The following is a 144,179-nucleotide window of genomic DNA, read 5'->3' as shown; positions in this document are numbered from 1 at the left end:
TTCTGTCATTTTTTAAAAAGATAGGTGCTGGAAATCTGAACTGGAGGGCCCAGGCTCATACTTATGCAACAAGCAGTTAATGAACTCAGCCATCTCCCCAAACCTGACCAATTCTGAATTAAATGTTAAAAAAGCAACTGTAATGAAAATGGTTCAATATATTTTGCTCTGCTTCATTTTTTTGCATTGCTTTCTCCTGGGCATTTTGCTATGTAGAAGGGTAATGTGTTTATACATTTTGGAACTAAGCAGTCATAAAACTGTATAGGCACAGCTTGGAACCAACATCCACAAATTAGAAAATTTCCCTCCACTTGACTATATTTTGAACACTGTGTGAGTAAAGAAAGGAAAACAAAAGCCCAGGAAAGTAGTTTATTTTTTGTTGTATTTCCCCAATCATCCCCTATATAACTACTAGTCTATTTGATAATTACACACTATAAAATATGATGCAAAGTACCCTGAATGTGATTTTTATCAAACAATAGAAAAATCTTAAAAACTGCCTTAAGAGGTATCAGCTGGAATTCAATACATTTTATGTAATTTTAAAGAAAAAATACAAAGTAAATGCTATTCTTCATACCCCCAAAGCAAAGACTAAATGTAGGAAGCATGGGAAAACCCATTTTTTTGTTACCTTGAAAGAGTTTTTCTTGCTGCGCATGAGAAACTTCAGAAGTCACTCATGGTCAGTAGTAAAGTTCTCTCCAATGCTCTGTGCTGTTCTGTACATTGTGAGCATGCAGCCTAACTTGTTGACCCCTGTGATTCTACGAGCGACGCAGAGCACTGGTTACCTGGAAAAAGTGTCTAGTGGCTCTGTTGGACAGAACACTAAGGTCCCAAAATAATTTGCCTTGGAAAATATAAAGTCCAGGGTACTGCACAGTGAAAGTGTAACTCTTGCAACAGGCTGAAATAATCTGTTTCTTGAATAATTAGTGATCTCTTTTGGTTGTGCCCTCTCACCAGAAGCACTGAGCTGGCATCAATTACAAGAGCACTAAATGTTGATTTTGTTTTAAAAAGAAAAAAAAAAAAAAAAAAAAACCTCACTAGAAAAAGCTCAGGAAAAATGGAAATTAAAAGCAAGCCCAACAACATGAATGTGTTTGTTCCTTTGATGACAGGCTGTGTTGGGTGGGATCAAGGGGCCAATGCCCAATTAGTGCATTTACTTCAAGTAAGAGGTGATCTGAATATTATATCTTGCTAACTTTTGTCATCTAGCCAATTTATCAACAAATGAAATTTGGGAAGAGAAAAGAATGATTAATTGCTGATAAAATAATAGCCAATGGAAAGGTTGAATTCAATACAGTAAGGCACTGGAGATTTAAGTGCATCCTTAAATTAGAGTATGCTTAATGTTTGGCACATTGCATTTCCTTAATAAATATCTGTTGAGTGGATGGATTAACTTTACTTCCTGCAAAAAATTCCAAAATGCTCCCTCAGGAAGAGCAAGTGCTGTTGAATGAATTTCTGACCTCCAGGTTTATCTCCTAAGGAATCCTTTTCACAAGAACTGGATTCTCTATAGAAGTCTGGCTTGTAGGTAGATTGATAACCGCCTTTGATGCACAGCAGGGAGCTCATAAATAGTTAAGCATATGCAAATTACTTGAGAGAAGTTGGTCTTCATTTGTGGGTTTAGGTCAGACTAATGATTTTCTTTTTCCAACAGAACCAAATGGATGTGTCAAAGAGGTAAAATTCTTAATAAGAGTGGACATAAATAGTTTCTAACCTGCTGCTAAGGTTACAAATGTCACTGGTAGTTGTCATTACAGTGGAGCGGAGGGTCCTTCATCATTTTAAACACATTTCCATATCCACAGGTAGTCAGAGAAATGACCATTACCACATGTACCAAAAGGACAAACAGATGGTGCTCTGATCATTCATTTCTCTGTGTGCTTTATAGGATTCAAGCAGTTTGGAAGTCACTTGAAGTCATGTGCTTTTTATCAACTTGTGTAGAGACATTTACATAAATTGACCCCTTGCCCTCCTAGTTCAGGGTTTGTTTCTACCACCACATCCTTTCAGCTTAAGTGTCTACGAGAGTGACTGAAGAAGTTTTTTTTGATAGGATTCAGAGTGAGCATTTTCTATTTATTGTCATGTCTCCCAGCAACCCCCAGGCACAGTAAAGTGTACAATCAAAGTTTAAGGCCAAAGGCTTGTCCCATTCTTTTGGGTTTGCCACCGAGTTGGAAGTGAGGTAGGTGGTGACATAGATAGAACACAGTCAAATTTGTCTGCCATGGCTGATTTAGAACCTAGTATAGCTCTCCCGGGACATTTTAAAACATTCTAAAGAGACCAACGATGGACAGAAAGATGATGTGGGTGGTAAGGCTACATTTTAGAACTGTTTTGTTCTTTCCTGGTCACTGAGAGAAAGAAAAAACCAGTGGGTATCACTCTAAGTTGCCCCTTCCCATCATTACAGTGATCTCTCTGCAGCTCTGTGGCCCAGTGGAGCCAACAGATGTGACCTGCTATTTGGAATCTTTCCAGATGTTGCTGAAACTTTTAGGTTTGATAGCTATGCATGAAGGATGTGGTGAAGGAAGATATCATAATTTTAGGACTGACATGACATTTTTATCTACAGGTCTCTCCCATTCAACCATCGAGCACACAGAACAGTCATGCTGCTTAGAGTGCCCTGAATTGACATATTAAATGGAGTGACATCAAACCACAAGTCTCCCAGCCTAAATAGGATGTCTCATCTCTTTGCTTTCTAACCAAAATCCTGTCTCAGGCTATGTCCTGCCCTGTTCATCCCTTTAATTTAGGCTTCCAGGTTAGATTGCTTGACTAGGAATTAAATAGATTTTGCACCGGTGAGTTTAATTCCCTCTAGGTAAATTCAATTTGGGGTATTAAGCCACACCAAAGCTCACTCTACTTGTGAGTTCAACTAAGTCCTGTCTGGAAAACAGCTTGCTTCATGTTTAGATGAGAGGATGGTTAACTTCCCCAAAAGACACATCCACAGAGTCTAAGCTTCTCAGGACAATGCATTTCAGATTGGGCTTAATTTAGCTACAGCACACTCATAGAAACATTTAGGCAACACACATCAATATGGAGGTTTACCTGTGTCAATGTGCACTGCAGTCCTTGGAGATGTTGGAACTCAAACAGGAATGAGAAGCTTTTCTGAAACCCATGACTATGAGGAAACCAAAAGATGAAAAACAAAAGCTTGAAAGGTTTTTGCTGTCACAGAAATTTGTTTCTGCTTTCCAGAGCTTTTTCTCTAATTAATAAGTTTTGAAGCTTTGCCCACTTTGTGTGAAAGTCCAGTACTTGTAACATTTGAAGGGATTACTCCAAAGCTCAGTTGAACCGTCAATGCATTTGTGTATCAAGCCTCCTGGGCTTGCATTAGGCACGCTTAAATTACTTGTGTTTTTTGGACTTTCAGATTTGTCGTAGTGGTGACTGAAAAGCTTTGTGCAGACTTCACTATAGACAGCAGCTTTACTCACCCCAACCTCCCCATGGTCTAGCTTTCAGTTCACCTTCTACCTGAATCTATCCTTTATCTTCATCTTCCTGTCCCCATGTGTGGTCCCTCGAATTACAGGTGTACACTGCCACACCCAATTCTTACATACATTTGGGTGAATATAAGGTCTGCAGTCTTGCCTCTGAGAATGGGTAATTGGATCACACTGAATACATTTTTTTATAGCTGTTGGTTTTGAAGTTTTACATTATAGATCACAAGTAACTTTGAGCCAACAGTAGACAGTGTGAAAATCTCTCTTGTCACCTGCTAACATAACTTTCTATCTCATTTTCCCTAAGAAGACTCAGTAGAAGAAAAAGAAGCAGAACACCAGGGGTCTTGACATTGAAGCTATGTAATTGTCATTCTTGCCATGGTGAAGATCTGTGCCTTTAAATCAGATGCAACTTTAAATTCTGAGTCAAAGCTGGGACTTCCCATACCCGTTCACTGGACTGGGTAGTACACTTTTAACAGAAGACCTCATCAGGGTTGTGTAATCTTTTATACTGTGACATACCGTTGTCATCCACAAGTGTTCAGGCCACATTCATAGCTATTCTGGGATGCATGCAGCCTGGGGCATAGGTTAGGCATGTCTGCTAGTACATCTTTTGTGAGTTATCTGGAAGAAAATAAAGGTCCTGCTTTTGGGGTTGCAATGTGTACCTGTCCATAGGCTTACTCGAATTCTCCCTTTTCCCAATAGTCATTTGAGCTTTCCAACTGTCAATCATTCTATTGGCTGTTGAAAAGGGTTCCAAACTCAGAGACATATGGTGGCACCCTTCCGTGTGTCTTTTCTGGGCTAGTTGGGGCTGCATTCATGATTTCTTTACTCTTGGTTCTTGTCCTTCTGACTGCTCTGTCCATCCTTTACCTTCTTTTCAAGATTTTATTTTCTGTCAAGAAATACTAAAGCAACCAAAGTCCAACCATTAGACAAAAAACAAGTTTTCCCCCTAAGATATTGATGGTCTTATTCTCTGTTAAATATTCCGGAAACACTACCCATGCAAAAGTTTAGTAATTTTATAAAAGTATATATTTTTGTGAATATTAAATTGTTGCATTATTTTACATGATGAATTTCCTAAATTACTTAATTTACTAAAGTACTTAGATAATGTAATCTTCAAAGTATCAAGTAAATACTACATGTAATTTAAAAGCAGAACATAAATCACCATCCTATGAACATATAAAATCTATTAACTGACAAAGTGAAAAAAAGAATAAGTTACGTCACTAAAAATTTTCAATAATTTCCTGCTGTAAAAATTTCTATTGGAAAATATTTTGGCAATAGAAAAAGATGATAAATTTTTCTAAAGAATAGTATTAGTATTCAGAAAAAATACATCAATATGATACAATAAGAAAAACCTTCTACAGTAGAATAACAAGAAAACAGTGATACAAAATATAAAAGGTTTACAAATTTACAAAATCAAACAACATCATATACTTGTGAGCATAATATAATTATTTTTCACAAATTGATTCATAAAATATTTTAAGTAAAATATGTTACATAAGACAGATGTGTAAAAATTTTTCTCAGAATGCACTTTCAAGAATACTCCAAAATTTTGATAATGATGACACTCACTCTGATGTTAAAATAGTTTGTTTTTGGAAGGAAAGACTAATTGGCAGAGGTACTGTGGAAGGTAGCGATACCACGATTTTGATTTTCTGAGTTACTGGAGAAAGGATTTGTTGCTAAGTAAATGTTCCTACCTTAGTAACTTATGCATTTAAGAACAGGGAATCCCCACCACAGCGTATACATTACAAATAGGCTACATACTTAATAAGCAAATCAGCAAATCCTCTACAAAAAATGAAGTTATTGATTTTACCGTACCAAGGGTCATAAATCTGAATCTAGGCATCATGAAAACAAACCAAAACAAAAAGAACCAATAGAGTTTATTTCAAAGAATTTAAAATGCATCTGTAAGAAAAAGTACATTGTAACATCAATTTAACCATCACTTTTATTTGTGGGAAAATATTTACTACAGCTCAAAAACAGTTCATTATACTCTATTGCCTATATCACCATAACAAAATGAAAATTAAAATATCTCAGTAAAAGTAAAAAATATAAGGAAATAATTCAGAAACTATCAACCATATAAACTCTGCTTGGTTTTACTAATCTATAAACCCAAATTCAAGTAACAGTAATATTTTTATCAGGATAGAAATAGAAAGGAGTTTATTGATTGGTACTTACAATTATAATGCATTATAGTTTTAGTTAGGGGTGAATCCTAAACTTTATCTTACATGGGCTCAAATGAGACTTAAGGCAAAGAGAATTAAGGCAATGGTTGATGGTACTGAAAAATGAGATGTAGTTTCTGTGCTTATCAATGGAGACTAGCTCAGCAGCCACAGACATGTTTTTTTGGTTCCAGGTAGCTTCTGTGAAACTTGATGACCTAACTTTGATCATTGGGATGCACATGATAGGAAGAGAACTGGCTCCAGCAAGCTATCCAAGATGTCTTCTGATCTCCACTGTAGGTTTATGTTAAGGCGATACATGATTGGATAGAAGAGTGACAGGCAGAGAAAGGTCTAGGGGTCGAAGAGGAGGTAGAAGGCAGAGATTGGGAGAGAGGATAGATTCTGGGAGGAACAAACATCGGGGCAGATGTGTATGTTTTTCTTGGTGCATCTCTTCATAAATAAGGTTGTTATGAATGTTTTATAAGGGATGGAATTGTACAAGATCATTTGACTTATCTAGGTTGGCAAATTATATTATACCTATTGGATCAGAGCAGTTTGGTGTGTTCTTCGATATGTCTACTTAATTGTGTTTAAAGGGTACAGTGGCGGAACACATAAAGCCTGCCACAGAGTTAGGATGTGTGTGTGTAAGGCTTGGCAACAACACGCCAAGGGGAAGTGAGTGCAAACAATACACCTGGACAGTTGGATCCACCCCCGACAGAAGTAGCAGGGTCAGTAGAGTGAACCAAGTCTGAATTCTTTGAGGTAGCATGGAACGCCAAGTTAGAGATCCCTGCATTGCCAGATGGCCCTGCAGGAGCCATCTTTTTAATATTTACCACAACACTCCACATGTGTGCTCTGGTGGTTACAGCATAGTTCTCATAAACAAACTAACAAACAAATAAATGTAAACATTTTTAAGATTATATGTTGAAGTATGTGTGTATGTTTATGGGTTTATGCATGAGTGCAATGCTTTTCTTGGACCAGAAGAGAAAATCAGATCTCCTGAAACTGGACATACAGGCAGTTGTGAGCTTCCAGATTTGAATACTGGGGACTTTCTCTCAAACTCTAAAATGTTTAAAAAGAGACTAGAAGCAGAGTAGCTAGACAGATGCAGGTATAGAAGAAAATGTCATAAAGTCATAACAAATTATATTATCTTTAGTTTTAGTATGTATAGATAACTATTCCATAAACCATCGCCTCTGAAGTTCCAGGAAGCCAGAAGTATACAGCTCAGTGCACCTGACATCTTGATATGTAAAGTCTTGAGAGAAAAAGCTAATGTTTGCATCACTAAATTTTGGGGTGTTTGGTAGCTATTAAAAATGAACCAAAATTAGCCACTAAAACATGATAAAAAGGTATTTTATGTGTTCGACATATGAACTGTATGTTATTGGACATATAACAGACATGAAACTTAAGTCTGGAAAGAAAGTTAGGATATAACATATGCAATGAAGACTTAGGAGCATAAAAATGGGGCAAAGGATGTCCTATTCCGTAGAGCAGAGAGATACCTGTGAGAAAACTAAATATAAATAGCACATTTTACAGAAAGAAGGAATTATGTTCTTCTGTCTCAAGTACAGCCCCTTTGTTCCTGGAGACAGAAGGAAAGCAGGGTCTCAGTGGAAGGTGAGTTTGAGCAGGGTCACTGGAAACTCTTGATAGTGTCTCTGAAGAGTCAAAAAGCATTCCAGGTGAAGCATTTGGAGAGGACGACCTTACAGAGTCCTTCCATGTCTGTGATTTTCCACAAAGGCAGACTTCCGTTCCCTAAGTTATTTCAGGAATAACCTGGGCAGTTCATGCCACACTTGCTAATTCACTGAGAATGCTTTGGTTTGTCACTGGTCTTTTGGGGTGTGACATCTGGAAGGGACATTGCATCTCTGCAGAGGGAGGAAGGAACTGGAGCAATCATAGTGATGTTTCACACTTGATTCCTCAGTGTCTAACGGTGGAGGGCTAGAGGAACTGAGTGTACAAGTGTGAATTAAATAGCTATGTGCTAATGGTTGGGGGAACACAGAGTCCAAGAGGATAGTGTCATCCTTGCTGTTGGGGAAATGATCTCATTATAAATACACAGTATTCTGCTTCAAATAGTACTGCGGGCCAGCATGTAATTCCCCTGAATCTTTCTTACCTCCCTTCTCTCTTCCACCTCTGCCTTCTCATCACAGAGAAACTGTTGCTTTATCTTTTGTAGGACTCATGTAAGCCATGTGTGAGTCTCAATTACTTCCCCCATACAAGGTTGTAGGTATAGACAGAATCTCTTCACCAGTTCTTCATGTGCATCTATGTTTCCATGTCTTATGTTTCTAATTCTAAACTCCACAAGCCCCAAAACCTGTAAATGCTTTCTAACTAATCTAAACATTCATTCATTCATCTTCAGTTATCCAGCAAATTTTCTCTCTCCTATCTATCTATCATCTATCTATCTATCTATCTATCTATCTATCTATCTATCTATCTATCTATCTATCTATCTATTTACCTAACAATTATCACAAGCACCACACATATGTTATCAGTACTTGAAAATCTACAGCTAGATTTGAAATACTTCTTTCTTCAAAACAAAATAAATGTAACACTTGGAGTTGTGGGGGCCAGTCAGTATCAGAGAGTATTGTCTTCTGGCCCTTGTGGAAGACAGTAGTTAGCTGGATATTTGGGGCAGAAACATGATTTTTAAGCAATCTGCTTGCATATCATCCCAACTTTAAAACTCTATTAGTTTGCTTAATGTCTGACCAGAACTTACAATTGAAAAAATATCAGCATGACCACTGTAAAGAAATGGAAAAAAAGCTGAAAAGAAAAACGACCCCATAGAAAGACCAGTAGATTCAACTCACCCAGATCCCAGGGAAGTCCCAGAGCCACCAACCAGGAGCATACATGGGCTGCTCTGCGAGCTCTGGCATATATGTAGCAGAGGTCTGCTTGGTCTGGCCTCAGTCCAAGAAGACATGCTTAATCCTTGAGAGACTTGAGACCCTAAGGAAGGGGAAGGCCTGGTGTGGGGTGGAGCATCTTCTTAGAGGCATGAGGGTGTGGAGGAGGCAGGGAGGAATGAGGAACTGTGGGAGGCACTATCTGGAAGGTAAATAAAATAACTTAAAACATAGAAAAGAAAGAGAAATGACACTACAAGCCCACTTACTTCCCAAGTCAAGTTCTTTTTCACCTACTCACAAAGAATCAGGAGAATAGAGGTACTTACTTCCTACTTTGCTGGAGAAAACCTCAGCAGAAGCAGCCATCTCTCTAACAGTCTTTGTTATAGATCTCATTCGTGTTAATATGTGACTGACTAAAAAAAGCTATCAATGTTAATTTGAAAACTCTAATAAAATCCCTATAGTTATCAAAGAGTTTCTCATTTATTTTACGAGGAAAGATAGCTTTCAAAATTGTTTGCAAGCACTCTTTCATTTGTATTGTCTTTATAGATGGTGTTGTATTGTATTGTCTTTATAAAAAATTATAGTAATGTGGATTGTCATAGGCTATAAAGTAAAACAACACATTAATACATTAGTCTTGTTAAAATACTAAATAATAAAGGGCTAGCTACTTAATTATTTACCTAACAATGGTCATGTGGGAAGATTCTGAACAGGATCATTGAGAAAAACTAGAAAGAGCCAAATATGTGTTAAGAATAATTTACTAGAAAATGGATTTTAAAGTGGAATTAACATGGTCTATGAGAACTTGTAATCATAAAGAATTAAATCTTTTTTGTCTAAATAGAAGAAAATTTAGAAGCATCACAGTGAAAAAGGCTCAAATGTATATGCCCCATACATTATTCTTTCAATTAATAGTTACACAAACCTCAAAATAACCCAGCATTCTTTTTAAATAGCTGTCTACCAGGTACTTTGTAAGGCATGAAAGTGTTCCATGATTGAAAAGTTTTTCTGAAATACATATTTGAAATTTTGATAATAGTTGCCATAAGAAGTTTCGTATAATTGTACTGGTTATTATTTTGGATATTGTATAACGGACAGAAGGTTCTAGCACTTAGTTTTATTTTCTATTAATGTGTTATCATTATGCACTTGTAGGGGATCTCTTTACATCTGCAATATGGAATTGATAATATGCTGTCCTATGTGCACAGGCAAAACAGCAGAGCATCAAAGCAAAGAGTTTGTGATCCAAAAAACTCTGGGGGCACTCACTATCTACAGTTCAGGTGGCCTGTGAACAAAACGTGAGAAGAGTAAAAAAAAAAAAAAAAAAAAAAGGTCAGACCTTGAATTTGCACAGGGCAACCAAAGGGAAAGGTGAAACAGCAGGGCTGAAATGTAGTACTTAGAAGAGGCAGTGTATTTATCTCCCTCCCATCGTTTCTGATTTCTTTTTCTTTCCTTCTTCATATGTATAGGGGTTTATGCAAGCATCTATAATGGTGTCCCTGAAAATGCACACTCAAACACTGACTCTCCAACGTTGGCAAGAATACTCCAGAGACTGCAGAGTGCAGATAAAGGCCCAAAGCTGTGGACTGAACAAGCCGGCCAGAACTAGATCTTGCTGTACTGTGGTTGATTCCTTTTGGAAGCAAGCCAGCACTCACAAGGACTTTGGCTTTCAACCGAAACAGTGACTTCTCATGAACCTGGTCTTTGGTGGAGGGTAGAATTCCACAGTCTTGCATGTGTGTTACTGTTTCATTGTATAGCACTGAGTAAATTCAACTCCTGGCTTTTCTGTCCTGTACTTCCTTTAAGGTTTTCCCACCCATTTATCACTTGACATTCTCCATGTCCAGCAAGCTACTCACTACTGTCTTACTCTGGTATTTTATTGTCAGTATGGGCAAGGATACCACATTGCATGCTAAGTGGCATTAATCACTGGCAATGGAATTAAGAAGAATAAAACTGAGACAAAGGTTTCTCCCCATTTGAAACCTGTTCTGTTATAAAAAGTGAGAGGGGAAAACTAGCCAACTTTAATTGTAACCCCATAGCCAATTTAGAAGACAAGTATAATTTATCAATGGGAAACCAGGGAATGTGAGGCAGAGTTGTGTTATGAATCAGACACAGCTCCATATGGAACTGATTTCAGGGATCTATAAGAAAGGCAAATAACAATGTAGAAGATGGCAGGAGAACCTACTGAGTGATGCTATGTAAAGAATCCTAGGAATGATGATTTCACAAAAGCAGAAGAAGTGAGATCTCTGTAAAACCTCAAGGACTATGTTCTGATAGAGAAACAATTGAAATGCTGACTTTCTCACAGAGTTTTTATTGTCTAGTGCACCTATGAGCACTGTGATAACATGGTCAAGCACAGGAAATAAGTCTAGAACAGATATGATTCTTATTATGACTTAAGAGTGTCATGGAGAAAAATTTTAAGAGGAAAATAAAATCTTGGTGAGTTCCTTCCTTTCTTCCTCACCCTTTCTTCATTCTTCTTTCTTTTTCCTTCCTTCCTTCCTTCCTTCCTTCCTTCCTTCCCTCCCTCCCTTTCTCCCTCCTTCCCTCCTTCCTTCCTTCCTTCCTTCCTTCCTTTTTTCCTATCTTCTTTTTTTCCTATCTTTCTTTCTTTATCTCTTTCTTTCTTCATTCTTATTTTTTATTCTATTTTTCTCTATTTCTTTTGATCACCATCACCCTCACTGTTGTTTTGTGTTCTGTTTATTAAACCTATATTGCGAATGTTAATTAATGACATGCATGTTCTACCACTAAACTATACACCCAACCCAAAATTACTTCATCTCTAAAAGATGCCTTACCAACAAAGGGACAGGTGCCTTTAATATCCATTGAATATGTGAGCTTCACTTTCTCTCTGTTTATCTCTTTGTAGCACAGGTGGTCCTTTCACTTATGATCTTTCTGCCTCATGTTCCTGAGTGCTAAGATTATAGGCCTGTGTGTACCACCATTAGACTTGCTCTTGCTTCTTGTTTATAATTTTTTTATGATTTTTTATCTACAGTACTACTTAGCATCAAATGTCTTTGAAGAACATTCTTTTTTTTTTGTACAGAATAGAGTTCATTCAGGGCATGAGGAGGGGAATTAAGAGGGTAGTAGGTGCAGAGAGAGAAAGGAGAGTAAAGGAAAAGAGGAGAAGAAAAGCAGCCAGCCATGAGCACATGGAAAGAGAGAGGGGAGGGACTAAAGGGTAAGAGCAAAAATTCGTCTTTTAAAGCTTTGATTCTTTTGGTTCTCTAGAGTTAACAGTTAACAGCCAATTGAGGTTGGGCTGGAGGAAGGTGTTCAGTTAAGCTATAGCACCTAGAGAAAATAATCTTTTTAGGAATGAGCATCTTTATCTTTCACAATGACCTAAGTTATAAAAAAGGTCTCCTTTGGCAAGAAGTCTTTTGACTTCTCCTTCCAACTATTTCTAGTATTCACTGCCTCTGATCTCTTTTCTTCTGTGTTTCATTCATGAAACCATGGCAAGTTTGATTTTCATGAGCAGGTATTGAGTTTCTTCATGTCAAGTGGTCTGCTTAAAGCCTTTTGTAGTTCACCAACTTATAGAGAAGAAAATTAAAATGGCTCCCTTCTGCTGCCTTGACTTTTCTAGCATGATTCCCAGTCTGCAGGATCTCTTACCACAGTCTACTGAAACCCATTCCACTATATTTTGCACTGTAGACTGCTCCCAGAGACTACTTTCTATGTTGTTGGGACAATTTTCTATCCTATTAGGTAAGGCTGGCTGGAGAACAAAGCCCCTGTGGGCTCTAAAGGTAAAGCTGAGGGCCACACTAGTGCTGCAAGTACTTTACTAAGCAAGCCATCTCCAGATCATAGGGGTACATTCTTCATACATGTTAATACAGTCTCAAACTCATAGCTCCATTTTATACCAAGTCTGTCTCTCCAGCTGTGTGGTCACCATGTCCTCTGTTCTACCATTAGGATTAGTGAGTTTCTATTTACTATTCACATCAGGTCAAATGTAAATTTGTGTTGGAAAACTCTGAAATCTCAGGCTAGGATAGAACCATTGGCCATAAGCTCTCATAAAGCCTTCTTCTGGTGAGTAAACTTGTGGGTTGGATTATTGTCCTAGTTTCTTTGTCTCTAATTCCAAACCTCTTTAAGGATGAGAATGATGTCTCTCATGCAGATCCATCTGTTCTCTAAGACTGAATGTTGCTCATAGTTAAGGTTCATCACACATTTGTGAAATGGTATTAAGTAGATTTGGGTTTATTGTTTCTTCCTTTTTTTTCCCCACAAAGATTTTTATTGATGACATAGATTCTTTTTAATTAGGGGAAACATCTGTTATTCATTGACTTCATAAAATTTTTTATTTTTCTGTTATTTATTTATTTATTTATTTATTTATTTATTTATTTATTATATGTAAGTACACTGTAGTTGTCTTCAGATACACCAGAGGTGGGTATCAGATTTCATTACAGATGGTTGTAAGCCACTATGTGGTTGCTGGGATTTAAACTCAGGACGCCAGGAAGAGCAGCCAGTGCTCTTAACTGCTGAGCCATCTCTCCAGCTCTGTTTTCTTAAATGTTCAAGTGACACTTCATTTCTGGTTCCTGGTCTCTCAGCAATGAGTGCTTGACTAAATGGCACAGCTGAGGGAAATCTTAGAAGGACATTATTTGCTACACCTGAAATCCTACACTTTCCACTTTCATTATGGTCTTTAGACAGGAAACACAATGTATACAATGGTGTTGTGGTTTAGTTATGGCCATACTTGAGCCTTACTTCCCAGGATAGATAATTGCATCTCCACAGCCCTTCACGTACCACTCGGAGAGAATTAAAGTCAACTGAGGTCCAATGTCCTTTAAGTATTAAGAAATTTCCAAAATTGTGGTACATTTACTCAATGGAGTACTACTCAGCTATCAGAAACAATGACTTAACGAAATTCTTAAGAAAATGTTTGCATCTAGAGAATATCATCCTGAGTAAGATAACCCAGTCACAAAAGAACAGACATAATATGCTGTCACTGATAATGGGATACTAACCCCAGAAAGCTCTGAACACCCCAGAAACAACTCACAGACTGTGTGAAGTTCAAAAAAAAAAAAAAAAAAAGAAAAGAAAAAAGAAAAAACCATTATGCTTAATCCTTACACACCAAGAAAACTTTGACTAATTCTGGGTTACATCCTGTTTTACCTGTACTTTATGCTCATTGTAACTAATAAGATCTTAATGCACACTATCAAACCTTTGGGGGAAAAAAGCCAAGCACTGACAAAAATGTATTCGTATACTTTTATGCAAAAATGCTTAAAATTTGTACATTTATCTTTGTTTTTTAAAATAAAGTTGTTGAAAAAAAATAAATAAAAAGAAATGCCCTCTACAAGTACGTGTTATACACTGTTCTTTTTCTTTAGATGGTATTCTATATCTGTGCTTGAAGTTAACTCTCTCCTACTAAATGCCAGGATTCTATTCTATGTTGTGATTATTGAAAAAGAATTACTGTTGTTGTTGCTGTTGCCTAAAAACCATATCTTCTTTCTCTGTTGAGTACAATTAGAAGCTAGATTTTTCTCCCCCTTTTTTTCTTATTACCTCAGTGAGGACTTCTATCCAGTTCTCAACTGTGCTTGTACCTTTTGGGGCACGTGTTTTCAGAGAACTCCCTTATGCAGTGGCTATTGCCTTAGGTGTGAGTTAGACACACTGCAGCCTCCTGCTGGGAGCTGTTAGCTTTCATTCATTAGTCCTTCTCAGAGCACCATGAAGTTATATTGAATAGGTATCTTGACATGCTAATTTGGGTAACAAAGGCACAGCTTAGAAAAATGTGGAGTATTTTATATTTACAAAATTGCCTTTTGGAATCACTCATGTTGTAAAAAGAAATGTAACCTCGAAAATAAAATTTTACAATATGTGGCATGCACTGAAGTGACATGGAAAATGTTAACGTTGGGTTGTGTGCCTGATTGCTGAAGCTATCCACCAATAACTACACTGAAGCAGCGTCAAAGTCTCCCAAGGGTGTGTGGCAATGGGAGGGAACCAAAACATTCTATTACGGAAAACCTAATGGGCTGCTTTCTGTAGTCGTTTCTGCAGGAGGTAGTAAGCGGGTCACACAGACCCATGAAATGCCCTCCTCCATATTTAACCACACTCTTTCACCCAAGGGATGGAGACTATGCGCAGTCTCTGTTAAATACGTTCAGCCACTATTGGATACTTGCCTTTCTTTCTGCTTTTTCTATTACTGTTTTTTATTTTTATTAAAAATATGTTATAGCATCCCAGCATAGAACCACTTCAATTACATCTCTCTCTCTCTCTTTTTTTTTTCCTGAAGAGCTCATGTTAGGAATTCAATTAAATGGCTCTCCTGTGACCTCCCTCATGCTATGATCCATAGTTCGTTTCAGCTTTGCCTTGAGGGTGTTATGTTAATAACTCCAATGCTTACCTGGTAAGGAAGACATGTCCTTGTAGCATAGGATGATTGTACATTATTTCATTGCTTGCTTTCCCCCAAATGGAAGGTGTTTGATGATGGTCTATCTTTGTTGTATGTATGGGAAATTATGTTGGTTTTGGGAAGTTTATGCTTCCCCAGGTGTTCCGCATTAGTCAGACTTTCATGTTAAGAAAGTCATTTCTTTGCAGTCCTGATTACACCAGGATCATAAAGAGTTAAGAAATCTGCAATCTCCTAGACCTTGAAAACACATTCACAACAAGTGTTATTTTCTAAATGCTTTGCAGATGTGAGTGGGGGCATTGAGCTAGAAAACACATACCCATGAAAAGGCAGCCATTTGTTACTCTACAGAGAATGCATTAGAAGACGGAGTCTTCTGAAATCTTTCTGTTCTACTCTCCCTCCATGACTGCTTCTCTCTTTCAGTGGGCACCGGATGATTCTACTTTAACCTATCAGATGGCGGAGGAGCATTCCCACTTTGTAAAAAGAAAGTTTGCTTTTTAAAGATCTGTGTTTCTTTTGAGGAAACAGGAGAATTCATCATTTCTACTTCCAATTTACTTCATCTTGACAACTCTAATTCCAGCCTTTCCCCCGCAGGGGAGTAGCTGATTAGACTAATACAACACACAAAGCCCAGAAGAAGCTATTGCTGATTAATTTTAACCTACTCTCTGGTGGATGACTTTGACAATTGACCCAAATGCATTGCAGCTCAAACATTTGTTCTAGAATATTCAAAATCAAGATTGATGGGTGAATTATTTGTAACTCATTTTCTTTGAAATTTTAATTTGTGGAACATATTTTAATTTAAGATATAGAAGACATTTAGCTTTGCCCTGTGAATTGCATGTTTTATTTTATTTTCTGTATTTTTGGGTTTGTTTCCACCAAGTTCATTTCTGTGGCTTAATTCTAGTTTCTGTCTCTGTGGACCAGTTTTTGACAGACCTGCAGAGGAGAGAAAAGCCTACCACCAGATTTTCCACTTAGACTAAGGATTAAGCCAAGTTCAAATTAAGATTTCCTTGATCAAGTTTGTCAACTTACATGTGGTCACTAGGTTTTAATATAGTCAAGTGGATCTGTGTAAAAAATTGAACATAACATATTTAGACCTTCCTAGCATATACTTTTGATCATGGTTAATATTCCTTTATTCTATAGTTGAAATTGCACAATGAAAAACATCATCTGTGGCTGAGGTGTTAAGAATTCTTGATGCTCTTGCAGCAAATGAGAGTTCAGTTCCCAGTACCCATGGCTGGGTGCTCATAACCAATGCTAATCTAGAAATCCAACATCATCTTCTGATTCCACAGGTGTGCACACACAGAGAAACATACACAAACATACTCAGACACACAGACACAAACAAACATGGACATAGGCACCAGCACATAAACAAAAATACACACATAGACACATACAGAAAGACATAGATGGGCACTAATAAACACACACACACAAATAAATAGTAACAAGAAAAATATGAAGAGATAACATGTGTTTAGTGTAAAATAAATTGTCACTGTTCTGAGTGTTTTAATTTGAGATAGAATTTGAAATAAGATAGATAATTAGATAATACAGATATAATAGAGATAGGTCCTCTTCTTATGAGAGATGACATGGAAGGACTCACATCATATAGCCTTTAATTTGCTTACTACATAAATTGATTTCATCTCATTTCCTTTCGCTCACAAGGCCTGGGCAGCCTCTCTTCTTTAAGGCTGCTCACCAAGATGATGGTAATTTCTTTCATCTAGTGATAAACAAGTTTTATATTTAAGCCGTTTTCATGCTCCAAGCTCTATGCGTTTAAGGTGACCTCTCTGAACTGATCTAGTCTTTGCAAGGCAGAGAATCAGCATGCGCTGCACACAAACTTTTAACAGACTTATTTCCCTCATTTCCAGGATTATCCCTGAGTTGAACATAGTAAGAACACACCTAACACTGGTCCACTAGTCCTTCATAACCTCCATTTACCAAATCCATGATATATTCACACCTTAAGTTAAACAGCCTGATAGCTTGGTCTTTTAGAGACACGTCTGAGGATCCAGGCTAAGCTAGCATCTTTATGACAAGAAGTTTCACGATTTCTCATTTGTGAATCAAAGATTTTTGGTATCTTCTCTACAAATGCACATTTGATCCTTCTACCTTCCTAATCTGAACACCCTTCAGACATAGGAGCTGAGGTGTTTGAAGGAAAACAAAGAGCCTTCCAGTGCTGCTGAACATGTTCTTAAGACATCATACAGAGTCTTGCTCTAAGCCTGGGAGATTAGTAATAATTATTTCTAAGGTGATGCACATGCTTATAACCTAGGAAGGGAGAAGAGGTTGGGGCCTCTTTTTAAATTGATTTTTACTTCATTCTTTGAAGTTTTTATTTTACCGTATGTTATAAAAATAGATAACATGAACATACATTGTACATTTCTATGATATATATATATATATAACTAAGTAAACAAGTACAAAGCTCAAAATGTCTGAACTCTTGTGGTGTCTAGAATTATAGTTCAGCTAAAGTGATTCTAGATAGTTTATAGCATTAGAAGTCTATAGGTAATAATGTTCAACTATCCAGAGTTACATACATCTTTAGAATACCAGGAAATTTTATTATGATGTTTAATTACGTATACCAGTTTTTAGTGTCATATTTGGCTTCAGGTTTCAACATGACTTAATCCTACAGTCACTTGGGAAGAGCAAATCTCAAAAACTGCCTTGATCAGATTAACTTTTGGCTATGACTGTGACTCACTTTACTAATTGCTACTTGATGTAAGAGGGCCCAGTCCATGTGGGCTGCACTGTCCCTTGGTAGATGGATCTGGACTGTGACAAATGGCCAAGCTAGCGGTATTGCTGGTTTAGCTTCAGTTTCTGCCTCCAGGCAGCTGCCTTGGGCTCCTGCACTGGTTCTTCCCCATAATGGACTATTTAACCTGTACTTTGAACGAAACCTTTTCCTCTCCAAGTTAATTTTGTTCATAATGTCTGTTTGTTATTTTGTTTTTAAAAAATATTTATTTGTTTTATTTATAAGAGTACACACACTGTAGCTGTTTTCAGGTGCACCAGAAGAGGGCACCAGATCCCATTACAGATGGTTGTGAGCCACCATGTGGTTGCTGGGATTTAAACTCAGGACCTCTGAAAGAGTAGTCAGTGCTCTTAACCTCTGAGCCATCTCTCCTGCCCCCTCTCATGGTGCTTATTACAGACACAGGAGAGCAAACTAGAACAGTAAATTTATAAAACAACAAAAGGTAAGGTTCCCCGGCTCTTTTTTGAGACAAAGAACAGTGCAGACTGGAATTTTTCATGTAAATGACTTTAAAATATAAGGATGAGGACCCAGGTAGTCAAATGGCAAAACAGCATTTCCCCACAAGCACTTCTAAGTTCTGCTAGCTGTTCTGGGGGTATAGAGACAGTGTAAACCTATTCATTTATAGGAAGACTTTTTAGAACTCTTACCAGGAGCTCCTAAAACACATTATGAATCTCTCAGATATAGAACGTATACAGACAGGTCTTTTTGATCAAGGTATTCTGATTCCCAGAAGTAGTTCATAGTATTAGCCTGCAATGAATGTTCAGGAAAGGTATTACTGTTTGGGAATTATCTCTGACGTTTTGTAACAATCTGCCAGACTACTAACACTTAAACTGGTGTCCATTGCAAACTCACTGTGTTTTAATTTAGACTTCATAAAAAGCAAAATATTCTCTTTTCTATTTCACATTTCAAACGTATGTATTGAGTTCTCTCTACTTATCAAGTACTATATTATTAGACTGAAGGCAAGAGCGCTAATCCTGTGTAATCTTTGTTCTAATGGAGTTCAATAAATTGAGAGACATACACACATAATTATTTACAGCTGGTACAGATTAGACAATGGGCATGCTGCAGAGGTATTGTGCTTCCTTTGCCATTAAAGAAACATCCCTGAGGTGATGTTTCTAGTCGGAGACTAGGAAGCCTTTGTTTCTCTACTTGGAAGAGAGAAGAGGGGAGGACAGACGTGCAGACTTAAGACAGACTGATGACCATCAGCCTTTAAGCAGATCACAGTGTGGCTGTACTGAGGCAGAAGAATAAGAATGCAATAAATGTGGGAGAGATAAAAAGGGGTCCCTGAAGGCTACAGCTAGGTTTTCAGGAAGTGAGCAGGAGGAACTAATCATCATGCAGAGGTCTCCAAGAGGCATTGTCACAAGGCTAGTGTGCTCTCTGTGTTGTATCTCTGGGTGTTGTGTATGTGACAGTTTATAGAAACCCCAAATAGTATTTCCTTATATTTCAAAATTAACCATGCAGGACATTAATATTTTTTCTTTATTAAATTACTTCAAATAATTTTTGACAGTGATTGGTGCATAGAATCCTTTCGATTTTATTGAATAAAGAAATTAAGATATGTATCAAGTCAAAGTCATCAATCAGCTCTTTAGAAAAAAGATAATGGCTCATTAGACATAATGTGGAAAGGAACAGAGACGTTCCTGATATGCTGTATTGGTTCTATGATCAGACTGTCTCCAGCCATGTTCATACTGAATATTAATGGCATGGTGGAACGTTGATCATGGGAAGAAATAAGACACTTGAAAGCTGTCAAGTCATGGAGTTTCCCCTGTCATAAATGCATCTATAATACAAGGAATCTTCGCATTTGGGTAGGAAGTCTCTGACCTTTGTCCCTTAACTTTTGCTTTCCTTGTAGTTGGCATCCTCTGGCCCTCGGCCATGTTGCGAAGCAGTGAGAATGCTCTTTCCTGGTATCATTTCTTAGTAAAGAATTTTTCAGAACCTGAGCCAATAAGCATTTTTATTTGTTTTTGAGAAAGGGTCTTGCCATGTAGTCCAAGTGGATCTAGATCCTGCTATGTAGGTGATGTCAGCTTTGAATTCAATATCTTCGGGCATCAACCTCCCCAGAAGTTTGAATTATAGATATGAGCCCCAAAATCCAGCCTGTCAAGTTTAATTTTTAAATAATTTATTCAGTTTTTGGTCTCTGGTTATAGCATCAGAAAACATGCTAAGATGTTCTTGGGTGTGACAGACAGGGAATATGTTGGCCAACTTTGCAGAGCCATGGAACGGAAGAATACTAGTAAGGTTATAGTAGACACTGTGTTTTTCAGCTGATAATTGGTTTCATATTTTATTACCATCTGGAATATTTGCACATTCCTGTTAGGCAGGTTTTTTTTCTGAGATGGCAGACCTCATCTGCGAATTAATCATGCTCTTTGGAGGTCTGAGCACTTTCCAACACCTCACGCAACAGGCCAACAATGCTTTACTATACTTATGGATGAAGTGGAATTTAGTGTCATCAATTCTGGCTCATGGAAGATGTGTAGGTATTTCATAATTCACACTTTATATTATATTTTGGAAACTGTTGATTGTCAAAATTAATAAAGCCCAAATTTTAAGTATTTCTTAAATCCATGTTGGTTTGAAAAACTAGCAATAATGTATCATACTAATATAAATTTATATTACTTATAATGTGTACACAGAAAAATAAGTAAAGATTTAAGTCATGAGTCAATAAAAGTGAGAAAAATGAGAAAGTGTGTCCTATATACTCACCAATGCCTTTCTTCACGCCTCTGTTGAAGTTCAACCTTTGTGCTCATGAAGGTGACCTTCTTTGGAAGGAGAGTCTTTACAGTAGTAATCAGTTTAGGATGAGGTCAATAGGATTTGCCCTAATCTGGTATGGCTAGTGCCCGTGTAAAGAGAGGAAATTAGAGGGCAGACCGTCATATAGGAAGAATAATGTGCCAACAAGAAGATGGCTTTCTACAAACCAAAGAGAATGTTGTCAAACAAATCCTGAGAGGGAATGACCCCTGTGCACACTTTGGCTTCAGACTTCAGAACCATGTCCGAATGTCAAGCAGTTCGCTGCATGATATTCAGGCAAACTGAGGCACGGTGTCTAAAAGCAGCACTTTGAAGTACTCAATACTCACACATGTCTCATTTTGGGTCGAGTCTGTCAAATTTTGCAACACATGGTAGCTGTGCCTGAGGTTAGGGAGCAGTTCTGTTTGCAAGGAGAGGTAAACTGCAACTGGCATTATCTTATTGGCAGGAAGGTGGGATGCCAGATCTGTGAGGAACCAGTCTTAAAGCAGGCTGATTCTTACTTTGCAGAGGGAAGCCACTCAATTGGCAAGATCGCCTGAGTGTAGGTTGGTGGGGGTGCTACAGAAGTTCTCAGCAAATGCTTCACCCAGACAGGATTTTCTTCTCTTGATTTTCTTTAGAAAGAAGTGTTCACCAGGCTGTGTCATCTTCTTTTATACAATACCTCTTACTATTTGAGAAGTTCATAAATGCTTACAGTAAGTTTGATCACTTCAACCCCATTCCCTTCCCTCAGACTCCAGCACCCCACTGTTCCCCCCTACATGTTCTTATTTCTTTTTAAAAACCATGGAGGGTTTTAAATGCTGCCTGGGTATAGGGTTATCCACCGCAGCATGGTTATCTCACCTTAAAACCTGTCAATTAATGGCTGAAGTAATCACTTGCATTCACTTCCAGAAATCATGAAACTAAACATTTAATATCTTTTCACAATATTTTCCTGTAAAATTATGAGATACAAAGATCATTTCTGTATAAAGACTCAAGGGTAACAACTTTAATGCTTCTATAACTGTCAAATTCTAAAACTTGGCCATTTATATTTATATTTTTTTCATAATTTATCTTAATCAAAATTCAACATTTTAGGATTTTTCTATTTTTTTCCTCAGGCAGTTTCCATCCATATCTCCTAGGCTGTGTAACTTACTAAGGAACCCAGGCTAACCTCAGACTTGCAGTGATTCACCTGTTTTATGTTCTCAACTGCCAGGATAATAGGCATATGCCATCATGGGAGGTGATTGCTTTTTAAAATGATCACTAGCACAAATGCTATAGAACTTTAATCCCCAAACTATGCATGGTCTTATTTTTCAATGTATTTACATAACTCTCTCTTTTCCTTGTGTTGAGAAGCTAGAACACAGATAAATTCTGGCAATGGATTTATAGAATGCTTAGAATTTTTCTCCATACGGTAGAAAAGGCAAACGTAATTGAAGGTGTGATTCTTTGATAAATAAAAAAGAAATTGGGTATGATATAGTTTGAACCTGGGTTAAAATGCAGGGATACATGTGTGTATTCAGGGAAAGCTTGCCATGCCATGAGAGTATCCTAAATGAATGCACGGGATCTCTGTGAATACATTCTGAGTAGAGATAAGCAGGATGTCTGACCAGAACATGATTCGGTGAGACCTGAGTTACATGTGTGTGCTGGGGACATCATCGCTGTTTGCAGAAGGCTGACGAGAAGGTACAGCTGAGCATGGGTGATACCGAGGCTGCCCATGGGAGCTTAGCCGGGACATTCTGCTCACTGTGCTCCCATGCTTTTCCTCTCCCTAAAATCTGCACCTCCCATCACTCTGTCAGGCATTTCTATAAAACCTTTTGCTTGAGTTGCTTTATTGAGATATTTATTACACGTATTGGGAGTAACAGATGCTTAAGTAAGTACTGAAGAGGGTGAAATTCAGGCAGAAGGTTTCCTGTTGATGCGACAGGTCAGAGACATTGGGGGAATGTCTTTTAACTGTGCAGTGAAGTCTGAACACAGTACTCACCAGCAGCAGAATTAGCACAGAAAGCTCGCACTCCCTTCTCTTATCAACTGGCCCACAGTAACATACAAATGGAATTTCACTAAAATTATGATGATCTCTTGTAACTTTGAGTCAAGTCAATTCGCTCAACAAATTGTCAACATTTCAGAGTAAGCCAATTTAGATGTCTTGTTGTTGATTTCATACAGATTGCTTCAAACCTTAGGGTTCTTGCTTGCCTCTTCTTCTGGCAAGTAAAAAAAAAATATTTTTTGCATGCTTTGAAATAACTTATAAACATATATATTCTGAAAAACCACTGCAATCTTTTGACCAACCTATCAAAATATATGCTTAAAATCACTTCTCATTTCAAGACTTGATTGATATGATTCCTCTGTTTGCTTCTTTGGACCTCCTCTGTTCTATGTCAACTTAGGCAATGTTTCTTCATCCAAATCTGCAGTCACCCAGGTTCAAGTTTTTTGTCTGCATCCCTACTTCTTGTGTTAAGTAATGGACTTCTTAAATTGCTGAAATGACAGACGGTAACAAGTCAATAATTAGATGATTTATGATTTGCAGAATTACGTGAATGAACAAGGAGGTCTAATATAGAAAGAACACCAGAGAAACTTACAGTTTGAGTAAAGTGTGTGATGAACATCTAAAAGCCAAATACTCAGAAGGCTGAAGTAGGAGGACTATTGAGCATTTTATATATTAAAGACCAGGTGATCCTAGGTTACATAGTAAACACCCATCTCAAAAAATATAAACAATTGTGTATTTTGATGTTTCCTTACCTTACTGATAACAAAACATAACTGAATTGATAAATTGCTGCTAATACATAAGAGTAATGTGGTCCTTACTAAATGGATATATATACATCTCTCTGTATATATATATATATATATATATATATATATATATATATATATATATACAGCACATAGTATATTTAGTGTTAAATTATTAAATTACATATATAAGATTTTCTGAGACAATATGCTGGCTCGTTCGGAAGCACAGAAGTCTTTTTACCTATGGAAGCACACAGAGCAGGTGTGGTCTGAGGATGATAACAAAAACCACAGAGACCAAATCTGAGCGTTCAGTGAACATACATGAAGGAAACATGCACAACTCAAACATGGGAGAACGTGGAAAACACTGCATCGAGAGTGACTAGGAAAGGAGTCAGCGTGGTCGCATGCACAAATGGTGGCTGCAAAGACAGCGCAAGCTCAGGGAGTGCTCAAGGTGACCCAGCTGGCCAGTCTCCCAGGACTCCACACTAGGTCCTTATAGCATCACTCTTAATTTTGGAGAGATTTTAGTAGTGCGAATCACACACAAGATAACCATTTGGGGCAACAAAGGGAACATGCATTTTCTGTGCTTCCAAAGGGAGACTGCAGTTTTCCAAAGCCAACTAATATCCTCTGAGATCCCAAAAGGCTAAGCCTTGCACATGAGTATGTCTGCCACAATCTTCTGTAGATGCTTCCCTACCCTTCTCCGATTAGTGTATTCTAAAGACTCTGGGAAGAATTTTTTTGGTTATATACTTAACAATTTTGTCTGTCTGTCTGTCTGTCTGTCTGTCTGTCTGTCTGTCTCTCTTTCTCTCTCTCTCTCTCTCTCTCTCTCTCTCTCTCTCTCTCTCTTTCTCTCTCTCTCTCTCTGTGTGTGTGTGTGTGTGTGTGTGTGTTCATTCTGTCAGGAACACATATTCCTGTTAATAATCTCTGAAAGAGTTAGGTCTGGAGGGTGATTCTGTGAGTATATGAGAGTAGCAGCTCTCAAACTACTCTGTGGAATGCTGGGAAGAAGAAAACAAAGCTAGTGTAGGGACACGTGAGTGAGATAAAATGAAAACATTTTCTTTTCCTGGGTGCATTCAGAGCCTTATCCAAACATTCTAGATATCAGATAACAATATAGACTTACTGTTCCTTCAAAGCATTTTCGTGTTGTATGATTCATGTTGACACACATAGACCCGGGTGTATTTTATTTGCTAATTTCTAGCTCCTTTGTCCTTAAATTCAGTTACAATATTTTTATATAATGGGGCACAAAAATAGCCAAACAACAATTATAAGTGGACAGCAAATCTTCTTAATTCACCCACTCACCTATGTATTCATCCATCTATCCATCCATAGATCCATCCATTCATCTTTTCCTTTCCTTCTAAGTTGATTATTTTAATGGATATTTTATTTTATATAATACATAACTTAGAGCTACAGAGAGGGTTCTGTGGATAATGTTCTTTCTGCTCCTCTACTGGAGAACTCAGTACCCACATCAGGTGGCTCAGACACAGGATACAGTAGGAGATGCATAAGGCAAAGATGGGACAGTTACCTGTGTGCCAACAGGCAACTTTACTGGTACCCAAGAAGTTCCATCACTAAGTGATCAAGTAACTCTCCTCCCATGTTTACTCTTTTCTCCAGAACAAGAATGAAGAATGGCACTTTCTACCAGTGTGCAGATGCTCTGAAGTCATGAGATGACAAAGACGCAGATTCCATGAGCACAAATTATTTTTTGTGATTGAGATATAAAAGAATATATCTTTTATATCTTTAAGTGTTTCATTACTATCACTCAAAATAGTATGTATCACAATTGAGGAGAACCTATAAAACTACTTGTCTAATAAATGAAGTTCATCTATAAATGGTTTGGCTCAACCAAGGTGGCTCTAATCAAATTGGAGGCAGATGAGTTCTGTAGATGTAGCTGATTTCATTAATTTACCACTCTTTAGAGTTCATGGTCATTTGCTAGTTTATATTATTTGTGACAATACTAAATAAGAGAAGTAATGGAAAGGAAGTTGAGTGGTATATTGCAGAGATAAATCCCAGCCTGCCAGGTGGAGAGATGAAGCCCTCCAGCAGAGGCACTTAGCACACTTCATTTGATTCCCATTCGTCAGCCTTGGTGCCGGTGCCTTGGAAAGAATGCAAAGGGAAATGGATACCAAAATATGATTTACAGGCCTGGAAAACAGTCCTACCCAAATAAATCAAGGTTCCAGAGAGTGGTTTATTTATAATAGGCCTTTTACAATCATGGACTGCCATGGTAAACAGACCCAAAAAGAACACACACCTGCAATGTAAGATAGGAACAATACTGTGTGTGCGCAAAGAAACAAAGAGGGATAAACTACTGCAGGTATTCAGGAAATGGACAACATGGTCTTCGTCCCTGGGGAAGAAAACACCGATTGGTTATCTAATGCCAAATGATTGACACTGAAAACAGGCACACAAAAATAACATTCTACAGTTTAATCAGGTTCAATTCATATATATATCATGGTAGATAGATAGATGGGTGGATGGATGGATTGTGAATGAATAGACAGACAGATGGTTGGGTGGACAGATAGATATACAGAAAGAGGCCATGGGTTTGGAAGAGAACAAAACAGAGGGAAATTATTGGGAGGGTTAAGAGGGAATAAATGAGAGGAGAACTGGTATAATTACATTATAACCTCAAAAAATTAATATAAATTCCCTGGCTTGAACTAAAGACACAGTAGTCCATTGATATTATGAGAAGATGTTTCAGAACACATAGATTTCAGATATTTAACCAGACTACACTCTTCTCTCTTCTCTGTCTCTGTCTCTCTCTCTCTCTCTCTCTTTCTCTCTCTCTCTCTCTCTCTCTCTCTCTCTCTCTCTCTCTCTCTCTCTCTCTGTGTGTGTGTGTGTGTGTGTATGTGTGTTTAACTTCTTAAAATTCTTAGGAAGAATCTTAGGAAGAATACTTTGGGAACCCATTATGAATCTACAGTGTTAAAGAGTGAACCCAGGAAGAGATAAAGAAGGCAGTAGATAATTGTGACATAGGTGGATTTCATATGTATATTTAGCTATATCTGTGTCTGCATCTGTACCATTATCTATCTATGTATCTATGTATCTATGTATCTATGATTCTATGTATCTATGTATCTATGTATCTATGTATTTATGATTCTATGTATCTATGTATCTATGTATCTATGTATCTATGTATCTATGTATCTATGATTCTATGTATCTATGTATCTATGTATTTATGATTCTATGTATCTATGTATCTATGGATCTGTATATCTATGTATCTATGTATCTATCTATGTATCTATGTATCTATGTATCTATGTATCTATGATTCTATGTATCTATGTATTTATTTATCTATGTACCTGTGTATCTGTGTATCTCTGCATCTATGTATGTATGTATGTATGTATGTATGTATCTATCTATCTATATACAGTTTTGTAGGAAATTTATCTTTATTATTTAATTACTCAGCTCTTCAGCAGGCAAGAGCATGGGAGGCCCCAGAAACCAGGCATCTCAGAGCAGGCTTTGCATTTTTGTAAGACTCTGACATAGAGACACTCCTACCTCCATATGATTTTATTGAATTTTCATTTTAGGGTGAGTGGATGAAGACTTTCAACTTGCTGTTAGGGAACCTATAATATGATGTAAACCAAGGTAATAAAAGATGAAGCAGAAGGACTGCTATTATAATCATTTCTCTTTAGCTTGGTAGACATGGTTGAATACAATAAATACAATTCTATGTAGACTTATTTTATTTAAAAGAAAAAATATTCAACTGAACACAAACGGAAGCAAGATCTTAAAATTACAGACTGTTAGAGCTGGAGGGGCTTCTTTACAAACCCTTTAGAAGTCCAATTTCCAAGTTCCAAATGAAAACAAGGGACCTTGGGAGGTTAAAAAATTGAGTTAGCCAAGGTCACATCATGAATTAGTCACAGAGCCATGCCCCAGGCTCTGGCTTTCTTAGTCTACCCAACTCAAGGACTTGACTTCTACGAACAGTTAAAACACATGTGTGCTGAAAACTTTATATCCTACAGGTTTCTTGTAAAGCAAGCAAAACAGGTGGATATTTCACTTTAGATACATTCCGCACATCATGTGTATAGGCATGTATGAACCTGTTTTATCTCCCCATTCCTAGCAATTGTTTCACATCTTCCTCTTCAGTTTATGTCCTTTTTACAGTTCTCTTTTTAGCTTCTCTTCCCCTGCTTCCTGTGGTATAAGACACAGTGGACTGACCATTGCCTGCTTAGGACCAAGCCTGCCAAGTTTACACCGGACTGTGTACTTTTAATTGCTTCAAAGCAGGGACCACAAAAAGCACTGAAAGATGCTGAGAAGGGTTTAGCACCTTTCCTGGGGTTGCTGTACTTCCCATCCCATGCATGAGGGTTTGGGCTGCTGATGCTGCTTATACTGGTGAATGTTAATATTTCATTCCCTCATTGCAGAGGTTTTACAAATCACTGAACTTATGCAACCATGCTGCCTGAAGTTAAGATTATACATTGCTGAAGTTTAAATAGGTGTTTGCCTAAGAGCAGCATTCTCCACAGAAAACAAGTTTTCAGAAGGCAAGCAGAAACAGTTGGGTTTTCCTTCTATTACCATTGAAATTGCACTTCTTTTTGTTAATGATTGAATAAATCAGAATTTCAGTGGTGTATTCTCAGCACTTTCTTCTATTTATTCCATCTGTTATGGGAAGGTTCCAGCATCTTGAGAAATAACCCACTTTATAGTCAAAAAGTATAGTCTGCAAATTTAAGCTGTTTATTGTGGGATAAAAATAACCATAAAACAAACAGGCTCTCCTTGAATATTGTGCCCTGGTTTGAGAGCTCTTTCAGGCCCTTAGAGGGGTTTGACTATAAAACACCCAGAAAAACAATTTCTCACAGTCTTCCTCGTAGAAAGGAAGTTGTTCTTCTCATTCTGATTAGCCTGTGTGTAAGTTTGCCTGGGGATTAAACAAATCAACCAGGTTACATCTAAATCCCTTCCCAAGGCAAAAAGGACTCAACTGCATTTTGTTGTTTTCTGATGCCAGCCCTTAATCCCCAGATTGGGTGGTTGTGTTGGTTAGTCCTAAGGTTGCTTAGTTGGAGCTAACCACAAAGATAAAACCCCAAAGAGTACTAAGGCTTCCTCCAGTTGTGCTGGAAAATCTGTATGTGCCTTCCCTACCTGTTACAAGTCATTGATTTTTATGACAACTTTAATGAAAGTGACTTGTAGAAAGGGCTTTTCATCTGGACTGTGGTGAGCTAGGAGAAGAATGGGAATTTCGGCTGGGAGAGGTGCAGGTAGCTAACAAGAAAATAAACATTTTCACAAAGGGAGATGAGCTACTGAAACAAACCGGCTCAACAAAGCAGTAGGATGCATGACTGCAGGGGAGACCACTACAATGCTCTCCCTCCAGATAGACTTCTACAACCACTATGCAAATACTCAGCGCTAAGTCACCCACAAGCCTCACTTCTAGTGTTGCTGGTCCAGCTTCAAAAACTACTGCTGCTGTAAATATCTATACTTTAGAGGACATTTTAGTTCCCTTAAACATATTAAACATTTTTGTCCTGAATTTGCAATCATTAAGCAAGTTAATATCTTGACTAGCAGAGGCTGTTATGCCAATTTTTTATTATTATATTTATCAGATACCGAGTCTTGAGGGGAACCTGGAGGACTTCCTCCCAAACAGCCTCATAGATTATTTCCTTGTTTGGCAAGAATGTGGAATTTACCATCACTTGGGAAAATTCCGAAGTCAAGCTGTGAAATTGAACAAAATTTTCATCAGCAAAAATCGAGTTTGCAAAACATGTGTTTCGCCTTTGGTAACAGGAGGATGCAAGGTGGATAGGAAGCAGGGTTGGGGGGGTCGGGGTGATTGGGTGGGGGGATGGGGTGCAACCTTCATTACTCTTTGCTGTGTAACTCTTCAGCGGTTGCATCAAGAATGGAGAGAATCCCAGCTGCAATGCCCAGAGCAAAATCTTTATGAGAGCAAATGATGGGACTTTGAGACATGAACCAGGTGTCTACCCCTTGATCTTAACACACAACATTTGTACACACAACAGACTAGAGAGACGAGCTAAACAGGATAGAGCCCAGGAAACAGAAAGGCAAGTGTCAATGATCTCAACAGGAGATCTGTGCACTCTCATAAACACACTGAATTCAACATTCTTTTTTCACAGAGGAAACCGCATAGTTGACTATTTCCTGAATTCACCTATTCCCAGCTGAACATATATTTTAATAGATACTTATGCCTTAAATTGATTTACCTGGCTGATCATACCTAATTTAATCTGCACAAATCTGTAAGGTAGGTACCACTTCTCAAGAAGGGTCTATAAACTAAAAATGCTAAAGAATTTTATCACAGCCTAAATTAGGTGTGTGTGTGTGTGTGTGTGTGTGTGTGTGTGTGTGTGCCCGTGTATGTGTGTGTGCATGTACATAATTAGATGTGTATGCATTATAAATATATCAGGGCTTTGCATAAACAAATAAAATTTCACAACACCCATCTTTCTGAATAAATAAGAGAGCATTATCGATTTTACAATGTAGGAACGTCATCTGAACAAATCGATTTTATGGACCTGAGCTAAGATGTTGAAAGCTTTTTCTAGAAACCCTACTCTCAGGGTCAGCTCAGTCTTTCCCAGGTTACATAAATACACGGGAACCTTTAATGCCCCGCTGCTCAAGCATATTGTTCGTGACAATCCTTTTACTCCTGTGTGCTGACACTGCTTTGTGTGAAAGAAAAATCAACAGTATAACCATCATTAACATCGAAAAGTATTTAGTCAGGCCTCAGTCTGTGCACCTGTTGTTGTTTTGCAAAGTGGGCTTCCAGACGTGTTTTCTGTCCGCTGGGAACTTAGAGACAAAGGCAAGCAAACGAAAGGACATACAGACAACTAAACAAGCAATGAGACTTGTACAGAGCACATATGTGCTAGCTCCTATTTGCATATGGAAATGTCGACTTTGTAGATTCAAGTTAATGATGTTTTGCTTTTGTCAATCCATTATGAGCTGTCAGCTACTAAAGTCTGGCCCCAAGTGGTGTCTCAGCACAGTGACTCGCCTGAACCTGCTGTTTTCTTGTGGAGGTTATGATCTCAATGCTATGGAGCCTCGGGGAATCCTTAGCTTGTATAGACCATGCGTTCAGGGTCAGCGATGTTTCTAGAAACAGCTAAACAGCAAACAATTCCTTCTTAAAAATTTTAAAGTTTTTAAAAAGTACTCCAAATCATTTAGTGCCCTACTATAATATAGTTGAAGCTTCAAGCAACTTGACAAATTGAAAATGAACTTTAAAAAATTCGTATTTGACATTATGACATGAGGCAAATAACATTCCTGTATTTTTCCAGGTTTTAGTGGTATGAAAAGAATTATACCTACCCCAGCAACCCTCAAGTTATATTTAAAATGTGTTATGATTCGTGTAATCTCTGGATTCATAAGCATGTATAGAAATAATAAAACACTAAACAATGGTCACCTTGCAAAAATAATGCTTTTATTTCTTTTACTTATAGGAAGACTGTAGACTATATGCTATACACATATAATTTAATATTTTTAATGGCCCATGGCTTCATCTTTAAAATTCCCGTTCAAATATCTTATTTTTCTCATCTTTACTTTCCCTCGGAATAACTTCCTAGAAAGATGGTCAGGAAAGTTTCCTCAAGCCCTCCTCCTTTTTGACTTCTAGCTTCGTTCTTCCTCTGTCTTTCCTTCCTGTGGTCTCTGTTGTACACTGTAGTCCCACACAGGTCCTGATCAACCTTGCCTTGGTGAATCTGGCTGTCCTTCTGAAGCTGCACAGGCAATTCTGACATTAAATTTTTGGACTATATATATATATACACTAGTTTTGGACTCACATGCACATAGTCTGTGAGTGAGAAGACATTCCTGTTCATGACATCACACTTGGATACTGGGAAGTAGGCCAGTGGAGAATATCACCCATTGCCTTCCAAGTTAAGTAATTCTGAGACATTCATTACCTCACTTTAAAAGGTTGGCCCAAAGACTTATAATTGTAGTCAACCTTCCTTTCTTTCCACGGTTAACCCAATCTGCCTCTCACTGAACTCCCTGGGTTTATGTCCCTAATAAGTACTGTATATATAATTTATTCCCTGCATTCTTTATTCAAAGTACTTAAAGCTAAGACACAGGTATTGTATTTTTCTCATTGTATGTGTTCATCTTCTGTTATACTTGTTACAATATGTATGCAACCAACCATGATAGAACTATTTTTATTACATTGTTTGATATAAACTTAGGTTAAAGGAAGTTAAAGAATTGGATTTTCTTTCTACCTTTAAGACTGCATAATTGCGCTTGATTGTTGCTATGGATGTGTTGCCTTGGAGGCTGAAGAATTGGACAGAGTTGAATGCATTATGGTCATTTCTAGGGTATTAAGTGGCATCCAGAAATAGTAACTTACAATTTCCTTGATGCTGAGATCAATGCAACTAGCATTGTTGTTTTCTAATTGGGAAAGCCATATTCCTATCACTAACTTTGTAATATAATTTCTATTATCTAGCCCCTTTAGTACAAAGGGAGTGTTATAGTCAGTTTCTTGATTTTTTTCTGATATGGATAATTATTTTTAAGTGACTAGATAGCTCATATTCCAAATTAAAATAAGCCCAACTTATTGGTCCATATCCAATTTGTCATCTGCGAGATAACAGCCTTTAAATATAGAATCATAATTAGGATTAATTAAAACAATTTAAGACTATCTTGTAAGGGAAGCTAAACACTGAAATCAGTTGAAATTGGACCTTTCTTCTCCTTCCTGATCAATGTCTGAATGCCTGTGGGCACCAAAGCACTCTGATGCCAAGGATTAAAGCAGGGCTCTCTTCAAGAGCAAGAGATCCACTTAAAAATATGTAAATGTGTTTCACTTACCACTGACCTGGAGGTGAAAAGTTCTGTATCAAATTACTAACAGCCCTAGATACTCATCCTTCTTTTCCAATTCTAATTTCAATAAGCGGAGAAATGAGCTATGAAAGAATGCTCATTTGTATTATAGAGAGACACGGACTCCCTTCCTGCAGTTCATGCACAAAGCTGCAAACTCGGAGGACAAGGTAAAGGAGGCTTCTGTGTTCTCACCAAGTAGTGTGTCCCTTCAAATTTATTCTTCCTTTTAAGATGTTCTTCTCCACTCTAGAAAGCCTGGCAATCCTTTAAACAGTGCAGCAATGGGATTTCGTGAGACCTGGATTTTTTTTCCCAGGCTCTCGTATGTCCAGAGACCAGTCCTGACTGTCCTCATGCCCATGGTTCCTTCACCTTCTCAAATTGGCAGTAGTCTACCCACCATAGTCTATCAAAGAAACTCAAACCTTTTTGTTCAAACAAGTTGGCTGCCTACACAAGTTTCTGTGGGTTAATGTAAAGGTGACATATGATTGGACAGTGGAGAGGTAGGCAAAAAAGAGCCTGGAGGAGCACAAGAGAGGGAGAGGAGGTAAAGATTGACAGACGAGGAGATGGAAGAAGATGTGTATGTTTTTCTTGGAGCATCTCTAGCTTCATGAGGCTGTCATGATTATTTCTAAGGGTTTCTGTGTGTCTAATTTATTGTATCTGGATGGGCAGTTTATATTTTTTTTCTGCTGGTTGTGAGTTTATTGTGTAGAGGGTTTGTGGAATGAGAGTTTAATATATAAACCTGTTTCATAAATTAATGATTGTGAGTTCTTAGTGGTGACTTTGAGTGCCAAGTTAGAGATCTTCACAGTGTCATATGGCCCCTCAGGTGCTGGCACTCTCATGAGATAAAAGGTTTCTACTTCCTAATATTTACTGCAACAAGTTTCTGTCTCATACGTGATATAGATTCTAGAAGAAGCAGGAAGAATTCCTTGGTTATCATTCTCATGCCTTCCAAGATGCTGTGGCATCATAGGAAACCTCATCTCCTTTTAATTTCCTGGTCTGCTAGAGACTCTGTGAGGCCAGAAAAATGTCCAGTGTGCCTTTCGTATGCAAAGCCCCCTTACCTTTATTAACTGGACAAGAATAACTTACCAGCCTGTTCTTTCAGTGCTGTCTCATGGACTTTGGGTTTGAGTTAAAAATATTTCAAATATGATTGTGCTTGTTGCCCCAGAAATACAGAGAACTACAGCACAGTCCTCTTAGACTCAGAGTGATAGCTGTGCACATAAATGATGCTGTCGCATCAGCTGTATCACCGTGGAGGTCAGTGACACACAACTCACACTGTCTGAGAGCGACATAGAGCATTACTGGTCAGTTGTTACGACATTGCATATTTGGGCGAATTTCTCAAACTTTAACTCATGAATATAATACAGTAATTCTTTCTCTTGGTCCTTACACTATTTGCAGTTATAAGTTTGGCTCGTGTCTGACTTTTCTGGTTCAATGTAGACTGCTCATAGATTTGGAGACAATTCTGCATTTGCTTGTCACAATGGTGTCATTTGTTGCTATGTAGCAACTTTCAAAAATATGTGTTAAATTCCTGGCACATCATAGATGCTAAATATATGTCTGCCTTCTCGTTTATCTCTACTGTGTACTGAATTGAAAGCTGCTTATGTAGGTATCATTAAAATATTGGCTACTATTTATATGCTACATACACACAAAACATGTATGTGTGTGTGTCTCTGCTTATGTGTGTGTATCTTTGTGTATCATGACCACTGTCCATGTGTGTGTATCATGTCCATACAAGCATATGTTTAGAGTTTAAAGAAAACAAAAACACAGGCATGTTGCTTAACAACAGTTGCTTGCTTCTCAGAGCAGCACTTTTATAAGTGATCAAATAATTTTACAGCTATGGTTGGAACAGCATAACTAAATGTCAGCTCTATCCTAACCATGGGACCTGTTTCCATTACTTATCTCCCACATTGACAGAGGGACAAACACTTCACCACTGTCAAAGACTTTTGTAACGTGATGCTATCGAACTCAGAGCTCCATAGCTACTTTAAAAATTGATCTTATGAGTATTTTTAAAGGCTTATCTCTTCCTCATTTACAAAAGAGGCAAACAAAACCCAAGATGAACAAAAAAAGCAAAGGAATTCAAAGTGCTATAGGAAAAAAAACTATCAATAGTTATACATATGAGATGCTTATGTTTTGGCCTCTGTTTCTTCCTCAATCATGGTCACATTTCATTACTTTTCTCTGTTAACTTTAAGGTCATAAGAAACAAAGTTTCTTGAATAGGATATCTACTAACATAAAACCATTTGCATTTGTGTCTTATGTCTTAGACATTTTTGGATGTACTGGCCTGGTTATCTAGGGAATGACTCCTGGAAAATTTATTACCCAATTAAAGATACAATCCACAGAGACTGGGAAATAATTGCGATTTGGGTGCATGATGTGAAATTCCTTAAGCATCAACAAAAATATTTGTTGAAAAATATGATTGGCATTAGCAGAAATATGAAATGGTAAGGAATCACAAAAAATCACAATAAATTTTAGAACATCCTTGAACAGAGTAATCAGGAGCAGATGATCTGCGCTCTGAAACAAATAATGTAGAAGACTGAGAGAAACTCAAAAGATGATTATAGAAGGTATATTTCAAGATCATGAGTGGTTAACTCATAAAGAGTTTCAGTTTCAACCTTTGGATAGCATCTTGGCAAAAGGAGCTTTAGCATCTGAGAGCATCTCAGGGTTTTATTAGCAAATAGTAATTCCTCTGTTCTTAGTGCATAGCATCAATGAATTATGAGCTTTTAAAACATAAATACTTAGTGGTGAATGTGGCTTCTTTTTCCTTTCCTACCCTCCCTACCATATGATTTGTGAGTGTAACTCATGCCAGCCAAATTTCAGAGCAATCCCTAAGTAAATTAAAACAGTAGTGCACTATCTCCCATGGGTAAAAAGGATGGGATTAGGGTATAGACAGATTACCAGAGCCAAGTAACATATGAGCAATAGAAGTCATCTTTGTGCATTTGAGTGAATTACTAGGGTAATAGAGCTTTCTCCTCTGCTGTTACTTATGCCAAGTAAGGGATGGGCATAAAACAAGAAGGATGTTGGCCAGCCAAAAGTCATAAAAAAGAATATGTGTAACACAAAGAAACCTATTTAAATGAGGTGGGAAAATCCAGGAGCTGTCACACCATTCACTCTCTGGAGCAAACCTTTTCTGACAGCTTACCTACAGCAGTTAGGTGAACAGTGCATTTACTCCACCCTTCTTTCTATGGCTTATAAAGATCATTGCTTGGGCTGTAGATGTGACTCAGTGGAATAAAATGTGGAAGGCACTACACTCAATCTCTACTACTGCAAAATAAACAAATATATATTAGAAAGACATAACTAAATGAACTGAATGGAAATCAAGACCCTCAGCAAAGCTCGACCTGGGATTTAACCATATTCTCAGCAGCTTGGTTTTGAAGGCTTCCCTAGTCATGGGTTATATTTATAACCATGTGTTACTGTTTGAAGTACAAATAGATTTTCACATTCTTGACTACACTGGAACAATTTTTTAAACAATGATAGTTTTAATGTTTTCTCTTTTTATTTTTGAATATTATTTCCGCAAATCGTTATCCATTGATGGTATGTAGAGTTGTGTAGAGGTTAAAGTGCAGGCTTTGAAAGAGAAGATCAGTATCTGAAGTAAGGTTTCTACTAGTTGGCCCCATAATAAGTTAAGTTTGTTAACTTTTATGATATTCTACTTTTTGACTAGTAACAAATAGTACAAGCAGCTTCACCAAATGGTCAATATAATGATACATATTGAATATTTAACAGTCTGGTATGGAGGAGCAATAATTGTACTAAGAACACAATTTTAACAATCAGCAAAGGAGTACTAAAAACTTAGACATCAATTCCAGGACAGAAGCTATATTAGTCATTAAACAAGTAAAATAACAAAGCTGGAGAAAACCATTCAGCCTATCTTCAGAATTAAAGGAGTTAGATAAGTCCTTCAGCCAGGAAAGGGAAAAAAAATGACAATGATCAGTTCTGTTTGTTTCCAGTGAAGTTACACAATGATGTTAAGAGAGGAGTATATCTTAGGGACACACTGGAAATATTGGCAATGACACTGGCGATGCAAAGTGGCTGGAACAGTGATTCAAGAGGTCACCAGAGCGTTCTTGATGCAGAGCAACAATCACGGGATCACAAAGACAAAGCACACATTGCTGGAGGTGGCAGAAAGCTGCTTTTTTTCTTTTATCCTCAGAGCAGTAACTTTAGAGGCTATTTTGAAGTAAGTCCTAAGAATTAAACCAACTATGATGAATGAGATTGAATTGGGCAAACAGCTAGGATTTAATGTTCACTGTATCAATTCTTGGAATCACCCTAGGCTAGAAATGCCTGGCTTTAAGAAAGACTTCAGCTTTCTTCAAAAAATAAAATAAAAAATAAAACAGAAGAAGAAGCAGGCTTTGGAGAGATATGTAAGGAGAAAATGTGATTGAAATAAATATCTGTCAACAAAATTCAACACCGACAATGTCTGAAGCTCATAAGGGTCAGTGGAAGGGTTACGCCACCACTCTCTTGCCAACCTTTTCTCCTTCTTGCTTTTTGGTTTAAATTAAATGGAAGCAACACAATGGGAAATCAATATTTTGTTGTTCCAAACAGTGCATTCACCTTGGGGGCATGGTATTCATGTAATTCTGTTGGGAGATTCTTTGGAAAGGGAATTGAGAATGACCGGAAAAATGTTGAGACCGATCAAAAAGCCACCTCCCCGCACAGCGTTGTCTTTCCAAGTGAAAGTCAAAAAATTAAAAAAAAAATAAAACAGGGATCTTTATTGAAGCTGACACTATATGGCTTTAATTTATGTCCAAAGCCTCAGAGAATTCCTGCCTTAAAGCCCTAAATGCACACAAGCCTTATAAAACTGAAACACTGTAGTAGAAAGGCATACTTTAGTCTGAAGGTCAAATTCCAGGTGTCACCCAAGGTCAGTGACTCACTCCCTTCCACCATCCTGGTATGTGTTACATCTCTAAGGTCCCCACAGGCATTTTTAGGAAAGAAGATATGCAGAAGATAGGTTAAGGTTTCTAAAGCAGAGCTGAGCCCAGAAATATCATCTTCCAATAGCCCTAGGAATTCTTTTAAAACATCCCATCCCAAAAGATCCTTCATTCATTTGTTCTTCTTTTTACTTACTCAACTATTCACTGATTATTTCTTTGGCTTACATGCCTTTCTGGTTCTCATTAGAATACAGCTGAAATCCTGAACGTATGCACCTTGCTTTGAACCCTGTTTTAACTTCAGATGTTCTCCCTGGCAATATAATATCTGTAAAAGATTATCATCTTAGTTGGAGCTTGTCATTCATCATATCTGCTTCAGAATAGGTGTGTGAGGTGCAAAGCCTTTGATACTTAGCCTCCATTCCACTAGTCATGGAGGTATGGGCTTTTGATCCGTAGTTCTTGTAGGCTGTCTCATGAGGATAAGCAAAAATTGAAAGCTGTCTTGAGTGCTACTGAGTGCCAACCTCAAAGTGAAACTGAGAAAAATATGAATAAACAAATAGAAAGAAAAAGAAATATCAATCAAGAATAATAAAGAGGATTATTAAGCATTGTTTGCTGGAAATCACTGAGACCCATGGTGACTTCTCGGCTGGCTAAAGTCTGTTAGTTATAAAAATGAAATAAAGCAGTAAGAAGCTCAGTTCTGTGATTAGTTGTTTCTTGAGAAGATCTGGGACCCTGGACAAAGATGTAACAGACTGGAATAAGAGACTGATGGGAAATGCAAGGTGTAGCACTGCTCTCAGAGATGGGTTTTACCACAGCCCCAAGAAGAAAAAAATGTGTGAAAAGAAGAAAACCAGAAAAATATTTCCTGGTATCTCATTTAGACCCCATAGCTTCTCTGAACTTAGTGGCAACACTAGAAATTTACTGGTAAAAACCTGGACCTCAGTACTCCAGTTGATCTAGCTGCCAGCTCTCTGTGTTACTTGAATTCCAAGGACTCAATAGGTAATGATATTACAAGCAAAAGCACACAGTTTTAGTAGTAAGTCTAGGCGAGCCCATGTCTGCCCTTGGCATCCCAACTTGTTGGTGTCAATCTACATAAAAGTCAAGAGACTTCTCTTCTTTTCATGTGGTCTTGGTGCTGGCTTCAATTCCTGCTTCAGTTAATATTCATTGGGCTTCAACATGACATTTATTTTTTAACTTTTGCTGGAGAGTGATCTGAAATCCTGCCTTTTAACCCCCAAACACACACCAGAACAATACTAAAAATGAAATGTAGAAGATATAGATCAATTATAATGACTTTGTCATAAAGATTTTCCTGCACAGAATGGTAGTCTGTGTTTTGAGATCCCTGTTTTGTCATCACTTTCTTATAAAAGTTTCCTATTTTGGGCTGACAGTGGGAAGGGAAGATAATACCATTTAAGATGCAAGGAAGCCTGTATTCTCCCACAGGATTAAATATGGAAAGGAATGTGTGATCAGATAAAAACTGGAAGTACGGAGGAGTGAAATGGCTTGGTCAAAATTATACAACTCACTAGTTATTGTAATTTGAACTATGGTTTGGATGGGACCAACATATTCTTATATGACCATTCTGTGAGAATTCATCTTAAATATCAGCTTTATTGTATAGAGAGGTGTCTATCTCAGTAGAGCACATAAACACATAAGCAGATTAAGACTATCTAAGAGGGAAAGACATACCCTGAATGTGGAAAGCACCATCCCCTAGGCTAAAGGGTACAATGAAAAGACACTAAAAGGGCAAGAATCTTAGTGAAGACACACATTCTCTCTTATTCTTGCTCTCAGTATCTTCTTTCTCACTGTCCCTTCTCTTTTTCTCTCTCCCTTTTTATCCACCCCACCTCTCTCTCTGCTCTCTCCCTGTCTTTTCTCTCTCTTCCCCTTTCCTAACCTTTCTGTTCTCTATTTTTCCTTCCTAGGTATTCTGATGTGAATTGCTCAACTTTCTCTTCTTCTCTCCATTATAATGAACTGAAACCTTTAAAACCATGGAACAAAATAAATATTTTTTTTCCTTAAGTAGTTTATTAGGCATGTAGTCATTGCGACGAGAGAGTTGATTAAATGAAGATAAGTCACTTGGTAACAGAGAAGTTTGATTACTGTGGTTACCATGCCCAAACAAGTAGTTGCTAAACCCTCTTTCAATTTAATAGGAAGAATATGGGGGGAGACTGGAGAAATTCTACTATAATTTGAATGTGAATTGTTTTACATAGGTTTGTGAGTTTTGATACTTAGTCTGTAGTTATCATTACCATTGAGGGAACATGTGAATACAGGGGGCAGCACACATGGTTGGCAAAATACAAAATGCCTGAGGATGGGAATTTGAAGATGATGCCTACATCTTTACACATTTTCTTTAACCTTGTCTTATAAGACATCAACAACCCACACCAATATCTCCACTACCTTTCATGAAGATTTCCTTCTACCCCACACCATGACTTCTCTAACATGATGAACTGTGCCCTCAAAACTGTGAGTCTAAATAAACCTCTTCTCTTTTATACTTGTTTTTTTACGTATTGCATCATGGTGATGAGAAAAGTAACTGTCACAGAAAGGTGTTTTCAAATGTTGGGCCATTGCTTTCATAAAGTTTTGTGGTTTTGTGGCCTCGCACCTTGTAAGAGGAGGAAGGTCTGAGAATTTCCAGCTATGGACTAGAGAAGGCCTTGCATTATTTAAGTAAGTGAGGTTAATGGGCTATTCTGTTGGGATTTCAAAAAGACTAAAATGCCATTAAAATATAAATAGTGAAACTCTTTTCATGTGGTTTCAGAGAAGCTTGATTTAGCCATGTAGTGTGTATGTTATAATTATGCAAATAAAAGAGTTGTGGGTTTATTGAGGCATTCACCAAAATTCTGTAAAAAAAAAAAAAAAAAAAAAAAAAAAAAAAAAAAAAAAAAAAAAAGGTTAGGAGGCTTGGATGTGTATAAAAGAGGAAGTTCCATGAATGAAACTTCTTAGGGAACTGCCTTGTATGTGAAGGTTTGAAGGTTGTAGTGTAGACTCTGAGATATTAGAGAAGACAGGGACATGATGTAGTCACTAAAGAAAGCTGAGGTTCCAAGAAGAGTGAACTCAAAGACAGGGATCAAAATCTATTGTAGTTGTCGTCCCAGTGTACTAAGCTTCTGATCCTTCTGATGAAAGACTTTGGTCTTTCCAGTAATGCTGGTTATATGGGCATGAAAAATGCAAGCATGGCATTGTCTTCAGGTTTTAATTATTTTGATTTTAAAGAATATGCAGGAGGTCAAACAATGTGAAGCAAGGAAAAAAATAATGACCATGTGAGCATACTTTGACAGGACTGAGCAACTATGAGGTCAAGATTCAGTAGGCATGCCAGAAAACTGGTGGTACTAGAAATGTGGAATACCTGTCAAAGAAAATTGTAGTGATCATATGGGTAGAGCTAACCCAAGAAATAGATCTTGTGACTATAGCAAGCAAGAAAATGAGGTGGCACTCTCTCGGCCTTCTGGAGTTCATGGAATGATACCATGTAGTATGGATACCAGCTGGAATTATAGAACTTAATGTTTACCCAGATGAGATTTGCCTTTCTTCAATCATTCCTTTCAATCCCACCATTCCCCATTTTGTTATGGGACTACTTACTCTTTTTATTGTAGATTGGGAATATTTCGTGGTTTTGGTGTTTTATGTTTTAAAGAAGGCAAAAAGTCACACTTGACAATGATTGAAGATACCAGTGATCCTGATGATATACATGAAGTAAATTTTTAAAGTGTTTACAGAGAAGAGTTTGCTTTGAGTCAAAGAAAAGACATTGGATGTGGATGAATGATGATGACCAAGAATAATTTTAGAGAGGAATAAGTGCATTTTACCTAATCCTATAAGAGGAAAGAATATAATGTTATTACTTAAAGAGGTGTGTCCTTAGAGATCAAGTTGACAGGGGGTTGACTTGCAATGTTTTGTCTTTTTGTTTTAAAGCAAGGTTTCATGTAACCTAGGCTGGCATTGAACTTTCTATGTAGCTAGCCAAGGGTGACACATGAGTATTGATTGTTCATCTTCCAAACTCCAAAAATGCTGGTGTTATTGGAATTTTCTATTATACTTTGTCATTTGGTTTTAGAAATCGAATTTAGAGTTTTTGCTGCTAGGAGAATATAGCAACCGACTCTTTCTGCACCCAATAACAGTCATTCTTAACTGTCACGTTAATTGTCAAGATAACTATTCAAATTACTAAAGCATGTTTCTGAGTGTCTCTATGAGGTCTCTTGTAGAAAAAATTAACTATGGGCAGAAACCTTGTCCCAGACATGCTTGATACGATACCATGAACCAAACATCAATAGAATAAAGGAAAAGGGCAGGTAGACAAGCACACCCTCTTTATTATAATTGCTGAGATTTGAATTACTTTGTTGTACCATTAACTCCTAATCATGATGGTCTGAAACCTTTGCAACTCTGAGATAAAATAAATCTTTTCTCCATTAGTCTTGCCCAGATCACGGTTGATGTTAAAGTAATGATATTCCTTTATCATTTCTTAAAGATAACAACACAGTTTAAGAAAATTTTAAAGTATCTAAAGTCATATAAAGAGTGAACTTATATGCAAGAATACATTTAGTCAGCATTTTCAGCCACTGTGGAACATGATACTATTCACACAAAATATATGGCATTAATTAGGCTCCAAAATTCCACTTTAAATTAAGGTCAAAGTTCTGAGTCAACTAAACTTCAGCCTCCAACAATATTTTCTCCAAATTATTCTGTATATAACAGTAAACACAGAAAAAAAGAAAAACAACCCAACAAGCAAGTTTCCAAATATAGGTAGATTTGGAAAGCCTACTTCTATGTCTGACCATTTCCTACAAGAGTAGCAGACAATATGTGTGCCAAGAGAAACCAGTTAATAAAATAAATATTTATAAAGTTTTCTGACAGTCAATGACACATATATACAGGTAAAAGACCATGTACCACTTCATGGTGATTCAAAAGGTGAAGATAAGTCTGTAGATATTTATATTAATAAAATAATAAAATATTTTAAAATATGCATAGTATCGACACCTTTGAAAAATACATGCTGAAAACAGAAGTAGTATGAAAATCTGCTAAACAAAAAAGCGTATTCACAGCAGTGGTGGTATTTTCTTGATATTGTGTTTCTGTATGTACTGAGAATTGGTTTGAAGTATGTAAATGAAAATTGATAGTAGTCATTATTTTAAGGCAAGGCTGAAGGTCTTTAGGACTAGGAATAAAGAGGAACCTAGTGAACAAGGGACATTGGAGGTGAATAAAATTAAAGGCCAATTAACCACAGAGGAGGTCATCTTATTATAGCTCTTTAATGGTTGATTTTAGGTGTCAAATTGACGGGATTAAGGAATATCAAGATAATTGGTAAAATAGTGATTGGGTGTTTTCCAGTAGGACATTGCTAAATGAATTAGCATTTGAATCAATAAATTTCATTTTTAAGGGAAGAGCCTCTTGCTCTCAGTCAAAGTGAATGGCATTGTCTAATAGGTTGGGAGACCGAACAAAATACAAGGGCAAAGCAAATGCGAATCACTTCATATTCTTTCTAGATTTCTCACTATCTATTCCTCCCTCCCTTTCTCTTCAACATGTACATCTTAATGTCTATCCTGCCTGTCCCTTCTACCTTTTTCTCCTTCCTCCTGTTCTTCATCTCACTTTTTTCCTCCTCCTCACTTCTGTAGCTATGTGACATCTTCTGTTGCTCTCTAGGAGTAGACTTCAGTGTTTCCTGGTGCTCAGACCCTAAGATGTACGCCTTGGTCTCCCAGGTACAAAACTGATAGGTAGTCTTCAGCCCTACTATACAGGTGGGCTTCCTGAGATTTTCCTAATTCTGTACAAAGAGGGCTATGTACCCCAAGCCGTCCTCTCTTTTTTCTCTCTACCTTTCTCTTTTATCTTTGTTTTATTTCTCTCATGAACACAGACCCACATCCTCTTTAACTCCTTTGTGCATCAGCAAAATATTCCAGATTCAAAAAGATAAGAAAAGCAGGAAAAGTGCCAGAAACACAAAGCAGGCACACTGAGGAAATTTCTGTAAGAAGAGTAATGTCTAAGTAAGCAGTTAAAGGATGCTGGCAATTATTCAGAGTGGTTGTAAGAAAAGCATATTGCAGAAAAAGAGACTGCATGTTCAAAAGTCTGTTATGAAATGATAATGGAATGCACAGGGAGTTCATCCCTCTATAGATTTATTTTCAAACATCAATCAGGACCAGAAATTTGAGAGACAGTAGAAGAGACTACATCAGCTTGGGTAAAGCTGGCTGGAGTCCATGGGAAACACCTATTCAGTGTCACTACTGTGAGAAATCCAAGAATGCACACCACATGACCCTGCACTTACTACTGAGATTGGAGTTGAACACAGAGTCTTCTTTGCAGGGCGTTGCAGGCATTCACAGCAGCTGTGAATGAGAAGGAAGATTTGGGCTCTCTTTCAGCTGAAGTTAACACGAGAGTGTTTTCCCCAATGTCATATTATTGCTAGAAATATTTAAGGAATGAATCTTTCTGTAAATAAATACAATTTTACAAACTCATAAACAAAACAAGGTGCATTTTAAGATAATATATATTTTTTTGTTCTTATTTCTTTACTATATTCTCCCCTTTATTCTCAAATGATGATTTAACTTCATGCTGGACCATGAAACACTTTGATGAAATAATATATCTACACTGACAGCTGGCTCTGGCCAAGGATGTAGTTTTCTGACCTTGGAACTGATCCAAATTGTTTGGCCCACACTCTGGTGCCAATAGCACCATGTTCTAATTCAAGTTATTCAGACTTACACAGTGTAAGATCACTGGCTAAGATCATTAGGGACAGTTTTTAAAAGGAGTTATATGCAAATGTTTCATATAGTTACTGATTTAAAGATAATTCTAGTTGCTGTAACAATATCAGAAAGAGTTAAGAAATAAGTTTTCCAGATTGAGTACAACAAGCTAAAATAGTTTTCCAAGGAAACAACTGCATATTAACTAAACACTCATCCCTGGTGTAAACAAGCATGGGTCCTTATAAAATAAAAAGTAGTACGATGTTGTCACATAGGAAGGTAGAGCTTGACTTTTGGGGATCTGGTATTCTCTGGGATTCAGGTCAAAAGCAACTTCTAGTGTAAGGCCAACATAAACAAAAGCAGAAATTTATTTCCTTTCAAATTACCTTACCATCATTCAAGATGAGTGGAAGTGGTCAGTGTTCAAGGATACCCAGTGATGTAGTGTAGAATTTCAATGGTGCTATTTTAAAACATCACATACACCAAAAGATAGGAATTATCCATAGAATGTATCCATGCCATCCCTGGATTGAAAATGTCTAAAATAAAAACTGAGTTAGAAAAACTTCTTCACATAGCAATTCTTTATTTCATCCCTGGGACAATCAAATAAATTGTCAGAAAACAAGTACGTTGTATGGATATTTTTACCAACATTGAGATTCATATCAGACTTAGTGTTTTAACTCAAAGAAGACAATGACATAAGACAAACATATATGTTACAGCCGCCAGTCATCCTACCCTACACACATCTCCTGGGGTTATTATTCATTTTGATTATGTTAATTTATGACTAAAATATTAAATGTCTGAGATCAGTTAATCATCCTGAATTTCTCTCCAGCTTTACAAACACATGTTTATTTACCCACAGAGCTGCCCACAGGGAGTATTGATTCAAGTAAAAATGCTGAGCTCACTATAGGGGCTTTAGCCCTTGGCCTTTGTTTAATAGCTACATGGTCTTCTGAATTCACCCAACTCCTCAGTCTTCATTTGTAAATGAAGATTAAGAAGAAAGGGTAATCATTTCCCCTCATTGTTCTTATGGTGTGACCTTGGTTGCTATTGCACAGAGTAGACTGAGTCCAGTGACCCATATTGACTTATACCTTTCTTTTGGATGTCTGTTAAACATCAGCAAAATCTGTCTTAGCTCATTTTTTTCTTTTCAATTTACTCATTTTCCTGCATTATCCATGTCACTAAGTAACACAGTGTTGACTGAATAACACTTTCAACTTCATGTTTCTTAGCTTCTCACCCATGCCATTTACACATGAATATTTCCCATACCTCCATCAACAGGCATAATTAGACTTAACTGCATGAAAATGTTCTCACCCTAGGAGAGCTTCTCCCATTACCTGTTTCTTTCTGTAAAACACTTCTACTAAACCAAAGATAAAATAACTAGTGACTGCTAGAATACCTCACGGAGTGGACAGAAACTTGCCAGTCATTTTGAGAATTTCAAGTCTTTTTAAAGGATAGAGTACTATTAGATAATTAAACTTCAGTTACTAAGACCAGACATGCACGACCTTAGCTATTGTCCTTCCTTTCCAACTTAACAATAAAAAACACAGGTAAGATCTTCAACAGTGCTGGCTGGGACACTCGCCACACCTATAGAATAGCAGATACCTTCAAAGACTGTGCAATATCCAAGAATCTTGAAAGTATTGGATGAGGTTTTGGTCTTTTTGCTTTATTTTCTTCAGAATAGGTCAACACATTCTGTACTTAAGCCTTACTCTCCTATTTCCACAGCAGTCCATTGTATAATTTAGGTCTCAATGGAGGAGGCTAGAGAGCCACACTGAACACAATCGCCAGCATCATCTGTATTCTCCATCAAATACAGTCTTGTTCTACCTAGGAGTTGGAAAATTCAGAGGACATCTCACAGTTCCCTTGCATACTTTAGGTAAATTCACTATTCAGCATTCTGCCAAAGACTTATCCCAAGTCAAGGCAAGGTCTTATATATAATACAGACCCCACAGGAAAAAAATTACTCAGAGAAATAAAATTTACCCCCACAAAACTTTAGGCATTTTGGAGCCACCGAGTCTGCTTGAATTCAATTTGTAATTGCCCCATACTAAAATTAGAGGTGGGAAGAACAAGGTGAATAAGGCACAGTGACTCCTCACTGGACTGTAAGTTGCTTCTTTGACAATAAGGTTTGCATTGTCTGAGTCAGCCAGGAAGATGCTGGATAGTTAGAATTTAGAGAATTTTGACTGAACTGAAGACATTGCATACATTTTCTGAAACCTTGACTAAAATCTCAGAACGTGAGCCAAATACTACTCATGGAATCTATGCTGCAAAACTTTCAAATTTGGGGATTATAGTGCTGAAAGTTGAACTGAGACATTTACAAAGAGCTTTGTTTAATGTGGCACTGTACTGGAAATCAGAAAGCTTACAGCAGACATAAATACCAACTCTTGTTATAAAGTTTTAAGATTGTAAAATTGTGTCATCTTACTACATGAAATTTTAGGTTAGTGAGGGTTATCTGATCCTTTCTTTGGGTCATCCAGTATGTTCTTGCCTTGTAAATAGTCTATGCTATTAGTCAATAAGATGAAAAAGTAGGATATAGCCCATGAAATATGGTAGTATCTGTTGGTGTTTGTTAGTCAAGCCTATGCTGTCAGGATGGTGACCCTGCTTTTCATCAGGAACACACTTAAAGATGTTTGTTGAATTATTTAGATGTTAAAAAAAATGACATGGAAAATGGCTAAAGGGTTGAGAAAATTTCCTTTTAAAGCTATTTACTCATTACAAACAGATGAAATTTACTGATCCCTGCCCTGAGTTTCGGCAAGTTCTGAAGTTTGTTTTGATGAAGGAGTACAGCAGGTGTGAATGCTGAAGTTCAGCTTCAACTGCAAAAGTACTTCCAGCTTCTGTACCCGTTTCTTCATGTGAAATTCACTAGAAAATACAGCACTTTCAGTTAGACTACTGAATGATCAAATTTTTGAAAATTAGCCAACTTCAAGCTCTCAAATTTGGGAGTGTGGCTACCTTAGATTTCCTAGTCTTGATTAGCTTATACCATGTAAGGCAGAATAAAATATCTAATCTCCTCAAATAATGTATTCTTGTAACTATAGTCAAATTTATTATGTGTGTTTTTATAAAGGTTTTATAATCTTTCGAATTAAGTTAAATTTGTAGATATTTACTCTATTCCCCAAAAGAATGCTTTGACATTGAAGTCACACAACCTGATGGTATCTCCATGCCCAGTTCCCCTACTTACTAGATTTTTTTGACTCATCTTCTATTTTTGCTATGCAAAGACTATGCTACATGAAGTTGAGGTACAGCGTTGTCATCTTGTGATTGTAGTTCAGAAGCTTTCCAGAGTTCTCACAGGGCAACATCAAGTTGCCAGCAGGGAACCATTTCTCTTGGAGGCCCGTAGAGCACATATTACTTTTGCCATATTCAGGGCCAGCAAAGGCATCCTTTCTGATACTGTATCAATATTTATAACACCTGTCTACCAAATGCAACCGAGAGACATTTCCTAATGCCATGAGAGTAAATTAATAAAAATAAAAATAAATTAAAATAGATATAAAATGTTGTCTTGTTTTATTTTAATCTCTACTCTGTTTAGTTTTAGACAAGTTAGAAAGTGTTTTTCATTTCTGATTCTTTTCTTTGAGTAAAATATAAATTTTAGTATTAGATTAAAAATATTTTTTTAAAAATAAAATCATTAATAATCCAAGAGCTAAGAATATAGCCTTGTGGCAATTTTTGGTATTCAAAGATCATTATGCTTAATCTACACTCACCAAGAAAACTGACAGTTTCCACTTTACATGCTTTCCTACATGTACTTTATGCTTATGGTAACTAGTGGGATTTCAATGCAAGCTATCAAACCTCTAAAAAATTAAGTACTGACAAAAAATATTCATATAGTGTTGTCCTAATTTGCCTTTAAAATCTGTATATGTATCCCTCTTTTCTTTAAATAAAGTTGTAAGAGAGAAAAAATAATAACAGTCTAAAACAATGTTTCTCAACCAGGAGCAAAACATCTTAAGAAAAGAAGTAGTACTAGGAAGAGAATGAAAGACAGAAAGGGCGAGAGAGTAATGGGAGGGCTGAGGAGAGTAGACATGAAAAAGGAGAGAAGAGGAGAATGGAAAGGCAGAAATGAGGAATAAAGGAAGGGGGTGAGAAGAGCAGAGAGAAGGAAAAAAAAGGCCAGGAATAAGAGAAAAGGGGAGAAAAGAAGCTATTCTCATCTAATATACTTGACATTGTATAACAAATAATGCCTTCCAAACAGCAAAGATGCTAAAGCTGAGAAGCACTAAGAAAGGCTGTTGATCTGTGATTCTTGTTGAAGAACACTCAAGAATACTTATAGAAAAATCCATTCATTATAACAAAAAAGTTAAATTAATATCAATTATCTCTCTAGTACTAATGATCAAATATTTTTAAAAGCTGATATTAAAGCTCTTTAGAAAATGTAGACATGGTGACTATGTAAATTAATTGTGACGTCAAGAATCTCTGAAATTTATCTCTTAGTAGTTGGTAACTTTCAGAATATTAATGAGAAAACTTACATTCTTTTATTTAAAAAAATATTATGCTAAAAAATATGTACCCCTTCAATGTATGTACAAAGTCCTTGATACAATGAAGAGCCTTGAAGCAGATTATGTGTATGGTGCTTGATATATGAAAGATATGTCAATAATGTCAGAAAAGAAATTTGTCAATTCGTTACTATAGTACAGTTAGCTCATTCCTCTCAGAGAAAATTAAGTTTGATAGAAACACTACACTTACCACACATGTGCACACAACCATGTACACACATGAACACATCTCTATATACACCCAATAAAGGTCAACAAGTTAATGGCTAATTAAAGACAACAGTAAAAAGATTTGAAGAAATAGTGGTCTGTATAATTACTGGCTCACAGACTACCCAGAAGCTGAACCCAGCACTGCCCCTGCTCCTCATCTGGCAGCAGAGGCCAGACATATTATTGCCACCTCTTCTCACTGCTATTGAGTGAGGACAGACTGCTATCTAGTCTGGTCCCTGGAAGACACCATATCCAGAGGTAACCCAGAAGATCTGCTGCACTCAGAGCATTTGGCATTTGATACCACCTCCTGTGGCATCCCAGAAGATCTGCTGCACTCAGAGCATTTGGCATTTGATACCACCTCCTGTGGCTTCCCAGAAGATTTGCTGCACTCAGGGCATCTGACACCTTAGTGGAGACATCCCAGGAGATTCACTGCATTCAGGACACCACAGCTTGAAGGCATCACAGGAGTACCTCTGAACATGGGCAACTGAGCAACTGACACCACAGTCTGAAGAACTCCTGGGGGTTCTCTAGTATGCAGGGCAATACACTCAAAAGGCTGAAAGCCTCCCTGGTGTTCATCTGCACACAGGCAAAGAGAAATGGTAGTTAATATACTTACCATCTAGAGAACAGCTTCACAGGGACAACAGCTTGACTGCTCCTCCAAATATTACACAGTCTGAAGACCTCCCAGTAGATCTACAGCAGCCAGGTCAACAGATCAGCAGCTTTTCTGCCCCCTGAAGACCCTGAATTTGGAAGGCCCCATAGGAAGTCTGCTACAGCCAGGGCTGCAGGCATATCAGGAGACTTTAAGCAACCCAGGAACAAAAAAGACAGGCTCCAAACAAGGTCACCCAGACCAGCAAACATCAGAGATAACCAGATAGTGAGAAGCAAGCGCAAGACCATAAACAACAAAAGCCAGTATATGTGAGAATTATCAGAACCCAGTTCTCCCACCACAGCAAGTGTTAAATATGCCAACACACCGGAAAGTCAGGAGGCTGACCTAAAATCCTATTTCATGAAGATAATAGAGACCTTTAATGAGTATATGAATAACTGACTGAAAGAAATACAGAAAAACACAGGTAAACAGATCGAAGCCCTTAAAGAAAAAAACAAACAAACAAAAAAAAAAACCAAAAAACAAATACATCCATTAAAGAAATACAAGAAAATGCAATCAAACAGGTGAAGGGATTGTATAAACTAGTCCAAGATCTAAAATTGGAAGTAAAAAGAATAAAGAGAACAAAAATGGAAACAAACTTGGAAATGGAAAAGTTAGGAAAGAGGTCAGGAATTATAGATGTAAGTATCACCAACAGAATACAAGAGATGGAAAAGAGAATCTCAGGAGTAGAAGATACCATAGAAGAGATGGATACAACTGTCAAAGAAAATTCAAAACATGAAAAACCTCTAACCCCAAATATTCCGAAAATTCAGTATAGAATGAAAATAACAATCTAAGAATAATTAGAATAGAAGAGAATAAAGATACCAAGGACAAATAACCTAAAAACTTATTCAACAAAATTATAGAAGAATAGCTCCCCAACCTAAAGAAAGAGATGGCCATAAAGGTACAAGAAGCCTATAGAACACTAAACAGATGAGATCAGAAAAGAAAATTCTCTCATCACATAATAATCAAAGCAGTAAGTGCACAGGAAAAAGAAAGAATATTAAAAGCTGCAAGGGAAAATGGCCAAGTAACATGCAAAGGTAGACATAATATAATTACACCAGACTTCTCACCAGACACTATGAGAGCCAGAAGAGCTGGGTCAGACATCATGAAGACTCTAAGAGAACACAAATTCCAGCCCAGGCTACTATATTCAGCAAAACGTTAAGTCAACATAGATGGAGAAACCAAAATATTTCAGGACAAATCCAAATTCAAACAGTATCTATATACTAATCCAGCCCCACAGAGGATCCTCAAAGGAAAACTACAAGGAATGTACCTACACCAAAGAAAAGACAAAATATTAAGCATCTCACAACAAAGCCAAAAGGAGAGAACACAAGCACAACAACTCACTTATAAAAACAGGAACCAGTAGTCATCTGTCTTTAATAATTCTTGATATTAATTGACTCCACTCACCTATAAAAACACATATGCTAAAAGACTGGATACACAAACAAGATCCAGCATTTTTCTGCATACAAGAAATACACCTCAATATCAAAGATGGACACTATATCATAGTAAAAGGATGAAAAAAAGTCTTCCAAGAAAATGGTTCCAAGAAACAAGTTGGAGTTGCCATCCTAATATCTAATAAAATAGACTTTCAACCAAAAGTTATAAAGCATGATGAGGAAGGACACTTTATATTCATGAAAGGGAAATTGCACCAAGAGAAAGTCTTAATTCTGAACATCTATGCCATAAATGCAAGGGTACCCTTATTCATAAATGAAAATTTATTAAAGCCCAAAACACATATTGAACTTAACATAATAATAGTGGAAGACTTCAACACCCCACTTTCACCAATGAACAGGTCATTGAGACAGAAACTAAACAGAGACACAGTGAAACTAATAGAGGTTATGAACCAAAGGTATTTAGCAGATATCTACAGAACATTTCATCCTAAAACAAAAGAAGATACCTTCTTCTCAGCACCTCATGGTACTTTCTCCAAAATCAACCCTATAATTGATCACAAAACAAACCTCAAGCAATACAAGAAGATTGATGTAATCCCAGCCATCATATCAGATCACTATGGCCAAAGGCTTGTATTTAATTACAGCAAAAAAATAAAATAAAATAAAATAAAAACAGAAAGCACACATACATGTGGAAACTGAATAAGACTCTAGTCACTAATAACTTGGTCAGAGAAAAAAATAAAGAAAAAATCTAAAGACTACTTGGAATTTAGTGATCTGTTGGTAAACTCATGAGATACAATGAAAGCAGTGCTAAGAGAAAAATTCATAGCACTAACTGTGCTGGTAAGGAAACGAGAGAGATCTTACACTAGCAAGTTAACAGCATACCTAAGAACTCTAGAGCAAAAAGAAGCAAATACATCCAAGAGGGACTAGAAGACATAAAATAGTCAAACTTGGGCTAGAAATCAACCAAATAGAAACAAAGATACCAATACAAGAATCAACAAAACCAAAAGCTGGTCCTTGGATAAAATCAACAAGATAGATAAAACCCTAGTCAAATTAACAAAACGGCCCAGAGACTGTGTCCAAATTAATAAAATCAGAAATGAAAAGGGAGATATAATAACAGAAATGGAGGAAATCAAAACTCTCCTCAGATTCTACTACAAAAGCCTATACTCAACAAAACTGGAAAATCTAGATGAAATAGCTTGTTTTCTAGATGGATACTGAAAGGAAAAGATGACAGGGCACCAATGAAAGGAAAAGTCACTGAAAGGAGCACCAATGTTGTAAAAAGATGATGTCCTGGGTTTCAGCACCAATGTTAAGGAGAAGGATAAAGAGAGTGGGGGGCATATGGACCATGGAGGTGTGGGGAGGCCTGGGGGCAAGGGAGATGCCTCTGGGGGGACCCATGTTGGGAATCCCTTTTCCCTGAGGGACCAGCCACACGATGGTATAGTACAGAATAGAGTTTAATCAAGTCATGGGAGAGTTAAGAGGGTGGTAGAGGCAGAGAGAGAGAGAGAGAGAGAGAGAGAGAGAGAGAGAGAGAGAGAGAGAGAGAGAGAGAGAGAGAGGAGAAGAGAAAGAGAAATAGAGGAGTCGAGGCCGGCCATGAGCTAGAGGGAGAGGGGGGAAGGGAAGGGGAAGAGGAAGGGTATGGGTGGGAGAGCAAGGCTGCAAGAGGCCAAGAGGCCTAGAGAGGCAAGAGAGCCAGGTGGCAAGAGAGAGAGAAGGGGGCAAGAGGCTTCCTTTATAATGTCAGGTTATTGGGATGGAGCATACCTGGCTATTACCAGGTAACTAAGGAGTGAGGTTTATAAAATCCCAACAGATACCACATACAAAAGTTAAATCAAGAGCAGTTAAACTATCAAAACAGACCCATATATAATAAGAAAATAGAAGTCATTCCCCCACTAACCAAAAAAACAAAACAAAACAAAACAAAAAAACAAAACAAACAAAAAAAAAAAAAAAAACCCAGGGCCAGATGGGTTTTTAGTGCAGAATTCTAAAAGACCTTCAAAGAAGCCCTGATACCAGTCTTTCTCAATCTATTCCATATAATAGAAACAGAAGAAACAGTACCTAATTTATTCCATGAAGCCACAATTACTCTGATACTTAAACCACTCAAGGACCCAAACAAAAAAAGAGAACTTCAGACCAACCTTGCTTATTAATATTGATGAAAAAATACTCAATAAAATTCTTGCAACCCAGACTCAAAAACACATTAAAACCATCATTTTCCATGATCAAGTAGGCTTTATTTTAGGGGTGTAAAGTTGGTTCAATATATGAAAATCCATCAACATAATCCACTATATAAACAAATTTAAAAAAGATCATTTACTTAGCTGCAGAAAAAGCATTTGACAAAACACATCATCCGTTCATGCTTGAAGTATAGGAGAGGTCTGAAATTTAAGGCCCATAGTTAAACATAATTTTAAAAATGTACTGAGAATCAACAGCCAATATCAAATTAAATGAAGAGATAGTTGAAGCAATCCTACTAATATAAAATGACATGCATGATATGTACTCACTAATAAGTTGATATTAGCCAAAAATGTACAGAATAACCAAGATACAGTCCACAGAACTCAAAAGGACCAATAAGCTGAAGGGTTCAAGTGAGGACGCCTTAAAAGGGAGAAGAAAGCAACCACAAAGGGGGAGAGAGGGAGGGAAATGGGAGGGAAAGGGGATGGGTTAGTGAAGAAATGATCTGGTATTGGGTTGGAGAAAACTGAATCCCTGAGGGCCAGCAGAAAGAATGAAAACTGGAAACTGGGAGGTAGAAGGTTGGGAGGACCCTCCAGAATGTACCACAGACTTGGGAGGTGATAGACCCTCAGGACTCAGAGAGAGAGAGAGCCTAAATGAAATGCCCTACAGTGGGGAGAAGGAACCTATAGAGCTCACTTCCAACAGAAAGACAGGGCGTCAAGTGAGGAATGGGGTAGCCATCCCACAGTCAAAACTCTGACCCAGAATTGTTCCTGTCTGAAAGAACTGCAGGGATGGAAATAGAGAAGAGACTGAGGAAAAGGAGGTCCAGTAAGAAGCCCAAAGTGGGATCCAGCTCAAGGAGAGGCCCAAAGCCTGACACTATTAATGAGGTTATGAAGGGCTGAGAAAACGCATATCATGACTGCCCTCTGAAATACCCAATAAGCAGCTGAAAGAGTCAAATGAAGATATTTGCATTCAACCAATCAACAGAAGCTGCTGACTCCTATGGTTGAATTAGAGAAAAGCTGGAAGAAGCTGAGGAGGAAGGCAACCCTGTAGGAGGACCAACAGTCTCAATTAACCTGAAACTGCCTCTCACCCCCATCCCCTGAGATCTCTCAGACACTGGATCACCAACCTGGCAGCATACAGAAGCTTTTATGAGGACCCCAACATATACAGCAGAAGACTTCTGGGTCTGGGTTAAGTCAGAGAAGATGCACTTAACCCTCATGAGACTGGAGGCTCTAGTGAGTTTAGAGTTCTGGTGGGTGGGTGGAGTGGGGACATCCTTTTGCACACAGGGGGCCAGAGGAGGCATGGGATGTGGAACAGTCAGAGAGCAGACCAAGAGGGGAATAAAGTCTGGAATGTAAATAAAAATGAAACAAAGACAAGAGTCCATATACTCTTGAAATTTAGTTCTAGAAAGAATGGAGTAAATGTTTGATTACAAGTTGTGGCAATATCATTTCAAAAAGCTGTAAAATGAAAGCAAGGCACAGGGGGAGGGAAAACAGAGCAGATGAGGAAAGAGAGAAACAAATTCTGCAGGAAATGTTTTATTGTATGTATTTTTACAAGTAATCACAGAAAAAGAACTGACAAGAATTCAGACATCTAATAATTCTGCAAAGGTTGGCTAGCTTGATTAGCTTTTAATAAAATGCAAATGTTTGACATTTTAATTGAGGCCCCAAAAATCAATAATTATTTAATTCTAGGGATAGTATGGGAAATCAATATTTTCCATTGCTTTTGGGAAGAATATGGTGACAACATTTTTGGCAGCAGTAATCAAATGTTGGAGTAATCATGTTCTGTGACCAAATGATTCTCGGAGGATATAGTAACCAGCCTTACCTCTGTGTGTGCTTGGGTGGACGTGTACATAAATGTTCACTTGAAATTTATATTTTCTCTTGGGATCACAGAATTGTCCAGAAGGTTTTCCTCAGCAAAATGGAAATACGTACATCCCTTGAGATAAACTGATCCAATAGTACACAGTATGGTGGCATAAATAGAAAATAGTAAAAAGTAAAACTAGGGTGGGCCTACATGTGTTGGAGGTCATGGGAGTTCACCGTTTTGTTCCGACAGTAGCTGCATCCTGTTATCACAGCGATGTGACTACCACATTAACAAGAGAAAAAAATTCAGATTCACATATTTGGTACTGATCAGTGCATTGTGCAAGTATAGGATTTACCTGTTACGACTACCCAAATGACAGGTTATGCCATATTTCCTGAGGGAGAAGCTGAGGACCTGCAAACTGAAATGACCAGCAAATGTTCTAGAACAGTGTGATGATGAAAGTGGGGGATCTGGCTGGATTTCTTTAGCACTACCAAATGTGTGCTTCCATTAGGGGCCCTATTGGGGACTAGAAACAGAATGGTAAATAAACAAGGCACCCAGAACAGCCAGATCCTATACACCAATGAATAAAACACAAGAGGCTTGTGAATGCAGCGTTCCCTGTAAAGTAAAGGAGCTAACAGCACAGGTCCTGAGTAAAGAGTTGGTAGAGAAATGCATTGGCATGGTCTCCTTTCTCTACAGGGGAGCTGGGAGAATCCACAAAGGTAGTCTTTGGATTAAATCTAAAGGAGATAAGGAAGTAAAACACAGTGGATACGTTGGGGAAGAAAGCATTCCCCAGAGAAAGAAGAGGATATAGGAAGTATATGAATATTTGGGTATAAACTCATGGACTGTTAAAACACAGAAAACAAAATATGTATTTTGGGTTAGTTATATGTCTATCTTAAAACAAAAATATTCTTAAAGAAAGTACTTTAAACCACAAAACAAATTATATCTGTGGAAGGAAGTAGGTTCTGGCAGATACGTGTCTGTATGTGTTTACATATATTATTTCTATATAAAATATTAAATATTTATCTTAATTATAATGTATATATAACACATATAACACATACATATATATGTATGTGTATATATATGTGTGTGTATATATGTGTGTGTATGTATATATGTGTGTGTATGTATATATGTGTGTGTGTATATATATATGTGTGTGTGCATATATATGTGTGTGTGTATACATATATATGTATGTATATATATGTGTGTGTATGTATATATGTGTGTGTGTCTGTGTATATATATATATATATATGTGTGTGTGTGCATATATATATATGTGTGTGTATATATATGAGTGTGTGTGTATGTATATATGTGTGTGTGTATATATATGTGTATGTGTGTATATGTGTGTGTGTATGTATGTGTGTATATATATGTGTGTGTATATATATGTGTGTGTGTGTCTGTGTGTGTATATGTGTGTATATATGTGTGTATATATATATATGTGTGTGTGTGTGTATGTGTGTGTATATATATGTGTGTGTGTCTGTGTGTGTATGTGTGTATGTGTGTGTATATATATGTGTGTTTGTGTCTGTGTGTGTATATATATGTGTGTGTGTGTGTGTGTGTGTCTCTGTGTGTATATATATGTGTGTGTGTGTCTGTGTGTGTATACATGTATGTGTGTGTATATATGTGTGTGTGTCTGTGTGTGTGTATATACATATGTGTGTGTATATATATGTGTGTATGTGTGTCTTTGTGTGTGTGTATATATATGTGTGTGTGTGTCTGTGTGTCTGTGTGTCTGTGTGTGTTAAAACAACATTTCATTTGCTATTCTCCCATGTTTCTTGCTCATTTTAGCTTAGGACTGAGTTAGCATATTGTTGGTATTGTAAGTCAAGCTGTTTGAAGACAAGCGTGTTGTAAACATCAGAGCATTCCTCTAATAGTCTCATAGATTTGAAAACCAGCATGTTCCAGGCTCCTACAGAAGTACAGACATCCTCTTCAATATATTCTGAAACACATTTAGGCACAAAAAATTTAAGGCTATCCACAAGTATTGACACATGCTGGGAACACAACACTTGAAATAAGCATGTAAAGAGTGAACTTGAATTCCCCTGTAGAGATTCATGACTCCTTGGGTGAAAACGGACTGTTTTCTGCAGATCATATATTAAGCTTTCAGCTCAATAATTCACCTTGACATAAGCTACTGTACTTATAAATTTACTATACATTATTCAAGGCAAGAGGGTGCAGGCTATGAAATGACGCACATCTTGAGTTTGTGTGAATACAGGCTGGTAAGTTTTAGAAAATTCAATTGGCAACATGAATCATATTTAGATCAATATGGCTTGAAAAGCTCAAGGATAATGCTTAAAATCTAATTATCTAAAAAATTGAGTGGATCTGGGGGAAATTGAAATAGAAAAATAAAAATCTATTAAATGACACATATAACGAACTGCTTGTTCTGACAATCATAAATCTATTTTTAGTAGAGTAGGATTACCAGGAAATGTATACACATAAATATTTGCCCTGAATGAGATATAACTAGAGGGAAAATGACTGCCTTCTATAAAATGATGCTCAACTATCTGTAGTATTTTAAATGCAGAAATAGAGGTTTGAAAGGTGTGACATATCAGTGTGATGTAGACTTGTCACCTGATTAGTTATATAAAAAAATCACACCGTTAAGACTGAGGATGATAGTAAATGCTTAGTAACTGTTTTGGACAATTTCTTTATTTCAAAGAGATTCTGGAGACTATAGTCAACATTCCAACAGCATTTTAATAAAATCCTAAAGAAAAAATACAAACAAAAACTGATGAAGTAGCTGTTTTCATGTAAAACACATGGAGTATCAATTATAAGTAATGCCATCAGAGCAGTAGCAATAAAAGGTGGGCACCCAAAGGCAGTGTTGAAAGGGAAGGAAAGGCCATGTGTCCATGGGTGTTGTTTTTTCTTTTTGTTTTTGTTCTTGTTGTTTTGTATTTTTGTATGTTTTGTTTTGCTTTTGTTTGTTTTTATGTGTAGCACTGCCCATCCTGGAGCTCCCTCTGTTGACCAGGCTGTCCTTGAACTCACAGAGATCTGCCTGCCTCTTCCTGTGGAAGATCAAAGGCCTGTGCCACCATTGCCGGACTCCTGAGGTGTTCTTATGAAAGGGTTTTGTAGCATGGGCCAAGTAATGATTAGTTTTGCTCAATCAAATGATTGCCATTTTCTGAGAGCTCACTGTCCTAGGCATCATGCGAGGCCTGTTTAGTTGTGGTTTGAGGGTAGCATGTTTACACAGGTGAGTAATTTAATTGCACTCGGTTGTTCCCTCACAGCTCTAGTGTAAAAGTACAGCCTAAATCAGAATCCCATGATGAGATGGTTCAAGAGCCTCCCCCCCATCCATGTTCCCCTGGTGAGACCCCAAAGCCTAATGCTGTCTCATCTCTATTCCAGCGATGCCTGCTCTTGATGTGGTAACATCAAGTGGTAACACGGACCGCCCCAGTTATAAATAACACTCCTCCTCTGACGAGCAAAGTATGTCAACCTCTCTGCACATGTGTTACAGAACTCCATAGGCAAGGAATAGGAAACACAGGGAAATTATTAGTTTCTTCCTTGGGCTAAAGAGGGACAAACAGTAGCAAAATGTTCTTCCTAGAGTTCATGTCTTCTCTATTGCTGTCTCATTCTTATATTAAGTGCCTCCTCCCCCCACTGCAGTCAGCCCTCATGGCCCTATTCCTGTTGTCTCTCTCAGCTAGCGTTCTTAAAGGCACCTTGTGGGGAAGCACAATGAATTCACAGAGACCAGACCACAGGTTGTGGAGAAAAGTCTCCCTGCCTTCCAGGCTGATGACACTGAAGGCATGTCTTTCATGGGTAATAAGGCCTGACAGTAGGTTCCAAACAACTCGGATGTGAATGCAGATGAAGACTCCCTTCCCCAGCCTCTGTGCAAGGTGACACTTTTTTTTTCTCTGTGTCATGATAGGAATCTGCTTCCAATTCCTTTTCAAACGAGGACTAACGGAAAGTATTTTATAATTTAAGAATTGGTGCAACGGCCAAGCCTGGGGAAAGCAGGGATGAGGCTGGTTTCTGAGGCTTCAGGAATTGAAGGCACTTCAGGATTCTCTTTGTTTCTGCTCTCTATGCTTTTGATTGTCTGTTGGTCTCATTCACTCCAAACAGCTTGTCCCTTGGGGCTGAACCAGGACCACTGACAGCTGTCCTGTTTGGCTTCCCACAGGGAAAATCTTTGTTGTATTATTTCTAATTTGGGAAAAAAAACAAAAAAAAACTTCAGAAAAGTCTATGACTGACCCAACCTGACCAATCACTGTGTGGAAGAGACTCACATAACAGCTCCCATTCCCTCCAATTCAGATCTCATTAGAGGGGCTGGGCAGAAAACAGACGAAATGGCCACTTGTGTCTGAACATATCCAGGTAGCAAGAATTCACACTGTCACACACCCAGCTTCCGTCTGTCTCCCGGAGAGTGCTCTACAATTTTCAAAGTGTCATTTTTAAGTTCAGCGTCTCCTGAATTCTCAAATAACCCTGTCTAGCTTATCTTTATTTTTCAACTACATAAACTTATATCATGTGCAACTATACAAAGAAATCTTATCATCTTGCCCCTCAAATGGAAGTAGGTATTCCTAGCCACATCTCTTAAACACTGACCCCAAGCAATTTGAACATGAGCTAGGGACGTCATGTTGCTTTTAAGCCCTAGATGCAGAGGGAAGGTCATAACGCTACTGACTCCAGGTGTGCACAGAGGCTGCTGTATACCAGCAGCATGCTGCACCAAAGACAGATCCAAAAAGACACAAAGAAGAGGAAAAAAACAAACAGGCGAAGTGGCCTCATATGACTCATGACTATAGGATGCAAGAGGTAGCATAATTATTGTACGTAAATTGCTTTGTCCAGTGTCAGGACAATGAAGCAAAAGAAAAGGAATCCTTCATCCTTCCATTGCCTAGGGACATGTATGATCTGCTCCCTGCAGGCTCACATGTTTTAGGCAATAGTCCCAGCCAATGATGCTAATTTGGAAAGTGGTAGAAACTAAGTGGGGACTCGTGGATGTAATGACCCTGGGAGTTATGCCTCTGGGGAGCCTATCTTCTTTTGGTCCCTTCCTATATAGGTCTCTCTGCTTCTTGTCAGACATAAGGTGAACAGTTTCATCCTTTACATGCATTCTGACATGATTGCCCATGTCAGGCATTTGTTGGAAACTGATACAAAGGCTACTGTGATTCTTCATGTGATCAGTATGCATCAGGCTATGACTAAGTGTCACTTCACCATCATTTCTCACAGGCATCTATGATCCTGGTGGATGATCCTTTCTGCCCTCTCTGCTTTGTTTTTCAATACGTTAATAAACTTGTTACTGGAATTCTGCATACTGTGGATTTCCACTGAGGGTCCTGGTAGCACCTCTTAAAATTTCATGCAACTTTGAGTTTAAGCTTTTCGGTTACCTTATAATAATAAAAATATTCAGCAAATCCAATAAAAGTAGCTTGTAATTTGTTCCCCCAAGTTAGAGGTACATTGATCGAGCACCATCATGACGCTCTGAATACTTGAATACTCAGCCTGCTCAGACTCAATTTGTTCCCCATCTTTGAGGATCACAGCAGCAAAGATGCTAAATTTGCACCACTCCCTATTCCTTTCACCCACTGTACTCTTTTTCCATGCTGATATTCAGATTTGCCAAACAATATTCTGCCTCTTGATTGTTCTTATTTGGAAATTCTCCAAACTGCAGCTGAAGTGTCACCGTTTCCACAGTCTCTGCTTGCTGAGCAGGCTGTCTCTGAAGCACTTCGCTGCCAAATACCCCTTCATAGATTTCTTCTTTGTCTTCTTCTTCTTCTTCTTTTTTTTTTTTTTTTTTTGCCTCCCAGAAGCTCATTGTGGCCATGTTCTCTTTAGAATTAGGGCCCAGGAGAACCAGTGCATGTGATTCATGAAGATTTCAAGTGGGCATCAAGAGCAAGGGTGGACAGAGAGGAAGGAGGAGAAGAACAAAGGAAGCCACACAGTGTGCCTGCTGACTGCTCAGAGTGGCAGCAATGGGGCTTAAAGGAAAGAGGCATCCAGCTGTGCTTCACCCTCTCAGGATGTCAGGAGGGGCATCCTTGGTGTTAAGAATGACAGGAGTCATTGAGATGTACAAAGAGCCCCTGCCTGGGTGGCAGTGGTGGGGAGTCCGGCAGGAGAGGAGGGCTGCTAACTGGGCAGCATGGAGTCTGATTAAAGTGCAAATGCCAAGTGGACAATTTCTTCAAAAGAAAAGCACTGTAATAGCAATATATCCGAGTTGTTTGGGGCTATTCATTTCCAAAATACAGCCTATTACACAATGAAAAATAGGGCACCCTGATAGAATAGAGAGAGGGTCTTTTCAGACAGAAAATATCAATAGATAAGATCATACCTTGTAAGTAGGAAAGGGCAAAGGGATCCCAAGCAGCAAGGATTTGAAAAGCACCATCTCAGCCCCTTCTTTTATAGTTCGATATTACACCACCACATTCAATACAAAATTCAGTACCGCATTATATTTCAAAGTCTGGCCATATTGAAGTCCCCCAAAAAGGCAAGGAACCAGAGCCTTTCATCACCCTCATCGTGAATGTGACAGATTTTCAAAGGAGAGCTGCCTCCATGTGTGAGTTGATTTTGATTTCACAAAGATATGCTGGGTTCAGTCCACATCCCTGCCCTCCTGCCCACTGCTTTTCACCCGGAGGCTGCCTACCTTCCTACCTTCCCATCATCACCCATGGGCATCAGGCTGGAATTCCCTGGGGATTACTAATTGCTTCCATAAGAGCTGAAGGGGATTGCAACCCCATTGGAAGAATAACAGTAAACCACCAGAGTACGCACGGGTGGGTACATGGCTCCCATTTTATATATAGCAGAGGATTGCTTTATCTGGATCAATGGAGGGTAGGCGCTTGGTCCTGTGGAAGCTTGTTTCCTTGGGAAAGGGGGATGTTGGAGGGAATGGGAGTGGATGGGTGGTTGTATAATCTCTTAGAGGCAAAGGGGAGGGAGTGTGGGATGGGGGGTTGCAGAAAGGAGACTGGGAAGTGGGACAGCATTCGAAATATAAATTATTAAAATAATCAATATAGAAAGAAAAGAAAGAAAATGAAAAAAAAAAAAGCCAAATTCCTGTGGGCTGGGCCATGTACTTAGCCTCATGCTGAAGGTGTTGGTCTTTTGGTACCAATTGCTATTTTCACTTAAGAGTTGGACTACAGCCTCCCAAAGATAAGTAAGTGGGCAGGGAAAAGATGGAACTTAGGATAAAAACTATTTTGGCCATGTTTGTCATCACTTTGACAAGTCTTGCTTTCCTAGAAGGTTTGTCAGGGTGCTAGTGCACGTGTTGAGGGAGTGGCTGCAGGCAGCTCGTGGTGGTGAGAGCCTGAGGCCAGGAACTCCCTATCTATTCTTATCTTGGCAGAACAGAAAGCAGAGGGGACAGGAGGCATAGGTGGGCCTAAGTACTACCCTCCAGGTCATATTCCAGTGACCCTTTCTTGAGCCAGAGGAAGCCTTAAATGTTCTATAAACTTCTCAGTTAGAAGTACTGCTGAGAGACCAACTGTTGAAACCTTGGGTCTGTGTTGGCCATTCCACAGTCAAATTACAACAGGAAGACCTTCTAACTCAGCTAGCTTACCAGTTAGCAGAATGTCCTTAACCGGTTACAGAGCTCACCGAGGCCCAACCTCTGACATGTTTGGTTTGGTTTGTGAGAGAATAAATGAGTTAAATTGTTTACAATCTGACACTTGCCCTTTTCCCCATGATGACATGTCTTCACAGATATCTGCTCTAGTCCTTTGTTTCAATCACCTCTCCTGGCTAGATTTTGCTCTCTCATGGAGTTTGTCTTGTCCCATCTTCAGGTCTCTTTTCTTCAAGTCCATATGCTGTCTACCAAGTCTATTTGGACTATAGACAGCTTCATTAATGCTGCCTTTACCATGTATCTGGTATTCATGGTGGTCATAAAGATGAGCTACTCAAACCAGTGGTGATGAACTCAGCTGCTGTTTCCACAACTGCCATTTGCCAAATAAGTACTTTTTTTTTTTTTTACCAGCTACTCTAACCAAAGACTTCGTAGTATTCTGCACTATTCAAAAATGCATGCCAATTAAAAAAATAGTCAAATGTCATTAATCAAACATGTTCAATCCATGCCCTATAGCCTCATGTATCAAAAGATAGTTATAAAGGAGCCCCATTTTCAATCTTAAAAAAATGTAAAATACTGCGTTTTTTTTTTCCTGGTTGAATTTTTTTGTAGCTCGATTGTACAGCTCTTGTGTGCAAACTTTGTAGCTAACAATAACATGTCTCAAAGTCAAAAAGCTGGATAAGTATGTAAGACCTAAATATTTCTGTGATTTTTTTAATTGTTGTTTTTGTTTTCTGAGACAACCCTGGGTATCTTAAAACTTACTTTGTAGACCAGGCTTGCCTGCAACTCACAGAGATCTACCTGTCTTTGCCTCCAAGGTGCTGGAACTAAAGATGGTCATTATGCAGAGCTCTGTGAATGTTTTAAATAAGTGATTAACATCTACTTCAGTAGACATCAAGTAAAACCTAGGTTTCCCTCTAGAAATATGGTGGGTGTCATTTAGTCAACAGAATATCAACAGAAAAAAAAAAAAACATGCTTCCCTGGAGGAAGAGGAAACTTTCCCATCATACATCCTTTAAGAACCAATTACAACTCTTTCCTTGGATCTATAGACAACCTTACAAACTCAAAACAAATTTCATGCCTTTCCTTTTTTCTTTTTCTATGTATATGGTCATTTGGTTATGCAGACACATTTTGTATAATGAGAAGTACATCATTGGGCAATTTAATTTTTGTGCAAAGAACAGAGTATGTCTGGACATACCAAGATGAGTATGTTACTGGCTGATATCATCTTATCAGAATACGTTCGATCAATCATTGAAATAAGGTTATGTTCTGTGTGACTCTGTATATATTCATATATTTTATAAAGATATATGTATACACATGAACAGAGTTCAGTTTCTCGGGCAAACCTTAAGAGATACACACATAAAAACATACCTATTGCAGAATATATATACATTCAAAGGAAATCTTGGCTTCAGAATACCTTGTGGCTAGTCTTAATTTTTCCTAGAAAAGCTTAAACATTCTTCTTAGCCATTGTTTCTTCTTTCTTTTGTGTCTTAGCTGTGTCATGCAGATAACCTGTGAGGAAGGTGTGAGAGTCAACCCTTCCTGTCCTGCATGTTCCAGGAAGTAGCAAAGAAGACACATAGGAACAGCATTTGTCAAATAGGCAGGAAGTAGTGGCAACTAAGCCTGTTTCTTCAGTCGTTGGTAAGACAACGGAATCATAATAATGGTTTCAGACTCTAGTTTCTTCTTGTTTTGGTTTGAATATGAAATGTACCCCGTTAGCTCAAGTTTGAAAACTTGGTCCCTCAGCTGGTAAAGCCCTTGGTTGGGAAGGTTTTGAAATATTTTTAGGAGGGTTACTGAAGGCTTGAGGGTTTAAAGCTCCAACTCTTTTGTATGGACTCTGTTGAACTATGCAACTGAAATTTCCAGTCTTGCTGCAGTGGTCACCAATGACAGTACTCTCAAACTTTAAGCCAAAGAAAATGTTTCTACCCTGTTTGGGTTTGAATGAAAACTGTATCCCATAGTCCCAAATATTTGAAAACTTGGTCCAAAGTTGTGGACCAAGCAAGGTTTATGGGAGATTATGGAACTTTAACATATGTAGGCTTACAGTAGGAAATATGTCATCATGGGTGTGTTATGAGAATTTATACCCTATTCAATTTCAAGTTCCCTTTTTCTGTTTCCTGTATGGTAAAATGTGATCACCTTGCTTCATGCTCCTCTACCCCCTGGTGTGCCTTCCCCAACCATGTAGACTCTGAACCCTGAAATTATAAGCTGTGTTAAATTCTTACCTCTGTTAGTGACCGTTTACCACAGCAACCGAAGTCCAATGAATATAGCTCTCTACACTCATATTTGTCAGAAATGGGCAAATATCAGTGCCCTTTCCTTTATTCTCTCTCGATCTCTCTTATCTTATCCCTCCCCAACCCCAGCCCAATGTCTGCGACACAAGTTAAGCAGGTATCAGTTAGGGTAGTGGGGCATATAGATTTGAGTAAGAAAATACCCCCGTGCATTCATAAACCTGTTGTACACCTCCTGACAAGATATCTACATCTTTAAATATTCCTCTCCAGGAGTAAAGCTGTCACCAGACACTCAATAGGGGACATGGTTTTTCTTATGGAACAAAATCCCTGCTTCCCAGAAGGTTCTAACCCAACCATCAATGAGAGACACAGTCCAAGACAGTAACTGCTTTAGAATCTGTATTCACATACGTTCTCTAATAGGATCTCACGGAGAAACTTTAATGTCAGCCCCCCTGCGAGGCTGTAACCCCTTCATACCTTGCTAGGTAGTTGGTCCCCAGCTCAATGACATTCCATGCAGGAAGCTCTTAATGCTAACTGTGAATTACACAAGCATTTCCCCTCGTGTTCATTTAAACTTCACGCTATCTTATTTCCTCGAGTCCTGAGTCCTATGAGCAGAAGCACTCTGTTGGCCTTGGTGTTTGAATGTTTCCTCCTTCTCTCTCTCTTTTTACATTTTTCTAAAGCATTTGCTTTTGCTTTCCTGACCTGTGAATGTATCTAATCACAGAACCATCCGGCAGCGCATTTGCCCAGAGTTATAGCTGTGATCAGATTCTTTATTGAGACGTGCATAATGACTGTCAGACCCTTTTCCTGAAAGGTTATGGTTAATTCAAAATCTATCAGTGCGCATCAGCAGTTTAAATTATTCCTTGTAATATAAAGCCCATTGTCTTGTCTTGACACAATTTTATCTGACATCAGATTATTCAACTATCTAATTTCTATTGGGCCCTTGTAGAGTGACTTAAATATTCCCCACACTGACTAGCCTAAATAATTCTCTGTTACCAACACATTTTGCAACCTCATTATTCAGAAACATTTCCACATTGATTGGTGTCAACATATACATGGTTCTAGTAAGTACCATTCCCAGCCGCACCTTCCTATTAACCTCCTTTCTGACTACTAACATCATTTATTTCTACCTTTCATTTTCATTGTTAGCCATTTCTTTTTAACATCAAGGTTTTACAAGGCAAAATTTTACCTCTCACCTCTTGGGTCCTACAGAAAGTTACAATGGATGCTAAGTGTCTTCTGCTTAGGGCTTGATCAAAAGCCTTTTGAATGCCTAAATATTTAATGCCAGCTCTGTCTCAACACTTCAGTATTTTGTTAACTCTTTCAAGAAAAAAAAAAAAAAAACAGAGAGATGAGAGGAACATGATTTATCCAGTGTGTGAGCTGCACATACTGCCCACCTGGGTGTTTTATAAGCCTCAGTAATGATTTTATCAGCTATTTTTCCTCATCCGGAAGGTAACATTCATCCGTAAGTAATTCCCCAGGTAACTCTAAGCTCATTATTTAAAGATGGGCATTCCTGCCTGTTTGTCCAGACAAACAGGCACCTAATGGAAATTCAGACCAAATAACATAAAACCTATTTTCTCTCTGACATATCCAACAACAATCCTGAAATACCTTGGGGGCATGTTGGAGCAAAAAAGAAATCTTAGTTCAACTATTAAATGAACACCTTCTACTTTGCCTGTCCTTATAGGAATATTAAGCTAGATTTAGTTTAGATATAAGGAAACATAACCTGACAGGGATCGTTAACCCCCAAATCAGCACTGTAAGAGGGTGCAAATTCTCCTATCGAAATTTCTCCAAATGGAATAAGACTTCATTCTGTAGACACAACCTTCCCAGCTGACCTTATGAAGAGGGAGAGAGGTGCCGAGCCCAGAACCCACCCTCAGTCCCATTTTATGATTGTGCTTTGGAACTCAATATATCTCGGGAGGCAGACAAGAGGAGCGAGTTTGCAAATTATCTCACAGAACAAACTGAGAGCCCGGCTGTCAGTGCCTACAACCAAGTTCAAAAAGAGTATTTAAATAAAACCTGAAGTGCCCTCAAGGTGACCCAACTACCTCTGCTGAAAGGATAAGAGGAATTGACAACACTAATCAACAAAGGTAATCACCTGGAGGGGAGCCAAGGGCTGCAGGTGCAGGGACCGGAGGACCCTCCACCAGCCGCGGGGCTCCAAGGAAGGCATTCAGAGCAGAAGAGAAACACCTGAACCGGGGGGGGGGGGGGGGGGGGGGCGTGGACACCGAGCAGGAAGAAGACAGGACGAGTGACGGAAGATGGCTCTTTCTTCTTTTGATTCCTAGTGATTCAGCTTCGATTAGAAGAGAGGCGGTGTTTAAAATAGCTACCAGACAGCATTCAACGAGTGGTCCCCTCAACGGGCTGCATTTTCGTGAAGAGGAAGAGGCGAAAAGGCGCAGCAGGAGCAGGAGCTGGAGAATGAACATTCTAGAATGCAAATCAGGCTATGATGTGGATGACAACATTATCCAGGCTTTCTTGTGAAATCAGCCAGCCCCAGCCACAAAAGTGTGGGCCTTCTTTCTCAAAAACACAATATCAAACTCTGTCTCCCCCATTTTCTGTCTGTATTTGTCAGCCCAGTATGTTTGTCCTTCGTGTTAGGCTGATGGCTCACGTGGGCAGGTCATCCTAAAGACATTCTAACCACTGTACTGCTACTGGGATGGAGCTGAAGAAAGGGTTCATGTGAGTCCCTGTACTACTTCCTAGCCACAGATGCCCTGGGCATCCCATAGGCTCTGTTTTATCCTTCAAGTAGGACAGTGGGTGGCAGTAGTTAACGGTGACAAGCAGAGAAAGCAGTTCAAGAGGTTTTTTGGTGCTTATGGCACCAGGAGGTAGAAAAAGGGCAAAAATCATTCAGGATGGGGAACTTGAAACCTCTTCTTCCAGTTTCCCCAACATACGCATATTCCATTTTTGAATGTCCCACCAATGAACTTCCAAAGCACAACTTAGGCAATATTATTAAAATAAGAGAACTAAAACCCAGCCAAGGAATAGAACCATTTGAGGATAGAACCTGTCACATGTGACTTTCACATGGCGTCACTGACACTGACAGTGTGGACACTGTGCATATGTGTGGAGATGTATGTCTCTTACAGAATGACTTTCAAATTGAGAGACACATCAATGTCATGCCACCAGTTGAATGGTCTGTGACTAGAGGAGAATTGATTGATTGATTGATTGACTGATTGATTGGTTAGTTGGTTGGTTGGTTGATTGATTGAAATAAAGTAGAGCGAAATGTAATAGAATCAGACAGGACAGAACAGAGCAGGTCTGAAAATGGTTCTCTCAAGTAGGTATAGAAGACTGAGGACCTCACTGGAAAATTTTAGATGAATTATGAGTGTGTTCTGACTTAGAATCTGAAGTCTTTTTTTTTTTTTTTTTTTTTTTTTGCATTGTTTGTTCATCTCTGTGTGGCTGTAAAACTGTTTTGAAACCCATAGTCCTGGGGTTTATAAGTCAAAACAGACTTGTAAAACTATAATACATTTTTACTTTTGGAGATAGGGCCAATTTTTCTCAAAAATTGTTGCTCCAATTATATTAGTTTTATTATCTGAAATTTCTAGACACTGTGCCATCTCCAGCATCCAGCATGAGAAGTTATTTTAGAGCAACCTGAGACATAGGATCTTTCACTTTTTTTAAATGTACATTTCCCCAATGAATAAACAACCCTACCTGTGCTTCATTTCCGTATAGGTGGTCTCTTTAAAATTATCTGATGATATTCCTTGCCATTATTTTCTCTTGGGTTATGCACAATCTGTTTTCAAATTTGCAAATTCAGTAAATGTATTTTCATATATTCATATACATATTCTTAAAGATTTAATAAAATGAGCTGTGTTTATAATTTATTGGTCCTTTAAAATGGATTTTTAAAGTAAAGATTGAGGTACTAGAAAATATGTCTAGTTATGTGGGACACTCCTTGGTTTTGTTCTAGAAAAAAAAAGGACATAAAGAGGAAATAAACAAACACATCCCCCACCCCAAGTTTTAAAAATGGGCTAGAAACATATATAGAGTTGGGAAAGAAATGGACAAAAGATACTTTTAAAGATGATCAACACAGTTGGCCACCAAGGAAATGCTATTTATGTTGAAGTCTCACCTCATCTTAATTAAAACATCTGTCATCAAAAAAAGCAAATGACAACAAATGCTGGGAGGATGTGAGTAAAGAACCTTCCGCTCTGTCGGGAGTGGAAGCGTCTGAGGCAGTCACTGTGGAGCTCAGTGCTGGGGTTCCTCATTCAACTAAAGACAGCACTTTGGAATGAAGGAGCCGCGACCTTCCTGGGCATATAGCCCAGGGACTTTATATCCTCCAGTTGCTCACAATAGCCAGAAAATGCTATCAACTCATATCACTGCCTTCAACTGATTAGAGGCTAATGAAAATGAATAATCTAGATACAATAGGACTTATTTTATGTTTCCTTACTTTGTTTCTTCTATATTTTCATGTGTGTGAGTGTATGCCTGGGTGGATACATGTTTATATGTTTGTGGCTGAGTGTTGGCACAGGTGTGGCTGTCTGATCACAGGTACAAATGCACATATGCTTGTCTGTGGAGACATAATCTCTCGCCATGTTCTTTGAGTCATGGTCACCTACCAAACCCAGACCTGGGAAATGGAACTGCCTCACTATCCAGCTTATAGAGATGTTATCCAAGCCTTAGGGACACCAAGTTTCTGCCTTCTGGTACTGGAATGAAAGGCAGGCTACCACATTTCAGGCATTTTACTTCAGATCCAAACCCCCATAGTCTGGTTTGCACAGCAGGCATTTTAGCCGAGCAATTTCTGTCCCCCCAAAAGCCCACAGCAGGATTTTATTTATCTGTTGAAAAGAAAGAAAGAAAGAAAGGAAGGAAGAAAGAAAGGAAGGAAGGAAGGAAGGAAGGAAGGAAGGAAGAAAGGAAGGAAGGAAGGAAGGAAGAGATAATATACTTGGACGAAATGGATGGAATTACAAATTATATTAAGTAAGGTAGCTGAAGCTTAGGTAGAGAATGCATTTTTGTTTAAGTCTTAATAACAGTTTTTGTAACTGTTGTCTCAATTATAAAAGGGAAATGTTAAAAACTCACAATAAGGTTTATACCATTTTAAAGTTTGTTTTTTATAAATTCTGCCAAATGCTACTTTTTTAATTGGATATACTTTATTTTCATTTCGAATGTTATTCCCTTTCCCGGATTCCCCTTCATATCCTTTATCCCATCACCCCTCCCCCGGCCTCTATGACAGTGTCCATCCCCCCATCCCCCTTCCTGTATACCACCCTGACATAGCTACTTAATGTATCTTTAGCTCACACATTTAAGCCCATATTGTATTAGAATTTAATCACATCTTATGATTTCTCTTTTATTTTTTATTTTTTCTTTTTCTTTCTTTTTTTTTTTTAAATTGGATGATCTCTGTATTTACATTTTAGATGTTATTTGCTTTCTGCAAATCCCATCTCCCCTCATCTTCCCATTGCCTTCATGAAGGTGTTCCTTCTTCCAACTTCCCTCTCCCACCTCAGCAAATTGGCATTCTTTTTCCCCTGGGAAAAAGAGCCTTCCCTGGACCAAAGTCCTCTCCTCTTGTTGATGCCAGAGAATGATACCCTCTGCTGCATATGACCTGGAGCCATTGGTCTCTCCATTAGAACTCACTGGTTGGTGTTTTAGTCTCTGGGAGCTGTGGTAGGTTTGGTTAGTTAATAATTTTGTTCTTCCCATGGGGTTGCAAATCTTTTCATCTTCTTCAGTCTCTTCTCTAACTCCTTCATTGGGTGCCCAATCTTCAGTCCAATGGTTAGCTGCAAGCATCCTCCTCTGTATCAGTATGGCTCTGACAGAGCCTTTGAGGAGGCATCTATATCAGATTCCTGCCAGCAAACAAACAACTGGGCATCAGCAATAGTGCATGGGTTAAGTGGCTGCATGTGGGGTGGATCCCCAGGTGAGTCAGTCTCTGGATGATCTTTTCTCCAATCCCTGCTCCTCTATTTGTCCCTTTATTTCCTCCCATAAATGTTTTGTTTTCCCTTTTAAGAAGGACTAAGGCATCCACCTTCTTGCCTTCCTTCTCTTTGAGCTTCTTAAGTTCTGTGAGTTGTTTCGTGGGTAGTCCAAGCATTTTGGGCTAGTATCAACTTATTAGTGAGTGCATACCGTGAGTGTTCTTTTGTGATTGGGTTACCTCACTCAGGATTATAGCTTCAAGTTCCGTCCATTTGCCTAGGAATTTATGAAGTCATTGTTTCTAATAGCTGAGTAGTATCCATTGTGTAAATGTACCACAATTCCTGTATCCATTCCACTGTTGAAGGATTTCTGGGTTCTTTCAAGCTTCTGGCTGTTATAAATAAGGCTGCTATGAACATGGTGGAGCATGTGTCCTTGTTATATGTTGGAGCTTTCTTTGGGTATATAACGAGGAGTGGTATAGCTGGGTGGTCAGATAGTACTTATGTCCAATTTTCTGAAGAACGTCCAGACTGATTTTGATAGTGGTTATAACAGCTTACAATCCCAACAACAGTGGAGGAGTGTTCCTATTTCTCTATATCTTCACCAGCATGTATTGTCACTTGAGTTTTTTACTTTAGTCATTCTGACTTATGTGAGGTGGAATCTCAGTGTTGTTTTGATTTGCATTTCTCTGATGACTAGGGATGCTGAATATTTACTTTAGGTGCATCTCAGACATTCAATATTCCTCAGTTAAGAATTCTTTTTTTTTTTTTTTTTTTTTTTTTTTTTTTTTTTAGATCTGTATCCCATTTCATATAGGATTATTTGATACTCTAGTCTAACTTCTTGAGTTCTTTGTATATATTGAATACATCTATCAGATTTAAGATAGGTAAAGATCTCTTTCTAATCTTTTGGTTGTTGTTTATTCCTTTTGACAATGTCCTTAGTCTACAAAAACTTTGCAATTTCATAAGGTCCCAGTTATCAATTGTTGATTTTAGAGCAAAAGCCATTGGTGCTCTGTTCAGGAAAATTTCCCCTGTGCTGTTCTAAGCTCTTCCCCACTTTCTCTGCTATTAGTTTCAATGTACCTAGTTTTATGTGGAGATCTTTGATTCATTTGTGCTTGAGCTTTGTACAAGGAGATAAAAAAAGGATAGATTTGTATTCTGCATGCTGACTGCCAGTTAAGCCAGCACCATTTTTTGAAGAGGTTGTCCTTTATCTATTGAATGATTTTAGCTCCTTTGTCAAAAATCAAGTGACTATAGGTGTGTGGGTTCATTTCTGGGTCTTCAGTTATATTTCATTGATCTAGCTGCCTGTCTCTGAACCAGTACCATGAAGTTTTATCAAAATTGATCTGTAATATAACTTAAGGTCAGGGATGGTGATTCCCCTGGAAATTGTTTTATTTTCAGAATAACTTTTGATATTGTGGGATTTTTATTATTCCAAGTGAATTTGCAAATTGCTCGTTCTAACTCTATGAAGAATTAAGTTGGAATTTTGATGGGGATTCCTTTAACTCTGTAGATTGCTTTAGGCAAAATAACTACTTTTATGATGTTGATCCTTCCAATCCCTGAACATTGGAGATCTTTCTATCTTTTGAGGTCTTCTTCAATTTCCTTCATCAAAGACTTAAAGATTTTTGTCATACAGATTCTTCACTTGCTTGGTTAGGTTGACACCAAGGTAATTTATATTCTTTGTGACTATTATGCAGGGTGTTTATTCTCTAAGTTCTCAGCCTGCTTATCCTTTGAGTAGAGGAAAGCTACTGATTTTTTGAGTTAATTTTATAGCCAGCCACTTTGCTGAAGTTGTTTATCAGTTGTAGAAGTTTTCTGGTGGAATTTTGAAGGTCATGTCAGTATGCTATCATATCATCTGCAAATAGTGATATTTTGGCTTTTTACTTTCCAATTTGGATTCCTTTGACCCTTTTTTTTATGATTGTTCTGGCTAGTCCTTCCAGTACTATATTAAATAGTTAGGGAGAAAGTAGGCAGCCTTTTCTAGTCCCTGATTTTAGTGAGATTGCTTCAAGTTTCTCACCCTTTAGTTTGATGTTGGCTACTAGTTTGCTGTATGTTGCTTTTATTATGTTTAGGTATGGGCTTTGAGTTCCTGATCTTTCCAAGACTTTTAACATGAAGGGGTGTTGAATTTTGTCAAATGCTTTTTTAAAATCTAAAAAGATCATGTGTTTTTGTTTTGAGTTTATTTATATAATAGATTACGTTGATAGATTTCTGTATATTGGACAATCCTTGCATCCCTGGAATGAAGCCTACTTGATCATTCCGGATGATCATTTTGATGTGTTCTTAGATTTCGTTTGCAAGAATTTTATCAAGTATTTTTTGCCTCAATATTCATAAGGATAATTGGTCTGAAGTGCTCTTTTTTGGTAGGGTCTTTATGTGGTTTAGGAATGAGCATAATTATGGCTTCCCAGAAGGAGATGGGTAGTATTCCCTCTGTTTCTATTTTGTGCAATAGCTTGAGGAGTATTGGTATTAGGTCTTCTATGAATGTCAGGTAGAATTCTGAGCTAACACATCTGGTCCTGGGGTTATTTAGGAGGGAAGTTTTTGATGTTTGCTTCTATTTCTTTGGGGTTATGGAAATGTTTAGATGGTTTATCTGATCCTGATTTTTGAGAAAATCAGCAAGATTGATAAACCCTTAGAGACTAATGAGAGGGTATAGAGAGAGTGTTGAAATTTACAAAATCAGAAATGATAGGGAAGACATAACAAAAGAAACTGAAGAAATTCAAGAAATCATCAGATCTTACTTCAAAAATCCTATACCCAATAAAACTGAAAAATCTGGAAAAAATGGACAAATTTCTAGATAGATACCAGGTACAAAAGTTAAATCAGGACCAACCTTACTCCATGGTGATATGATAGGATGCATTGGAAAGTATTTAAATCTTCTTATATCTGTTGAGGCTTGTTTTGTGACTGATTATTTTGTCAACTTTGGAAAAGGTGCCGTGAGGTGCTGAGAAGAAGGTATATTCTTCTGTTTTAGAATGAAATGTTCTATAGATGTCTGTTAATTCTAATTGGTTCATAACCTCTGTTAGCTTCAGTGTGTCTCTGTTCAGTTTCTGCTTCCATGATCTGTTCATTGATGAGAGTGGGGTATTGAAGGCTCCCGCTCTTATAGTGTGTGATGCTATATGTTTTGAGCTGTAGTAGAGTTTCTTTTCTGAATGTGACTGTTCTTGTATTTAGATCATAGATTTTTAGGATTGAGAGTTCATCTTGATAGATTTTTTTTCTTTTGATGAGTAAAAAGTGTCGTTTCTTAACTTTTTTGATGACTTTTGATTGAAAATCTATTTTATTTGATATTTGATATTGGACCATTTGCTTGGAAAGCTTATTTCACAACCTTTTACTCTGTGGTAGTGCCTGTCTTTGTTGCTGAGATGAGTTTTCGGTATGCAGCACAATGCTGGATCCTATTTATGTATTCAGTCTCATAGTCTATATCTTTTTATTGGGGAAGTAAGTCCATTGATGTTAAGAGATATTAAGGAATAGTAATTCTTGTTTCTGGTTATTTTTGTGGTTAGAGGTAGAATTATGCTTGTGTGCCTTTCTTCTCTTGGAAGATTATTTTCTTGCTTTTTCTAGGGTGTAGTTTTCCTCCTTGTGCTTCAGTTTAATATCGATTATCTTTTGTAGGGCTGGGTTTGTAGACAGACATTGTGTAAATTTAGACTTGTCCTGGAATATCTTGGTTTCTCCATCTATAGTAACTGAGTTTTTTTGATGGATACAGTAACCTGGGCTGGCATTTGTGTTCTCTTAGGGTCTGTAAATCATCTGTCCTGGATCTTCTAGCTTTCATAGTATCTGTTGAGAAGTCTGGTGTAATTCTGATCCGTCTGCCTTTATATGTTACTTGTCCTTTTTCCCTTACTGCTTTTAGTATACTTTCTTTGTTTTAAACATTTGATGTTTTGACTATTATGTTTCAGGATAAAATTCTTTTCTAGTCCAGTCTATTTGAAATTCAGTAGGCTTCTTGTATGTTCATGTTTATCTCTTTGTTTAGGCTAGGGAAGATTTTTTCTATAATTTTGTTGAAGATATTTACTGGGCCTTTTAGTTGGGAGTCTTCCCTTTCTTCTACACCTATTATCCTTAGGTTTGGTCTTCTTGTTGTGTCCTGGATCTCCTAGATGTTTTGAGTTAGGCGCTTTGTAATTTTTACATTTTCTCTGACTATTGTGTCAATGTTGTCTTCTGCCCTGAGATTTTCTCTTCCATCTCTTGTATTCTGTTGGTGATGTTTGTGTCTGTGACTTCACTAGGTTTTCTGTATCCAGGGTTGGCTCTCTTTGTGTTTTCTTTATTGTTTCCATTTCAGTTTTTAGATCCTGGGTGGCTTTGTTCAGTTCCTTCACCTGTTTTCTTGTGTTTTCCTGTGTTTTTCTCTAAGGACTTGTACTTGTTTTTTTTTATGTTCTCCTGTATTACTTTAAGGAAGTTATTCATGCCTTCTGGAGGCCCTCTATCATCAGCATGAGCCCAAGTTTTAAGTCCATATCTTGGTTTTCTGGTGTGTTGGGATATACACTATTTGCTGTTCGGATACATCTGGGTTCTGATGTTGCTATGTTTCCTTCATTTCTGTTGCTTAGATTCTTGTGCTTGCCTCTTTCCATTTTCTTATCTTTAGTTGATCTTGTTGTCTTTGAATGGAATTGTCTTTTATGTGCATCTGTGGACCGTGGGATCCAGAGGGAGATTGGTCTTGAGTGTTTGTCTCTCTATGAGCAGGCTGTGAGTTCTGATGTGGATAGGCAGACTTTGCTCTGGATGCTCATGAATATCTAAACAGCAGAGACTCAAGCAGTAGTATGATACCTGTGCCCTGAGAGTTCCTGGACATCTTTCCCCAGATAATCAGTAGAGAGAGAGAGAGTGTGTGGGCTCACCCATGTTCTCACCCATGGGCTCAGGAAGGAGAACTCTCCTGAGTCTCCTCTAGGTGCTCAGCTCTCAGGAGGCAGTCCTGATGGCAGTGGGTCTGCTCTGCCTGTGGCTGTGTAGAAATGAAGGCCAGACCAATCTGATCCCAGACTGCACTGCGATCCCTGTGCCCTGAGAGTTCCCAGAGGTCTCTCTCCATATAGTCAGTGGAGAGAGAGTGAGGGCTCACACTAGGGAGAGCGCTCCTGTATCTTTTCTGGGTGCTCAGTTCTCTGCAAGGCAGACTGTGAGTCCTGATCAAATAATTGTCTTTATTAGTAACCATTTATAATTTAGTATCCATTCCAGTTTGATATGTGTTCCTATATCATTTGATTTGCAGACATCAATATAACCACTGCTTTATGGCAGATATTTCTGTTTTCTGAAATATTCTGCAATTCATGTAAATGCATTCAGTTTGTTAGTAGTTCTTTTAGCCCCACTGAGTCATTAAATCTCGATTTACAACTGATAGACACAGTTATTTCTATTGCTGAAGTTCTTGACATGTTTTAAATGATCATTGTCATCTTAATATTATTTTCTATTTTTCACTGTTTTCTCTTTTATATCCTCTGCGCTGCCCTAAGTAGATAAATCAGATTTCATTAATCATGTGCCTACTTTAATTTTTATCTTTTTGCTTTTGAAGTTTTAGAGTTATCTGAGCAATGGAGAGATGGCTCAGTGGTTAAGAGGTTTGCATGGTGCTGGAGAGGACAGGGTTTGTTTCCAAGCACCATGTTGGTGATTCACAATCTCCTATGATTCTCATACCCTCTCCTGGCATCTGTTGGCATCTGCATTCCTGTGCACATATCCCCCCCAGACACTAATATACATACACAATGGCTTCTGAGACAAGGAGACTCACTCTTCCCCAAGGACAAGCCCCCTTAATGGATTATCCAATTCCAAGTGGTCAGCTCTAACAATATGTACATGTAAGTAACTCTAAATAAACTGAGCAGGATGCATGCACACATCCACATGTAGTTATGTATAAATACAAGCAAAAGTAGTGATTAAAGACATTGTGAAATGAGAAGGAATGGAGGTGGGGAGGACAGAACCTAGAAGGGGTAGGGTGGAAATGATGTCAATACAGTACTCAGGAAAAGATTCCACAAGAGTAACAAGTACCTTTAATCTTTACCATTCTACGGTGGCTTCATGGTAACCAAGCAAGTCATCATCTCAACAAAGCTTACTTTTATGTCAGGTTAATGGTCTGCCTTCGTGTTTGTCTTTGACAAGTGGTTTTATTTACTTATGTAGCTCAGTTAACTTTTCTAATAAAAGCACCTTATTCTGTGTTGTTCCTGGCAGGTCCCTGCTCTGACTTCCTTTGTCTCACACATTTCTGCATGAGTTCTCCCTTTACAAGGGTTTCTGAGGGACAGAGACTTTTAGATATTGGTTTATTGCCAATATCTCTATTTCACTCTCAAGTATGAATGAGTCTTCTATAGAATTCTCCAGAACAGTTAACTGTACCTGCATTTCAGGACTGTTATTGCTCATGTCTACCTATCTGATGTTAAATCTTTCATAGATAAACTATTTTCCTCCTCTAGTAATTTTGAGGACAGGTGGTGTGTTTGTGAGGTCCTGGTGCTTTGACAAGATGTATCTTGCTCTGCGTTTCTTGTACTATTTCCATCATTCAATAGAGAAACATTTCATTTTTCAACACAGAGTCATTCTTAACCACTCCTTACTTGTTTTTTTTTTTTTGCATAAAAGTATACGAATACTTTTTTTAAGGTTGTAATTAAGTATTTAAGGGTACATATACATATACATATGTATATATGTAACAATAATATACAAAAAGAGGTTATTGATTTGAGGGAATAGGAGAGAAACTAGGAGGGGCGGTAGGAAGTAAAGGGGGATGTGATACAGTTCTATTTTAATTAAAATATTTTTTTTTTCTTGAACTTCACACAGTCTGTGAGTTGTTTCTGGGGTGTTCAGAGCTTTCTGGGATTAGTATCCCATTATCAGATACTGTATATTATGTCTGTTCTTTTGTGACTGGGTTATCTCACTCAGGATGATATTCTCTAGATGCAACCATTTTCTTAAGAATTTCATTAAGCCATTGTTTCTGATAGTTGAGTAGTACTCCATTGTGTAAATGTACCACAATCTTTGTATCCATTCATCTACTGAAGGACATCTGGGTTCTTTCCAGCTTCTGGCTATTATAAATAGAGCTGCAGTGAGCATTGTGGTGCATGTATCTATGATGTATGTTGGAGTGTCTCTGGGGTAAATGCCCAGAAGTGGAATAACTGGGTCTTCAGGTAGTACTATGTCCATTTTTCTGAGGAACCGCCAGACTGATTTCCAGAGTGGTTGTATCAGATAACAACCCCACCAGCAGTGGAGAAGTGTTCCTCTTTCTCCACATTCTCGCCAGCATCTGTTGTCATGTGAGTTTTGGATCTTGGCCAGTCTGACTGGTGTGAGGTGGAATCTCAGGGTTGTTTTGATTTGCATTTCCCTGATGGCTTAGGATGCTGAGCACTTCCTTAGACGTTTCTCAGCCATTCGATATTCCTCAATTGAGAACTTTTTGTTTAAGTCTGTACTCTATTTTTTAACAGGGTTGTGTGATTTTCTGGTATCTTGCTTTTTGAGTTCTTTGTATACCTTGAATATTAGGCCTCTATCTGATGTGGACTTCGTAAATATCTTTTCCCACTCTGTTGGCTGCTGTTTTGCTTTCCTGATAGTATCTCTAGCCTTACAGAAACTTTGCAATCTCATTAAGTCCCATTTGTTGATATTTGACCTTAGAGCACGAGCCATTGGTGTTTTGTTCAGGAAATTTTCTCCTGTGCCTATGAGTTCTAAGGTTTTCCCTACTTTCTCATCTAATAGTTTCAGTGTGCCTGGATTAATGTGGAGATCTTTGATCCACTTGCACTTGAGCTTTGTACAAGGAGATAAGAAAGGGTCTATTTTCAATCTTCTGCAGGCTGAGTGCCAGTTGGACCAACACCATTTGTTGAATAGGCTGTACTTTTCCATTGAATGTTTACAGCTCCTTTGTCAAAAATCAGGTGACCATATACGTGAGGGCTCATTTCTGGTCTTCTATTCTATTCCATTGATCTACATGCCTATTTCTGTAACAGTCCCATGCAGTTTTCAGCACAATTGCCTTGTAATATAGCTTGAGGTCAGGGATAGTGATTTTTGTTTTCTTGTTGTTGAGGATGGATTTCGCTATTCTAGGTCTTTTGTTATTACAAATGAAATTGCACATTGTTCTTTCCAACTCAGTGAAGATCTGTGTTGAAATTTTGATGGGCATTGCATTGAATCTGTAGATTGCTTTTGGTAAGATGGTCATTTTTAAAATGTTGATCCTTGAAATCCCTGAGCATAGATCTTTCCATTTTCTGAGGTCTTCCTTAATTTCCTTCTTTAGAATTTTGAAGTTCTTGTCATACAGGTCCTTCACTTGCTTAGTTAGAGTCACAGCAAGGTATTCCTTAGTTTTTTTGACTATTGTGAAGGGTATTTTTTTCCTAATTTCATTCTCAACATGTTTGTCCTTTGAATATAAGAAGGCCACTGATTTGTTTGAGTTATTTTTATATCAGGCCACGTTGCTGAACCTGTTTATCAGCTATAGGAGTTCTCTGGTGGAATTTACTTAAGTACACTATCATGTACTTAAGTACACTATCATGTCATCTGCAAATAGTGATGTTTTTACTTTTTCCTTTCCAATTTGTATCCCTTTGATTTCCTTTTGCTGTCTAATTGCTCAGGCCAGGACTTCCAGTACTATGTTGATAAGGTAGGGGGAGAGTGGGCAACCTTGTCGAGTCCCTGATTTTAGTAGGATTGCTTCAAGTTTCCCACCGTCAAGTTTGATGTTGGCTGTTGGTTTGCTGTATATTGCTTTTATTATGTTTAGGTATGGGCCTTGGATTCCTGTTCTTTTCAAGGCTTTTAACATGAAGGGGTGTTGAATTTTGTCGAATGCTTTCTCAGCATCTAGTTAGATGACCATGTGGTTCTTTTCTTTGAGTTTGTTTATATGGTGGATTACATTGGTGAATTTCCTTATATTAAACTATCCCTAGATGCCAGGGATGAAGCCTACTTGATCATGGTGAATGATGGTTTTGATGTGTTCTTGGATTCAGTTTGCAAGTATTTTGTTGAGTATTTTTGCATCAATGTTCATAAGTGAGATTCGTCTAAGGTTCTCTTTCCTTGTAGGGTCTCTGTGTGGTTTATGAATGAGGGTTATTGTAGCCTCAAAAAATGAGTTAACTAGTGTTCCATCTGATTCTATTTTGTGGAATAGTTTGGAGAGTATTGGTATTATGTCGTCAATAAATGTCTAATGAAATTCTGCAGTAAACCCATCTGGACCTGGGCTTTTTTTGGTTGGGAGGCTTTTAATGACTGCATCTATTTCTTTAGGTGTTATTGGATTATTTAGATGGTTTACCTGGTTCTGATTTAACTTTAATATCTCGTATCTGTCTTAGAATTTATCCATTTCCTCCAGATTTTCCAGCTTTGTTGAGTATAGGCTTTTGTAGTATGATCTGATGATTTCTTGAATTTCCTAGGTTTCAGTTGTTATTTCTCCACTTTCCTTTCTGATTTTGTTAATTTGTATACTCTCTCTTTGCCCTCTAGATAATCTGGCTAAGGGTTTATCAATCTTGTTTATTTTCTCAAAGAACCAGCTCTTGGTTATGTTGATTCTTTCAATGGTTCTTTTTGTTTCTATTTGGTCTATTTCTGCCCTAAGTTTGATTATTTCTTGTGGTCTACTCCTCTTGGGTGTATATGCTTCCTTTTGTTCTTGTGCTTTCAGCTGTGCTGTCAAGTTGCTAATGTATGCTCTCTCCAGTTTCTTTTTGGAAGCACTCAGTGCTATAAGTTTTCCTCTCAGTACCACTTTCATTGTATCCCATAGGTTTGGGTATGTTGTGTCTTCGTTTTCATTGAATTCTAGAAAATTCTTAATTTCTTTCTTTATTTCTTCTTTGAGCTTGCTATCCTTTAATAGAGTGTTGTTTAGTTTCCATGTGTATGTGGACTTTTAGTTGTCTTTGTTGTTAAAGACCAGCCTTAGACCATGGTGATCTGAGAGGATCCATGGGAGTATTTCAATCTTCTTATATCTATTGAGGCTTGTTCTGTGTCCAATTATGTGGTCAATTTTTGAGAAGGTGCCATGAGGTGCTGAGAAGAAGGTGCATTTTTTGGGGGGGTGATATGTTCTGTAGATATCTATTAATTCCATTTGGTTCATAACCTCTGCTAGTTTTACAGTGTCCTTGTTCAGTTTTTGTTTCTCTGATCTGTCCATTGGTGATAGTGGGGTATTAAAGTCTCCCACTATTATTGTGTGGGGCTCAATGTAGTTTTTGAACTTTAGTAGGGTTTCTTTTATGAATATTGGTGCTTTTGTATTTGGAACATATATGGCAAGGATTGAGAGTTCCTCCTGACAAATTTCCCCTGTAATGAGTAAAAAGTTTTTTTCCTTATCTTTTTTTGATAACTTTTGTTTGAAAATCTACTATATTCAATATTAGAATGGCCACTCCAGCTTGTTTCTTGGGGCCATTTTCTTGGATTTTTCCCACCCTTTTACTCTGAGATAGTGTCTGTTTTTGTCTCTGAGATGAGTTTCCTGCATGGAGCAAATTGCTGGGTTTTGTTTATGTATCTAGTCTGATAGCCTATGTCTTTTTATTGGGTAATTGAGTCCATTTCTGTTAACAGATATCAAGGAATAGTGGTTGCTGTTTCCTGCTATTTTTGATTTTGGAGGTTGAATTGTGCCTGCATATCTTTCTTCTTTTGATTTTCTTGCTTAGGAGTTTTCTTGTTATTAGGATGTAGTTCCCCTCGTTGTATTGGGTTTTCTACTTATAATTCATTGTAGTGCTGGGTTTGTGGTTATATATTGTATTTATTTAGTTTTGTCTTGAAATATCTTCATCTCTCCATCTATGGTGATTGATAGTTTTGCTGGGTATAGCAGCTTGGGCTGACACCTGTGCTCTCTTACGGTCTGCAAGATGTCTTTCCAGGCTTTTCTAGCTTTCATTGTCTCTGTTGAGAAATCGGGTGTGATTCAGATTGGTCTACCTTTATATCTTACATGTCCTTTTTCCCTTACTGCTTTTAATATTTTTTCTATTCTTTGGGCACTTGGAGTTTTGACTATTATGTGTCGGGAGGAACTTCTTTTTTGATCCAATCTATTTGGAGTTCGGAAGGCTTGTTTTATGCTCCTGGTCATCTCATTCTTAAGGGTAGGGAAGATATCTTCTATGATTTTGTTGAAGATATTTACTGTGCTTCTTAGTTGATATTCTTCACCCTCTTCTATTCCTATTATTTCCTCAGGTTTGGTCTTCTCATTGTGTCCTGGATCTCCTGGTCATTTTGGGTTAGGAATTTTATGGTTTTTGCATCTTCTTTGACTGTTTTGTCTATGTTTCCAATGTTGTCTTCGGCCCCGAGATTCTCTCTTCCATCTCTTGTTGTCTATTGGAAATGCTTGCATCAGTGATTCCTGATTTCTTTTTTAGGATTTCTACTTCTAGGGTTGTCTCTTTTAGTGGTTTTTTTTTTTTTTTTTTTTTTTTTTATTTTTATTTCCTCCATTTCTGTTTTGAATTCCTTCTTCCATTCCTTCATCTCTTTGGTTCTGTTTTCTTCTAGCTCTTTGAGTTCTTTGAGTGTTTTTCTTGTTTCTTCTTTACAAGCTTCTAATTCTTTTTTTTTAAAATTGGACAGTGTTTTATCTTCCTTTACAATTTAATAAATACTTGATAACTGCACATGGCATAAGGCTGCTTGGTAGTTCAAAAAGGTCACAGGGGCGGTGTTTTCCTGATTGTGTAATCTTTGGTAGTGAGTGGAATGACTTGTATGACATCACTGTCAAACCAGCAAGACTGCATTTATGCACCCATCGTTTACAGGATTGTTGGTAGCTTGGGTGTACTTTCCCCAAATCACCTTGCCTCCTTGTGTCACAAGGCCCAACTTGTTCACATTCACCTCAATAACTGTGCCTTTGGTGATCACACCCAGGGTTGTATACAGTGGGGATGATGGATTCTTTTTCACACCAAGTATAGGCAGACAAAGGGTAGCTTTCCGTTCAGGGTGTGTGACATGGGCTTTTTTGAAACGCAGACCCATTGGCCTAATGAACCTCTCCCATTTAGGTGGTTTTCTTGTAAAACCATCACCAACAAAGCAGAAGTTAGTAACCATTCTCTTCCATGCCTTCTTTTTTCTTTTTCCTGTTCAAATACCTTTCAATACTTCTGTTTCTCCTTGGGCAGGAACTTTGGGTAGAGGAGCCTCCCATTTTCCCGCCTTTTCGTTTCATTTCTGCTTAATCATGTTGGAAAGTACTTTTGCTCTTGACTGCCCCTCTCTGTCCAGCAGATAGGCAGGGACGGCTCCCTGTGGGGTCTTCTCCTCATCCTTCTGCTTGGTGTTTCTCTTTTCATGCATCTTAATAGTCTTTTTCATGTGTATTTTCTCTGCATGGCACTGTTTATTGTAGAGCTTAGCTTTCAGGCCAATCTTTTTTTTTTTCTTTCTTTTTTTCTTTGAGCGTTCATGGGCCTCCAGACCTTCTTTCTTTCTCTTTTTCTCATGGTAGTCCAAACGATATCCATATTGTTTGCCGTGCAATTCAATATATTCATTCTGTGGCATGATGACAGCCGCGGAAGAGCAGTCCGCGACCTCCCGGGTTCCAAAAACCTTTTAATTTCTGGGTGTCACTGGCACACGAGCCTGCTCCTCTCGGGCCGGAACGGGAAAGAGCTTCTAATTCTTTATGCTTTTCCTCCCATTTTTTTTTTAAGGATCTCTATCATCATCTTGAGGTAGGATTTCGTGTCTGAGTCTTCTTTTTCTGGAGAGTTTGGCATTCCACTGTGTGCAGTGAAGGAAGAGCTGGGTACTGCTGTTGCCAGGTTGTCTTGGTTTCCCTGGGGTACGTTCTTTCCCTTTTCTCTTGCCATCTTGTTGTCAGTACTGTGTCCCTGGATCACTTCTGGATCACCACTGGCTCACTGCTGGCTCACTGCTGTTCCTAGTAGTGGATGGTCTGAATGTGTGTTCTGCACTCCGTGTTGTCCGGCTGGGAATAGCCCGATGCAGGGTTACTGGTTCCCTGAAGCAAGCTGGGGCGGAGAGGGAGAACTGGGGGACCGCACTTTTTTTGCGCGCTTGGCAGAGATCTCTCTGCACCCTGGCTTGTTGGAATGTCTCCTTCACAGTCCTGTGTCCCTGGCTCACCGCTGACTCACTGCTGTTCCTGGTGGCAGATGGTCTGAGTGCGCATTCTGCACTCCGTGTTTTCCGGCTGCGAATCATCACTCCTTATTTGTATCTTATTCTTTTTTTATAGCTCTACCAACTATCCCAGACTAAGTTACTAAGTAATGTCCCTCCTGTGTGATCTGGAGGCTGGAAAATCATTAATATATGTACAAAGTTGTCTATATAATCTTTCCATGTGCTTTATAATTTAAGTGAATAAGAACATAACATTTAATCAGAATCCCACATTGAATTTCTTTTATATAGCAAAATTATATGGCAATATATATTAATTTTTGAGTATAATTATTTTATATTTTTGTGTACAAAAGTCATTAATTGTCAAACATTTCTGTCTTTGTGGGATCATATCTGCTCCAAAGATTGGAGTGATGGAGCAATTGGCTTTTGTTCTATGCTGACATACTTCTCCATCTTCTAAGTCTGCTATGGCCAGGCTGAACTTCAGTTCCTTTCTTCCATCATAGTTTTCCCTGGCTCCTGATCCCAACCATTATCCTTTCATGGAATACTTCATTAACTTTGAAGCATGCTATTAATCTAAGTTCAAATGTCACTTCCTCAGGGAAGTTACTGACCCAAACCAGGTACCTTTGTCCTATATTTCCTTTTACCATACAGAATTTTGCAATGATATTTCAGTGATTGATTAGTATCTGTCATTCCCACTAACATTCAGGGCATTAGGCACTAAGGTGTGGACTATTGAATATGATTTGTGCATTGGTGAAGGGCTGAATGACAGACAATGAAAATAAAGACTTGTGTCTGAGAACAAAGCCTATCTTTTCATTGCATCTTGAGCTACGGGCTCTTCAAGGATGACTCGGCCCCACAGATGAGAACATGGCACCTATCACTTGCATCGTGACTTCTGCCACACTTTTCTCTGTTGTTACTATGGCTGTGCTAAGATATTTAACATCTTCCCAGTTAGACAACTCTCTCAGTAGCACATGCTCCACATGCATTATCTCTTCTACCAGAGATCTAAGAGATTCAGGGGACTTAAGTGCAGTACATGCTACCAGTAGGGATGACTGATATGACCCACATCATTGTGGATCATAACATTGTGATAAAATTACCATTTTTAAAATTTATAGATGATTTTACAAGTTCTTATTGAAATTATCAACATGTTTTTGTCAAGAGAAGAAGGGTATGTGGAACATCCATTGTTAAAACCAGAAACCCCAGAAGTCTGCTTGGTATTACAAGGACATTCAGGCATTCTTTAGAAGGATGCCTATAGATCAGTCTTTGAGGCGTTAACTTTATTGGAACCTGGGAAAGAGATACCACGAGTGTCTGTATTTGGTGGTTCAAAATAAGACACTCTAGTAAAATAGTAACCAGCACACGGATATGAGCATTTAGTGTTAGCAATCTTCTAAGAGGAAAGACTTTTCCCACACCCAACTGAAAGCAAAATATCAGAATTAAACAAAGCTATTTAAGCTTAACAAAATTACCTACTAAAATTTTTTATTCCACTCTCCTATTTCATCACAACCCAAAGAACTCTTCCCTCAAAACTTATTTTTAGGAACTACAAGCAAAAGTCAGTTGAGTCTCAAGTGGCTGTGAAAAAAAGGGCTCTGTAAGGTCAAAGGTTGAGAAGCACTTCCATTGAAGATAAGTCAGAAAAGAGGAATCACTTTGGGATTTTGTGGTGGGATGTATTAGCACAGAGATTTTCAGAAATAGACTATGCAAAGAACTGTGGGGTTTTGTTGTTGTTGCTGTTGTTTTTGTTTGTTTGTTTGTTTTGTTTTTTTGTTTGTTTTGTTTTTTTTTCTTTTCTTTTCTTTTTTTTTTTGTGTTTCCCTCCTGGCTACCAAGGAGCAAAGATAGGCAGAAACCAGCATCAAGGATGTTTCTCACTTGGTAGTGTTTTGTGTAGAATGCAGGAAACTCTGGCTTTCCATCTGCCCTCCTGGAGGAATGCCATATGCCAGCAATACCAGTGGTGGAGGCTGGGGCATCAGAAGTCCAAGACCATCATTGGATAAATATTGAGTATGAAGCTAGACTGAAATTCATGGAACTATCTAGCAGTCTGTCTGTCTGTCTGTCTGTCTGTCATTGTTTATCTATCTGTAAGCACACTTCCTATTTCCTTCTCAGAAAGCGCATGTACATTACTGAGTGCCACCCATCACTTTCCAGTGCTTTCTTTGCAGCCAGCTATTTTCAGTTTCTTTCTTCACATTTGTTTCAGCTCCCTGACATGTCAACATGTTCCCTTCAGCACTACATATTGTAATAGATCTCTCTGAAAGTGACAAAAAATGATCATAAAAATTTCCATGCAAATTTATAATGCCACCCTTTAAAATAAAGGCTGTCTTGACTGGTTAACTTATTCCCAGAAAGATTCTAAAATAATTATCTTCCTGCCCCCATTTTCTCATTTGGATTCTTACTGCTTTTTCCCCTGACCTTGTTTTAAGTAAAACAACTCACATACCTGCTATTTGTCTTTGAGAACGGAGAGCATCATTTCTCTGGAACATCACAGTGATGTATGGACTGCTTTTAGGGAGGGTAGCACATTCTCCCAGGGCTCAAACCTTCCCCAATGCCTCAGAAAGTGACATTCATCTTTACAGGTCATGAGAGTAGTTTTAACTTCATAACATTGTATGGGTTCAGTGCATCTGAATAACGCAAGTCGAAGAGAAAGAAAATAGAACACAATCATTACCAGTGCAATTCATTCTCAGCTCTGTGAATGCAGTTTAGGGTCAAGGGTTGATGGGGCCATAAAGGGAATGACAGTCCACAGGAATGTATGGCTTATAATACAAAACTACTGGATGTTTGGCAAAATAGAACAAACAAACAAACAAACAAACAAGCAAGCAAGCCAACAAACAAACAAGCAAAAAACCCTCGACATGGAGCAACATTTGCTGAGGAAAACTATTGGAGTGGCATTTTTCATCCTGAAATTGCTTCTCTGTTCTTTTATTTGTTCTCTTTATTTCTTAGCCTATGGTTACTTGGTTTTCTAAGAATAGTGTTTATCAGCTTTTTGGAAATATAAGTGAATGCTGTTTCACTGAGGGAGGGTACCACTCTTTCCAAGTGGCCGCATTTACACTCTATACCGACTGTGCTTACCAGGGGTGAGAACAGTGCTAAACGTGTGAAATGGCCCTACAATAATCTCTTTCTGGAGTTAACTTCACAGCATGCATTTTAACACTTTAATATATTTCTATTTGTGTCACTTTGTGGGCATACACACATATGTACATATTATATACAAATGCAGAGATTAGTGTTGTGTGAGTGCAAGTATACTATCTGTTTACAATCTTCCTTACTGTCCTTTCCCGACTGACCTTTCCCCACAAGACATATATAACTGCTTTTTGGCCCAAAAAAACATTTTACAAAGGACTTGTCTTATGCATTTATTCCCCAAGAGTCTCCGTCTCTGTGTAGATTATTATCTATCACCAACATTTAGGAAACTTATTTTCTATACACCTGTGAGGGAGAGACAGGTTTATAATGGAAACAAACCTATTTTGTTGTTTTCCAATATTGACCTATAACGGTCGACTTCTGTGACTAGTTTATAGATAAAGATCAAGTAACATTTAAATTTAAAATTGAAACAAGTGTGTCTAGAAGCACTATTTATTCAAGAAAATGTGGGCCTCCCAACTTTGTTTCAAGTCAAGAGGAGTGAAGTGAGGTGTGTAAAGCTAAACAGCACAGCTCTCTGAGGAGATACTGGTAGCTGATTTTTCCTGATGCCCCACAGGAGAAATTATTTAGACAATGATATTTCTGAGGACCGCCTCACTGAGCATGGCGGGGTGATAATGTTTGATAAAGTGTAGGACGAACCTGACTTTTGACTGTTTAATTAATGTTATTCATGTCCTGATTTGTGTTTTCAAAAAACATTCATTGAATTCCTTTCTGTAGGAAATGCCAGTAGACAAGAAGATAGGACAAATTTGATTGTCATTTATAATTCAGAGTACTCAAGGTCAACTCAAGGTAAAGTGCACTGCCTTCTTTGGTGGACATAGGGAAGGCTGTCCAGCATCCACATTCAGCCTAGGATGAGAGTTGCAGCTAGCTAAGAAACAGCACAATTTGGTGTTTATTTGAGCTCAGTAAGGATTATCACCTTTCATGGCAGGTGTTAACTATTCCATTTTCTAGTGTGGACAGTGGAGCTCAGGACAGCTATGGTGATGTAGAGACCAAAGTGAACTTAGATTGCTCCCCAAAGGACTCTGTGACTTCCTTCTGGTTCTCGCTCTGCTGAACTCCCTATAAAAACTAAACCCAGTGCTCAGAGCCCAGAACTATGATGCACGTTCAGATAATTGTTGAGTATTCTGGGCAGCACGGTTGCCACCATCCTCTGAGCTGTTGCTGCACATATGTATGCTATGCATGCTCTGAAAGAAATAATAAAGAAATAAATTTACAAGCTGCATGCTGTATTTTGATAATGCCAATTTGTTTTCCTTCCTCAAAGCGGCTAATGTCACTGTCATCTTGACTGCCAACGGCATTTCTGTATAACCTGTCTGCTGCTGTTCTCATTTAGCAAAGGGAAACCATCAGTACAGCAGGACAGCCTGCCCCCCCCCCACCACTCTGAGCTTCATTTTAAAAGGCTGTTTGTTTTGTCCTAATTGTAATTGAATCAGTCTTTGTCATCCATCAGTGTCTGCATTTCACAATCTGAAGATGATAGCTCATATTCATCTTGGGCAAAGTAATGACGCCAAATGACACACATAATAACTCTGCTTAAAGCTAAGTTGTTTCATTCAAGGAGGGGCTGGTGCCTGAAGCTGTCACCTGTCTGGCCTTAGTCTCCTGAGTGCTTCTGCACACACAGGCCTGTTTTCCTTCTGCATCCCGAACAAGCCCAGTGAAGGAAGCAAGCAACCTATAGGGAAAGATGAGATGCTCACTGGCATACATTGGTGGAGGGGTAGACTGAAGAATTCATAACCAGCCTTCAAATACAAGAAAAGCCTGTCAAAAGTGTATTGAACTCTGAATTAGGAGCTCTGGAAAACGCTGTCAAAATAATAAACATATTAAAGATTAATTCTTGGTAGCATTATGAAAATTGGAAGCGTCCAAGAAAAGGTTGTAAAGAGTGTTTACGGATGGCTTGACATAGCTAGACCCTGTACTAGATAATGTAGAGCACACGTTGTCAGACTGGGGACTCAAAACTCTATTAGAGAAGTACAACCTGCTCCCCTTAATTATGCAAATGTTCAGTGATTATCCTAAAGTCACATGCCAATATTAATCTACGATTGGACATCAGCATCTCTCCCAAACTCTCGCTGTGTGTAGGCAAGTGATATCCTGTGAAAGATAGTGTCTTAGGGAACTCTCCTACCTTTCCCCTGACCCTGACACAAGTACTCCACAACATAAACCTTTCACGTTGCTTTGCCATTTCAGCATCTACTTACTGCTTGCATAGCCAGTTTTCTTGTTGGTGTTGCTTGTTTTTGTTGGTTTTTTTTTTCCATGTGTATACTTGTTAATTGGAAATTACAACCCCTAATGGCTAAAGTTAAGAGCCGTGTCAGGATGCAACAGTCCCCACATGCTCAGACAACCTTTGCTTGCTGTGTTTAGTGTTAGCAACTATGATGCAGAGACCCAGGCCTTGCTCAGCACTGACCCCAGTGCTCCAGCAAGTGATGGGAGTGATGGGACTGGATGGCGAGGGAGCTACCAAGGGACGTACTTTCACTCTTCTGAGGTTGAATTTACCTGTCTCTCTTAAACCTACTCATACCTGGGTGTTCCTTTGAGCTGACAGGCTGTAGTACTTCAAGCAGGAAACGATCCCACCTCGTGGGCCAGACACTTAGAAAACTGGTAGAACACAATCTAAGTAATAGTATGCATTTACAGATTTCAAAAGAATTTTGAGAAAGCCTATTTCAAAAAAAAAAAGACATATGGGAAAAGCCATGGGAAAAAAACAGAATGTGTTGGTTTTGTCTTTGCACTTGCTAGGGGTGTTGAAGGAGCTCTAGTTTCAACTAGTGCCAATCTCTTTACCTCTTTATTTTTCTTAAGGAAAGGTTCATTGAGCAAACATGCTTCTTCAAGTGCTAGCCCTGGCGCCCCTTCCTGCAGCAGGCCCTCTGGCTGCCCCTTCCTGCTCAGGCCTGCCAAGATGATGTGCTAACCTTGGCACTGCAGTCACAGCCGCCTTGGCTTTCTTGCGAGTCTGAAATGTGTGGATCTCTTTTTCGGTGACTATTTATTTTTGAAAACCACTACCTTCCTGATTCAACTCTCTCTCCTTATTTTAAACTTGCTGTATAATCGTTCTGGTCTTAAACAATCCTGCTACCTTACACGTTTCTGCCCCACAGAACACTGGGTCTGGGAATCAGTGTCCCCAAATGATGAACAGACCAGAGCTTTAACCAGAAAAGCAGATAAATCAGCCTCAGAGTTGCCAAGATGACTGTTCTATTGTTACATGCATATTTAACAGTCTTTAATGTGGCCTCATCTGCAACTGTCTTTCCATCAAGGAACTCTGGGAGACCCTGCTTTCATTGATCATGAAAGTCTTTAGTGTTCAGGGCAAATATCACTATTGGCTCTCACTATGGTAAGATGTCACAATAATCTGACAGATTTTATTTCTCTGAACCATATTTTGTATATATTGTCAGAAGACAGGGGCAGTGTGGATAAAACAAAAACAGAGCTACAGTGTAGCCTAAGACATCTTTAAATACCCAAGAATACCAACACTAATTTCATCATGGGAGATTATTTTGTGATTGGAATAATTCCTCAGTGGTAACACAGAAAGAAGCCATCCCAAGGGTAGCATGGGGGAAGAAAACAAAAGTTGTGAAGCCAAGGGAGAAGAACAGATTCCTGTGAGCTGTGCTGGGTGAAGAGATTTCTGTGTTATTTTAATGAGATGTTTTGATTTTGTCTCTTTGTGGATGCCAGACCCTACCAGGGAAAATAGGATATCTTTCTGCTGTTCTTAGTCTCATTAATAATGGTATTGAAGAACAGACTCAAATTAAAGTTTGAGGGTAATTTTATTATTAAAATGTACATGAAAAACCCCAGGGCAGGCAAATTGTAAATCTCAGCAGCTGCCCAGAAGAGGGGACAGCAGGACAGCCATGCCATTTAAGTTAAGCTGCCGTGGAAGCTACACAATCACATGGTAGACAAGCAGTCAGGTGACAGGGAGGGAAGATTAGAGAAAGATTAAGGAAGACTGGGTACAAGAGAAAGCAGACTTGGAACCCAGGAATAAAGGAGACACAGAAATATTGTTCTTCTCGAGTAATTCAGAAAAGTCAGGAGATTTAGAAAGCCACTGTTAGGAAGGAGGGAATTTTGGGAAGGAAAAGTACATTACCTCATTAAAAGAATAAACGTCACATCATCTCTTTAGCATGGAATAAGGACTGTGAAACTTCCTGGGTCAACTTTCTAGTTCGACCCTGTGCAAGGGGCATGTTAGGGATTTACCCAGGCCACGGATTGACTTCTGTTGCTGGAACGGAGCGTCCCTATGATGTGTGTCTAGACAGAGACAGTATTTTACCACTTCAGAGAGGTTGAACCCCAAAGAATCCTCCCGAATCCTCCCCGGAAGCGGGGTGGGGGTGCCCAGCATGGCGCCTATGGCTTCTACCTGCCTTTCTCACGTTCCTACTTGTGGCTCTGTACACCAGTAGCGCTGTCCCCGGCTCTGTCACTTTCCCACCAAGGACTTCAGGTCCCTCTCAAGTCAATAAAGCAGTCCACCATTTACAGTTCATCCATAGCTGTGCGAAAGATAAAACTTCACTGCTCTCTGACTTGGGTGACGATTTGTTGACTCTGGAATGTGAAATGAAGCCCACTTTGATTTAATGCACTGTCTGTTCCACGGGAACTATTTTATAGTCGCTTCCCATTCCTTGCACTTTTGCTGCCGTGTTTGTGATAAAAGATATCGCTACAAAATCTTTTTCTTGTGGGTGCTGAAGTTTTTACCCCTGAAACGAACCAGCATTGTGAGATGGGGTTTTGTGGCTTCCACTCATTTTAGGCAGAGCTGTTTGATGAGCTACACACTCTCTTAAGTTATTAGTGAGCAACACAAAGAAATGGCTATTTACTTTGCTTTCTTCTCAGTAGCAGAACCCATTCAGAGTACACAGCGGGTGCATAATAAATGCTTGTTGACTTAGTTGAATTTGAAGCCTTTTATATATAAGCCATTATGATTTAGCTCAAAAAAAAAAAAAAAAAAAAAAAAAAAAAAAAAAAACCTTAAGGCCTTTAGAAGGGCTAATTAGAGCCAATAACTTTACTGACCTGTGCTGGTTCTGAAGTACTTAGTGGTAATAACGCTGTTTTTGCAAGATGGATATTTGTCTATAGAGCCTGTCTGGTTTGAGAGGCTCACTGTTTTATGGGCTGTATGTGGTGATCATTTGGATGTAATGATCAAATGGAGGTTGCCCAAATTGATCGTTATAACAGGACTCCACTGTAATTACATTTCCATAAATGATACTCAAAGTCACCAGGGAAATCAACAACCCCTTGGTGTGCCTACTTCCAGCACTGATTACAGTTCAGGTCTTATAGCACTTTCTAAACAAAAGGTAATTAAAATTTTACTACCCATAGTTAAGGCAAAATGAAAAGGCAGCTTCTTGTTCTAGATTCCAAGGTGCTGTTCTTTGTAGCCAACACGAGAAGACAAACAAATGGTTATCTGGATGGATGGAAATTATTTGTGCACAGCAGAAACACAGGAGGAGCAGGTAGGACATTCTCAAGATAAGAGCATAAAACACTAACTCTGTTTTCTGTAGCCATGTGTCCTTAGGTCCATCATTTCATCATCTAAACGTCATCTTCCTCATCCTGAAGGTAAGGATGATGTGCTTTACAGTTCATTAAGTTTCTGGGATAATGAAAGGGGCTACTGTTTGTAAATGCTGGCCATCTTGCTGTGTGCTGTGTTGGTGACTGTACAACAAATCTTCATTTCTTGTCATTCTGCTTCATACTTTGCTTCTTACCAATCCAACTGCCACCTTTCTCTGGTGACACTGTAAAAAAAAAAACACTCTGTTTGTTAAATGTTTCCAACAGTCTACCTCTCACTCTCTGTAGTATTAACCCCGTGGTTTGAAATTCTCTGGCTTAGCCACCATTTCTCAGACATTGGACTCAGTTCCAGGGCAGTGGTTTGCTACCCTGTGTTAGTCATCATAATATTCCAGTAATTTCAGATCCTTAGTTTCCTAAAGCATCTAACACCATAAACAGGTAACATGTTATGGGACAATGTTTCCGCCCATCTTGTGCATGTCCACAAACTTTGTGTAGGGTGGGTTTCAGCTCATTCTAAATACTATTCGTCCATAAAATTAGTATCTCAAATAATCTTATTTTAATTTACTGAGCCCTTTCTAATACAAGAGATAGTTTTAAAGCATCACAGTTTAGTCTACAAATTGCTGTAGACAGCAGAAGGTCTGCCAACCCAAACTTTCCTTTACACGTTGAAACAAACCAAAGAGAAATGTGGTACATGCAGTCCCTTGCCACCCAGGTAGTCTGTGCCCAGCATTTAAAAAATAAAAATAAAACATTCTAAAATGTTTTTTATTCAGTTTTTTATTTTTAAGACATATATTCAGTATGTTGAATTTTTATGTTATAATTTTTGAAATATTTACCTCTAATAGTTATTTTTTAATACAGCCTTTATCTACGCGTTATTTATAATCCCAAAGAACTCATTCAAGAAGTAGCCAAGAGTCAAGAAGTAAAACCCGTTACCCAGACAGAACTCCTGGTCTCATTACAGATCAGTTTAAATAAAGAACTATTTATAAAATAAAAACTACAATAACAAAAAATAATTTTACTAAATTAAAAAGACAGAAGAAAGGAAACAAACTGCCTTAAAATAGTGATGCCTCTCACTGAAGAACTCATGGGCACTGTGTTATTTGGATCCATATCTTGGTTGATTTCATTAGAAGCAAGATTCACTGGAAAATGTTCTGCACAGAAGGGGAGGATATTCCCACTCCACCACTCCTGAAGTTCTCAGTGAGTTGTACGAATTTTCCTACTGAGTGCTACTTTATCGGTTCCATTTCTAATTTGAGAAATGATAATTTTTAACTTCTGGTTTTCCTTCTTTTCATTGCTTCTACTAGAAATTCTTTCTGTATGCATTGGATTTACTTTATAAAAAGAAAATCTTTGTTACAGACTAGCATATTTTGGTTTCTTACTGCTACATTGTATAATGACTAAGACAGAGCATCATGAAAATAAAAGGCTGAAAGCTGCATTCAAGACAAAGGCTAATATTCCCCAAGCATCTACTTACTGGGCAACTGAGTACTCGCAGCTCATACAGTTCGTGCTAAGGGTTGGAATGGGAGGTTGATACAGCAGGAAGCCATTTTACAAAGGGGGAAAAAGAAAGAAGAATCTAAGATGAACTGCTAAGTACGTTTTATGTATAGAATATAGACAACGTCCTATATTCTAGCTTTAGAAACTGTTTGCCATCAAGCAAACAGCCATCACAATAAGCACAGGGCTCGTTCTTTGGCACCCAGTATAAATCACCATGAGTTAGTTCTCAGTAACCGCCCTGACATATTTTTACAAGCACTTATATGTTTAAGTCAAGCATTATATTTTATACACAGTAAAATATGAACCCAACTTGTTTGGTCTGACCTTGTTGGTACCTTTTCATCTTTGTGATATATTCCAGTGATATATATATATATATATATATATATATATATATATATATATATATATATATGCTCACACACATACACTATCACTAAGGCATACTGAAACAAACCTTAAAATCTGTGACACCTATTTGATTGTGATTAATTCATAAAAATGAACATTTTGTCATTTTCAAAAATTATTACAATTTCTCGTTTACATCAGGTCATCTTTCCCCTAACTTCTATCTCAAACCTAGATTTTATTTATTTACTTACTTATTTTTACATTTCAGTCAGATTTTATGTGATTTTCTTGATTGTTTCTTAGATGTATTTTTATGTGGTAGGCTTTTACAAATATATTTAATCTATATTTTATTGGTATGCCAGTAGATAACGCTCTGTGTCTTCATTAGCTCTTCCATTCCATTACTACGAAGAGACACCATGATCCAAAGCAACTCTTGTAATGGGGCAGACAATTAATCGGGGCTGGCTTAGAGTTTCAGAGGTTTAGTTTCTTATCATCACAGCAGGAAGCATGGCAGTGTCCAGGCAGACATACTGGAGAAGGAGCTGAGATTTCTATATCTTCCTCCGCAGACAGCAGAAGGAGACTGTCACATAGGTAGCTAGGAGGTGTCAAAGCCCATGGTGACAGACTTCCTTGAACAAGGCCTCCTACTTCTGCCATTCCCTGGGTGAAGCTTATTCAAACCACCACACTGAATCTCAGAAACTATATAAGTTAGTTTATATTCACAAACAGTTCAGTTTCAATAGTTTAAGTTAAAAGTTTAAGAGTTTAGTCCTTAATCTTTGTAGAATTAATGACAGAGAAAATAGATTAACCAAAAATGTAATTTTTCAGTGTAACATGACTAAAATTGATGCTTACATTTTATGTCCATAGTCTGACTCCAGAATAACCATGTTTTATTCCATTCTGCCAAAGTAAGTTCTCATACTTAAACACCAAATGAATAATCACTGAAAATCAGATGTGATGTTTGTGTTCATTAGTAAATTTTAATATAAAGTTTACAGAATTAAAATAAATAATAAAAGGCCATAGACGTGAGAGCACTTAGGACTCATACGTAGAGTTTCGACCACAGTGAAAGAAGCAAAACCGCAAACAATGGTTTCGATAGAGAAACTTGCCCAGAAGTTTGACACTGGATGTCAGTGATAACGTGTGTGCTCAGAAGTAAATGGGAAGCAGCCCTGGTGAGACAATGATGAAATGAGACATTCTCTGAAGACAACACAATAGCTTTGTTATTGTTTATATAATAAGAGTGAAGCACTGGGTGGCTTAAACACAGAAACTGGTCTCACCCCAATCCTGGAGATGAAGGCATGAGCGGAAAGGGGGCACCTTTATATCTATTCATTGTACATATAGCTTCTTTTGTTCATACACTTATGATTTATTTATTATTTGGAACTGGGAAGGACACACACATGTCACAGTGCATACATGGTGATCCAAGGATATCATGGGGAGTTAGTTTCCTCTTTCTGCTGTGTGGGTTCTAAGGATCAAACTCAAGGTGTCAAGCATGCAGCTAAAAACCCTAAATGAGGCACTGAGCAGACACTTCGTGTTCTTTATAAAGCACTGATCCTTTGTATACCTTGGATATTAGGCCTCTATCTGATGTGGGGTTGGTAAAGATCTTTTCCCATTCTGTTGGCTGCTGTTTTCTTGACAGTGTCCTTAGCCTTACAGAAACTTTGCAATCTCATTAAGTCCCCTTTGTCAATCTTAGAGTACAAGTCACTGGTGTTCTGTTCAGGAAATTTTCTCCTGTGCCTATGTGTTCTAAGGTTTTCCCTTCTTTCTCTTCTAATAGGTTCAGTATACCTGGTTTAATGTGGAGATCTTTGATCCACTTGCACTTGAGCTTTGTACAAGGGAATAAGAAAGGGTCTATTTTAATTCTGCATGCTGAGTGTCAGTTGAACCAACACCACTGGTTGAAGAGGCTGTCTTTTTTCCATTGAATATTTACAGCTCCTTTGTCAAAAATCAAGTGATCATATATGTGATGGCTCATTTCGGGATCTACTATTCTATTCCATTGATCCATGTGCCCATCTCTGTACCAGTACCATGTAGTTTTTTTTAACACAATTGCCTTGTAATATAGCTTGAGGTCAGGGATGGTATTCCCACAGATGATTTCTTGTTGTTGAGGAAGGATTTCCCTATTCTAGGTTTTTTGTTATTCCAGATGAATTTGCACATTGCTCTTTCCAACTCTATGAAGAATTGGGTTGGAATTTTGATGGGCATAGCATTGAATCTGTAGATTGCTTTTGGTAAGATGGTTATTTTTACAATGTTAATTCTTCCAATCCTTGAGCATGGGAGATTCTTCCATTTTCTGAGATCTTCCTTGATTTCTTTCTTCAGAGATTTGAAGTTCTTGTCATACAGGTCCTTCACTTGCTTAGTTAGAGTCATGGCAAGGTATCCAAGGTATACAAAGAACTCAAGAAGTTAGACACCAGAAAATCAAACAATCCTATTAAAAATGGGGAACAGAGTTAAATAAAAAGTTCTCAATTGATAAATATCAAATGGCTGAGAAGCATCTAAGGAAGTGCTCGACATCCTTAGTCATCAGGAAAATGCAAATGAAAACAACCCTGAGATTCCACCTCACACCAGTCAGAATGGCTAAGATCAAAAATTCAGATGACAGCAGATGCTGGCGAGGATGCGGAGAAAGAGGAACACTTCTCCACTATTGGTGGGATTGTAAACTGGTACAACCACTCTGGAAATCAGTCTGGTGATTCCTCAGAAAATTGGACATAGTACTACCTGAAGACCTAGTTATTCCACTCTGCGCATTTACCCCAGAGAAGCTCCAACATACAACATAGACACATGCATCACAATGTTCATAGCAGCCCTATTTATAATAATGAGAAGCTGGAACAAATCCATATGTCCTTCAGTAGATGAATGGATACAAAAATTGTGGTACATTTACACAATGGAGTACTACTCAGGTATTGGAAACAATGACTTTATGAAATTCTTAAGAAAATGGATGCATCTAGAGAATATCATCCTGAGTGAGGTAACCTAGTCACAAAAGAACAGACATAATATGCAGTCACTGATAATGGGACACTAACCTTAGAAAGCTCTGAACACCCCAGAAACAACTCACAGACTATACAAAGGTGAAGAAAAACAAAGACCAAAAAACAAAAAACAAAAAAAGAAAGAAAAAAGAAAAAAGAAAAAAGAAAAGACAGCCTCAGTCCTTCTTAGGGAAAAAGTAAATGTATAGCACCCTCTAAGAGTGTGGTACACCTGGACCTTAAACCATTAATAATCCAAGAGCTAAGATAATAGCCTTGTGGCAATTTTTGGTATCCACAGATCATTATGCTTAATCTATACCCATCAAGATATCTGTTTCCATGTTATATTCTGTTGTACATGTACTTTCTGCTTATGGTAACTAGTGGGATTTCTATGCATGCTATCAAACCTCTAAAAGAATTAAGATCTGACAAAAATGTTCATATAATGTTATGTCAAAATGCCTTTAAAAATTTTAAATGTATCCCTTTTTAAAAAATAATGCAATAAGGAAAAAATAAAATAAAATAAAGCTCTGATTTCCTTTTTAGGGCCCCACCCTTAAGATCAAGATTATCACACAACTCTAATGATTTACCAAAGTTTTATCACCAAATACAATAAATTTATGTCTACAGGGTCACCATAGCAAATTTGGGGGGGGCAGTTGACAGATGTCCCTAGCAGTAAGTGTTGGTCATTTTGACAACAGTAGACAATAGAAGATCAAATAAAAAATCACATAAAAGGAATATGCACAGATGCAAAGCCAACTTACGACGAAATGAGAAATAAGTGTGAATTGTCCTAAGACAATAGAAGAAAGCTCTGGGATGTCTAATGTGTGAATAACATCATTATGGGATGTACAGAACATTCAGGAATTAATAAGCAAAGAAATAACAGGATCTAGTTCACGACACAGGAAAACATGGAATTCAGAATAAGCCACTGGGTTCCATGGATACTTACCAACACACACACACATTTATTTTAGTTAAAATCTGGAAACTTCAAACCTATTCCCCATTGAATATAAAAGAAATAAAAGTAATAATGCAGGAGGAGAAAAATATAGTCCTCTATATTCTTCTATATTCCAAAGTCTGATATGATGCAGAATATTATTACATTGTAATAAAAATTTCAAAATATTAAGAACAAATGACAACTTGAATGTATCTGTGGATAAAGTAAACTTGTTATTTTCAGTAACTATATATATATATATATATATATATATATATATATATATATATATATATATATATATATATATTAGACAAATACAAAATGCGTATTTTTTAAAGAAATCATTGGAAGACATTTCTAAAGTGAAGAAGACAATAACCATGGGAAACCATGTTGCAAAACTGGGCTATTGTCCCTCAGATTTGGGGAGATAACTGCAGCCACACAGACAGTTCATGTCATGTTCTGACTAATGACCCCTGAGAAGACAGGGCCTTGGGGGCTGGTGACTCCTGTCATTCAAGGACAGCATCACAGTGCACTGGGATCTTCATCATTGTGTATGCTGGCCTTGAGGACCAGTGGCTGCTTTCTCCCTCTGATAGGCAGTGTGAGTTAGAAATAAACCTTTGCGATTTCCTACTATGTCCTCTGTATAACCTGCCTATGCTGGCACACACAAACAGCTCAAGATTAAGCAATTTTTAAAGAAAGAATACTCTCAGACATAATCTATAATTCTATTATATAAATAAATAAGAATGTTTAATTTGTAGGGTTCAAAAATAATCAAAACTGAGGCAGCATTTTGGATAACAACACAAGGAGAAAACATCATCTGTTTTCTCTGGCTCCAAGAGAGATGACAGGTATCAATGACTCTTGTAGGCATTTGTGGTCTAGTTGATAGAATAATTTCTTTATAATTTCCTTGCAACTCTGTAGGAGGCAGATAGCCTAAAAGAATTACCTTCAGGCAATATTTCAGGTATCAGAAGTTGGAGGAAGCCTGAATCCTGAACCATTGCTTTAAGTGAACACTGAGACTTAAGGAGCCTTTCTCATGAAGGATAAGTGAGCTGTTACTATCTAGTTTGCTGAGACTTATGTGACTGTGGTAATTTTAATGATAATATCCCTATGTACTCATGTATTTGAACACCTGGACTCCAGCTGATGGCACCATCTGAGAGGATTTGGGAGATGTGACCTTGGTGAAGAAAATGTGCCAACTGGGGCTGGGCTTGGAGAGTTTAAAGACTTGAATCATTTCTGCTCGAGTCTCTTTGCTTCGTGCGCACTTGTACTAGGAATCAGGAGCTAGCTAACCAAGCCCTGGTCCAGCCACTGTATCTATTGCTTGCTGACATACATCTCTTCCATGATACACTATTATCCCTAAGGCACCAAATGCCCAAATAAAGTCTTCCATAAATTGCTTTGGTCATGTATTTTATCAAAGCAACAGAAAAGCAACTAATACAATGGCTTATTTAATAAAGATAACCAGTTAATATCCAATCTCCTTAAAAATCAGACTGTTTATAAAATTGATGATACTTTAGTCCATAAAGAGACATTCAATAAATTTCAAAACAAAACCAAAAAGACAAAACCAAACAAAAACCAAAACATAAGGCAGAAAATCAGAAGTGAGAAATATTGTATACACTGATCAGATACCACTGAATTAGAAAAAATAAATAAAAGATTTGTTTTATGCAAAAGTTTAATTTAAAAAATACTAGATTGGTTAAAGGATACACTTAAAATGTTACACATAAACCTGAAAAGCATCAAACACAACCTGCCACATACATCTCTGGCAGCTGAGGAAATGTTATAGCTTTAAATGTTTGCCTTCAGAAGACTTGCTAAGTGTCAAGGAGACCAGATCCAGCTTTAGAACTGAAATAACAGAGGAAATGGGACAGGGGCCCAGGAGGGGTCACAAGGGCCCAGGAGGGGTCACCAGCTAGAGGTCATCCTGGGCTGCCTGGCAAGGACATGCCAGACATTAAAAACTCAAGACCCCAGTGGAAAGACAAAACGAGGGGAAGGAGCACAGGAAGGTGGGAGAGAGAAAGGAAAGGGGAGAGGAGGGACCATGGGGAAAGGCATTATGGACCCACGCATAGACACAGAAACAAGATAAAAAAAACATAATGTAAGACTTTTAATTGGGAAAAAACTTAAAGAGATGGAATTAATAATAATGAAAACAACATGGCTATAATGGTTATGATCATGGGGTTGTCCAACAGAAAGGCTGCATAATGCACCACACACTAATTGAAGTTCTTTAGATACACTGATTTCTGTGAGACTCGCAATCCCACAAAGCTGATGCCACGAATATTTCCATTTTGTTAAGAAAAACGGAAATGCAAAAAGCAACTTCACCAAATCCAAAATTAAAATAATATAAAGTCAAACCTTTGGTAGAGTTAATCATAGGAAAATGGCAAATAGGGAAAATTAATGGAAACAAAACAAGAACAACAAAAATCCCAAGTGCCAAGGCAACGAATCTCATCAGAAACAGCACTGAGGAAGCAATGACTTGGTTTGTGTTTCTCCAAACAGGGTTAGCATTTTGAAAGCTGAATAGCAAAGGCAGTGTTCTGTTCAGCCTCTGGCACCCCCAGAACTCCCCACTATCTATGCAGTTAAAAGCTCAAAAGTTTCCTATAATGAATAATCTCCATAAATACAGGTCACAAAACCACCACTCTGATTTGTTGCTAACAGCCTACTATTTCCTTTCAAATACAGTAAACATTTTAAATATAGCCTGAAAAAATTCCCTACATTTTTCATGACAGATCGTATCAATCATGTGAATTATAAATTTTTATCAACAAAAGAATACAATCCCTCTAAGTTCATCATTTCTCTTTCAGAAAATAAGACCGTCGTTTCTGTGATGGGAACGGAGGCAAATGCATGTGCCCCACCCTGTGCATCACTTCTTACTGTTTTCTGAAATTCCATCTTTTTCTCTTTATTCGTACGACTCAGAGGCAGCCATTGTGTAATTACATGTTTTTTTTTCTTTTACCAAGAGAAATTAATGAAAATGTGAGTGCTCTGAACCCATACTTTGTTTCCTAAGATAAAGTAAACCAATGTCTTCTATTTTCACAGATGGATTAGAAAGCAGGAGCAACCGGTACCCATCACCCTTCACCCAAAAAGACAGTATCCTCCTCCTGCCCAGAGTGCACCATGATTCCCAAATGCATCGCGCTCAGGCCCAGAGTGCACCGTGATTCCCAGCTGGGGCCTTGGGCGGAGGACGCACTGTCAAGATCCAATAGCATGAAGTTCCATGACACAATCGTTCTATTTCATCTATGAAGAGCCCTTGGCAAATTCAAAGTACCTGGTCAAAAATTGTCTTCTTTGACCTTCTCAGGGATGCAAGGTCTTGTTATCCGTGTTGTAGAAACTAACGTGTATACAACCCCCAGCTGCTTCTCCGAATCCTCCTTTATATGTGAGTGGCAGAGCCTGGCATGGCAAAGCTTCCTCCTCTTAATGGTGCTTTGTGAATCTCGTAGTAGACATACTTTTAACTCTGTGATCTTGAACTTTTAGGGGTGTGCTGTGATCTGGATGGTATATGGCTTAGCTCTTTCTTTCACTTGCTATAGGAAGATTATTTAAATTATTTTTATTTAAATTTTCTTTGAGAAGTTGAGGCTGATGGAAAATTAAATTTTTGAAAAAAAAACCTAAGTGAAAAATATTTACAGTATTCACAGCTCTTAGCAAAACTTCAATGTTTGCCCTGAGAATTGTCATAAGAAAATGAATTTTCATTTTTATGTGGTGTTTTCCATCTACAAGGGAGGTGGTCATATGATGATAGTGTCTGTTGAGTAGGCATTGTTCTAGATATTAAAAGTATTAAAATTATATTTTTCATCTAGATAGGAGATGCACTTGATAATGACAAAGTCTGTTGAACAGACATGGTGGTAAAGACTTAAATGTTAATATTTGTAAAAGTGGAATAAATTTTTCAATGGTTCCATAAAAAATGAAATATTTATCAAGTTGTTCTTCAAACAATATAGGTCCTTTTATGCTCTTAAAAAGGCATATTTTCACAGGCAAATGAGGCAAAACATGTCCTTTGTTATTCTAAAAACCCAAGTGAGACAGTTTCTGTGAAGGCTTGGGATATCTTTTTGTTCTTTAAGTGTTGAAAATAGTTTTTCCAACATATTTTAGCTTTAAATGTAGGCAAAACCTCTTTGTAGAATCCCAATCAAAGCAAATAGAAAGAAATCATAATACATCTTTCTTTACAATATGCTAAATCAATCTCTTTTATTAATATTGGGATGACTCATTGAAATTCTGCGTTCAGGTAGAAAGACACAGCCTGTAAGAGAGAAACAAAGACGTGATACAGACATGTGGTATCCGGGATGGAGGACTCAGATTCCACATTAGTGCTTGGTTACTTTGATTTGTGTTGTGGACATTAATGTGTTGCATATCCCAATGTGAAGAGAATCAAACCACCAGTTTATCAAGTATTCAAGGGTGTATAAACATGAGCATATGAATTGAATTTTCCAATGTTTTCCATATTTCAAAAAATAAATCACTGTTCTTTTTTTTTTTTTTCATAGTATATACTAAGAGGTGCCAGACTGAGTCTGAAAGATTTGAATTGTCTTTCCATGGACCTCAGAATGAGCAATCAACAGATGTATCACATGTACATGCATATGGGTTTCCTAAGATTAAACAATAGGTCTTTGTCCTAAAGTTAGAAACTTGCTTTTTCAGCAACTGGGTGCAAATAACATAAAATATTTCCAATTTACAGTGATAGAACAGACTTGTTTCCCTCCAAATAGCTTTGCTGGTATTTCCCTTTGCTGGGAAGGGAAAAAACCTACCTTTATGAAGTGATGACTTTAGACACCACCATAAATGATTTCTGTTTTCCTCCTGGAACATCATCTGGGAGATATGATCTCCACAGAACCGGGAGAGCCTCACTGACTAGCCCCTCATCAGTGGAGCTCAGAGCCAATTATTTTCATCTTAAACATAAATGAATGAAAAACATATGGGGGAAAATTAGCTCACAGGTGATTGAAGACTTATGGATGAATTCCAAAAAAAAAAAAAAAAAAAAAAAAAGGACAATCCGCATGCATTATATTCTAAGCATCTTTGGTTTAAAAACTTCATGTCTCCGAGGGCCTTCTCATCTGCAGACATGCACAGAGGGTGGAGGCCTCACACTGTTGGAACACTATGAACTGTGAACAGAGTTCACTGACATATGTTGCTGGACAGAGATCTTGGCTCTACTCCGTGGAAGACACTTGTACAATTCAGTCTTGCTCGGAGTGACTGAAAGCTGCCGTGTAGTGTTTTCTTGAACTCAGGTAGATAGGAAGTGGGACAGGAGGTTTGGAGGCTTGTACTGGATCCCTGGTGCCTTCCATTTTCCTGCCCCATTTCTGCTTAGCAGCAGGTTGATTTTAGAAGTCTTTCTCCCACTTTGCCGCTTTTAATATTCGGTTTCCCTTCTGAATTAGTTAAGGTTCTTTGGGTTACATTTAATAACAGAAATCAAATTGAGCCAATACAAGCCAAGAGGAAAGAAATGAGGCAAGCAGGAAGCGCAAAGCCTTGGGGGACGCGGGGCTCTCAAAGTCTTCATCTCATATCCTTGTTCCTCGAGCAGATGGGCTTCACTTTTTCTCTATGCAGTCCAACTTTTTCATTTCTTCATACTGAGGATAGAAAATGACTGACAGCTTCTCAACCTCTGTTCCAGATGCCTGGGAAAGGAAGAATTCTATTGGTTCAGCTTTTGTCTGGAGAATGTTCCCCCTGGTTCATTTACGGCCGGCCAGTGGTAATAGGATGTCTGTGGCTGTCACTGTTGTCAAATTGTGAGGATGGCATATGAGATGTCAGCGGACGTCACTGTCATCAAATCCAGAGGGTCTGATATAAGATGAGATATTCAGCGATATAAGATGGGATGTGAAGAAAGCCACATTCAGGAGCTGGCATCCTCTTTGTGCTTTCTAAGTCAGGGGAAGAAAGATAAGTATGTTCTAGAATATTCTGCATCCTTTTATTTTGAAAGGCTAATCACTCTCCACTCACAAAGGGAAAATCTTTTGTTTTATTTTGTTTTTCAATATGAAAGCACAAAGTGCAACCATATAGGAACATTGTTTGTACAGGGTTAGTAGCTAAGAAATGCAAGAGAGAAGAGAAGCTCTGCTGGTCTGCTCTTGCTCTTTTAGGCTAACTAACACACGATGTTTAGTTGTACTGTGCTACAATACAGCTCAGGAGTTAGAAGAGATACCCTCCTAGCATAGATAGTCTACAGAAAAGAACTTCTAACCAAAAATATTATTTTCTCTCTCAGGTGTTATTCTGCTTTCTAGATTATGAAATTGAACAAATCCCAGACACACATTTATATTATTTGCATATCCATCTGCACAACTTTATTTTTCTGAAATGTTTCTTTTTGTAGCTCTTCTTACTTTTCATCATTATAATATAATTATTTTACGTTCCCCTTCCCTTTCTTCGCTCCAAACCTTCCCTTGTTCTCTTTAAAATTCATGGACACTGGCCCATGTTTTCTTGAATTGCTGTATACAGTTGTGCACTACTAAATGCATGGATATAACCTTCTCCATCTGTATCATGTTTCTCAAGTTTCTGTTTCCGGAATGACCATTAGTATTGGATCCACTGGTATTAGATAACCAATTGGTGCATTCTTCCCGGGTTAGACTGTTTCTCCAGCTCTCAACATTCCTTTGTGGTCTGCAGTAATTTCAGTAGGGTTGAGGCCTCATGAACTTTCCTCTACCCACAGTATCATGTCTAATGGTCTTGTCATGGTTCAGGTCATATTTAGGGAACTATGTTGTTGCGAGAATTTGGCTGTGACTTCTGACATTTCTAGGAGACATGATGTCTCACAGCAAACTCCATGTTCCTCTGGGTGTTATCTTCTGACTCCCTCTTCTGAAATGATCACTGAGCCTTGGGGGCAGGACTTGTACTGCAGATATGTGAGTAGGGACTGGGCTCTCCAACTCTGCCTTTTGGTAGGTTGTTTTTCGTAATGGTCTCTATATATTGCAAAGAAACGTTTCCTTGATGAAGGGTGAGCGCAATACTCACTTGTAGGTATGAGGACAAATGTTAAGAGTGTAGTTAGTGATTGTGCTGTGAAAAGTGGCAGTCATAAGTTCCTCTTCACTATGAGTTCACTAGCCCTCGATAGTTGTCTAGGTTTCCTGTGTGAGTCTTAAGTTAGAGAGTTATTGGTTATTGCCAAGATATATGTGCCATCATTGCAACTTTTGGCTTATGCTGTCATGGTGGTCATTGTTGTGGTTCATAAGTGTGATTGCTATATAGAATGTTGCTTTTTATTCCCACCTTTAGAAATTTACATAGTGCTTTTTGGTACCATGGAAGTTGATCCTCAGAAGTCAGTTATAGCCCAGTGTTTGCAGTGCATGCATCTTCAGCAATAAGAACTTATCTTCAGTTTATGTAGGAAACCAAGGTTCATATCAATACCCTATAATATTGTTGGAATCTCTAAGATAACTGTGACCAGCAACTTTAAAAAAAGTTTCTCATGACGGTTGTTAGGTTTTGTTACATGGTCTATAGATTTGCACTATGAGACCAGATGGAAAACGTAAATTTAACTATATATGTATATTTTATATCAACATAATATATTGTATAATATATATATATATAATACGAAAAATATATCTAATATATAAATTACATTTATATGCATTATGTGTTACAGTTATTTATAGATCAATAGCTATTAGTTTGATTCTTTATGACTTTTTCAGACATCCTTATTAGAGGTTTACCCACCTCTCTCATTCATCTCTGAAGCCCCTCCCACTTTCCCCTTCAGAGCACTGTCCTCTGCTTCTCCCTCCTGCTCTGCTCCTCCCTCCTGCTCCCCATACCCCAACAGTTCATTTTCACTTTCCTGGATGTCTACATACAAAAGAACAAAATTAGATCCCTATCTATCAGATCTCAAAAAATTAACCTCAAATGGTGAAAAGATCTAAATTTGAAACCAGAAATATTGAAAGTACTAGATGAAAACACAGGTGTATTCTATATGATATAGTCAGAGCAAAAGGATTTATGACAAGAACCCAAATTTCCAGGGAACTGAAGCCAGAGGAAATATTTCCAGCAGCGATACAACTATTGGAAAAATTAATACCCAGAATATATAAATAACACACCACTCACAAACTGACAAAAACAAACAAAAGAAATTAAACCTAATGACGCATTTAAAGAACAAGCCTGGCATCTAAACAGATTTCTTCAAAGAAAAACATTTTCATCACCCCAGAAGGTGGGGAAATGCAACTCAAAACAACTTGGAGATTTCCTCATCACCCAGTCAGAATGGCAAGTATGAACAAAAGCAGCTGATAACTAATGCTGGAGGTGCTGTGAAGCAAAGGAACCCCATGTTTCCTGTTTGTGGGACTGTGAACTGCTCCAGCCACTGTGGAAATCTGCCAGAAGAATCCTCAAAAATATGACAATAAATCTACACTATGACCCAGTTCTGCTCCTCCTTGGTGTGTGCCCAAAGGTTTAGTATCCGGCTTTACAGACACTTGCCTCGCAATTGTGTTACTGCCTGAGTCACCATGGCTAAGAAATAGAAACAACTGAACTGCCCCTCAGCAGGTGAATGGGTAAGGAACATGTGTCAACTACGGAATGCTCTTCAACTCCAGGTAAAAATGAAGTCGAGAACTTGCATGTAAACAAATGGAATCAGAGAATGTCACTGAGGGAGGAAACCTAGACCCAGCAAGACAAACCATGCTTGTTCCCTTCTCTGGGTTTCTTAGCCCCAAAGTTCACATGTGAGTACAGCCTGGATAAAGTGCAGAAATTAAATGTATAGTGGTGAAGGAAACAGGGCTGGGAGACATTCTGAGGTAGTTTATTATTCTTTCACGTTTAACAACTATATATTAGAATGCTAAATTTCTGTGTCCAGCTCCATTCTGCAGCAGATTTTTAAAAATTCTCTTTAAGATTTCAACACATGTACCAAATAATTTTTAGAATGGTTCCAAAGTAAAACATGCTATGAGATTTAAGTTTCATTTCGACAGCTGCTTCTTTTCACTGAGTAATGCATATTATGTACTGAGTGCATCTTGTTTTTATTTTTTTTTAAATTGAACAACTTTATTTTTAAAAACAAAGATAAATGTACAGATTTTAAGCATTTTTGCATAAAACTATATGAATACATTTTTGTCAGTACTTGATTTTTTTTGAAAGGTTTGATAGTGTGCATTAAAATCTTAGGAGTTACAATGAGCATAAAGTACATGTAAAACAAGATATAACCTGAAAATGGTCAAAGTATTCTTGGTGTGTAAAAATTAAGCATAATGCTTTTCATTTTCTTTTTTTTTTTTTTTTGGCTTTTGTTAATCTTGAACTTCATATAGTCTGTGAGTTGTTTCTGGGGTGCTCAGAGCTTTCAGAGGTTAGTATCCAATTATCAGTTACTGCACATTATGTCTGTTGTTTTGTGACTGGATTACTTCACTCAGGATAATATTCTCTAGATGCATCCATCTTCTTAAGAATTTTATAAAGTCATTGTTTGTGAGAGCTGAGTAGTACTCTATTATGTAAATATGCCACAATTTTTGTATCCATTCATCTACTGAAGGACATCTGGGTTTTTTCAAGTTTCTGACTATTATAAATAGGGCTGCTATGAACATTGTGGTACATGTGTCTTTGTTGTATGTTGACGCTATTGTGGGGTAAATGCCCAGAAGTAGAATAATTGGGTCTTCAGGTAGTACTATGTCCAATTTTCTGCAGAATTGCCAGACTGATTTCCAGAGTGATTGTACCAGTTTATAACCCCAACAACAGTGGAGAAGTGTTTCTCTTTCTCCACATCCTTGCCAGCATCTGCTGTCATCTGAATTTTTGATCTTAGCCATTCTGACTGGTATGAGGTGGAATCTCAGGATTGTTTTGATTTGCATTTCCCTGAAGGCTAATGATGTCAAACACTTCCTTAGACTCTTCTCAGCCACTCAATATTCCTCAATTGAGAACATTTTGTTTAACTCTGTACCTCATTTTTAAAAAGGATTGTTTGATTCTCTGCTGTCTAACTTCTTGAGTTTTTGTATACCTTGAATATTAGGCCTCTATCAAATGTGGGGTTGGTAAAGATCTTTTTCCAATTTGTTGGCTACTGTTTTGTTTTCTTGACAGTGTCCTTAGCCTTACAGAAGCTTTTCAATCTCATTAATTCCCATTTGTCAATATTTGACCTTAGAGCATGAGCCATTGGTGTTTTGTTCAGTAAATTTTAGCCTGTATCTATGTGTTCTAAGGTTTTCCCTATTTTTTCTTCTAATAGTTTCAGTGTACATGTTTAATGTGGAGATCTTTGATCCACTTGCACTTGAGCTTTGTACAAGGGCATTAGAAAGGGTCTATTTTCATTCTTCTGCATGCTGAGTGCCAGTTGGACCAACACCATTTGTTGAGTAGGCTGTCATTTTTCCATTGAATGTTCACAGCTCCTTTGTCAAAAATCAAGTGACCATATATGTGAGGGCTCAATTCTGGAGCTTCTATTCTATTCCTTTGATCCACGTGCCTATCTCTGTACCAGTACCATGCAGTTTTTAGCACAATTGTCTTGTAATACAGCTTGAGGTCAGGGATGGTATTTTCACAGATGTTTTCTTGTTGTAGAGGAAGGATTTTGCTATTTTAGGTTTTTTGTTATTCCAGATAAAATTGCACATTGTTCTTTCCAACTCAGAGAAGATCTGGGTTGGAATTTTGATGGGCATTGCATTGAATCTGTAAATTGCTTTTAGTAGGATGGCCATTTTAAAAATGTTGATCCTTCCAATCCATGAGCATGGGAGATCTTTCCATTTTCTACGATTTTCCTTGATTTCTTCTTTAGAGATTTGAAGTTCTTGTCATACACGTTCTTCTCTTGCTTATTTAGAGTCATGTCAAGGTATTTCATATTGTTTGTGACTATTGTGAAAGGTATCTTTTCCCTAATTTTTTTTTCTCCGCATGTTTGTTTTTAGAGTAGAGGAAGGTTACTGATTTGTTTGAGTTAATTTTATATCCAGCCAGTTTACTGAACCTGTTTATCAGCTGTAGAAGTTCTCTGGTAGAATTTTTTGGGGACACTTAAGTACACTATCTTAAGTACACAGCAAACAGTGATGATTTTATTTCTTCCTTTCCAATTTGTATTTCTTTGATTACCATTTACTATCTAATTGCTCCAGCCAGGACTTCCAGTACTATGTTGAATAGGTAGAGGGAAAGTGGGCAGCCTTGTCTAGTCCCTGATTTTAGTGGGATTGCTTCAAGTTTCTCACCATTAAGTTTTATGTTAGCTATTGGTTTGCTGTATATTGCTTTTATTATGTTTAGGTATGGGCCTTGAATTTCTGTTCTTTACAAGCTGTTTATCATGAAGGGGTGTTGAATTTTTTCAAATGCTTTCTCAGCATCTAGTGAGATGACCATGTGGTTTTTTTCTTTGAGTTTGTTTATATGGTGGATTACATTGATGGATTTCTATATATTAAACCATACCTGCATCCTAGGGATGAAGCCTATTTGATCATGTTGAATGATGGTTTTGATGTGTTCTTGGATTCGGTTTGCAAGGATTTTGTTGAGTATTTTTGCAATGTTGATAAGTGATATTGGTTGAAGTTCTCTTTCCTTGTAAGGTCTTTGTGTGGTTTAGGCACAAGCGTTATTGTGGACTCCAAAAATGAGTTAGGCAGTGTTTCATCTGACTCTTTTGTAGAATAGTTTGGTAAGTATCGGTATTAGGTCGTCAATAAATCTCTGATAGAATTCTGCACTGAACCCATCTGGACCTGGGCTTTTTTGGTTGGGAGGCTTTTGATGACTGATTCTATTTCTTAAGTGTTATGGGATTATTTAGATGGTTTCCCTGTCCTGGTTTATCTTTAGTATATGCTATCTGTCCAGGAATACAACCATTTCCTCCAGATTTTCCAGTTTTGTTTAGTATAGGCTTTTGTAGTAGGATGTGATGATTTCTTAAATTACTTCAGTTTCTGGTGTTATGTCTCCACTTTCCTTTCTGATTTTTATAATTTGGATACTCTCTCTTTGCCCTCTAGTTAGTCTGGCTAAGGGTTTATCAATCTTGTTAATTTTCTCAAAGAACCAGCTCTTGTTTTTTTGACTTTTTGAATAGAACTTTTTTTTCTATTTGGTCAATTTCTGCTCTGAGTATGATTATTTCTTGCCTTCTACTCCTCTTGGGTGTATCTCCTTCCTTTAGTTCTAGAGCTTTCAACAGTGCTGTCAAGTTGCTGAAGTATGCTCTCTCCAGGTTCTTTTTGGAAGCACTCAGAGCTATGAGTTTTCCTCTCAGTACTGCTTTCTTTATATCCCATAGGTTTGGGTATGTTGTGTTTTCATTTTCATAAGTTCTAGAAAATCTTTAATTTCTTTCTTTATTTCTTTTTTGACCATTCTATCATTTAATAGAGCATTGTTTAGTTTCCATGTGTACATGGGCTTTCTGTTTTCTGTGTTGTTATTAAAGACCAGCCTTAGTCAATGGTTATATGATAGGATGCATGAGAGTATTTCACTTTTCTTATATCTACTGAGGCTTGTTTTGTGACCAATTATATGGTCAATTTTGAAGAAGAAGCTGTGAGGTGCTGAGAAGAAGGTGTATTCTTTCGTTTCAGGATGATATATTCTGTAGATGTTTATTAATTTCAATTGGTTCATAACCTCTGCTAGTTTCACTCTGTCCTTGTTTGGTTTCTGTTTCCATAGTCTGCCCATTGATGGGAGTGGGGTGTTGAGGTCTCCCACTACTATTGTGTGGTGTGCAATGTATTTTTTGAGCCTTAGTAGGGTTTCTTTTATGATTATGGGCGCTCTTGTATTTGGAGCATATATGTTAATGATTGAGAGTTACTCCTAACAAATTTTCCATGTAATGAGTAAAGAGTGTCCTACTTATCTTTTTTGATAACATTTGGTTGAAAATCTACTTTATTTGATATTAGAATGGCCACTCCAGTTTGCTGCTGGGGGCCTTTGGCTTGGAAGGTTTTTTCCCAACATTATACTCTGGGATAGTGTCTGTCTTTGTCTCTGAGATGAGTTTCCTGTATGCAGCAAATGCTGGATTCTGTTTATGTATCCAGTCTGAATGCCTATATTTTATTATTGGGGAACTGAGTCCCTTTATGTTAACAGATATTAAGAAATAGTGGTCTCTGTTTCCTGTAATATTTGCTTTTAGAAGTAGGATTGTGCCTGTGTGTCTTTCTTCTTTTGTTTTCTTGCTTAGATATTTTTTTGTTTTTGGTAGGATATAGTTTCCCTCCTTGTATTGGGTTTTCAACCTATAATTCGTTGTAGTGCTGGGTTTGTGGTCAGATATTTTGTAAATTTAGTTTTTTCTTGGAATATATTGGTCTCTCCATCTATGGTGATTGAGAGTTTTGCTGGGTATAGCAGCTTGGGCTAACACTTGTGTTAGCTTACGGTGTTAGCTGCATGATGTCTGTTTAGGATCTTCTAGCTTTCATAGTCTCTGTTGTGAAGTCGGGTGTAATTCTGATTGGTCTGCCTTTATATGTTACATGACTTTTTTCCCTTACTGCTTTTAGTATTCTTTCTTTGCTTTGGGCACTTGGCGTTTTGACTATTATGTTTCAGGAGGAACTTCTTTTCTAGTCCAATCTATTTGGAGTTCTGTAGGCTTCTGTTATGCTCATGGTCATTTCATTCTTAAGTGTAGGAAAGTTTTCTTCTATGATTTTGTTATAGATATTTACTGTGTATCTTAGTTGATATTCTTTGCCTTCTTCTATTCTTATTAACTTTTGGTTTGCTCTTCTCATTGTGTCCTAGAACTCCTGGACATTTTGGGTTTGGAGCTTTTTGGTTTTTGCATCTTCTCTGACTGTTTTTTCTATGTTTTCAATGTTTTCTTCGGCCCCCGAGATTCTCTCTTTCATCCCTTGTAGTCTGATGGAGATGCTTCAATCTGTTACTACTGCTTTTTTTTGGGTTTTCTACCTCCAGTGTTGTCTCTTTTACTGTTTTCCTTATTGTTTCCAGTTCCATTTTAAATTCTTACTTCAATTCCTTCATGTCTTTGGTTCTGTTTTCCTCTAGTTCTTTAATTTCTTTGAGTGTTTTTCTTGTTTCCTCTTTAAAAGCTTCTATATCTTTATGCTTTTCCTTGTTTAAGGATCTCTATTTCAATCTAGTATATATAGATAGAATGTATACTAACAAACATCGTAGTAGTAAGAGACTTAAGTCTGAAATGTGCAGTACTCGTGCCCAAAGTGTGAGCCAGGCCCTGAAGAAGAACTCCTAGAACTATAAACAGATGTACAATTGCAAACAGTTTAGTGCTCGATGGTATAGTCCTTAACCTGTGCTGTTTCCCTTAAATGGATGATATATGTCATGAGGTATCACTGCTTTGGGTGACCCCGCTTTTACCTCATACAGAAAATGGCTGTTAATGTTTTCTCCCCCTGCTTTAAGAAGTTAGGTGTGGTCTACCTTAAGAAGTAAAAGCTATTCAATCAAGAATCATATGGGCTTATTTATCAAAATGTCAAATATTAAATCTCTCTAGCTGTCAACCATTAAATTATTTCTTCGGCACAGTCACTACAAGATCAGAAATTGCTGTTATTCCTCTTTTGGCACAGAGGCTCTGGGGCTCAGGAATGTGGACTGTATGTGAGACCACACACCTGGCTGAACGTGACGGGAAGATATGAGTGCAGGCAGCCAGGATCAACACATACACAAGCAAACAAGCACGACCACCATATATACTACGGCTCTGCTCTCCTAAACCTTTTATTTAGAGAAAACATAAACATTAACTGGTAGGTGCTGTGTGCAGCCTGGTGCTAAACACTTTCTGGGCATTATCTCATCTAATCCTTTGAAGATTCCTGAGAGATGGATATAAACACATATCAGATACATTTTAAAAATGTATACTAAGGTCCAATGACTTAAAATGAACCAACTATCATACTATTCTTTGTCTCTCTAGAATATCCTTTATTAAAAAAGTTCAAAATAGGATAGAATGTGCAAGATAGATTAAGAAAGAATAAGAAATGGAGTGTTAACATATTTCAAATTGGATTGAGAGAAAAGCATGGATGTAGGTATGGAAAAATCTATGTGCAAAAAATCCCAAGAGCAATGAGAACCAAAACATTTTCATATCACCAATGTAATAATTTAGTTTTCTGTAAAAGGGGGTATGTTTTATGCATTGGTATAAATATAATCATAAATTGCCTTGTTATGGGGCAGATGTGAAAGAAAGGACCGTAACAGTGGGAGATCTGAAATAAATGAATTTCCTTCTGAATTTTAGCTTGGGGGCCCCAGAATTTAAATTTATGTCCCTTTGCTGGATTGGAAAAATATGAGAGCCAAACTGCCAGGCTAACCTAGGAGTACTTGTACTGCCCACCAAGAAGCATGTCTTCTGATTGAGTGCTGAACACAGCAGGAAATATCATTACAAACCTGGAATCCAGATTTCTACCAGAAAATGCGAAGCATCTGGCAGTTTTGAAAGGTAATCTTTCCAGATTTACTTTCACATAAACTATACTTGACTACAGCCGCAGAATTCACAGGGGAAGATGGTTTTTAACGTAGGAGCTCAGAGGACAGCATAGGGAAAAGTAAATGAAGACAGCAGTCTTCTCCCTGATTAGCACAAAATGGGACCCCTAGACCTCCCTCATTCATTAAGAAAGGTAGGTTCTCTTGGGTAGACTTAAGGCTTTTCCCAGTTGCTCCTACGGAGCACATTAATTTCCAGGGAGTTCTCTGGGGCGCCTCTTTCCTGAAGCAATTGGCCATTGATTACCCATTAGTTTGGTGGTTGTTATCTTTCTCTACAGGAAGCTAACTCAAGTTTCAAATTATCTTCCATGACTTTGCTGTGAATGCAGAATCAAGTGCCTTTTCTATTAGAAAGACACATTTGGTTATTTCTCTCTCTTCTTTAATTACTTCTCCAGTTATAAATCCATGTGAATTAAAGAGAAACGGAGTGTTATCCTCTCTGCTTCTATTTGTTGAAAACAAGTGTTATGTGGGCCATTCCTAAATACTGCAGAGAGCATTTCATGACTCTCATAGAGTTCCTCATGTCCCATAGGTGATTGCTGACAGAGAAAGTTCTATAAGAAACAAGCAAGAGAAGGCAAAGGCACAGGTTCATCTAGCCGGAGCCTTTTGTGTAGAGACACCCATTGAATAACGTGGGGAACTTGAGGTATTAGCAAGAATTAACACATGCTGTGTCTTTCAGCATAACGAAATGGAAACAGGAGAAGACCCTACAATTTATATAAATGTATAAAGATATGGAGGAAGTCATATTGTGAAACATCTAAGCTGTTCAAGAAAGATAAACAACAAGTTGAAAGTGTACACTGATCAGGACTATTACAAACCACCACATTGTCCTTTTCCCCCCAAAACATACACTTGAATCTTAATTACAATGAAAGCAAATCCATCAAAACAAAGTTTATTTCCCACTGTTCCTTGTGTATAATTGATAGCATCACAAAGAATTTCAAAGCCATTGTGTTTGGCAGATAAGTAACGGGTAGAAATCTTGCTCTACATGGCAACCAAACAGCTGTTTATCATTGGCCTAATTATCAAGTAAATGAGATGCTAATTTCTATATTCATAAGGCATGCATGAACAAGTACTAGTGTATGTAAAACAGGGCTCAGTAACAAACTTAATAAATAAAATAGTAACCTATTGGTAAATAGATACAAATAGTGTTTAAAATCTAGGCCTTAGTTTGCTGAGAGAATTTGGGGTCTCACCAAGCAGTCCCAATCATCCCTGTATTTAATGTCTACACAGCTGAGCGAAGCCTGCTATCCGCCTCGCTGGTCCTTATTCAGGCCCTGCAGTGAGTGTCTGTAGAATACCTATTTCAGCTGCTCAGTGGAGACAAACTCAGACATATTGTGCAAAGTCAGAAATGGCTGTTTTCACGATTGTGGCACCAGGCTTCCAACTTCCCCAGCACAAGACAGGATGCCCCCACTTTTTAAGGCAGACTTTTGTTATTAGACAAAAAAAAAAAAAGAACTAGACAAAAATTATGAAGGCTGCAGGAAAGCGTTGTGGTTGTTCTTCCAGTCAACAGTGTCCCTGTGCGTAAAGTCTATAGGACACCCATATTTTCTGTTTCTTTATTGACTTGAGAAGGGAGCTACTAATTAAAATGATGATGATGTAGATGAAGATGATGAAATAGTTGTAACTTCAAGAGTTAAAACAAATACCAAAGTGTGTGAAGATTAGTTTTTGAATTTTCAATTTAGATTATTGGGAAGAAAAAATGTGTTTTTTACTCCTATTTGAAGACTAGAATTCCAAATTTTTGAAGTGTTGGAAAATACTGGATAGAAGTGTTGGAAAAATGCTGGAAAAGATACACTTCCTTTCCAGAGAACGTAAGATGTTAAGTGTTTTTGGACACTGACTGACATTCATGATGCTGGGAATCATTGTGACCTTTCCCCAACTTTCTCTACAGCCAATATCAGATTTGGGGAGACAAGCGGTAGATGTAGGAAGTTAAGTTCTCGGGGCCCCGTGATGCAGCCTGCTGCTAATCATCTTTTCTTCCTTCTCTTCTTATAGTGAAGACTCCAGGTATGGCTTATTGAATAACCTGTAGGAATAAAGGGGCCACCGTGATTGATGGCACCACCGCCATGATGGCACCATTACATGATACTCCTGACTGAAAACAGCGAGTCCGTGACAGTCTATCTCTGCTTCCTTCCCAGACACAGGTACTGAGTCAAAGATGCCTCAAGGAATAGAAAATTGCCACTGTGGTATTTCTTGGCACTCAGTCACAGTTGCATTCTGAATATTCGTCACTGATAGGTATCAGCTTCAGTACTCTGTTCTTTGTAATGACAGTATAATTAATGATACCTCCACCTTGCTAATCTGACAGATTTTTATACCGAATCTGAGCATTTAGGCTCTGCATAAGTCAAAGTCATCATTTGGCAGCTGTGACCACTGGAGCTCAGGTTGTGACAAGGTTTCATCTAGAACTGGGCACTTCTGCTCACTCTCCTCCTTCTACGGCCATAATCAGCATGCCCAACATGGCACACCTCATCAATATTCTTTTGATTCACAAAATAGAAAGGCTCTGATGTCTAATAGGACTCATGAAATAGAAACTGTAATTTTTCTCTATAGCCTACTAATTAGGAATATATCAACATAGATTAAAACCACAACTCATCAGCTACAACTGAAAATCTTCCCTAATGAAAATACCTCCATTTCTCCTATTATTTTTACTACATCATTCAAAACAACTTAATATTTTTGTTCATTTACTCCAACAAAGAGCACTGAGCATATTCTGTAAACCCCTAACTAATAATCTTGTGTCTGAAAGATTTGTTCTCTGCAGAGAAAATATGAATATTCACTGTTGGCTCAGATCCTAGGGGAGAAAACAGTACAGTGGAAATTACATACTTGAAATCATGAAATTAATCAAATTTTGGTAATTCTATAATAACATAATTCTGTTGGTTTTGTATAAAGTTGACTTAATGAACTGTGGAATCTTTTAATTTTTACTTTTTCCCCAAGACCCAGGACTATGAGTACCAGTTTTTGAATATATAAAGAGAGTGAAGAAAATGTTGTGTGTGTGTGTGTGTGTGTGTGTGTGCATTCACACACGTACAAGTGTTCACTTACGGAGGCTAGAGTTCAACCTTGACTGTATTTTCTTAGGTACTATCCTCCTCGCTCTATTAAGGCAGAGTTTCTCCTCGGATAGTCTAGAGCTTGCTGATTCAGTTAGGCCAATTAAGCAGGCATTCCAAGAGATCTTCTTGTCTCTGCATCTTCAGCACTGGGATATCAGATGGTAGCCATCATGCTTTGCTTTTGATATGGGTACCAGAAATCAAACTCAGATCCTCATGCCTACATGACAACCACTTCAACTCCTGAACCATCTTTCTAGTCCCAGGCCTGGAGTTCTCAGACCGCCATGTTTAGAAGATGGCTGGCACCACATTAGTAACAAAATGACTAAGTCTTACCAAGGACAGATTTTTATCTTCTTGAGTGAGAGTTTCCAAAAGTGATACTTATGATTCCTCATTTCTTCTTTAATGTAACATTTTAATTAACATTCTGAGAACTTCATGCAATCAGTTTATACTGTATTTCTCCCCTATTCAAGCCCCTCTCTCCTCCTTTCATATCTATTTCCACTTCCCCATCTTCCATCTTCATGTCCTCCTTTTGCTTTTTAACATTACCCCTGCTTCTATTGTGAGCTTTTTAAAGATATGGGTTTGGGGTCATTTTTTTTTTGGAGTGTTGTGGACCTGCTATTGGCTGCACTCTTTAAAAAAATACGAATAGGGTTGTTTTTATCATTCAATATATTATGATTTTGTTCTCCTTCAGCTCCTCCCAGATCCTCCTTACACTCCATCACCCAGATCCACATTTGTTTTTGCTTTCAAGAACTGACTTCCCATTCCCTGTCAATAGCTCTTTAGTTAAGGGTAGGAATTATGAACCTCACCTTTCTTTCTGGGTAGAACTCTGATAGGCTAGATTGTAGGCAGGTGGTCACACCTGCTGTGAGTTCATGACTGGAGTTTTATAATCAAATCCAGAACATTCCATTTTGTTCAGGTCCTCTCCACTTCTCACTCCCACATTCTTTCTGCTCATTCTCCCACAGTGAACCCTGAGCCTTGTGGGAAGTGGTGCAGAAGTTTTGTTTGTGCCTAAGTACTGATACATAGTATTCTCCTCGCTATGATTAGATGTGAGTTTCTTAATTAACCACTGTCTACTGCACATAAGACACTTTGCTGATGAAGTCTAAGAGCTACACTAATATATGAGGAGAGTTATGCAACTTAGAAGATTGTTTGGTACTATGTCCTTTTAGCAGAATAATAGTACTAGGCTTACTACTGGGATATGTAAACTCCTTGACAAAAAAAAAAAAGTTGGTTAAATTTGTAGTGGTAGGTATGCCTGTCTCCTCCTGTGGGGTGAGCCTCAAATTCAACTAGAGAGCAATTAGTTACTGTCATAATATCTAAACCACTATTGTACCTATGAGCATATGTTTGTTATCACTGTAGGGTTCCCGGCAGGGCTAGAGCGCTGAGGGTACTTCACACAGCAGCATCGTCTAGTTCCATGAAAGATATCTGGTCATTATCTACTTGATTTTCTGATGTCCTATTGAAAAGTATTTGATATCTCCAGCAATAAAGTCTTAGTATCAGGTTTTGGTGAACATTCAAGAAGAATGGCAACAGCCTGAATTGATTCAGTATTCCTAGAAAACTAGTGACACGAAGGTAGAGAGGGAGTGTTTCACATAAAGTAAATCTATGACTTCTGGGAAGAACTTTGCAGAGTAACTCCAACTAAAGTTTTTTATACAAACACATACATATTTTTATAATCTCTCTCTCTCTCATACACACATAATTAGCTCTCCACCAGTTCCTTCTGCCCTGCTCTCTCCTTCTCTTTCTCCCTCTCCATCTCCCTGTCCCCCTGAATATCTCTCTCTCTCTCTCTCTCTCTCTCTGGTATCAGTTAGTTCTTCTTCACACTGTCCTTTGCCCTTATCTTTCACTTGATCCTCTGAAAGAGGTGCATGACTATATTCAATGTTAATCTCTTTGAAATATAAATATGACATTTACTGAAGTATGATATTCTTTAGGAAGATCTCCAACCTCCAAGAAAACAAAACTTGCTTCATGAAGGTCTGAATTATCACTCCTAAGGGTGTACCAGAACCCAATAATGTTTCCTAAGTGCTTAGGACTAATTAATCAATTAAAAAATAAATCTGAAGAAAATTATTATGATGTCAGAGACAAATACTAGTGTAAAATGGAATATAAGCAGACAGAGAAGCTTTTCTAGGGAGGATAAAGCTACAGAATGACAAAATGACAAAGAAATGTCCCCAAATCAAGTCCAACAAAGTTGAAAATTTTCCACAAGAGCTTTGCAGGACTAAGCGTATATGAAGACCACTCTGCTTGACCAAGCAGAATCTCACACAATCTGTTTGATTTTCTCAGACACATTGTTCACATCTGCAAAACATTTAAGAATCAGGATGCCCCTCACATTTGATGTACACCACCACTTTTGTCCTAGATTGAACTCTCATTTCTCTTCCATCTAAGTAACTTTCATGTCTGTTGCTACCAGTAACTAAGAGGAGTATCAGGGTGATGCCATTTCATCTGAAATTTTCTACCAAAACTCTGCACTTTGCAGGCAAAGTGAATTTAGGCAATTTACCTGCAAAGTGACAGAGTTCTTCAACATCTACAGAGAATCTCCACACCTCTGCACTCTGCAACTTCAGTGTCAGAGTTCACTAGAACAATGATACTTTATTATAGGCCTGAAGATTTTATTTGTATTATATTTTCCCTGGAGTTGGGGGCTTAATATGATTATGCAGAAACCAGATATTGGAATCTCATTATCTATTTCTTTAGTGTAATGATAGATAATAGTGTATTTTATAGATGAAGCTATTTTTGCTGTGAAATATATAGTTCCCTGTAGCTGGGCAGGGTAACTTGTGTCTATAATAATACTGGTACTATGGAAGTGCGAAGAGGGGAAATACCATAAGTTCAAGACCAACTTATCTATCTATCATCTATATCTTCGTCTATCACCTATCTACATTCCTTCTTATGAGCACATAGTCATACACATAGCTTGTCTACTTTAGTCTACAAAGAAAATAGGGGTGGCTACATCTGCCACAAGAAGCTGTAGTTGACAAGGTTTAAATCCTGATGGTTCTTTTTGACTTTGTAAGACTTCAGAATTGAGACTTTGGCCCTCCAATTTCAAAAGCTACCTTTAGATTATTTTCCCAGTGTTTAACAGTTGGAGGGTTTTTTAATACCATTTTATGAACTTTCAACACAGTGTCTTGAAATGTTTGGCTCTAGCTCTTACTATATTTCTGCCCATTCTCTAACATGGATCCTGAGTCTTATGTATGTGAGCAATGGTACAAAGGTTTTGTTTGTGGCTGAATCTTCAACAGACACTGAGCTATGTAATTTAAATGACGGTTGGGAGTTTACAGAAGTCTAAGATCTAGCATGTCCCTTTAAGTCCTACTTCAGTTTGTCCAGGTCCCTAAATAAATAAATAAACTCTTCATCACATTGTTCCCACAATCTGTCCATCAGTTAGATTTGAACATTTTAAAATTTAGTGAACTGTATATTTTACTTTATTAAATGTTAGTCAGACAAGCATTTTTAAAAATTTCTTAACAAAATCAAAATCATTTTAACGATCTCTCCATTGAGCTTATGGGTTTAGGGATTTTGTTTTCCCCCACTCCACTCTCTGGGAATCTTGCCATGTAGTCCCAGCTGGTCTCAAATTCCTGGTAATCTTGCCTTGGTATCCAGCATGTTGGGATTGCAGGTAAGTACAACCACACTTACATGGCCCTTGAAACATGTCTTCAGGTAGACTGGATTGCTATGAATTGTTTTGCTTTTGTTTTCAGTTTTGATAAAAAAAAAAACTAAATCAATATCCCAGTTTTTGTTAAATTTTTAAAACATAAAATGAATTCTCATGCTGGTTGGGTTGTTGATTTTCAGGCTTAACTAATTGTCTTCTTATTTTCCTTTCCACTGCAGGAATCCAGATTCTTTGGAGGACAGTTTTTAGATTTATTATTTGATTCTGTCCAGTCTCTCTCTCTCTCTCTCTCTCTCTCTCTCTCTCTCTCTCTCTCTCTCTCTCTCTCTCTGTCTCTCTCTCTCTGTGTGTGTGTGTGTATACATGTTTTAGAGAGGCAAAGAGATGAAGAATACACATGCTTGTACTCACTTGTAAATGAACATGACCAGTGGTGGCCAGAGGGGGGTCATTAGTCAAGGAGGAACTCAGAAAGCAGGAGTTACCTTCTATTGCTATGAAAGCTAAGTGTCAAGCCAAAAGGACTAACACCACTTTCAGTTCTACATAGCTATCATTTCTCAACAGCTTGGTAATCATATTAAGTTAGCTAAAACCAATCATCAGGTTCCAATATATGGCTAATCCATTGTTCCTTGTCAAATTCTTCTAGTAACCTGAAACTTTATACCTCCCTCTTTTACTTCTTCCCTTTCACCTTCATTTTCTGTCTGTGTTTCTTCTTTGCTTAATTCTATTTTTTCCCCTCTGTCCAGATTCTCTGACTTGGACTAATTGAGTATCATTTTTCGGTAATAGTGATCATAAATCACCAAGTGTCACCTGTAACTAAATATCAGCCTTTCTGTAAAAGGTGAGTGTATTTCAGCAGATTCGCTCATGGCCTTCACTTCTCAAGTGCACACTCACTAGGTCTTTAATAAAATAAGAGAAGAGACACATGCTTACATGTTGCATTTGGTATTTCTAGTCACACAGATTCTGAGGATGAGACTATGAATGAAGTATCAGTGTGACTAAGGTCTTACTAAGTCCCTACCTCAGTTTCAGGAACATATAAAGACATGTGCATATATTTTATTGCCCAATATTATGTAGTGAATACTATATTACCACATTTCATAAATTAAAAATATAAATCTAAGAGAAACAAAGGCATTTGCAATACTAGACACTAAATGTCCATTGTACATTTCAACAAATTACCTTTAGAATTTTGTATAGAACATATAAAGAAATCTCCGAAAACAGAGATTATTTGGAAGGACAAAAAGTTTGTTATTAAATGCATGTAGCAATGTCCTTAGAAATAAAAGTATATCTTCTCTTGGAATTGATTCATTCCATTCCCACAATCAGGAAGATTCTCGTAGATGGACTACATAAGCCAAAAGTCACTCCATGGTAGAGTTTGCCTGACATAAAGTTAGAAATTTCTCCAAAACAAACAAACAAACAAACAAACAAACAAAAAACCAAGGGTTGATTTTTCAAATTCCATTTGTTAGCGATGTTTTCAGTCCTGGAGACATGTTTGTCACTATTGTTCTTTCACTTTCTCAAGTTGTCAAAACACTCCTGGCACCACATACCTTGCCTTTCTTCTTCAGTAGCCTTTGGAAGTTTTTTCTTTTACCAGCTGCTCCTGATACATGTTCTTTTCCCAGGATTCCTTCAGCTGTTAACAATACTGCTATTAGTGTTCATATCTGATCTCTGTTTATTACATACTCTGCATAAAAGTATGGCTTTCTTGAATATTTTTTACCATACCCATCCTTAGAATTTTCAAACCTATCCTCTTTCTCTAGTTTTAACACTTTCTCAATCTTACACAACTAAGGTAAAATACCCATGCCTCTTTATTCTTCTTCCTTTCTTTAGCCAACCTTGAGATCCTAGTTACAATACTCAAACCTTGCAACTAGAGGGCAGCTGCCATTGCTCAGAGAAACCTGTTATATCTCCAGCTATCAACAGACGGATAACCGAAGCAGTAACCTAGTATGGCCATGACACAGCCTTCCACTATGAAGCTATGCATGTGCTCTGTTGCCAAACAGCCCTTTTGTTACTGCTCTTCTGCCTAGTCATGAAAACAACAGGCCAGTCACTATGGTTCCTTTTGTTCAGGAGATCTTAAACATTCCCAAGGGTTGGCTATGACTCACTTCCTAAACTATTTCAAATTTCATCATTAGTAACGCACAGCATAGTTCTGCCTCTGAGTTTTCATCTACAATATATAATTCCTGTTTTGACTATGGACGCAGAACAATTTCCAGTTGAATCACACAAGAATAGAACTAAACAGATTTTAAATATAGAAACTAACATTTTCTATTTCTAGCTGTTGTAAAAATTCTGTATAACAAAATTCTTACCATGACAGCTAGAAAAGTGGTATGGAATTGGTCATGAGTAATTTGATACAAACAGAAACAAAATTAAAAGAAAAATAGAGTATCAAATAAAACAAAATAAATATTTTACACATAAAACTTCCTTTACATAATGCTTATATAAATTTTGTAAAAAACATAATGTGTCTGATTGTAACAGGAGAATGAACTATAAATATTTGCTCCATGTGTTCACCCAAATTCTTAAGGCATGACTCCTGAGAAAAATTTTAAAAAAAACTTAAATACAGAACTGAACAGCTGCCCCGGTCACTGTCTATTTGTCATGACACTTATCTGCAGGAGCATTGAAGTCTTGCTTAGAGTGACATTGTCTTTGGTGACAGAATAGAAATGGTGGCCTTAATGGACTGGAACTACACAATGGATATCAATGATGTATAGAGGATGAAGAGCAAGGAGGATGTGAAGAGAAAGGGGATTTAGTGGGGATTTTAGTAAGGTTTGTTCCCCTATGGGAAAAAGTTTATACATTTTTTATAAGTTTTTATACAACCCTTCCAAGAAACTCATAATAAAGGTCAAGAGCTTGGCTCTGGTGTTAGACGTTATTCTAAGTGACCTTGAAGGCACACAGAGGAGTGGCTCAAAGGTTTTCAGTTCCAGTCAATTTCCAACAGAGCCACCCTCCCACCCCGCTTCACCCATGTCTCCAGTCCGTTCGAGGAAGTGTGAGGACTAAGAGTGTGACAGCAGTTCTCAGAAATGCATCACATTTTACAGAGAGAAACCCCACTCTGATCACTCAGTTAGTGGGACCAGACCTGAAGAACTGCCTGCCAGAAAAGGATGCATTGTGAAAAGACAGGGTGCATGGATTAAATCAAACCCAAACTTCATTAAGTGTAAATATAGCAGACCAATGACGAAAACTTCTGATGAAAAGTTCCTTGTTTGACAGAGAGGGAGACATCTGGGTCTGAAAGAGTTTGAAAATACTGTGGACCAGAGCAGCTAATAATGGGAAGACTGAGCTTTCTGGACCGGTTACACATAGGGTCATGACAGGGTATTGCTTAAAGAAAAAAGGTTGGTTTCTTGGTTGCATACAACTAAAATCAATTACTCTTTTTCATCATGATCTTCAAATGGCCAAGAACAAGATAGTTTGATCTTTATTAAAGCAAGTTCTACAGGGGAACCTGTTATGTCTGTCTCTATCAACAGTTACAAATGCCTGATATGAAGGGGTTCAGTCAGAGTTTAGACCCTGACTTACACTCACATGTTTTTCAACTTTTAAAAGAAAATAAAATTTGAATACAATTCTAATAAAAATATTTGGGATTTCGTAACTAAAATTGGTTTTTAAAGCTACAAATGTCCTCATTTTTCTTCCTCTTTGCCTTCTAGAAACCTTGTTTCCATCAACATCTATATATGGCTGGGATACATATGCATATAAACTTTAGAAATACAAACCAAAATGTCTTTAGCATTGGTCAAAAGGAAGTAATTCCTGTATCACTTATCGGAAGCTAAAAGGGTAGCACTTAGTTCTCTGGCTAGACTAGATTGAAGCTGGGGTCTTAAAGGTATTGCTGATCTTGGTGGCCCTCAAATTGAGGCCAACCACAAGCATTCAGGGTAGGAAATGTGGGATTTATCAGAACATAATGTCATATTAAATAAATGCTATGATAGGTTACATGATAGATTAAGGGAAATGGTAGTTTTGAAATGCTAAATAAATTATTTACTTGCTTTTGTGTTAATTTATGTAAGGCTATGAATTCCCAGATGTCCCACAAGAATAATATTATTTTATTAAATTGTGGTGTGACTGATTTTTTTTTTCTTTTGCGTTTTAAAAAAGCAAATAAATTCTGAAATGTAACATGGATTCTGACTTCACACCATTATTTTAATTTTATTGCATAAATAAATATGAAGCATATATAATCTCCTCTCTGGATCCTCTGGTAGCATTAAAACATCTCTTACTCTCCCTGGGCTGAATGCCAGGGTCTGAACTGACCAGGGGTCACACATAGGTGCTCTGATGTTTGTTTGGCAGCACCCTGGAATCTCTGCAACAGTGTTCCTGCTGCTTACCTTTCCAAGGCGCCTAAGACTGTTGAGGAATGCTAAGAGCATGTCTATGACAGCATAAGGCTCTTTGTCACATGTATAAAATTCATGAGACTTTTATAGCAGCAGCTGCTCTACTAGAATTGAGAGAAATAATTCTCCAGGTAATCACAAAGATAAAAAGAAAAGAGTAAAATGCAGAAATAGAATCAAATATATTATTTCCAAGGAAAAATAGCAGCAGTGCAGGAGGGAGGGCTAAGGACCAGCATTTATTGTGTTGTGACTATAGTTTCCAGGTTCCCATTAAGCCTAGGAAAAAGCAAATTGCAGGAGTCAAGTGTGAATGTCACAGCCAAGAAATACTGTCATCTGCAGTACTGCCAGCTCACTGGTCTCCAGGGCTGGAATTGTAGAAGTGGTTTTCTAGTTTGAAAAATCTAAAGGAGGATAAAACCAGCATCCTGAGTCTTTCAATCTGTTTGATAGCTGCTGATTGGGTAATGGAAGGAGAGAGGAAGACTGGGTTTGGATAGAGTGCTATCCCTGCAGATTGTGCACATTTATTAGGCAGAGGAAAAGTTTTTACAAGAAAGGCAAAAAGAATGTGAGACTGAAGATTGTGGACATGCTCCGCGGAGCCTGAACTACAAAACAAAAGAAAGTATGTAATGAGGTTGCCTCATTATTTCATAAACATTGGCTCCACGATTAATCCTTCCTGCAAAAGCTCTGAGGGGAGGCACATTCCTCAGATCCCTTGTGAAGGAACAGCAAAGAACACTGACAAACGATCTCCTGAAAATAAGTGAGGTCATTCATTTTAGGGCTCTCTGCTTCTGACATCTGTGATGATTTGAACGACTTGGAATAAATTCAGGCACATAATCCACTCACAGCAAACACGTATACTGAACTTTCTAGCTCTAGTTTTCACATATCTTGCAGTTTTTTGCTTGCTTACAGAAATTTTTTTCCATGCGAAGTCTTCCTGCTGGATCTTAGCGTGACGGTCATTATGGTGTCTTTGTGGTTCATACTGTGCAAGCTGCCGGCTCCCAGCTGGAGCCTACGAATTCTGGTCTCTAAAGATTTCTCAATCTACAGACCTAAGTTATACAGATATAAAAAAGGTTGATGTTTCCTTTTAAGATGTTAAACCTTCTCAATTTATGGATAACAATGTGTAGCACTTCCTTTGAATACCAAGTGAAAGTAACTCTTAGGTTTCATTTATTTATTTATTTATTTATTTATTTATTTATTTATTTATCAATTCACTTATTTATTAGGCATCTTCAAGGCATCTGCATATTTCAGGTCCTCCTGTAGGATTCAGTTGAGAGGATTATACAATAGAGTCCTTTGTTGTATTAGCCACTCAGCCAATTAGAAAGCTGTCTCGCTGCTTGCCTGTTGAGTACCACACTTTTTTGAGTTTCTGAACCAGTGCCTGAATTTTCAAGGTTTGATGTGTTGATTGACACCAAGCACCTTTCCCAGTGCCTCCTCATTCCTGTTAAGTTCCTAGTCCCAGTTCATTGTCTAACGTTGGTAGATTCTTGTACCTTATTAGTCACTGGTTTGTTAGGGAATACCTATATTCATTTCAGGGAAGTGAACTTGCATCAACAGATATAAGAATTTGTCAAATTGTGCTTCTTTTACGCCATTTTTATCTGTCATGTAGATCAAATTCAAGTATTAGGATTCACCAGATTAAATTTAGATTTATCAAATGTAACACATACCATTTTTGCTTTGACTCCAGGATGCCCCTTTCATTGAAAGACTATTCTGGCATAAGCCCTTAGAAAAATGCTTACTGCTATTTATTGATTTACCCAAAGTACTTCCTCAGATTTTGCTGAAAAAACAAATATCTTCTTTTGGTGCTAATCAAGTGAAGAATAATCTACTAATGAAACCACTGACTGACTACTGGGCTCAGCTTGGTCTCCGCTTTAAACAAAGTGTGCTCAGTTAGAGCAATGTGAACAACTAAAATATTTCCAGCTTTGACAGCTAGGTGAATGTAATTCCAATCTTTGAGAAAGTGGGCCACAGCATACAGCAGCTCTACCTCAAGGATGACGTGAAAATGTTTGCGTACCAGCTTATAATATACCTTTGTAAGATAATCAATAAATATTTGGGTAATATGCAAATGAATCTTGAGGGACGATAGCTGTGTAGAAATGTCATTTCAGAAGTCACTGAGCGATACATGTAATCAAAACCCAGAAAGTGAACATGGAATCCTTGATTTCTCAGAAAGTAATGGAGGTGTCTGACAGAGGAGGGACACATGAAGGCACAACAAGGATGCTGAGCAGTGAATCGACTCTGCTGTCAGACTCAGGGTAGCAGAAGAGCTACTTGTAGAGAAAAGAATTTGGTTACCTGTTGAAGATAGAGGTAGCACACCAGAAGCTAAAATGATCTTAATGCTTTGAAGACAGACTACTGGAGTCTATTTGTAAGATCATTCTCACAGTTAAATCCCATGTTAGTAGCAGCTGATATGAAAACAAAATGTAACAATAGAATTCTAACGGAGCCCAGGCCAGGGGTGTCTAGCATTAGTGCCTTGTTGATTTCATTACAACAAAATTCTCTAGTATGAATTATTTAGTATAATGACTTTCTCCAGTCCTTTTATAGAGAGTAGTTCTTCACTTATAATGAAAAAATCATAAGAATACAAACTGTTCTATGAAGGTTGATTTAAGTTAAAAAAAATTCATTCTCTAGGGTCATAGTGGTTTATCCAATGTGAAATGTGTTGTGCTCTGCAGAAGGTGGGCTCTAGGGTGTGTATTTAAATGGAGCTAATGGATTTCTTCTGTGCAGTCCAGCCTGGGGAGAAATGGCGAAGTCAGGGTAATAAAGCGTGCAGCCGAATTGCTCACTTAGGTTCTCTGCATTGTAATAGTGGAAGTGGTGTTTTTTCTCTTTCTCTAAAGTACTCTTTTGTTCCCATTCCCATCATAATTCTTCCAACATGGCATATTCTCTGCCCCGTCTCTGCTCCTTCAGACCTGTCTCTCTACTTTTCCCTCCTGCCTACGTCTCCCCCTGTCTTTTACATGTTTTTCCTTTTTCTGGTGAACTCTGCTCTCTTCAGAATGATGCAAAGAGGTGTTCAGCAGGCATGTTCACAGATCTATCTCCGGTGAGGTGATTTCTGAGAACTTCAAATGCATAAGAAGAGATGGAACACAGGGCCTCTTTGAACAGGTAAAGAAGAACTTGGCATTCTAAAAGACACTGGTGTGTTTTGCATCTTTAATATACTTGCTTTTTTTGGTGTTTGGTACTTTATACCAGATTCCCTGCCAGCTCTGTGACTCCGGTTTTTTAAAGTTTTAATTAATTAATCAATTGATTAATTCATAAGTATGAGGTTATGAAAGGCATGCTGCCCACTTAGGCTGTCCATTCAGTACAAACGTCCGTTTTTTTCCCTTATGATCCTTAGCAAGTGACCAATAGAGTTCTCAATGAACTAAAAATAATCCCAACTAATATTTGAAAGCTACATTTTTTATTGGATATTTTTAAATCTATATTTCAAATGTTATCCCAGTTTTTGGTTTCCCCTTTAGAAAACCCACTATCCCATTACCCCTTTCCCTGCCTCTATAAGGATGCTCACCCAGCCACCCAACCACTCCATCTCCTTCCACTCCTTGGCGTTCCTTTACACTGGGGCATTGAGCCTTCACAGGATCAAGGGCCTCTCCTCCCATTGATGCTCCGTAAAGCCATCCTCTAAATGTATATTTTGGGCTGGTGGTTTAGTCCCCGTGAGCTTTGGGAAATCTGGTGGTTTGCTATTGTTGTTCTTCCTATAGATTGCAAACTTCACCTCCTTCACTCCCTTCTCTAACTCCTTCATTGGTGACCTTGTTTTCAATCCAGTGGTTGGCTATGAGCATCTGCCTTTGTATTTGTCAGGCTCTGGCACAGACTCTCAGGAAACAGCTATACAAGGCTCCTTTCAGCATGCACTTGTTGGCATCAGCAATATTGTCTGGGTTTGGTGACTGTATATGATGGATCCTAACTGTTACGGACTTTTATGGGATGGATGCCCATGTGGGGCAGTTTCTGGATGGACTTTCCTTCAGGCTATGCTCTACACTTTGTGATCATATTTTTTCCTGTGAGTATTTTGTCCCCTTTCTAAGAAATGTTCTCTAGATATCTGTTAAATCCGGTTTATTTATAACTTGTATTAGTTTCCTTATGTCTCTGTTTAGTTTTTTGTTTCTATGATCTGACCATTGATGAAAGTGCAGTGTTGAGGTCTCTCATTATTTTTGATTGAAGTGTAATGTGTGCTTTGAACTTTAGTAAAGTTTCTTTCATGAATGTGAGTATACTTGCATTTGGAGCATAGATGTGCTGAATTGAGAGTGAATCTTGGTAGATTTTTTCTTTAATGGGTATGAAGTGTTCTTCCTTATCTTTTTTCATTACTTTTGGTTAAAGGTAGATTTTATTTGATATCAGAATAGCTACTCCTGCTTGTTTTTTTCCAGCATTTCATCATGAGATAGTGTTTGTCTTTGTCACTGCAGTGTGTTTCCTGTATGCAGTAGAATGGTGGGCAGTTAGTCTATGTCTTTTTATTAGGGGAACTGCATCCATTAATGTTAAGAGATATTGAAGAAAAGTGATTTTTTGTTATATTTATTGTATAACACGGGTCCAGGATCTTTTAGCTTTCCTGGTTTCTTTTGTGAATTCTGGTGCAATTCTGATAGGTCTGACTCTATATATTAATTGACCTGTCTCCCTTACTGCTTTTAATATTCTTTCTTTGTTTTGTACATTTGGTGTTTTGATTATTATATGATGAGCAAATTTTTTTCTGTTTCAATCTATTTGAAGTTTTATAGGCTTCTGGTATGTTCATGGACATCTCTTTCTTTAGGCTGAGAAAGTTTTCTTTCATAATTTTGTGATATTTACTGGCCCTTTAAGTTGGGAATCTGCTCATTTCTTTACCTATTATTCTTAGGTTTGGTCTTCTCGTTGTGTCCTGGATTTCCTGGATGTTTTAGGTTAGAAGTTTTTTGCATTTTGGATTTTCTTTAACTTTAATGTCAATATTTTCTATGGTATCTTCTGCACCTGATATTCTGTCTTCTATCTTTTGTACTCTGTTGTTAATACTTGCATCTATGACTCCTAATCTCTTTCTTAGGTTTTGTATCTCCAGGGTTGTCTCCCTTTATAATTTCTTTATTGTTTCTATTTCTATCTGTAGATCCTGGATGGTTGTGTTTAATTCTGTAATTCTTTAAGCAATTTTTGTGTTTTCTCATTAAGGGGTTCTATTTGTTTAGCTGTGTTCTTCTGCATTTCTTTGAGTTATTTATGTACTTTTAAAAGGCCATTATCATCATCATGAAATGTGATTTTAAACAAGATCTGAATCTTGTTTTCTGGTATGATGCAGTTTCCAGAACTTTATGTAGTGGGAGAACTGGGTTCTGATAATGCCAAATAGCCATGGTTTCTTCTGCTTATATTCTTGTGCTTGCCTCTCACCATCTGGTTATTTCTATTGCTATATACCCTTCCTGTCTCTCTGACCTGAGACTGTCCTCCGGTGATCTTGGTTGTGTTGCAATTCCTCAAAGTCCAGCTTTCTCTGTGATCCTGTGATTACTGATATTCTCTGTTTGTAAGAACTCTTGAGACTCAAGTTGCCTCTAGGATTCTAAAATCCTGGTGTTCCCAAGCTCTGGAGATCCTGTATGTCAGATCTCCTGGGAGTAAAGCTTTCTCTGGGTGTTTCATGATTGGGTGGCAAGCCAGATCCTTGGGTTTACTCTAGGAACATGCGCAAGCTGGACAAAACCTATGCCTCTGGCTGTATGGCCATTTGTATTTCCCTGGTTCCTGTGGGAGTCCCAGTTTTTCTGGGTATTGGAAAAGATGTCATGGACTCAACTGTGATATTGAATGTGTGAGAGCTCCAGTGCTTTTGGGTGTGTCAGATATCCTGGCAGTTAAGCTTGCTCTGTGATGCTGTTATTCTGGGTACTTCAGAGCACCTGAAAGTCAGGGTCCTCTGGGTGTTGTCAGAGTGGATGCAGAGCCAGCATCCCAGGTCTGCTCCAGGTGCAGGTTCAGACCAGAAGGAACCTGTGTCACTGGGCAGGCGTTCCTGTGTGCCTGGATCTTAGGGGTCGCAGTTATTCCTATTAGTAGGGCAGATGTTGTATCCCCCTTGCCCGTGATCCTGTGATTCTGGGTGTGTTTAATACTTTTTCTCCATAAACATCTTTTATACTCTCTATGCATACTAAAACCTGAAACCCCTACTACATTGTGTGTAATCTTAATATGAGAGACTATTTGGTAGGGCTTCCTTCCATTTCTCCTTCCTCCTTTCCTTCTCTTCCCTGTATGATAAAGTAAGACTGACTCCTTCTCATATTCATAAACCTTGTCTCCTATTTCTTCATTTCACAAACAGGCAGTAGGAATGCTGGCATTAGTGTGATCTTGGATGGAGATACATTTGAGTTCTAACTATCTGAGACATCTCACCATAGATAAGTTCATTGGCTTCTGTTACTGAGGGCAATGGATGTGTGAAGCATGTGGACAAGACTTCATGTAGAATGCTACCTTTCAAGTTTCCTGCTGTTCACTTCTCTCTCTGTGAGATTTAGATCCCATTTGAATGATGAAAATTGCTTTGTGCCACATGCTGAAGATCACAATAGGAAGGCATGTTAAACCACCTAAAGTTTCACATGACATGTGAAATTATCATGGTCTTGTAAGTTAGGTATTAAGATATAACTATCCCAACTTAGAGCTATTGTAGTTCTTGAATGCCTATTGTATGCTTAACCCTCTCCTTTTCTTATCTTTTCAAGATCAAAAGCACAGGGCTCTGAATACCAGAACTCTCATACATAGTATAAATCATTATATGTATGGTTTTTTTAAAGATAACTTACATACTATGCTGTCTATTCACTAGTTTTAAACTGAAGCCTATGTGAACTGTTTGGGAGGAAGGAGAGAAAATGATTTACATGGAAGATTGTAACATCTTTTTGGTTAATGCTTGTTGAATTTATAAGAAAAAAATAAAGTTAAAGAAAAAAAATCCCTACAAATTTTATCTGCTTGGAAGGACTTTAATTACTCAGAGGAAAAAAAATGACCCATAGAACAGTAGAACCTTCACTACCTGGGGGACAGGAATTAAGAAAATGGTATTTTCTTGCTAATCCTCTTTGAAAGGAAAATCAGCATTTTGTCATTGATGTTCTTACCTTCAGTAATGGTAGCTGAAACAGTCCTTGCTGAGTTGATGTGTATTTGAAAACAGTGAGTGCTGTTGTAGACCTGAATGATTCATAACATTGAAGAATTAACTCCGAGGGGTTTATTATCTAATAGATTCAAAGAGATACTAACTTATGAAACAAAACAGCAATGTTAGGAAATATGTGACCTGCTAGAAACAAATAAATGATTTAAAGATTAGGAGTGAAGGGAGTATTGCCTGCACTGAAGTGTGCCATGTGGTGGAAATTAAACACACTGTACAGTCATAATATGACAGAACATCAACAAGTCTACAGTCACAACATTGGAAGGAGTTTCATACCAAAGCCAAGGTTAGGGAAAAAAGAAATAAGTATATGGGAAACTGATCTGAGGGCTTTAAAATCTTACAATTTACCTGGTTCTTTATGGCATCATGAGATACATGAGGACACCCAAATCACGTATGTATTTGGTAGTGTTTGTAAAGCTATTTCCCACAAATCCCCAAACTATGAGTAATCATGCTATAGGATATTACACTCCCAAATGTGATAAGTGCCTTTAGAAGAAGCAAGGAGGGATCTATATGTCTGTATTGCATGATTACAAAAGACAAAAATCATCTACAAACCCAGATACACAGCATCCCTGTTTCTGTGAGAGCCTTGATCTAGGAATTCCTACCCTTGAAAACTGTAAGAAATTTGTTAAATCTTTTACTCAGCTAGTCTATAATATGTTGTTCTACAATCTAAACTAACTAGGACACTCCTATTCTCACAGTGTTGAGAGGGTTAAACAGCTACCCCTGTGCCTGGAGATCATTTAAACTCCCAGGGAACACCAAACTCAGGCGTAAGATATGAGTATTCTTTACAATCTGTGGTCCTGCATCTCCCAAGATTTCCAGATTCATAAGGGTTATCAGGCAGATTCTTAGTCTAATTGAAGGAATTCTGTACCTAGTATAACTTGTTCACCAAACATAATTGGAAGTATTATAATTATTTATAGAGGAAAGACAGTTTTTACTTTTTTTTTTTAAATGAAGCTATTCTAGGGTGTGGAGAGATGACTCAGTGAGCACAATGTTTGCTTCACAAGCATGAAGGCCTATGTGTAGATCTTTAAAATCCAGGTGAAAACATCTGTAAAGCCTAGTATTGGATCAGAGACTAGCTAGCTAGCCAGTCTAGCAATCAATCTAGCTTCATTGAGAGACCTTGTCTAAAACAATAAGGCACATAACAGTAGAGGAAGATCTCTGATGTCAAATTGTGACTCCCACAGGTGCCTGCACAGGTATCTACCTGCTAGTATAGGAACACACGCACACGCACACGCACACACACACATACACACACACACACACACACACACATGAGAATACATGCTCTCACGTGCACACACATGCACAAGCACAAGTTCATACATGCAAAGAAATTCTTCTGTGACTTAGGATTCAGAGTAGTCTCAAGGACCTGAAAACTCTTCTTAAACTTACAAGTCTGTTTACAGTTTTGGGGTAGAGCCAGCCTAGTTTAGCTACTTTAGCTACATTTATACTAGATTTACTATGAACTTTGAGGTGAGGGATAGAAGACTGAGAGATGTGTGCTTATACTAATGGACATTATGTATGCAGATTCTTAAGTGTTACATCAGTGCCCACTAGAAAGTACTCACCACAGAGCAGATGCTGGTCAGCATACTAGACATAATGACATGATCAGTAGATGTCAAACAGCTTCTGCCATTAGCTTGGTAGTGGTTGCATAATAGACCGTGAATGAAGACCATCAAAGCAAGAGATGCATGCATGAATAAACTCCTCTGCTTGCAGTCCCTTTTTCTAAACTCAAGGAGCATCAGAGATCAGTTCTGAATCTTGAATTGAAGTCATGGGACGACTGTGAAGGAAGTTAAGCCAGTGTTTGATAGCAAGTCCATTAGCCAAAACACATAGAGAAAGAAACCCAGGACATAACAAGTGTGGTTTGGAATGAAGGGCATCCAGAGTATTCAGTTAAAAAGGGAGATGATGGACAGCTGTGGCTGCAGCAACAGGCCCTGTGTTTCAGCTTTTCACCAGAACACCAACTGTAAGAAATAAGGCTGAAAAGACAGGGACTATTTGCTTATACATTAGAAGATGTGAAATTTTATGTCTCAAGGAATAAAAAACCTTATCAGTTAGTAAAATAACAAAAATATATCTGTAATTTGTATCAATGTTGATTTTTATAGGATGGGTTGGGAAAGTAATTAGTAAAACAGACAGCCACACATATATGCACACACACACACACACACACACACACACACACACACACACACACACACACACCAAAGTAATGTGACAAAATAAAGACTAAAATTTGTAGAATAAACTTTACTTTTCTCAGTGATTGCAGTAATCAAACAGTGTTTTCTTGGCCATATTTTTAAAGTACAGTAAAATCACAAATTTTAGGGCCCTTTAGAGAAAACACTATTATTAAAATGATGTTTAGTTTCAGGCTCAATATAAACACACAAAACAACAATATCTTTTTGGGTCTAGAATTATTTCTGAGGAGTAATATCAATGACTCAGTATCAGAGGAAGGGAAAGCATGGTTGGGAGAAGTTAAGAATATGAAGCATTAGTCAATAAATCAGTCACCAATTCAGAGATACAGCCTGAATCCTCACTGTCAAAAATCAAGACTTCTAACCAGTCTGTCATAATAGCCATTGACTTTCATTCCAAATGAGGAAATTAAACAACAATCAATACTTTGGCCATTCTCTTCTATTCATCTGCTGTGTTCTCAGATGAGGCATTTCAGAGTATGAGAATTCAATGCTCTTTAATTTTAAGTGGGTGACAAAGAGTATCCTTCCTTCTTTTATTACCATCTAGAGTATTTCAGGTGATTGTTGATAGTCCAAATCAAGGTGCTTGGTTGCTGTGGCTTATATTAATGAGTACATGCAGTGTAATAAATATAAATTTAACTGTCTATCAGGTTTGAAGAATGAATGGAAAATATTACATTTCTTATAAAGTAAAGGATCAAAAATAAAGTATTGTAATCCAAAGTGGTAATTTCTTTTTGAGGAGGAATTTTAGCTTAGAAGTGAGAAAATGTCTCAATGAACCAGTGTAGATTTACATTTTCAGTGAGGGAAACGACACCTTTTTAGTTGCACTGCCTATATAATGTAAATCGGAAGCTAAGATGTATTTTATTTTAAATTGCTTTTTAGAACTGTTGAACTCCTGTTGATTTATATACAGGATTGATGTCAACATGTTCTTTCTGCCTCCATTTTCTTTGATGGGAATATTAATCTTTGATTACCTCCCTTAATAATGACTACCTTACCATAATCATCAGAGTAGAAGTTTACTGGAGCATACAGCTCATTTCTGATTTTTTTTTTAACAATAAGGTTTTACCTTTAAAATTCTATAAATTTTCCCATTTTGGAACTGTGAAGAGGAAGCATGGACTTTGTAAGATATTAGTTTTCAAGCATATTCAAGTAACCATATCCTATTTAAGCTCATCCATAACCAAGGACTCAGAATCTTCTTATTTCTTCAGGTTGACCAGATATCCTCACCTCTGTTCTCTCTCTCCCTCTTATTGTTTCTTCAGAAAATGTCATTTTTTTCATATGTAAAATGTATTTCTATAACTAGTGCTACTTAAGTAAAAAAGTTTGCTGAAATATCTTTGACGTTGTCTCCATTCATGTCCTCCCATGTTACTTCGTGGCTTCTAGATGAAAATGATAGTTCCTGAACTTGTGACCAAATAAAATTTATGTTTTGGAGGTGGCTAGTTTTTTATGATCAATAATGTAAATCTCAACTAGAGTAGTGAGAGTTCTCAAGGTTTAGAGTCTAACCATTAACTTGGGGTTTAGGCAGTCTTCTTCAATTAGATCAAATATAATAATGACAGCTATAATGAAGTGTTATGATACATAGTTATTATGAATATGCTATTTGCAAGCCCCAGGCATTACTCAAGAAAACTATTGATTCAATAAAAGAGGGGAAATTTTCATTGCTGATATAGAAGAGTTTGAACCTGCCAATCTTATCTTCAAAGAAACAAACAATTAAAAAAAAAAACAAGTTGAAAATCAGATATTTGTATTGGGCTCATCATAAGACAGATTGCCAACTCCAGGTAATGTGAGATGAATGCAGAGAACAGTAACAGAGATTTGTCAATTGTGAGTGAGGCACTAGAGACACATATTTGTGTGAACATTTATTTGGTCATTGTGAGCACTTGCTAGATTCTGAGTATAGACTAGCTTGAAAAAGAGAATGACTAGAAAATACAGCTTAGGAATGGGCACCAAAAATATACCAATTACCCAGAAAGGCAAAAGAGAGGAATTAACGTGTTATAATAGTCTCCTTCACTTTATCCCTGCCTGTTATCAATGGTTGTATTATTTTTTAAAATATGTACCAATTCTATCTTTGGAACATTATTGAATCTAATCACTGATGACTTTTGCCAATTAAATGGTAAAAACTGGAGCATTAGCATAAGCGTCTTCCCAATTGACTGAAGGAAGTTAAGAACTCAGTCAAATTTCATTGTGATCCAAAAGGATTTTAGAATTGTTTGCTTTGATTGTAAGCTAACAAAAATTTAGAATTGTTTTTACCATAGGCTTCCTTGATATAAAGTTACCTGTAGACATTCTGTGGGTTAAAGATGACACACTATATTGAAAATAAATGTTTTCTTGATTATTATTAGCTAGTAATTATATGATATTGGATATTGTATGAAGTTTTCTAAAGGGTTCACTTGTTAATAATTAACCATATCTACATACATACAGCCAGCTAGGTCATTCAATAAGGGTTTTCGCTTAATGCATATATTATTCATTTAACAATCTATGTATATCAGCAAGGTAATTTTGGTAAAGAATAAGCAAAACATTTCTCACGAATGTCTGTAAAGTGGGCATAGATATGATGAAATGGTTTAAAAGTATCTGCACAACTGTTAAACTGCTAGAATGTGTTCTAAATATCTGTGATTAGATTCTAATTGTCTTCACAGAATGCTTCTCTGTTGCTTGTCTTTGATATTATAACCCAGATTTCTTTCTGACTTCAAATTCTATAGAAAATAATAACCATTTTATATTTATACCAGTATGCTTGTTGTGTGTGTGTGTGTGTGTGTGTGTGTGTGTGGTAGGGGTGGTATATGAACATGCTTATTTAATGTATGCACAAGCATGCACACTTATATGTGCAGGTAGGCTTGAAGAGAACATGGCATGTTCTGCAGCATCACTGTCTACCTTATAACATTGAAACAATGCATGTCATTGTACCCAGCATTAGGATGAAGACCAGCAAGTCCCAGTGAAACTTCTCTCTCCATACCTTACAGTGTTAGAATGATAGGCTTTTGGAGTCATGCACAACTCTTGATTTGTTTGCTACGGATTTGAATTAAAATCCTCATGCTTGTACATCAAAGCTCTTACCCACGGAGCCATCTCCCCAGACTACATGCTACTTCTTTGTTCTTCCTGCTGTTTTCCTAGCTGTTGTTCTCCTCCTCCTCCTTTACCTCCTCCCCTTCCTCTTCCTGCTCCTCCTCCTCCTTCTTTCACTCTTTGCAGAAATTTCTCAGTACCTTCATTTAGAATTGCTAAAAATGAACTGTAAATTAGATAGTTATCATATATATTAAAGATTGTTTCTTTTTAAAATCAGTTCAAAATTATGAGATGACAGCTCTTACTGCTGAGACATGCCTCCTTTCATGGTGTGAAGTTTCATTTAACAATAAAATGTTGGCAACAGGGATCATGATGGTGATCTTAAAGACAATATATTGACTGCTCTATATTAAGGTCACATAAGGTTTCACGAGTCATACTTTTTATTTTTTAAAGATTGTCTAATTTAAGTCTCACTGCAGGATTGTTTACTGCCATCAGAACCCATTGTTTTCATTGTTCTAATATGAACTGAAGACCCATGGTTCTCCTGGAGTCCCCCAGACCTTCAGAGTAAAACTGGTACTGTTGAGGCGTCCAGTTTCCAGTACTAGTGTGCAGACAACCTCTATGCTAGAGCCCAACATTTATTTATGTATTCTATAACTTCTGCTCCTGCAGAGAACTCTGACTAATATACGTGGTTAGTATAGGACACGATAAAATGTACATTACAGTAGTCTTACAGAAATAATGAGTACAGACAAAGCTAGCCACAATTAAGTTCTGATCTCCATGGAGAGAAAACAACTTTGTGATAGTCATCTGCAAGCATTTGTTTCTTTGTTTGTTTGTTTGCATTAATTGTTGTCTATTGGAACAGTTTGTATGTAAAATAAGATTAGTTCTAAAGCAATGCTTTTAATATTATTAAAACAATTAAAAAATTTTCAAGTAGGTGGTCAGATGTGCATAGATCACTGTCATATGTGTTGAAAATCGAACCATAATATGCAAAGAAGTAGAGATCTAAACCAAAGAGTTAGAGTGGAGTCCCAAAACCAGCACTGTTATTAGAAATCTATTATATTTACTAAACATGAGGTAAAATTCCAGAAGGCATAGAAACCCCTGACATTCCATATTCTATGTATATAGTGACCAGGTTAGAGTCAGAAAACAAAACTTTTTAATGAATGCACACAACAACATTTGCTGGGGTGGATCCAGCATGTAGTATAGACTGTAAATACACACTAAGGCCTCAAGCATGAGTTATGACATACTAGTGTTGATCCTGGTCTATTTATTCATTTTGCCACTTTACCACTCTGCTTCCAAAATTAAAAAATTGTAATAATAATGTACACACCTAGTGAGAATTTTTATTATGATGCTAGACAAAACCAAAACCAAACAAAACTGTGAGATAGTAGGTCACGAATGAGGGATCCAAATAAGTTTATTCACACTCTCAATGGCAAAGATGCTCTATAGACATTTAATTCATGAAGATGCAAGCAGATATTACAATTATTGGAGTACCTAACAATATTTTTTCATATCCCTTTGTTCTCATCATGACTATTCTCCTACTCCTCATTGTCAGGTAGATATTTTATATAATTATAGGGCCCTGAATGACTTTTTCTCACTGGCATCCTTGTTAGATCCTGTACAGAGGAACATCTCTGAACCTCTGTAAGGGTTCAAAAGCTTCATACTGTCCTAGACTGAAGTACTTTCCAAATGTCACCATTCCTCATGTTATTATTTCTAACGTCTCTCCATTTTATCCACTTAGTACTTGTCTTTTCTGTTACAGCTCATTTTTTTGAGTTATTCATCTCCAAATTCATTCCCTGTTGTTCATCTTTTTAGTCATCTTAGTCTTACAAAAAAAGCGTGGATCCAAACCTGTCTCTTTCTGAACATTATCAAAGGTTCTTCACTTCTCACTGAATAAGTGAGTCAGGCTAACAATGACAGTATGACATTCGTGGACGGAAACAAATTACCATCAATTTTATATATTTTAGTTTTTCTATCAATATTCTTTTCAAATTTTCATCCAGGAAAACCATTCTGTTTACTTTCGAAAATTATTTATCATGTCTCCCTACCCTGACTGTTACAGACACTAAGCTGAAGATTGTGTTTTTAGGTGGTAATTGTGGTAAATGAGATCATAAGGCAAGACTTCAATATAATGGCAACTTTATAATAAGGGAAGATTCTAATAACGGTACTTTTATATCTAATATAAGGCCATATCAATAATTTTCTTCTTCTAAGTCAAAACCTTTTAAACTTGTCATAGTTTGACATGTAGAATTTGGAGAAAATCATTTCTCTTTTTTAAGACATCTAACGTGGGTTGTTTTGCTGTGTCAGTCCTTGTTGGCAGACTTGTCTACACACAGTGTTTTGCTTTTATTAGATATTAATTTTTCCTTCTCTAATAATATCTAATATACTATGAATTAAAGTTCTCAGGGAATTAACTTTGAAGAATAACACATAAAACACTTAAAACATAAGTTCCTTAAGGTGAATGGCGTGGTGCAGTAACCTTTGTATTTTCTAACATGTCATAACGTATTACATACAACCAGTGCCTCATAAATATTCAATTCATGATTAAGGGAATGAACAAACAGCATTCAAGACAGAGAAAGGGAACTACAAACATCCTGTGGGGAAAAGCCGTGATTCTAAGTATGGGTGTTTGAAGATGGTTTTCAGGCATGATCCCATACTGTTTTATTTACTGACTTGGGCATATCTTTAATCAAACCATTCTCCATCTAGAGGAACCATTGTAAATCATTATGTAAAAAGACACCCTGTTTTGTTTTTATCTGATATTAATCTTTTTCTTTACTGACACCCACACACTACAGATGAAAATTTTGATAGAGCTGAAGATGCAAACTTCAACAATTTCCGAGGAAATTTAAAAGTTTGCAGAGGGGCAAAAAAAATAAAAAAATAAAAAAAATAAAAAATAAAAGTTTCCCTGCAACTAAATTCTTGCCAAGAACTTATCAGTATTTGTAATCTGGATAGCTGGAGTGTTTTTGTTTAGAAAACACTGAAGATGTTATGAATTTAGGAAAGAGACTGGAGGAAGTTTGTTGAATTAGCATATGCATGCTCACATCTGCAGAAGAAAATGCTTGGAATATTATATCCTTGCAAGGATGTGTGGGAAGGAAAGGAAATGAATTAAGAGTGGAGATCAGGGAGGGGGGTATGCGATGGATTCTTGAGTCTGAAATAGTTTTTATTCTACCAACTTCGGCTCTTATACATTTTCTTCTGCAGAGTTATTCTTACAATTGGAATTCAGCAAACAGCAGATAATAATGGTGGATTATAAACATGTCATGCCACCATTAGCTATTGTGTTTTTTTTTTAAGGCAATGTCTGTTAGAAAACTATCACCATTATTTTTATTAGACATTTTCATATTTAAACCATATGAAACTATATGATTAGTCACTCCTGACTGGTACAATTACCATGCATCCAAAGAGGAGAAGCGGTCCTCTCTTAGTCCATTTGTATAGCTCCACTGAAGACTTTAATTAAATTGAAAACAATCATCAATGCAGTTTTTTTCACTTACAGCTTTTTATTCTTGGAAGTCCCAAGTTGAGGTCCTGGTGTTCTTGTGTGATGGAAACCACCTCTCTTCCATCAAGGAGGCTGTGTGCTGTACTTGTCAGAGAGACAAAATTTATATTTTCATATCTAGAGGTCAGAGTGATTAGGAAAGGGAACAGACTCTCTGAGGCCACTTTTAGAATCCATTTCTTAAGTGAACTAAGCACTTTCCAAAGACCTTGCCAGTTACTACTAC

At 37.7% G+C, this 144,179-nt stretch overlaps 1 pseudogene across 1 annotated transcript; it reads right to left on the bottom strand.

Moving 5' to 3' along the window:
* Nucleotides 1-84,076: 84,076 nt before the first annotated feature.
* Nucleotides 84,077-84,868, bottom strand: LOC308420285 (ribosome biogenesis protein NSA2 homolog; annotated as a pseudogene). Its single transcript has one exon. The product of its transcript is annotated as a ribosome biogenesis protein NSA2 homolog (transcript).
* Between the last annotated feature and the right edge of the window lie 59,311 nt (nucleotides 84,869-144,179).

Source organism: Micromys minutus, assembly GCF_963924665.1.
Source record: "Micromys minutus genome assembly, chromosome: 4".
Classification (NCBI taxonomy): Eukaryota; Metazoa; Chordata; class Mammalia; order Rodentia; family Muridae; genus Micromys; species Micromys minutus.
Note: the sequence above shows the minus strand (reverse complement) of the source record. Positions and strands in the feature narration are given on the sequence as shown.